The 144,179-nt window shown below is 36.9% G+C and overlaps 2 protein-coding genes across 3 annotated transcripts in view; one reads left to right on the top strand and one right to left on the bottom strand.

Moving 5' to 3' along the window:
* Window positions 1–31,672, top strand: part of COL19A1 (collagen type XIX alpha 1 chain) — a 388,031-nt gene extending 356,359 nt beyond the window's left edge. The window contains exons 41-43 of the mRNA XM_060190822.1: window positions 17,278–17,406; window positions 26,415–26,492; window positions 26,668–31,672. Coding sequence (XP_060046805.1) covers window positions 17,278–17,406; window positions 26,415–26,492; window positions 26,668–26,795 — 335 coding nt within the window. The 3' untranslated portion in view covers window positions 26,796–31,672. The remainder of the gene's footprint in view (window positions 1–17,277; window positions 17,407–26,414; window positions 26,493–26,667) is intronic.
* Window positions 31,673–37,543: 5,871 nt separating this feature from the next.
* Window positions 37,544–140,731, bottom strand: COL9A1 (collagen type IX alpha 1 chain). 2 transcript variants are annotated; one of them, XM_007529032.3, is made up of 38 exons: window positions 140,548–140,731; window positions 139,806–139,879; window positions 138,416–138,493; window positions 138,138–138,270; window positions 132,576–132,972; window positions 113,301–113,384; window positions 112,589–112,609; window positions 110,766–110,840; window positions 110,089–110,124; window positions 109,905–109,967; window positions 105,495–105,548; window positions 105,220–105,255; window positions 101,810–101,833; window positions 101,250–101,303; window positions 99,813–99,866; window positions 98,890–98,922; window positions 98,132–98,188; window positions 95,752–95,805; window positions 93,408–93,461; window positions 92,121–92,174; window positions 88,132–88,185; window positions 86,948–87,001; window positions 86,618–86,671; window positions 86,448–86,501; window positions 85,957–86,010; window positions 84,438–84,482; window positions 81,918–81,971; window positions 81,775–81,828; window positions 69,027–69,080; window positions 68,351–68,422; window positions 67,632–67,667; window positions 66,926–66,970; window positions 65,567–65,599; window positions 62,755–62,901; window positions 62,483–62,537; window positions 60,511–60,699; window positions 49,575–49,652; window positions 37,544–38,470 (listed from the first exon to the last, which is right to left on the bottom strand). In XM_007529032.3, exons 1-38 carry the CDS (start codon window positions 140,559–140,561, stop codon window positions 38,286–38,288), a joined length of 2,766 nt encoding a protein of 921 aa, XP_007529094.1. In that variant the 5' UTR covers window positions 140,562–140,731; the 3' UTR covers window positions 37,544–38,285. The 2 variants fall into 2 exon arrangements, with proteins under 2 accessions (XP_007529094.1, XP_060045972.1); XM_060189989.1 differs by lacking the exons at window positions 112,589–112,609; window positions 113,301–113,384; window positions 132,576–132,972; ... (2 more) ...; window positions 139,806–139,879; window positions 140,548–140,731 and adding an exon at window positions 112,675–112,875.
* Between the last annotated feature and the right edge of the window lie 3,448 nt (window positions 140,732–144,179).

Genomic DNA, 144,179 nt, shown 5'->3' with positions numbered 1-144,179 from the left:
GGTTTTGGCAATTCTGGGTGTTTTCTGGTTCCAGATAAATGATTGCATTTTTGTTCTATTTTCTTAAAGAAGCTTGGTGGAAAATTGATGGTTATTGCATTAAATTTGTATATGGCTCTGGGGAGAATATTCATTTTGATGATATTAATTCTTCACATGCATGAGCATAGGATGTCTTTCCATTTCATGGTATCAGTTTCTATTTCCTTGAGTAGTTTTTCAGTATCCAAGTCTTTCACTTCTTTGGTCAGCTTTACTCCTAGGTATTTTATTGATTTTGCTGCAACAGTAAATGGGAGTGATTTCTGGATGTCTTAATTCTTCAGATTTAGTGTTTGCATAAAAATGCCACTGACTTTTGTACATTTACTTTGTAGACTGACACCTTGCTATATTGCCTAATAACTTTCAGTAGTTTTCTGGAAAACTAGGATTCTTTAGGTTTTTCTATGTATATTATATCATCTGCAGATAGTGAGAGTTTCACTTCTTCCCTACCAATATGTATTCCTTTGATTTCTTTCTCTTGCCTGATTGCTATGGCAAGATCTTCCAATACTGTGTTGAAGAGTAATGGTGATAGTGGACATCCCTGTCCAGTCCCTGATCTGAGGGGGAAATGTTTTCAGCTTCTGTCCATTGATTATGATGTTGGCTATAGGTTTGCAATATATGGATTCCACTATCTTGAGGAATTTCCCGTCTCTTCGCATTTTTTGTAGAGTTTTGAGCATGAATGGGTGTTGGATTTTGTCAAAGGCTTTCTCTGCATCTATTCAGAAAATCATGTGGTTTTTGGTTTTGGTTTTATTGACGCGGTGAATGACATTGATTGACTTATGTATGTTGAACCAGCCTTGCATTCCTGGGATAAATCCCACTTGGTCATGATGAGTAGCCTTTTTGATATACTGCTATATCCAGTGGGCCAGGATCTGTAGTTTTCCTTTTTTGTTGTGTCCCTATCTGCTTTTGGTATCAGGGTGATGTTGGCTTCATAGAAGGTGGAAGGGAGTGTCCCTGTTTCTACAATCTTGTGGAAAAGCTTTAGAAGTATGGGTGTTAACTGTTTCCTGAAGGTTTTGTAGAATTCATTTGTGAAGCCATCTGGTCCAGGACTTTTGTTGTTGGGGAGATTCTTAATAACGGTTTCGATTTCTTTGTCTGTGATTGGTGCATTTAGGTCTTGTAGTTTTCCTGGTTCAGTTTTGGAAGGGCATATATTTCTAGGAATTCTTCCATTTCTTCCAGATTCTCTGGCTTGGTGGCGTATAGTTCTTCATAGAAGTTTCACATGCTTTTCCAGATTTCTGTGGTGTCAGTTGTGCTATCTCCTCTGTTGTTTATAATTATATTAACTTGAGTCTTCTTCCTTTTTTTTTTTAATTAGTCTGGCTAGGGATTTGTCAATCTTGTTTTATTTTTCAAAGAACCAACATTTGGTTTCATTGATCTTTTGTATGGTTCTCTTCTTTTCTTTTTTTTTTAATTTTTTTTTTATTTAAGAAAAAGACATTAACAAAACCATAGGATAAGAGGGGTACACCTCCACACAATTCCCGCCACCCGATCTCCATATCCCATCCCCTCCCCTGATAGCTTTCCCTTTCTCTATCCCTTTGGAAGTATGGACCCAGGGTCCTTGTGGGTTGCAGAAGGTGGAAGGTCTGGCTTCTGTAATTGCTTCCCCGCTGAACATGGGCATTGACTAGTCAATCCATACTCCCAGTCTGCCTCTCTCTTTCTCTAGTAAGGTAGGTCTCTGGGGAAGTGGAGCTTCAGTACACATTGGTGAGGTCATCTGTCCAGGGAAGTCTGGTCTGCATCATGCTGGCATCCAGAACCTGGTGGCTGAAAAGAGAGTTAACATACAAAGCCAAACAAATTGTTCAACAATCATGGACCTAAAGACTGAAATAGTACAGATGAAGTGATGGGGATATTCCCTGCAGGCTCTTGTGTACTTCAGCTTTCAGGTATATATTTTTCCCTGGTTTATGGACACGTGTGAACATATGCTCTAACTCATGGGACCTGGACTATATGTAGGTTTGGGGACTTTATTGAGGAGTGGAACACCTGGAATGGAATTAGACAATACTATGAAAGGAAAGGTCTCACCCGAGTGATGAAGCTGAAGGGTTGTCATTCCACACCTGAAGTCTCTGGACACAGTCTGAAGTGAAGCATGCTGGGGTGGCACTCGTTGCATTGATTGGGTTGCAATCAGTGGATGCAATATTATTTGATATTACTTGAGAGAAGCATGCAGGGAAGTGAGCCCCACCCTAAGGTTCCAGGACTGGGGGAAATATAGGCTCTGTAGTGGAAATGTGAAGTTCCTGCTGTCTTAGGGTTCAAGAAGACAATGGATAGTTACTGTTATCATCACATTATTTGGTGATTGGGTTAACTTTGAAAAGTCCCTTTGTTAGGGTTTGGGGTATAATACCCTGCATCTTGTATATAGATGTGCTATCAGTTGCTTCTGTTCTTCCTGGTCTAGGCTTTTGAGAGAGTCAACATATCAAAGACTCAGCCTATGTATTAAAAAAGACTCAGTCTGTGTTTCAAGAAGTTCTAGACATATGATCAATTTTTCCCTCTCATATTAATTGAATAGTGGTTTATATGACTACACTTTAATAGGAGTGTACATAAACACCATTCCCACCACCAAAAGACTGTGTCCCATCCCAATCACCCACCTGTGCCCCTCCACACCCCTGCCACACCAGGAAGCCCAATGGCCACCCTCCTCTTCACTACAGGGTTTTTACTTTGGTGCCTGGCTATCGATTTAATCAGATCCTGTTTTAGTTTCCCTTTCTGTTCTTCTTTCTCAACTTCTGTTGATGAGTGGGGACATCCCATACTCATCTTTATCTTTCTGGCTTAGCTGACTTAACATAATTCCTTCTAGCTCTGTCCAAGATTGGTCAGATAAGGTGAGTTCATTGTTCTTAATAGCTGCATAGTATTCCATTGTATATATGTACCACAGCTTTCTCAGCCACTCAACTGTTGTTGGGCACCTGGGATCCTTCCAGGTTTTAGTTGTTATGAATTGTGCTGCTATGAAAATAGATGTACACATATATTTTTGATTGGGTATTATGAAATCCTTGGGGTATATCCCCAGGAAAGAAATTACTGGATCATATGGAAGGTGCATGTCTAGCCTTGTGAGAGTTCTCCAGACTGCTCTCCAGAGAGGCTGGACCAATTTACATTCCCAACAGCAGTGCAGAAGGGTTCCTCTGTCCCCACAGCCTCTCCAGCAGTTGTTGTTGCTGTCCTTTTTGATGTATGCCATTCTCACAGGATTGAGGTGGTATCTCAATAAAGTTGTCTTTATTTGCATTTCTCTGACCATCAGTGACCTGAAGCAGTTTTTCATATGTTTTTTAGCCTTTTGGATATCCTCTGAGATAAGTATCTTGTTCATATCTTCTGTCCATTTTGGATGGGGTCATTTGTTTTTTTTTGGTGCTAAGTTTGCTGAGTTCTTTATATATTTTGGTTATTAGTCTCTTGTCTGATGTATGGCATGTAAAGATCTTCTCCCATTCTGTGAGGGGTCTCTTTGTTTGTTTAATAGTTTCTTTGGATGTGCAGAAGCTTTTCAACTTGCTGTAGTCCCATTGGTTTGTTTCTGCTTTAGTCTTCCTTGCAATTGGTTTTGTTTCATCAAAGATGTCCTTGAAGTTTAGGTGGGAAAGTGTTTCACCAATGTTTTCCTCTAAGTATTTGATAGTTTCCGGTCAGACATCTAGGTCCTTGATCCATTTGGAGTTGATTTTTGTTTCTGGTGAGATAAGGTGGTTCAGTTTCATTCTTCTGCATGTTATAACCCAGTTTTCCCAGCACCATTTATTGAAGAGAGCCTCCTTCTTCCATTTAATGCTTTGGGCACCCTTATCAAAGATTAGATGTCCGTAGGTGTGGAGGTTTAGATCTGGGCTTTCAGTTCTGTTCCACTGGTCTGTTTGCCTACTTTTGTTGCAGTACCAGGCTGTTTTGATTATGATGGCTTTATAATATAGTTTTAGATCTGAGAGTGTGATGCCTCCATTTCTGTTTCTTTTCCTCAAGATGGTTTTGGCAATTATAGGTGTTTTCTGGTTCCAGATAAATGAATGTAGTTTTTGTTCTATTTTCTTAAAGAAGCTTGGTGGAACTTTGATGGGAATTGCATTAAATTTGTATATGGCTCTGGGGAGAATATTCATTTTGATGATATTTATTCTTCTGATCCATGAGCATGGGATAGCTTTCCATCTTGGTATCAGTTTCTATTTCCTTGAAGAGTGACTCATAGTTTTCAGTATCCAAGTCTTTCACTTCTTTGGTCAGCTTTACTCCTAGGTATTTTATTGATTTTGTTGCAACAGTGAATGGGAGTGATTTCTGGATATCTTCTTCTTCAGTTTTAGTGTTTGCGTAGAGAAATGCCACTGATTTTTGTACTTTGATTTTGTAGCCTGATACCTTGCTATATTGCCTAATAACTTCCAGTAGTTTTTTACTGGATTCTTTAGGTTTTTCTATGTATACTATCATGTCGTCTGCAAATAGGGAGTGTTTGACCTCTTCCCTTCCAATCTGTATTCCTTTGATTTCTTTCTCTTGCCTGATTGCTATGGCAAGAACTTCCAATACTATGTTGAAGAGTAATGGTGATAGTGGGAAGCTCTGTCTAGTCCCTGATCTGAGGGGAAATGCTTTCAACTCTGTCCTTTGAGTATGATGTTGGCTGTTGGTTTGCTCTATATGGATTCCACTGTCTTGAGGAATTTCCTGTCTCTTCCCGTTTTTTGTAGAGTTTTGAGCATGAATGGGTGTTGGATTTTGTCAGAGGCTTTCTCTGCATCTGTTGAGATAATCATGTGCTTTTGTTTTTGCTTTTATTGATGTGGTGAATGACATTGATAGACTTACGTATATTAAACCAGCCTTGCATTCCTGGGATGAATCCCACTTGGTCATGATGAACAATATTTTTGATATGCTGCTGTATCCAGTTGACCAAAATCTTGTTTAATATTTTGGCATCTATGTTCATCAGAGACATTGGTCTGTAGTTTTCCTTTTTTGTTGTGTCTCTATCTCCTTTTGGTATCAGAGTGATGTTGGCTTCATAGAAGGTGGAAGGGAGTGTACCTGTGTCTTCGATCTTATGGAAAAGCTTTAGGAGTATGGGTATTAACTGTTTCCTAAAGGTTTTGTAGAATTCATTTGTGAAGACATCTGGTGCAGGACTTTTGTTGCTGGGGAGATTCTTAATAACAGCTTTGATTTCTTTGTCTGTGATTGGTGCATTTAGGTCTTGTAGTTCTTGGTTCAGTTTTGGAAGGGCATATACTTCTAGGAATTCTTCCATTCCAGATTTTATAGCTTGGTGGCATATAGTTCTTCATAGAAGTCTCGCATGATTTTCTGGATTTCTGTGGTGTCAGTTGTGATATCTCCTCTATCGTTTACAATTCTATGAATTTGAGTCTTCTCCCATTTTGTTTAGTGAGTCTGGCTAGAGGTTTGTCAATCTTGTTTAATTTTTCAAAAAATCAACATTTGGCTCCATTGATCTTCTGTATGGTTCTCTTATTTTCTATATTATTTATTTCTGCTCTAATTTTAGTGATTTCTGTCCTTCTGTTTTCTTTAGGGTTCCTCTGTTCCTCTTCCTCTAAGTCCTTAAGGTGTGCAGTAAGGTTGTTTATTTGGGTTTTTTCTTGTTGTTTAATATGTGATTGTATGGCTATGAGTTTCCCTCTCAGTACTGCTTTAGCTGAGTCCCAAATATTTTGATAGCTTGTGTCTTTATTTTCATTTGTTTCCAGGAACATTTGTATTTCCTGCTTGAGTGTCTCTCTGACCCATTGGTTCTTAGGCAGTATGTTGTTTAGTTTCCAAATTCTGTGACTTTTAATAATTTTCTATTTGTTGTTAAATGTTAGCTTGACTCCACTGTGGTCTGAAAAGATACTTGGGATGATTTCAATGCTCTTGAATTTGTTGATGCTGTCTTTGTGGCCTATCATGTGGTCTATGCTTGAGGATGTGTTGTGTGGATTTGTAAATAATGTGTATTTTAGTTTTTTGGGGTGAAGAACTCTGAAAATGTCCAGGAGGTCTAGTCTGTCCATCTCTTTATTTAAATCTCTTGTTTCTTTGTTGATTCTCTGCTTTGTTGATCTAAGTATGAGAGTGGGGTATTAAAGTCTCCCACTATTATTGTATCACCATTGATGTATTTTTGTAGTTCTTTCAGTAGGTGTTTGATGTATTTAGATGGTCCTTCATTGGGTCCATAGATGTTAAAAATTGTTAAGTCTTCTTGGGTGATTGATCCTCTAATCATTATGTAATGTCCTTGCCTATCTTTTATTACTTTATTTAATTTAAAATCTCTTGTGTCTGAGATGAGAATGGCAGTTCCTGCCCTTTTTTTGTGGTCCATTAGCCTGTAGGATAGTTTTCCATCCTTTCACTTTAAGTCTGTATTTATCTTGTTGGGTCAGATGGGATTCTTGCAAGCAGCATATGGTTGGGTTATGTTTTCTGATCCATCCCCCCACTCTGTGCCGTTTGATGCGTGAGTTTAAGTCATTGACATTTATTGATATTATGGATTTAACATATTGTAGTGCCATTATTCAACAATTTTTATTTGCTCTGATATATGGCAAGCATTAAAGCGATGTTCTTGTTTATAAGAGGTCTTTTAGAACCTTTTTCAGGGCAGGTTTGTTGATGGTTGCCTCCTTTAACTGTTGTCTGACTGAGAAGGTGTTGATCCCTCCATCTAGTTTGAATGAAAGTCTAGGAGGATAAAGTATCCTTGGCTGAAACCCTTATTCATTCAGGGCTCCATAGATATTTTACCGTTCTCTTCTGGCTTTTAGAGTTTGAGTGCAGAAGTCTGCTGATAGTTTTATGGGCTTTCCCTGTATGTGACTTTTTGTTTTTTTCTCTAGCAGCCTTTTGGATCCTTTCTTTATCCTTACTTCTTTTCATTGTAACTATGATTTGTCTTGGTGTCTTCAGGTTGATTCTGTTTTGGACTCTCTGGGCCTCTTTAATTTTAATGTCCTTTCTGTTGTTCAGGTCTGGGAAGTTTTCTCCTATAATTTCCTCTAGAATGTTTCCTTCCCCTTCCTCTCTTTCTTCCTCTGGCAGGCCAATGATACGTATGTTACTTCTTTTGATATCATCCCATATGTCTCTGTTGTTGTTTTCAGTGTCTCTCAATGTCTTTTTTTTTTTTAAAGAAAGGATTAATTAACAAAACCATAGGGTAGGAGGGGTACAACTCCACACAATTCCCACCACCCAATCTCCATATCCCACCACCTCCCCTGATAGCTTTCCCACTCTATATCCCTCTGGGAGCATGGGAGTCATTGTGGGTTGTAGAAGGTGGGCTTCTGTAATTGCTTCCCCGCTGAACATGGACGTTGACTGGTCGGTCCATACTCCCAGTCTGCCTCTCTCTTTCCCTAGTAGGGTGGGTCTCTGGGGAAGCGGAGCTCCAGGATACATTAGTGGGGTCTTCAGTCCAGGGAAGCCTGGCCGGCATCCTGATGACATCTGGAACCTGGTGACAGAAAAGAGAGTTAACATACAAAGCCAAACAAATTGTTGAGCAACCATGGACCCAAAGGTTGGAATAGTGGAGAGGAAGTGTGAGGGGGATACTCACTGCAAACTCTAGTGTACTTCTGCTTTCAGGTATATATTTTGCAGTAGTTTACGGATACTTGTGAACATATGTTCTCTCTCACAGAAACTGTGTATATCTAGGTTTGGGGACTTTGTTAGAAAGTGAACCACCTGAGATGGAATTAGAGTATACTATGAAAGGAAAGGTCTCACCCAAGTAATGAAGCTGAAGGGTTGTCATTCCACACGTGAAGTCTCTCGACACAGTCTGAAGTAAAGCATGTTGAGGTGGCAATCGTTGCATTGATTAGGTTGTGATCGGCAGGTGCAATATTATTTGATATGGATTGGGAGAGGCATACGGGAAAGTGGGCCCTATCCAAGAGTCCAGGACTGGGGGAAGTAGGGGCTCTATAGTGGAGATGTGAGGTTCCTGCTGTCTTAGTGTTCAAAAAGACAATCGATAGTTAATGTTATCATCACATTATTTGGTAATTGGGTTAACTTTGAAAAGCCCTTTTGTTAGGGTTTGCTGTATAGTACCCAGTATCTTGTATATAGCTGTGCTATTAGTTGCTTCTGATCTACTTGGTCTAGGCTTTTGAGAGAGTCTGCATATCAATTACACAGCCTATATATTAAAAAGATTCAGTTTGTGTTTTGAAAAACTTTGAGACATACAATTGATTTTCCCCCTCATGTTAATTAACTAGTGATTTATATGACTACATTTACTAGGGGTGTACGTAAACAGCATTCCCACCACCAAAAGACTGTGACCCATCCCTTCCACCCACTCCCACCCCCCACTGTCCCAGGAAGCTGCATGTCTACCCCTCACCACAGGGTTTTTACTTTGGTGTCCTACTTACAATTTGGTCAGGTCCTGCTTTTTGTTTCCCTTTCAGATCTTCTTACTCAACTTCTGTTGATGAGTGGTATCATTCCATACTCATCTTTATCTCAATGTCTTTTTGAGCTCTTTTACCTCTTTCTTACTTTTCTCTAGCTTATCCTCTGTCTGGCTAATTCTGTTTTCTGCTTCTGTTAGTTTGCCCTCACTTCCCTCAGCTTCTTTTCAGTTCTGCTATAGTATTAGCTTATTCTGCTAACTGAACTTTTATTTCAGCTATTTCAGCTTTCAGTTCTCTAATTATCTCGAAGTAGCTAGTATTTTTCTTGAGGGTCTCATCTGTTCTTTCCCTAATTCTTATAGCCCTTTCCTCCATAGTTGTCTTCATTTCTGTGATTATTAGGTTTACTATTGCTTGCATACTTTTCTTATCTATGGTTACTTCTGACTGATTTGGAGTTTCTTCTGGGCTCATGTCTTGGTTCTTGTAGTAGCAGTTTTATTTGCTCTTGGTTTAACCATATTTTTATTGATGTGCTTTTTTATTTTTCTGTTCTGTTGTTCTTCAGTTGTGTTTTGAGTACAATCCACACTATACTAAATGCCTTTATGACAAATGCAGTCACCAACCTCAGAATTACAGTAGTAACTGAAGCAAGGATTGTTGCAGTTTAATCAGTATCAGTTAGCCAAACAACGCCTCCAGTCCAAGAAAAAGTAGTGACCAAATTCAAATGAAAAAGAAAGAGAAAGGGAAAAAGGGAAAGCAGGAATAGACAATTTTGCAAATCTACTGTCCACTGTAAATTCTAGGGGTATCAAGAGAAGAAAGGGAAGTAGAGAAAAGACACAGAGAGAGAGAGAGAGTCCACTCTGAGTCAGATTTCTTCCCCCAATAATTCACAAACTTCTATCAGTCAATTCAGAAAGCAGAAGAAGGAGGAAAGAAGAAAAGAAGACAAGAATGAGAAAAAAAGAAAAAAGGGGCAGTGAAAGGATGTTTTTTGTTTGTTTGTTTGGGTTTTTTTTTTTTTAAGCTAGGAGGAGGGAGAAAGGGGAGAGTGGATAGTGGAGATAGAGTGAAACAAGTTAGTCATCTTATCTGGCTGCTGTTGAAACTCAAGCCAGCAGCTGCCTCCAAGTCACCATCTTGCCTCCACCTCCCGAACTTTCCTATTTCTTATCCCTCTGGGAGTATGGAGCCAGGATAATTATGGGGTGCAGAGGTGGAAGGTTTGACTTTTGTAATTGCTTCTCCACTGAACATAGCCATTGGCATGTGGCTTCTTACTCTTAGCCTGGTGTGTCAAGGTTCTGGAGAGGTAGGGTTCTTCCAGGACACATTGGTTAGGTCATCTGCCCAGGGACATCAGGTTGGTTTCGAAGTAGCATCTGCAAATTGGTGGCTGAAAAGCATTAAGATATAAAGCAGAAAAATTGTTTAATAATCAGGAACCTAAAGGCAAGAATATAGCATATGAGATTTGGGGTCTCCATATTGGAAAAGGTTAATAGGTCTATTTTAGGTGTATTCCAAGGGGCCCATGACTTTATTAATTTTTGTTTGAGCCTGACAGTTAACATGCATGTGCACCAAAGGTATTGTCTGCGGAGATGGTGTCAGAGTTAGAAGTAGGACTAGAAAGCTGGATCAGGGCAGAGAGTAGCTCCCAAATATGGGAAAAATACATAAATATTGTTAGCTGTAAACCCTATTGATTGGATCTGGGGCCCACATTCAATGCAGGAGCCTGTGTAACCTCTGCATCCTGGTAGGCCTGAGCTCACATAAAGACAGTATTTAAATATGAGGCCAAAGGAAAGCTTTCCTGAAGCATCTCAGCTCTGAGAATGAATATGATACCCTTCTTTATCCCTTGGTGCCAGTCCAGATTTGCTGTATTTCCCCAAATACACTCATGATAGAGGAAAATGTTTTTCCATCATCCTCATGGCAGAGCTTCTGGTGAGTCATAGTACACAAATATGTTTACTTTCTAAAGTTAGATTACATTACTAATTAAATTGACCAGCAGTTCAATTCCTTTTATAAGCATTTAGACACAGAGTAGAAACAGATGTGTCTTAGCTCCATTTTTTTAAGCATTATGAGGGATTTGTAAATGCCAGATTTGATGCTCTCCACACAAATTAGGGTTTTCCCGGTCTGTGAAACTTAATTTTTGTTGTTCTTAACTATAAGTACCACTCTTCTGCTTGGGAGAGTTATACCACTCAACAAAATGAGTTCTCGCAAATCTTTTCTTTAATTTCTTTATTGGGGAATTAATGTTTTACATTCGACAGTAAATACAATAGTTTGTACATGCATAACATTTCCCAGTTTTCCATATAACAATACAACCCCACCTAGATCCTCTGTCATCCTTTTTAGATCTGTATTCCCACCACCACCCACCCCATAGTCTTTTACTTTGGTGTAATACGCCAATTCCAGTTCAGGTTCTATTTGTGTTTTCTCTTCTGATCTTGTTTTTCAGCTTCTGCCTGAGAGTGAGATCATCCCATATTCACCCTCTGTTTCTGACTTATTTCACTTAACAAGATTTTTTCAAGGTCCATCCAAGATTGGCTGAAAACGGTGAAGTCACTATTTTTAATAGCTGAGTAGTATTCCATTGTGTATATAGACTACAACTTGCTCAGCCACTCATCTATTGTTGGACACCTGGGTTCCTTCCAGGGCAAATCTTCTAATCTTAAGAATATCTCTTGTTGGGGCTGGATGGTGGTAAACCTTGTTGTCTGCACACATTACAGTGTGCAAGGACCCAGGTTCGAGCCCCCAGTCCCCCACCTCTAGGGGGACCTCACAAGTGGTGAAGCAGCACTGCAGGTGTTTCTCTGTCTCCCTCTTTATCACCCCTTTCCCTCTCAATTTCTGTCTCTATCCAATAAATAAAGATAATAAAAAATATTAAAGAATATCTCTAATCTCTTAAAACAGTCTTGAAACTAACAAGACCATTTCTGCCTCCAAATTTCTAGTGTTTTTTCCCTGGTGCCTATTTTCTCTTTTTAGTATACATGGATTTCATATAAATATATTAATATGCATGAGTAGATGCATCTTACATTTCTACAACTAAGATAGTAATATATACATATATATATGTGTGTATGTACATATACATGTCACTAATAGATATGCATGATCGAATATAAATATAGTTTTAAAGAAATTCTTCCTCCCGGGTCAGGCAGTAGTGCAACAGGTTAAGCGCACATGGTACAAAGCGCAAGGCCTACCGTAAGGATCCAGGTTCGAGCCACTGGCTCCCCACCTTCATAGGGGTTGCTTCACAGGCAGTGAAATAGGTCTGCAGATGTCTTTCTCTCCACATCTCTGTCTTCCCCTACTCTCTCAATTTCTCTCTGTCCTATCCAACAGCAGTAACAACAACAATAATAATAACAACAACAAGGATAAACAACAAGGGCAGCAAAAATAGCCTCCAGGAGCAGTGGATTCATAGTGCAGGCACTGAGCCTCAGCAATAACCCTGGAGGCAAAAAATAAAATTAATAAAATAATAAAATAAAATAAAAATTCTTCCTTCATAGTCTCTGCTTTTTCCAATTTGCTTTCTTTCTGTTTTGTTGGTTTTGGGTTTTTGTTTAAGTCTCTATCATCCAGCTTTCAGAATATTATCATTGCCAATAGTCTGTGTTTGTCTTTTCAGATATCAGAATGAGTCTTAAACACTGAAGCTGGGAAGGAATGATAGACCATGTCAATCATGAACTTCACTGGATAGGAATCTCACTGTAGTCTTCCATTTCACTGTCTCTAAGCCTTACTTATTCTGGTCAGATTCCCCAGAGAAAACATTTCTACTTCATGCCTGATTACCAGTATTGCAAGAGAGTAGGTGGAGGTTGGAATGAAGTAAAAAGACAGAACTAGGACCTTAGTATGAAACATGTAAATGCTCATGTAATATCGTGTTTTCTACAAGAAACCCCAAAACTCAGTGGAGTCTGAAATCCCCAGTGCAGAGATCCTCTTATCCTTTTCATAGAAGAAATCTTTAGGGTCAGCAAAATATTAGGTTCTCGAAAAAGTCATGACTTTTTTCCCATATATTTTTATGAACAAAAAAATGTGTTGTGACTTTTCTGACAACCCAGTAGTATACTTGCTTGGTTATTAATGTACAGGACCAGAACTGAGCCTAGCCCCTACTACATTGGAGGAAGCTTTGGTCCTGTGGTATCTTTTCTTTCTCTCCCTCTGATTCTGTTTTTTATTTCTCTTTGAAAAAGTTGGCTTAGAGAAATGATAACCCAGTGACTGCAAGAGAGAAACAGAAAGAGAGAGAGAGAGAAGAAGGAGGAAGAGGAGGAGGAGGAGAAGAAGAAGAGAGGAAGAGAGAGGCAGAGACAGAGGGATAATGAGAGAGAAAGAGAGAGGGGAGAAAGGGAGAAATAGACTTTCAATGTTTGGCTTGGGTAGGGCAGCTACTTTGCTATACAGAATAGAACACAGATTTTTCTAAGACTGTTTCTAAGACAGTTCTTATTTTAGTTCCTCTCCTCTATCCCTCCCCCTTATATAAGGTATACTGTCATTTCCTGAGCCTTTTAAGGATTTTGTGATTTAAAAAAGGGTATTTCTCAATTTCTAGTGTAGAAATTTAACTTTTTTGAGGCAGTGAAGTCATTTATCATACAGACATCTGTTTCCTAGCTTCTAAAATCTGTTGTGATGTCTCCTTTCATATTTACCTCTCCACTGCTGTGGTTTTATGGCTTTAAAAATATCTCACTATTGTTTTGAAAGAATTTGAAAGGAAGTTAATACAGCTTCATCTATTCAATCTAATCCATCTTTACCCACAATGACAGTGCAAAGCATCAAGACTACAAAGATGACAGAAAATTGGTTCAAAGTTAAATGTAGCAGTGAAAAAAACCTTTGGGTCCCGATGAGCCAAAAATAAACAAGTATGAAACCATCAAATAATATTGTTGTACTAAATGTTAAAAAGAGACTAGAAGATAAGATTGAAAGGAAATTGCTCTTCTGATATTTTTTCCCCTTAGGAAAGAACTATATATAATTTTGGTTTCAACATTTAAGAGATAGATGGGAAAATCCTGGAGTACTATAAACAGAAAGGGATTTATAAAATAGAGTACTAAGTCTATGAATAAAAGTTATTTAACCTGTAGGCTAAGAGGAAGCAATATTATAGAGTATATTACTATTTCCCAAGAAAATGCTCATTAATTATTCTGTATTTCCATAATGAGATAGCAAAAAACAGTAAGTTGAAGTCTTATACCAAGAAAGTGGTCAATTAAACATTTGAATGGACAGTAAAACAAAATGGTCAATTCCTTGCTTTGAAAGTGTTTACCAATTCAAACTGTGAAATAGAAGGTAGATATAGACTAGATGACATCTGAATGCCATTCCTTTTTTCATACATGGTTTAGCATTACATATAATGTGTGCATTATATTAGAGCTCAACTCTCCCTCTCCAAGGGGCCAAACAGACTATCTCATTTGTTAGGGAAACTACTGTGGATTTGCTTTGGCAGGCTGAATATATATGTTTGGTTTATGCAAACTCCTATTTTAACATTTCAATTTCCTGCTACGCTGGAAAAACATAGCCAAAAACGGGTTTTTTTGTTTTGTTTAACCATAAATCCTTGAAAACAGAGGAAAGCCAATTAGCAATACAGGTTTTATAACTTATTTGGAAGTTCAAAGAATATTATTTTAGGTTATAGAGTGTTCATAGGGCTGAGAAGTAATTACTCTATTATTAAATGACTATAGCTTAGTATTTCTTAAAGTTAGATAATTTAGAACTATTAAGAATTTGGTTTTGCTAACAGTACTAAAAACCAGTCAAATCAAATTACTTGTATATTTTATCCATCCATATGTTAAGAATTAAATATTAGAACTGTGAACATTTCTGTTTAGATATTGAAGGCATTAAGATGTCTCCAGGGGAAAAAATTTAACTAAAACAAATAGTGTGTGACATTTCTAACTTTGAAGATAGTTGCCTATGCCTATAAAACACTCAGTCTGCAATTTAATATAATAAAAATATTCTATATATATATCCAATATGAAGATTTGCAAAACTACAAAGCAGGCACATTATCCAGATGAGCTGTTTATACAGCCAGAAATTATTTTCATTGACATTTGTTTTAGTGTTCTAGGAAATATGGCAATATACTGTACTCCTATATTTTTAGTTTCAGTGTTTTCTTCAGATTTACGAAAAAACTATATATGCTTTTTGTTGTTTTCACTCTGAAATTGGAATCCAGTGAAAAGACATCCATCTGTGCCAATGCTGATTTCCCCCACTTTGGCCAAATCCGACATTTCTTGCTAGAACCCTGACAGAATAATGGGACTGCCCAAGTAGAACTTGAATGATGGGGTGGGGGCGGGGGGGGGAGAAACCTGAATATTTTAGAGGTTACATAGTAGTACATTTTATTTAAAAAGCAAAATGTGTGTGTTGACAAAATACAATATTTGTCCACTATAGAAGCTAGAAAGTTAAATGATGCTGAATCTAAAACCAATGGGCACCTTTTCAGTAAATAAACTCTACTAATAGTACAGTTTTCTTCAAGAATAACAAGTAACACACACTAAGTATTTCTCTGTGACTACCTAAGAAAATACCTCAAATATTTCATGTTTTCAAACAGTAAACATTTATTATCTTATATTTTCTGTGTGTCAGGAACTGGAAGAATTTCTTGGTTGTTTGGTTCTGGCTCAGACTCTATATTGAAGTTGCTGTCAGCATGTCATTCAGGGTTACTGCCATCTGAAGGTTCCACTGTACTCCAAGATCTGCTTCCAAGTTCATTCATGTAGCTGTTGGCAGACTACAACAGTTTGTCCCTGTGTGAGCTTCTATGCAGGACTTCTTGCATGTCCTCACTACAGGGTAGCTAGCACTCCTAAAATCAGTGAGCTAAGAGAGACATCCATGAAGTCTTAGTACATAGTGGCTTTTTAGAACTTAATCCCTCTACAGCACACAGTCAATTCTCCTTTTTCTCTATCCATTAAGTATGAAAAGCAAAGTCAGCCTACATATAAAAATAAATATGCTATCTTCAAAGAGGATTATCAAAGAAGTTTTGAGCATATATTTCCTAACTTTTCATACATTTCAGAACATAGCCCTTGAATCTATTGTTAAATTCATTTGGGGTATCAGGACTTTAACCCTGAATATCAGACATGTGAAGCTTATGCTCCATTGCTAAGCAATCCCCTGAAAACATTTTAAATATTAACCTTACTTCTCTTCAAAAGTCATTGCCACTGATTAGATTCACTAGACTTGCTACATCTGAATCACTGAAAATTCTCACACCTTCTGATGGATAACAGGTGGTCAGCATCTTTATTCAAGCAACTTCATGTGATTTTGTTTTACCAATGATAGCATTCTATTTACATGGGAAAAAATGCTATATGATTTTACTTGTGTGGAAAATAAATAAGATATGGAATAAATAAACCAAAAATAAACGTTTGAGCTATAAAACCAGGTATTTGTTACCAGATGAGAAGGAGGAAAAGTAAATCAGGTAAAAGGGGCTAGTGAAGGATAGAACTGAGGTTTTGGTAGGTGAATTTATTGTTGAATTTGATGTAGTATAGACATATGCTTGTCCTCAGTGATGCATATCTGAAATTCCTATATTATAATTCAGTGTTACAGACATTTAAAACTTTATTTTCTCCTTTCTAGTTCTAGTCTCAACTCTGGCTACATCTTTCCAGACAATATTCTTAGTCCATCTCCATTTTAACTATCATCTCAAACAAAACTTACTAAAGTTATGGACCCCCTAGGAATAATACCTAAAATAGACATACTTGCTTCTTACCACCCTAAAGTCTCTATTCTCACCTGCACTATTCCTACTTATGGTTCATGTTTAGTAAACATTTTGCCCTGCTTTATATCTTAACTGCCTTTCAGACACCAAGTCACAGATGCTACTATGATTCCACCCTAACTCCCCCAGGCAGACAAGCTCACCATGTGTCCCAGAACCTCGCCTCTCCACCTCTCCATAGCCCTACGCCACTAGGGAAAGATAGAAACCAGTTGGGGATATGGATCGACCTACCATTGCTCATGTCCAGCAGAGAAGAAATTACAGCAGCTAGAACTTACACCTTCCACCCCATGAAGAATTTTAGTCTATTAACCCGTCCCTAGAGGGGGAGAAATCTTAGAGGAAGATGACTATAGGGTTCTGAAATCTAATTTCATCAGAACTCAGAGAGAGAGGAGGAAAAAAGGAAAGATATTCAGAAGTAGTAATAAGGTGGAAGTATGACTTGGAAGAGAAGGCAGGACCATGGATTAAATGGACAAAAATTAGATAGATAGATAGATAGATAGATAGGAGATAGGTAGATATCTTTGACCTTGGGAGAACCATTGCAGTTTCCAATGGAAGGAATGGGGACATAGAACTTTGCTGGTGGGAATTCATGTGGCATTGTTCCCTTGTTATCTTGTATTTTGTAAACCAATATTAAATCGCTAATAAAAATAATTTTTAAATTTATTTTCTAAAAAACTCAGCAGTTGGACGATTTGGTAAATGAGATGTGCTTAAATTGAAAAGTAAACTATTTCCTTAAATTTCAAATAAGGCAGGTTTTACATTAAAATATTTCCATAACATGATTTATTATTTTTCCTTTCATAAATGAAGAGAGGATGGCTGTGTTCCTATCTCAACTCAAGCTGCCAGCAGCAATGTTGGCTGCTCAAGCTCATGGAAGACCTGGTCCACCAGGAAAGGATGGTTTACCTGGGCCACCAGGAGACCCTGGACCCCAAGGTAAGTCAAGTATGTTTGTTTAACTCTCAGTATTTAAAACATACTAATCACAGTTAAGGCATCTTAGCATAGGATGTCTGTTAATAGTTCACATTATAGATGTAGATTTTAACTATTTTGCTACTCAAAATTATAATTAAATGTTACATATCTTCTAATCAAAATATATTTTAACAATATTTGTTATGACACAATCAGTAATAATAAATACTTACACATCATTGTTATCAGGTACTCTTGGAGTTGCTTATGCTTCCTTACTGGTGTAAATAAAATAAGAGTTGTCTTTTTTTAATTCCTTAAATAAACTAAAAAGAGACTGACCAGATGATGCTCTAAGTAGTGATTTGAGCCCAAAATAAAATCTTAAGAAAATTTATAATTCATTTGCTTCCAGTATTATTACACATGGTAACTTTTGAATTTTAAAGAATTTTTCATGTGGTTTCTAAAAAGTTTAAAACAAATTTCATTTAAGTTAGTAAAAAAAAAAAAGTCCTACTGCTAACAACTTGACAAGAAACAAATCAAGAAAGCAAGTTTAATCATGTAGAAGAGAGTACATCAGGAATCAAAGACAAAATGGTCACTCTTTGACTTCAAAGTAGAAAGAGGAAAAATGCTTGGGAAAAAAATTGGGGGTGGAGGGTAGATAGCATAATGATTATGCAAATAGACTCTCATGCTTGAGGCTTCAAAGTCCCAGATTCAATCCCCTGCACTATAAGCCAGAGCAAAATAGTGCTCTGGTTAAAAAAAAAAAGGAAGGAGATTTTTTTTTTTGTCAGAGATTGAACACGCTATCAGAAAAGCAAGTATATCTCAGAAGGAGAGGAGAGAAAGAAGGAAGCAGAAACCATATTCAAAGAAATAATAGTGGGGGGCTGGAGGGTGGCACACCTGGTTGAGTGCACACATTATAGTGTACAAGCCCCCAGTCCCTACCTGCAAGAAGGAAGCTTCACAAGAAGTGAAATAGTATTGCAGGTCTCTCTCCCTCTCTCTCCTCCCCCTTCTCTCTCAATTTCTCTCTGTCTCTATCCAAAACAAATAAGTAAACAAAGAAGTAATAGGGGAATTTTTTCCAAATCTGGGATGGCAAATTTAGGAAGCAGAGAGAATACCCAAATTCCTAAACCCAGATAGACCTCCACCAAGACACATCATTATAAAGCTTTTAAAAGTCAAGGACTAAGAAAAAAATTGCAAGCTGCCAGGAAAAGTAACAAAATTATTTATAAACAGTGATTCATCAGACTCACATCATACTTTTCAGTTGAACCATGCAGACCAGGAGAGAGTGAGAAGGTATAGTCAAGTTGTTAAAAGACAATTGCCAGCCATACATACTTTAATCTACAAAACAATCATTCAAATGTGAAAGTGCAATAAAAAAGTGCCAGGTATACCAAAATCTAAAGACGATTGCAATTTCCAGGCCTGCCATGCAACAGATACTGACAGAAGTGGCACAGAAGAAGGAACAAGAAACACTGAGCCCTCAATAGGGCAACACTCAGTAAAAACAGACTCATAAACACAAGCTTTAGAATTATGAAACAATTTTAAAGTGTAGAATGGAAGAAAGAAATGGATAGATCTTTTCAAGCAAAGAATGATGAAAAACAGTTTTTAGAAAAGGATGAAATGATGATAATTTCAGTAATAATACCAAATAAAGAAATTCATGATTAAAAAAAAAACAGGAAGGATGTAGGAAGTATTAAAAACTACTAGAGAGAAAATGGCATCATTTAAAGAGATGTAGAGGACCCTATATGTGTGTGAATATGTTATATAAAGTATATACGTAATTTATATATAATTTGTTACATGCCATTTTCTCCTAGTAGTTTTTAATATTTCCTACTTCATTTCTCTTTTTATTCATCATAAATTTCTTTAAATTAATGGCTTTTTTCTGAAATTATCAACATTTTATACTTTTCTGTATTCCTTCACAGAGTTCTACCATTACCAGTTTTTTATTTATCCCTTCCTTTTGACTAACAACCACCATCAGATGTCTGTCTATCTCTTCCTTTAGCATGTATATTTTTATGGAAATGTTTCTTCTTATGTGAGTTAAAACTTATTTTCCAATACTTATATTACATTTCCTCCATTTTACAGCAACCTTTTCTAGTTTATTTTCTTCACATATTGGATATTGCTGCAAATATTCTTCTGATATGCCCTATCTTGCCTGAGCATTGTATATTTAAATTTTGCATTATTTATATTTGAATAAGATGGTAGATAAATAGATAAGTTCTCAGAAGATGAAGTTATGCATGTAACTTCAAAGCTGTTCTCTTCTTTATTTAAAAGTTATCATGAAAAGGAAGAAGCATGCATATAAAATTATTGCCTTACTGACTATGCAAATCTCTCACACTATTGGTTGAATTTGACCTCTCCCTAACACAGTACAATTGAGTTTGAGAAGAGATTTAAGTGAGAAATTCAGTACAGAGAGGGAAATGAAATGTGAGTATGAAGTGTGATGCAGTATATGTTCTGCCCACTCCAAATTTGTTTGAAGATGGCTCTCCTGAAATTTCCAAAGCAAATTATCTTTCTTGGTGTTTTTCAGGAAGAGGATCCATTTTTATCTCATTTAAAACAAAAATTTTGATTTGAACTATGCACTGTGGAGTGAATCCTTTATTATCTTTCTATCTTTAGGGAAAGACAGAAATGCAGAGGGAGTCTCATAAGTTTCTTGTTTCTACTATGAATTAAGAGACATTGAGAGAGCAATGAGATAACTGATATGCAACCCCAGTTGAAAAAAGAAGATACTGTTCTGCCTACTGTTCCATGTGAGCTATCTTTCAGTTCACTTTTTGCATTCCAGACAGACTAAGATTTCAACTATCCAAGGGAGTTCTCATCATTGCCTTCCTGACTGTATTCTAGGATAACTTTCCTTTGTGCTCTTCATTCCCACCTCAAGTCTGATATGTTCATGCTGGCACATTAACCCCTCAAAATAGCTTCATTGCCATTCATATGGCCCAAGTTCAAGCCCATCCCCTATGAACTGAAGGAAGCTTTAGTGTTGTTCTTTCTCACCTTCACCCTCTGCCTCTCCCTCTCCCCTCCCCCTTCTCCCCTTCCCCCTCCCCTTCTCCCCTCCCCCTCCCCTCCCCCTTTTCCTCTCCCCTCCCCTTCCCTTCCTTCTTCCCCTCCTCCTTTTCCTTTCCCCTCCTCCTTTTCCTCTCCCCTCCCCTTCCCCTCCTTCTTCCCTCTGCCTCCCTCTCTCCCTCCCTTTCCCACTCTCCCAAAAACTTAAGTCTTAGCAACCAAGATTCCTCTGAATTTCCATGTATGAATGAGAAGTAAATTTCTCTAACAGACCATTTTCTCTTGGGAGAATTTTCTAAGAAGGAAATTTACATCTGTTTCCAAAAACAATTGATTCTTCACCCCTGTAAAAAAAAAAAACCCTGAAGAACAGCTGTTATACTGAAAAGCCCTGTTAATGTCTGAAGCAAATCTTTTATTGACCAGATAGGAGGTTAGTGGGAGAAAACAGATCCAGTCACAGAATGAAGGACAGTACTAGGAGTGGCTCTTTTGAACTTTTAAAGATTAGCTGTTATTGGTTTATAATGGAGGAGACCTTCTGCAATTTGTAAGCCAGTGCCATGGTTGTTCTTGTGATTGGTATAGGTTTGACCTTTCAAATTCGTTAGCAGTTGGGGCATTTGAATGTGGGAGGCATACATGTGTCAAAAATGACTGAAATGTGCTGTGGTTTATTAGCGGGCCAGGACCAGGAAGGCTGAATGGCTGGTAAAGCATGAGGCAAGCCCCATATGAAGTATTACACCGCCCACAAAATACCGGTGACATTCCTTTTCCGGCCTCATTTATTCACTCTGTGTAGAGATGCACAAATTTGTAACATTGGAAGTAAATCCCTACAGTTGAACAGCACATCTTCCTACTGGAAATAATGTCTACCATCTGAAAAACAAACACCAGGTTTATTCAGTGACTACTGCCTTCTAGATGATTTTCATTAGGATGCTGGTGTTGCTTTAGTTTTGTTTTCCCACAAAGGCTACAGTAATATCAAGCTGGCATTCTGCACACGTATATTTTATGAAAATACATGCCCAATTATAGATACATCCACGATGGAGCCTTTTCTATGTTTCAATAAAGGTCAACTGTAATAGGGTGATAAGTTTAATTTAAAAACCTGGAAGAACTGTTAATTAACATTATTGCAACTTTCATAAGGAATGAGCATGGGACCCTGTTGGGAAATTTAAGAGGAGAAATCTCCAGTGTATTTGTGCAATTCAACTGCTTTATCTGTTAATAGTAGGTAGTTACTAAACTAGTAAATTGAGATTTTACAAAGAAATTCTAACATTTGGCATGAGGACTATAAATATTACCATGTTATACAGATATATTAATTATTATCTCTTTTACATGCCTATATGCAGTGGACTAATATGTGGAATAACATGTTTCCATTATATGAAAATGTTAGAACTGAATTTAACTATACAGGTTTTAGCAAAAAATGTTATTAATTTGAATTGTTTTACATATATTTTCACTGGTCTTCTTATAAATCAAAACTTCACATAGTTTAGTTATTTTTTCTTTCTTTTTTTAAATATTTTTTTAATATTTATTTTATTTATTTATTCCCTTTTGTTGCCCTTGTTGTTTTATTATTGTAGTTATTATTGTTGTTGTCGTTGTTGGATAGGACAGAGAGAAATGGAGAGGGGAGGGGAAGACAGAGAGGAGGAGAGAAAGATAGACACCTGCAGACCTGCTTCACTGCCTGTGAAGCAACTCCCCTGCAGGTGGGGAGCCGGGGTTTGAACCGGGATCCTTATGCCGGTCCTTGTGCTTTGCGCCACCTGCGCTTATATTTTTTTCTTTCTTTCTCATCTTTTTAGCCCATGATTTTAACTATTTACGGAAATGGCTTGAGATCAACTTTACAATCTTTTTTTAAAAATTTATTTAACATTAATTTACAGTGTTGTAAAACTTTTGGACTATAAATTCACACATACATATGTGTAGACTACTTACCCATATCCACCAACAAAGTTCCAGCATCAATCTACCAGAGATCCTGTTACCTAGATCTCCTCCACTATTTCTAATTGTTCCCCCTGAGGGCCACAGTAACTTTTCACAGAGAGTCTGTGAGTCAGTTTGCTTTTTTTTGCAATTTGTTTATTTTAGTTATTACTATTTTATGTCTTGAGTGAAACCATTTTTCACTTTTTATTTCACATAGCATAGCCATGTATGTATTTATTTAAAAGATCCACTTATTGAGGGCTGGGCAGTGGTGCACTCAACTGAGTACACATGTTACCATGTGTAAGGACCTGGGTTTGAGCCCCCAATACCCACCTGCAGGGGGGGATGCTTCATTAGCAGTGAAGCAGGTCTGCATGTCTCTCTTTCTCCCTCTCCCCACTCTATTTCCTTTTGTCTTAGAGAGAGAGAGAGAGAGAGAGAGAGAAAGGAAAATGAAAAAGAAAGATAAAAGGCCACAGAAGCAGTGGATTTGTAGTACTGGCACCAAGCCATTGTGCTAACCCCAGTGGCAACAAAAAATAAATAAAATAATCATTTATTTTAAATTAGAAGGAGAGTAGAGATAGGAAAAAGAAAAGTTGGTACATGTAAAGCCAGGAATCAAACAAGGAGTCTGTCAATGCAGGTACTGAACATTAATAGTTGAGCTATTTTCCCTACCTCAAAGCTTTCCAATTTGATGTAGCCCTATTTGTTTATTCTTGCTTTACTTTTTCATGTACTGTAGTTGCATCTTCTAACAAAACTAGTATTTTAGGGTCCTTGAACATATCACCTATTTTTTTCTTTTTATTTTATGGTTTAAGATCTAATATCCAAGTCTTCGGTCTATTTTGAGTTATTTTTTGTGTATGGTGCTAGGTGATTTTTAATGTGGTTGTCCAGTTTTCCTTGCACCATTTCTTAAAGAAAGTTTCTTTTTTTAAACTATATGGTCTTAGCTCCTTTATCATCGATGTCTGTATACTTTAGGGTTTATTTCATGGCTGTCTATTCTTTTTTATTGGTTTAAATATCTGACTTTGTTCTGGTGTTATCATATTTTTATTACTGTGGCTTTGTAGTATTGTTTGAAGTTAAGGAATATTATGCATCCATTTCTCTTCTTTTTCTCTCAGAATTGAGTTGACTCTTCATAATCTTTTATAATGCCTTGCAAATTTTAAAATAGTTTGTTCTGGCCCAGCAAAGTAGGTCAGTTGGATAGTACACTGCTTTGCCCTGCACACAAACCAGGTTTGAGCTCACTAGAGGGAGTTTTAGTTCTGTGGTCTATTCATTTTTTAAAAATAAATTGTTCTATTTTCTTGAAATGTACCATTGATATCATAATAGGGATTTTTTGATATCTCAGTAGGGAATTTCTTTCAGTAAGATGGTCATTTAACAGTATTTGTTCATATGACCCATGAGCAAGCGATAGCTGTCCATTTTCTTGTGTTTAATTTTATTGCTTTGAGTAGTATATCGTACTTTTCATTGTAAAGGTCTTTAACCTTCTATGGTTGATTTATTCCAGGGTATAGTTGTAAATGGAATTATTTCCTGGTCTTCCCTTTCTTCCCACTCATTGTGAATAGATATGTAGCAGATTTATGCGTGTTGATTCTATATCCTGCCACCTTGCTGAATTTATTGTTTCCAGAAGAATTTTTGGTGGGAGTCTCTAGGATTTTTTATATATAGTATCATGTCATATATAAATAATGATAGTATAACTTCTCATCCAGCTTGGATACATTTTTAAAATTTTTTATATTGCTACCAAGGTTATTGCTGGGGCACAGATGTCTGTGCAATGATTAATCCACCATCGTCTGTGGGCATTTATTTACTTAGTTTCTCTTTTATTTGATATTTCTGGAAAGGGAAAAATTGAGAGGAAAGAGGGAGAGGGAAAAAGAGACACCAGCAGCACTGATTTACTACTTGTGAGATTTCCCCCAGCAAGTGGGGATGAGGCTAGAACCTAAGTCATTACACGGTACCATTTGCACAACCAGGTGTGTCACCACCCAGCCCCTTGGAATTCTTTTTTTTTTTTTTTTTTTTGCCACCAGGGTTATTGCTGGGGATTGCTGGGGCTCGGTGCTGGCACTATAAATCCACCACTCCACATGCCTTTTTTCCTTTTTAATTTCATTGTTGTTAGATAAGGCAGAGAGAAATTGAGAGAAGACAGGGAGATAAGGAGAGGGAGAGAAAGACCTGTTTTACCACTTGTGAAGCAGACCCCCTGCAGGTGGGGAATGGGGACTTGAACCCTAGTCCTTGTGCTTGGTAATATGTGTGCTTAACAGGGTGCTCCCCTGCCCTGTCCTCACCCATTTGGATTCTTTTTGTATCTTTTTCTTATTTGATTATTCTGGTTAAGACTTTCAGAACTATATTAAACAGTAGTGGTGGTGAGACTGAACATCCTTATTCCAGCTCTTAGCAAAATAGCTTTCAATTTTTTTTATCATGGAATATCATAGAGTTGTTACTGTCATATATGGCTTTATTATGTTGAGTTTTGTTGCTTCTATTCCTGTTATTAATGGTTTTTAATCATAAATGGGTATTGACTCTTTTTTTTACCATTGGTTTCTCTTTTTCACTTGGTTGGCCTAACAAGGTAGCAAGGAGTGTATCTACTTTATTTACACTCTCAAAGAACCAAATCCTGGGTCAAAGAGATAGCTCACCAGTTAGACATGTACCTTGCCAGGCATGAATGCCTTGCCATGTGCTTGACCTAGGTTCAAGCCCCAGCACCACATGGAAGATTCCATGGCACAGAAGCAAGCTATAGTACTATGCTGTCTCTCTTTCCTTCTTTCTCTCTCTCTCTTTCTCTTTTTTCTCTGTCTTTATTTGAGTGGCAGAGTGATCTGGGAGAACTGAAAGCACAAAGGTGTGAAGTGTTGGTTCCGAAGAAACAAAAAGAACCGACTCCTGATTTCAGTGCTCTCTTACATCATCAGCCTTCACTTTTCTAGCTTTGTTGAGCTTCCTATACCTTTGGAGTTAAAAATTGTTCATGTTAAACTATGGGTTGTAATTTTAATTTTACTTAGGAAGGATATATGTCTTATAGTCAGCCATTTGAACAAAGACCTGACTTATCATCTCCTGATTCCTGACATGGCTAGATTCACATGCATTCGTACTCTTATTGTCATTTATTAAAATCATGAGTCTTGTTACTTCATTCTATCTAATTCTGGCACTAAGGTCCTGATCCTTGTGATCATATTATCTAGTCTTCTGTTACGTAAACATCTTTCAGCATAGTTCTCATATTTAGCCTATGCATAAACTCCTGTCAGAAGTGTTACTAAAGATAATTCACATACACCTTATTATAGCTATTTGAAAAAAATATGAGTTATTTATTTTTATATCCTTTTCAGTGCCATAAATATCACTCATTTATGAATATTATTAATGGATATATTTTTAAAATTTTTTATTGGGGTTAATGGTTTACAGTAAATACAGCTATTGGCACATGTTTAAAATTTTTCAGTTTTCTTCAAATCTCTCACTCCCAAACTAGGTCCTCCTGTACCAAAATGCACCAGGACCTGAAAACCCCCAACCCCACCTGGTGTCCTTTACTTGGGTACAATACACAAACCCAGTCCAACTTCTGCTTCATTTCCCCTTTTGTTCTTATTTCTCAACTTCCGGGTTGACATATTTTTTAATAGCTGCCTATTTGTAATATTTTCATTGCCTACTGCACCTAGTCTGTTTATTTATAAGGTTATATATTACTGTCACAATATTTTTGCAAAACAAATCACTAATACACTCTTTATGGTAAGTAACAGAATTTCATAAATAACATAGATGAAGAAATGATTCTCATGTGTGCTGTGTTGCCATTGAATACTCTTATTTTTCATCTCTTTTTTATATCTCAAACTTAGGCTACCGAGGACAGAAAGGAGAAAGAGGGGAACCTGGAATTGGACTTCCTGGGAGTCCAGGTCTTCCTGGGACTTCAGGTAATGGTGATATCCACAGCATAAGAAAACCTCTAAAAACAGAATCACACTTTCTTCCCTATGGTCCTAAGGTGTTGTTTACAGAAAAACTTAAGTGTTCAGTGGCGATTGGAGGGAGGTGAGAAGGAATGGTCATATATGATCAGCATTTTTATGGGGTTTCTTATTTCATTAGCTTCAGGTTTGCCAGGCGCACCAGGTACCCCAGGGCCTCAGGGCCCCCCAGGACCTAGTGGAAGATGTAACCCTGAAGATTGCTTTTATCCAGTATCTCGTGGCCATCAGCAAACAGGTAGAAAATGAAAACATCTGAGGAGATTTAATTTCTGGTGGTATCTCCTGACTTTTGGAGCAATCTTGATACTATCAACCCTTCATCAATGAGATGCTTTTTTTTTTTTTTGGTCTAGGCCAGACATTAAAAGGAGGAGTCTAAGTCTCAGTCCACTAGTAATTGTGATACCAGCATTTCTGGATTTTTCTATTTTTTTCCCAAATTTCATTCCATATATTTGGCTTCATCATTACTATGATTTCTGTTCCTATATGGTTTTATAGGAAATATGCAAGCAAATATTATCACTAGTCTTCAAGAGGAAATTACGTTTTACGATTTACTGGATTAATGGCGATATACATCTTGTTGTCTCATCAACTTGTATTTGATTTCTGAATTTTAAAATTTCTAACTTAATCTTGACATTTTTCTTGGTCACATATATCTTGAACATTTTTAATTTTCTGTAATTGTTAGGTAAATGGCAATTTTTTTGATATACTACATTTCCCCTACTGAATATTTTGACCACTTTTTATACATGAAGAATTCTTATGCCAGCTTATATCCATCCTACTTATGCAGACAAAAAGACAGGCAATAAGAGCTTCAAATTATAACTTAGATTTTGTAAAACACTAATAAAGTAGGCTATTTTATCAGGGAGCCCAAGGCCAATCATGGGTATCTACTTAATAATTTCATTAGTTCCGTGTGGGCTCAATTCAAAGCAGTCACCATTGGCATAATCTGTACTGGATAGAAAGAGAAGACTTGTGTCTGGTTGAATTAATTCTACATGTGAAGCCTAACAGCAGTCCCTTCACTGAGCTTCTCATTTGGGAAATTGAAAATAAGGGTTTTTTTCTATAGGAGGAGTTTGGAAGTGGAGGCATAGATATGTCTTTGGTACTTTTTGAAACTCTGGTCTAGCAATATGGACCCTATATCCATTATCAGTATACTCAGATTTTAAGACAAGATTCAGTCATCAAAACAGAAGGCTGGATTTGTAGTGACTGGGAAAGAAACCCTCTCGATTTGGATAAGGTGTTGTGTGGGCAGATACATATTAACAAGGGGAAGCTAAAAACATTAGGGTGTTTGTTGCTCCAGAAGATGCAGCAAGAGGTACAGGGGCAGTGAAGGAAGCATTCATTTCAGGAGAAACAACAGATGCTGCGGAGACCACATCTTCTGACATGAAATGAAAGAACAGAGACCACCAACAAAATCACTACAGCATGCTTCTGTTACCCAGCCCTTCATTATCTGGAGGAACTATTGGTTGACAAAAGAAGACCGATTTTATAGAACATGAGTATGAGTATGTTGCTGAAATCAAAGTAGTGGATTCTACAGATGCTGAGAGATGCCACTAGGAGTCCGTAGGAGCAGATTCCAATTTGACTAAAACAGGCTGGAAGACTGCTTTCATCTGTTAATTGAAAATTAAGTCTAGAAAGGCGAGTTCACTGAAACTGGAAAAAACTGTGAATGGAGTTGTGTTGTGAGTGTGCCTAAATTAAGGTAGGCTTTATTCAAATGCACCCATGATGTGAACTGGTTTTCATTATAGATGAGTGAACTGCTGGTCAGCTACTATCTACGTGGCTGTGCATACATACAACTTTTTCATCGTTTCATATTGAATTATTCTATATATTTTAATTCCAAGTTTATTTATTGTATTTTTCCAATTATTTATTTCAAGTGTGTTTAACACTAAATTAATCTACTTTGTTTTTCCTTCCTGTGCAATACCTATAATGGTGCTGTGTCTTAGACATACAATTAGAATATACATATGCATTTTCTTTGGAAAAGGGATAATATACCCCCCCATAATGTACATGGATCTAAAACCAGGTGCTATGTGTATATCTTGAGTTTTAATTTGTTGAACCTTAATTTGTTGAATTTTCTGAGAGCTTACAGCTCATTCATCTGCTACTCGTTAATATACTTGAATTTGTCATAAAGTTAAACATTGTAGGCTTTTTCAAGGATTACTTTTAGATATTAGTTAATAGGCTTTGACTATTTTTTTCTCTGATAATCCAGGAGTATTTAACATTTTAATATTTTCTGAACTTTTTGCTGATGATTATCAGTGTATTTTCTTTGAGCTTATACTTTCATATATATAAGATTCAATTATCTTATTTTTGTTATAAATTCTGTTCATTTAAGTCCACAGAATATGTGGTACATTCTTTCTTACAAATTGTATCCTTGGGGACTTTTCTTTTTCTGAATTCCATTAATAGTATGTTGGTTTATTCCTGTTTTGAGAATTTGAGTTTACTTGGATGATTTGAGGAGAGAGTGGAGATATTATGTTGTAGGATGGGTATTACAAGTAGAATTCATACAGTTATTCAAGTTCATCTTCTGTAACTGAGTTATATGGCAATCTGCCTTTATCCTAAGTAAAGAAACAGAGCAATGTCTAGATGGGATGAGCATCTCACTTTACTGGATTATTGACCTTCTATCACCTTCTCACACTGCCTCATCTCTTGTATACATGTGAGGCAATAAAGAGCAACAACAACAAAAAAGCTGACTTCAAGTAATACAACACCTAATAAAGGGGAGATTTAGCAGTTGCCTAAATCCTTTAATAAAGACAAAGTAGATAAGTTAAGTCCCAGAGTAGGGTGGGAACTTTTCCCTAAATAATTTTGTAGTTTCCGGGTCTCCTGTATCATTTTCTTCCATTCCAACACATGTGTTTATTGCTACATAGATGTTTGTGATGCTCACATCTGGAAAGAATTATCAGGTTTCCTGAATTACGTTGTTTGGATTCTAGCCAATGTTGGTATGTATAAAAGTCAGATTGAATCCCTGTCTTAAATTTTATATCAAGATGAGTAATTTCAGTTGGAAACTTTCCTTTTAAGATCTGACTTCAGTTGATATGATTCAGCCTTTGGAATCTAAAGAAAAAAGAATTCATGAGTTTGTTCACTGTTCTTTCCTACTAAAGGTATTGCCCATTTCCCCTCTAACAATAGCAGAAATATAGCCAGTCTTAGACTTTAACAATTTTCAAGTTGTGATGGAAGTGATTTAATGACTTCAAAGTAATCCCATATGCTTATTTCCTTATCTCTTAACATTGCTGAAAATTTAAACTCTACACAGTGTAGAATGTGATTATCTTAAGATGTGTTATCTGTAAAAGCTGTCATTTGATACTGGATTATCAAATAATTTTATAAATATATTCTAGAAGTAAAATTTAGCTTTTTTTTGCAGTCTTTCTCATTTGTTGAGAACCTGTGATATACCTCCTTTGTCAACAAGATGGTGTGAAAGTAATTTGAATTGCACAACTAAATTAGGTCTTTGCTGTTGCACTATTTTTTTTTACTTTTGTAAATATTTTTTTAATTTTTGTGCATTTGTTTTATTTATGTTTTCCTGAGTTAAATCATCTTTTTGAAGTAGATTGTTGGCTACTTCAGTTTTATTTCTTTAGTGAATATGCATATACACTTATGTATATTAGTTAAGTTGCAACTTGAGTATTTATAACTTTAGTTTATTTCTACACTACCTTCATATTTTAGTGAGTAACATGAGATCTTATAGATAATCATCCTATCTTCTAAACAGGATACTCTTTTTTGACAAACATGCAAAAAGCATTTGGTTTACTACTAAAATTAAACCGTTCATAAAATTACATAAGGTCTAAATCTCTGTGATCAAAATACTTAAAGTGTTTCAGTTAAACTTGTATAATGTTTATTTTTCTAGAAATATATCAGTATTTACAAAAAAATAAGAAGAAGCACTAATTTTCAAAATAACATTTTAATTTTCTGAACATTGGTAATAATATTCTGAGAATGAAATTTCTGAGTTACATGCTTAAATTTTTCAACACATTCTCAGAATAAATTGTCAGATTTGCTCCTAATTCTTGTTCTTAAGCTATCTTTCACAGCTGCCTCTACCTTCTCAAGACAAAACACTTTTTATTGGTGGTGTTTCCCAGTTTTCCTTTTTAACATTCTAGTGTAAGGAATGGACTCCTTTACACAATTTTCTTTCACAGAATATTACACAAGCTTAAAGAGGAGAAGTAGAGAAGAATTGAACTTATATCTCTTGTGCCCAGGTACTTCAGAATGATTGTGATGATTAAATTGTTCATTTATTAATTGAGTGGCAAAGGAGCATTAAATTTATTTGACTACTAAAAGTTTCAAGAAATGAGACAAATGAATGGTATAACTGAAGCTGTAATCCATTGTGCTGAACAAAACCATGTTTATTTTTATGACACTGTAGAACCTGATAAAAACAGAAAATTCATTCAGACAAGCAAACCCAGAATAGCAACAACTTATCACAAAGATAAGGAAGGCTGATAAAGCCAAAGCTCATTTAGGAGAAGCTAAATTGAAGTATCTATATCCAATCTAATGGTGATAATACTCAAGGAGTTAGCTACTTGCTCCATGAATTTGTCAAAAGGGAGTACTTGGAAAGTAAGAAATCTCATTAAACTTAGAGGGTAGTTCAATAATAATTTTCTTTTTAAGAAAGGTATGTTTTGCTTAACCATAATATTTCACAACTTGTTCTTGTAATAATTAAACTATTTTAGAGATATTTTTCAGTGTATTTAAATTCAGATTATCTATGTTATGTTTTACAATTATTTATTTTCAAAACACCATATAGGATATATTGTCCCTACTTTGTTTGCTTTCTATCTTACCTCATTAAACTATTTAAGATTTCATGCCATATTCTAATGTGGAGTATAATGGCACAAGTGTTTTGTAATTCCTCATGGGTATAGTGCTTTGAAGATCCCTGTAGATTCAGAATGTATAATGAACTTGTCATTTACCTCAGCAATAAAGGATTTGACCTTAAATCAGGTCATTCTAAGGTGCAGTTATTAATATAATGTCTACTTTCCACCACTTCCTGTGGCTGAAACTGTACAATTCAACTCCATTCTCTTTAGTTCCCACCACAAGGATGCCCCAAAGCATCAGACATCAAGTATGAACCACTCACAGATGTGCAAGGGTTCATAATTATGTCATGTCAGTAATTATTCCTTTGTCACATGAATCAATACTTAATTTCACTTTATAGCACATCTCCCTGGCCCCCTTATTAAAAAAAAAAAAAGTACAATCTTGGGGGTCGGGCAGTAGAGCATCAGGTTAAGCGCAAGTGGCGCAAAGCACTAACCCCCCGACTCCCCACCTACAGGGGAGTTGCTTCACAGGCAATGAAGCAGGTCTGTAGGTGTCTTTCTCTCCCTCTTTGTCTTCCCCTCCTCCATTTCTCTCTGTCCTATCCAACAACAATAATAACCACAACAAGGCTACAAACAACAAGGGCAACAAAAGGGGGAAAAAATGGCCTCCAGGAGCAGTGGCTTCATGGTGCAGGCACCGAGCCCCAGCAATAACCCTGGAGGCAAAAAAAATAGAATAAAATAAAAACAACAATCTTGTGTTTTCAGATGAGAATTATATACACAAACAAAAGTCAGAGAACAGACAGTCCTTTGTGGGCGTGAGTGCTCTTGTCTCACCAAGTGATGCTCTGACTAAAATTACTTGAAACTCATTGCTACAGAGGGGACTGAGCAAATAAGAAGCTGTTTAACTTTTTCAGAATAGAAGTTCTTACAACACTGCTGGTAAAATAATGGACAATAGAATATGAAATTGTACCCTTAAAACATATCACCTCATAAGCCAACATTACCTTAATAATTTTTTTAAGTTGGGGATAAAAAGTTCAGTTAGTGTTCCCTTCACAGAATCTAGTCATATCAAAATGCACAAATGGGTTTATATGTTTCCTTGAATTCAGAAATGATTCTCATAGTTGTTATCTAGTCACATCTTCAGGCCCCCTTACAGTGGAGTAAATTAACAGGTGCTCTCTAAGAAATATTTTTTAAGCCTCTTCATGCAGAGATTTTCAGTTTCTATGCCAAAGACAAAATTTTAAAAATCTCAAAAATAATTTTTGAGCCACTTTTCCTCATTTGTTCACTGTCTAGTTAGTCTTAGAAAAAGTGAGTTAAGAACAAGATGTAAAAGCATGTTAAGGAAAACTGGTATGGATAGCCATTTACTAGTACTAAAAATATTATGTCAGCATCCTATTCCTGATAGCTATATTTAATATGTTACAGTGTGTTTCACCCCCTCTAGCTAATAATTTAGAGTATTTGAGCTTTCAGAGAGAATTTGAGCATGTGTATTTATACTTACATGGTGTTAACCAACTATTTTAATTTAATATTTAGAGAGCCATATGTATTAATACTATCATGTCCTAGATCATAAGTCACCAAAATACTAAGTGAAAATTTAAAAGTATTTTTTCACTCTTGACCTATATTTATTAAGCACAAATTCTTTTTTAAATGATATTCAATTATTTGTTTCTATTGCCCATTTGTCAGCAGCAAAACTTCTAGTTTGGTAGTATTTTTTATTTCTTTTTGCACATCTTTTGCTAAGACAAGTTTAGATGCAATGCTCATTATATTTAATATAATTTTATATATTTTTAGTGCTCTTCTCTTTATAATTACTTATTTTAACTAGTATTGGTTTTGTGTGAAGTGATGATTCACCATTTTAGGCCTCTGTTTCATTTTGATAAGGAGACAGACAGAAAAAGAGACACCATAGCACTATAATTGCTTTTGACATCATAGTTCCTCTCATGTGGTGCTGGGATTCAAACCTGGGCTACTAGCATTCATGTGGCAAGGCACATACCCTGCCTAGTTCACTATGTTTTTAGTCTACATTAGGTTGTTTTTAAAGTCAGAGATAGTATAAGCACTTCCTGTAATCACCAATTTTCTTACTAAATTTATTTTAGCTTAATAAGCTGTGTTTTTTGGGAGAAAATCGGGTATTTAGTAATGAGCTCTAAGAATAGCAATGTCCATTTAGTAATCTTGAAATATTAAAAATATAAGCCAATTTCTCAACCGATATAACTATTCATTCATAATCTTCTGCTACACGTTATCCCAAACCACGCCAGTGAATTCACATGCTCAGGCAGACAGAAAAGTGATTTCCATCGTCCTTAGCCGAGCTGTCAGATATTTTGGATGGAAATGTTACCATAATGCCATAGAAGCGCTGACCGGAAATAAATATTAAATCATTTGCCCTTGAGTAACTTGTCAGTTTCTAACCAATTTATTTGCTCACACCTCTTTCAGCAAATTCTCGAGGTGACAATTTAGCAACTTTTTAATGTATCTCAAAGAGGTTTTGGAGATGTCTGTTTTACTAGAGAGTGAGATTTGATCTAATTCACAACTATCAACTCTTTCATGGAGATTATTTGCTGTACTCTTTATAGTTTCTCAATCAAGATTTACTGCTTCTCTTAAGTATTTCACTTAATGTATAATGACTTGTTCCCACCATTTGGAATGTGCTAGTTTTGCATAATTTGTTTGTGATTGTCTCCAATATTACTTATGTTATCTATTGAGCTTGTTCTACAACCTTTATACACCACATTTGTAAACAAACAAAAAACAGTTAAATGAGCTGTTCTTCAAAATTTTATTTTTTTTAATTTTCCTATGAATATGTAGAATTAAGAAATATTTATTTGGCTTTCTTGCTTCCCTCCTTTCTCTCTCTCTGTCTCTCTCTTTCCTTCCTCCTTCCTTCCTCTCTTCCTTTCCCTCCCTCCCTCCCTGTCTCTCTCTCTTTCTTTCTTTCTTTCTTTCTTTCCAGAGCACTATACTGCTCAGCTCTGGCAGCAAAAAAAAGAAAAGAAAAAAAAAGAAATATTTATTTGGTTACCTAAGTTTTCTTTTGTTGTATTTGATTGTATAATGGTTCAAATAAAACCAACTTGGTGCAAAAATAAGACAGTTTCTTTGCATTCATTTGCTCTTGTGTCACAGTACTTCAAGAAGTTTGTCATCTACATTTAAAAAATTGTCCTGGGAGTCAGGCAGTAGTGCAGCAGGTTAAGCTCACATGGCACAAAGTGCAAGGACCAGCAGAAGGATCCCGGTTTGAGCCCCTGGCTCCCTACCTACAGAGGAGTCACTTCATAGGCAGTGAAGCAAGTCAGCAGGTGTCTATCTTTTTCTCCCCTTCTCTGTCTTCCCCTCTTCTCTCCATTTCTCTCTGTCCTATCCAACAACAATGACATCAATAATAACTACAATAATAAAACAACAAGGGCAACAAAAGGGAATAAATAAATATTTTTTAAATTGTCCTAAGTAATTATATATATATATATATATATATATATATATATATATATATATCCCTAATTTTGAAGAAAGAGCATCCCTCTCAGTTTATGTAAATGGCATTGATTTAGTTAGTCATAAACAGTGTTAGAAGCACAGGGCTACATGCTATAAAAGTTTTAAAGAAATCCAAATAAAGTGGCGTTGGAGGTGATGCAGCACATAAAACACTGCATTTGCAAACATGAGGTACTGAGTTTAATTTTAGTATCACATATGGCAAAAGAAAGACCTGGCTTCACTCTTTCCCTCCCAGTCTATCTATCTCATGCAATAATCTTAGAAAAAAAAGAAATCCAAATACATATTATAGAATTTAGTCAATAAATAATAACTATAATGCTTAAATATAGAGGGATATAGGGATTATGTAGTGTTGGCACAGAGACCCGGTGGGGGAGAGAGAGAGAGAGAGAGGAGAGAGAGAGAGAAGAACACAAGAAAAAAGTACAGACATCAGAAATACTGTTAGGGTTCATGGCTTCTTCTTTGTTATATTATTATTATTTTGTGTATGTGTGCTGCTATGCCAAGACTCCACTGCTCCTGGAAACCACTTTCTTTTCTTCTTCTACTTCTACTACTACTACTACTACTACTACTACTACTACTACTACTACTACTACTACTACGACTACTTCTTCATTCTTTCTTTCTTCCTTTCTTCTTCTTCTGCTTCTGCTTTCTTCTCCTTCTCCTCCTCATTCTTCTTCTCCTCCTTCTTCTTCCTCCTCCTCTCTTCTTCCTCCTCCACCTCTTCTTCCTCTTCTCCTCCTCTTCTCCCTCCTCCTCTTTTTTTCTCCTCCTTTTTTTCTCATTCTGATACAGAGAAAGATGGAAAGACAAAAAGAAAGAGAGACATGTTCTGCTGCACTTCCACTACTTGTGAAGCTCCCCTCCCTAAAGGTGGGTGCTGGGGCTCACGTGGAGTGGCTCCAGTGGGGGGATAAGCCTCCAACCCTCCCTCACCAGCTCTAGTGGCTGCGTGAATTAGAAAGAGGCATCGAGGAACATTCTGGTATTAACATTCATTTATTTGGAGAAGGGTACAGGCTCTTATACTGAGTTAAACATAGAACAATTTTCATATATGTCAGAAATTACAGGTTGCTTAAAGGTCAGCCTGCCCCTATGGTAGGGGGCTGGTATGACAAGAACTGATGAGATACATAAAGGTCAAGACAATTAGTCTCCATGATGCAGGTGGTATCCAAAGGTATTTGAGAGAAGCATAGGGGTTAAACCAGTAAGGTGAGGTAGAGAAGAAGAAAAACAAAGCTTGATGTGAATCACAGATATCAAAGGGCACAAGAAAATAGAATATGGGGGTTTCCTTGCCTGTTATTGGCAGGGTTGTATGATAGAGTGTGTTTTCCTTTATGACCAAAAGGTGAAGATGTGTGAACTTTGAATGAACCCTCAAGCAGACAGCCATTTGGTCTGCTAGCAGGGGGAACTAGGTGTGAGAGGCTTATAGGCTTTCTGTGAGCTTGAGAGACTAACAAGGAGAAACTGAGTCTGGGAGACTTTTCCCTCTTGGCTCATCTCTATAAGGAGAGAGGCTAACAAGTGGAGTGTCTTTCCAGACCTCCATCCAAGGATGGGAGAGCTCCCCTAAGCTCTGCCAAGCTTTCACATAGTCCCACAGGTGGGAACTGGGCTTTCACTCAAGTCCTCATTCATGGTAATATAGGCATTATACCAAGGCCCAGGGCCTACTCCCTCTTAACTTGACAGAACTTAAGCAGTGCTAACTTATCAAGAACCCAGAGCTTTAGCTTAGCCACCTTTATGAAATAAGGAAAAAATGGTAAATATAAATAATTTTTATAGCACTGGATTTCAAAACAGAAAGGAGCTAGCAAACTATTGAATTGAAAGCAGTGGTTTCTAACCTAGAAATCAAGCAAAGCTAGACTTGAGGTGGGGAGAGTAATGCATTCTTTGATATGCAAGCATGTTTGTGCATGTGTTCATGAGAGTTTTTTTTTTTCTTTTTGGAGTAGGGCTCATAACTTCTATTAAAATTTCAAAAAAGTTCAGAAAATTTCCTTCATCATACATACACATACAAGAACTTCTGTTACTTGGTAATATACTCTAGACAACAGTAGGGACTTTAAATAAGTATCAGTATTGTAACCATGCCTTTTAAAATACCAGAGATTAATTTATGATACTTTGAAATAAGTCCAGAAGGGTTGGGCAATGGCACACCTGGTAAAGTGGACACATTGCAGTGCTAAGGGTTAAAGCCCCCAGTATACACCTGTGGTCAAGAAACTTCTTCCTATCTTTCTCCCTCTTCTTCTCTAGCTTCATCCCTTCTCAATTTTTCTCTGTCTCTATCAAAAACAAAAATATTTTTAAAAAATAAAGAAGGAAGATGAACTCCAGTATTTTTTTTTAAATCTCAGTAATTTCTTTCCATTGTTCATGATTATTTACAAAAAAAAAGACATGCCAAAGTTTAATAAACCATATTTATTTCTTCTTTGGTAAATAGCCAGAGATGTTACCTCAAACCTTTAAAATAAATAATGTCATCAATAAAACTTACAAATGGCAAGCTATCAAAATTCCTCCTTTGCTTTTACATATAAGAGCTCAAATTATTAACAGCTTTGGGGTGCATACAGTTCAACAAAAATATCATATTGACCATGAAAACCAAATGTGATGTAAGAAAATCGTTCTGTGCGGCATAGTACTTTCTAGCCACTCCCAAAAGAGTGCGTTAATGGGGATAACCAGCACCAATTCTATTGTTTGTAATAAGTTTTCTTCTTAACCAATTTGGTAACCCTCTAGATAACTGAAGCAGTAATTTGAGAACAGCATCTAAACAAAACACGAGAATAACTACTGCAAGTGAGGTAAACCAAACAGCTGCTTCTGTTTATTGGCACAATGACCCACCATATATCACATATGTATAGCACACTAATAAGAGTCAAGATTTTGGGGACAAGATTAAACACTAGTTTAAAGGAGGGGACTGTTGTTCATAGTTTAACTTATAATTCTGCTTCTGTCTCCCTTCCAAGGGAATAATGAGAGAGGATTTATTGAAATAGCACCATTGTTTTAAATCTGATATCAAGTAGGACTTCCATGGAAATGGTCAAGGTAATACAATGTCGTCTTCTGCTCCAGCTTCAGATATTTCTCCTCCAAGACCCTTTGCCAGATTTATACAGCACTAAGCCTTTCACTGATCTGGTCCTTTGCTAAATGCTCGCTGACCAGCCTGCATGGTGCACGAAGCTGGTTCGCAGAACCCAGGAGGGCCTGGAGGGCCTGGGGGTCCAGGGACACCAGGAATTCCTGCCACCCCTGGAGGGCCTCGCTCTCCATCTCGGCCATTTCTCCCATAGCTGGCAGGACCTGGATCACCTGAAATACATGAAAGATTGCACAAGTTTGCAAATTGTGAGAAAACACTAAATGTCTGTAGTCTCATAGTGTATACACAAGGACTTAATACGTGTGAAGATGATGATGGTAAGGACAAAATATTTTCATTGAACTTCAGTTTCTCAGAATGTGGGAATTGATCTCAATCTTTAAAAAAAAATAACGTATTTATTTATTCTTGGATAAAGACAGAGAAAAATTGAGAGAGGAAAGGGAGATAGATAGAGAGACAGAGAAACATCTCAGCCCTGCTTCACCACTCATGAAGCTTTCCCTCTGTAGGTGGGAACTAGGTTTGAAACTGTGTCCTTGGCAACTGTGATATGTGTGCTTAACCAGCTGTGCCACTGCCTGGCCCCCTGATCTAGACCTCTTTAAGTTAAATATTCCCATTGACATTAGCACTACACTGATCAATATTCATTCCCCTAGCCACATCTTTCCATTGAGTGCTGAAATGTAGTTAAGTTGATTTGAGATGAATGATTAGTGAAAAATATATGTTCGCAGCAAAGACGGTAGGGAAAATGTAAAGTATTTCATTATGTTTTTAAAAAACTTTACATGATGAAAATTAAAATGTTTTGGACACACAGGATTAAAAAAGTCACATTAAACTTAATGCTACCAACTCCTTATTTCACTTTTTTAATGTGACTACTAGAAGATTTTAAATTATAGATATGACTCAGTTTGAGAGTAGTGGTTTCATAATATATTTATTTCAAAGGCATGCCCAGTTGCTACAAATCTTTTTTTTTTTTTTTTCATTGCTATCAGGGTAGTTTCTGAGGTTTGGTGCCTGTATGAAGAGTCTACCGCTCCCGGCAGCCATTTTTTTCTTTCGACTTTTATTAAATAGGGTAGGGCAGATAGAAATTGACAGGGGAGGGGCTGATAGGGAGATAGGAAGAGAGAGACCTGAAAACCTGTTTCACTGCTAGCGAAGCTTCCTCCCTGCAGATGGGGATTGGGCTCAAACTCAAGTCTTTGCACATGGTAATGTGTACACTTTGCTACTAACCAGCCCATACAAACCTTCTTTCTAAAAACTGGTCCATTGCTGAACAAGCATAAGTATAGCTCAGTGGTTAGAAGTTTTGGAGACAGATGGCTTTCAGTTTTCTCTCTCTCACTTTCACTAATCTCTCACTTTCTTCACCTACAAAATGTGGCAATGTCTTCTAAACTGTTCAATCCCATCATAGAAATCACCCGACGAATGGAGACAGTTATTGTGGTTTGAGGGCTAATAGTTAATGGCTTCTTGAAGACTATAAAATGCACTCTGCAAAATTCAGTGGGATGTCTTCACCAAGGGCTGATTCCAGCATGACATTCACCTGTCCTGTTTCTTTGTGTATTTCTTTTGTCATATTCAAAGGATGTTTTATTGATCCCATGGGTTATGTCAGAGCAAAAAGATAGAAACTTCTAAAAAAAGAAAAGAAAAGAAAAACTTCTAAACATTTACTTCACTGCTGTGGTCAGGAAGATGGCCCAGTGGCTGGGGCACTAGACTGTCAAGCATGAGGTCCTGACTTCAATCCCTGGTAACACATGTACCAGAGTGATATCTAGTTCTTTCTCTCTCTCCTATCTTTCTAATTAATATATAAAGAAAATATTTAAAAAATTTACTTCACTGCACTAGAAGTAGTGCCTTCATACTAATACTGCAAAGGTGATGGTAGGAAATGAGCATAAAGCAAACTGTGCCAAGATGATGTGGTTTTATAGTTCTCCTCATGCCAACTTAGCCACCTTTACTTGTCCATGCAGATAGGTGGAGGCAACTTCTACACATTTGATTAGATTTAGTTGCTTTCCTTTTTGCTCAGTGGCTTTAGGGTTTTGTTTGTTCTCTTTTGGTCATTTTATTACACTTCCTTTTTTTGGTGGGGAGGGGTTGGAGGTAGGAGTGAGGGGCACAAAGAATGATCTGGTCTTAGTACATATATCTCACATATATTAAGAAAAAAGATTGGTTAGAGAAACTACCCTACATCCATCCTACTATGGCTACAATTAGTGTCACACAAAATGATATAGACAAAACATTAGTACATTGTAAGAGAAGAAATATCTTTATCCATCTGAAGGTTACAACAGGCAGAGATGTTAGTTAGCACTTTCTCCTAACTGACTGTATAGCTTTCATCTGACACGAAAGACATGTCTCTGATATCTGATTACTGTAAAAAATGGCGACTAATCCCTAGCACTGCAAAAATGGTATCATCTGTTTTCCATCTACACCATGCCTCGGCCTCGCGTGAGCTTAATGTGCAGCTTGGCGGTACGAGAATCCGGCATGAAGCCCAGCCAGTCTATCTTGGCGTTACTCTCGATCGCACTCTGTCATTTCACAAACATCTCATAAAAACTGCAGCAAAGGTGGGCGCGAGGAATAACATCATTGCAAGACTGGCCAGCTCCTCATGGGGCGCGAGCGCTTCCACACTACGATCATCATCTCTGGCATTATGCTATTCCACTGCAGAATACTGTGCCCCAGTATGGTTCCGTAGCCCCCATGTCCACTTGGTCGATTCCAAATTATATTCCTCCATGAGGATAATTTCTGGAACCATCCGTTCCACCCCGGTTCTATGGCTGCCAGTTCTTAGCAACATCGCCCCGCCAGATATTCGTCGGGACGCGGCATCATCTAAGTTCATTTCCCACGTCTACATTCGACTGGATCTGCCAATATATGCGGATATCTTCGCTCACCCTGTCCAACGCTTGACGACTCGTCACCCAATCTGGTCCCCTACGCCTACACTGAACTTCTCTGTTCCAGTCTCTTGGAAACAGAGTTGGCAGTCAGCTGAGGTAAAGAACAAACACCTCATCGCAGACCCCTGCAAGCGTCAACCCGGCTTTGACCTAGCACGTTATGATTGGGCTCTCCTCAGTCGCTATCGAACAGGCCATGGCCGGTGCGCCGCTATGTTCCATCGCTGGGGAGCCAGAGACGACCCGAACTGCCCCTGCGGCTACAGACAGACTATGACCCACATAGTCAACGACTGCCACCTCTCCAGATTCAAAGGAGGCCTCGAAACTTTACACCAGGCTCAACCTGACACTGTTGACTGGCTACGGAAGAAGGGCAAACGCTAGAAGAAGAAGAATCTGACTATATTAAGATATGATGACACTGGCCAGGCGGTGGTGCAACTAGCTGAGTGCACATGTTAAGAGTATACAAAGACCTGGGTTCAAACCCCTGATCCCCACCTACATGGGAAAACTTCATGAGCGCTGAAATTGTGTTACAAGTTTCTTTCTCTCCCTCTTTCCTCCCAATATCTCTCTCCCCAATAAATAAATTAATTAAACTTGAAAAAATGAATAAAATTCCAGTTTAAAAATGTGACAAAATATATTATTACATTTTTTTCTAAAGACAAAGTCCCTGAGAAAGTTTCTCCCTAATCCACAACACTAGTAAATAAGGCTTTGACAGAACCATGCCTTTAATAAAGCCTATTCAGATTTTCTAATAGTGTGGAGCAGTTAGAGGTTAAGTGGACCTTTTAAATTTTTTAATATAAAGCAGATATAAATGTAAATAAAATGTGATTTTTATGCACTTTATTAGTAGTAATTGTTCCATTTAGAAATGCCAAGTCTGCTTTGATAAGAACCAAGTCAAGATTAGGAGAAGAAAAATGCCCAAAAGAGAGGAAGCAAACCAAATAATTACAAAGGGCTATGTAGGTAATATAGATGGGATAGATAAACTACAGTTCAAAAGCCAATTCTCCCCCCCTTCTCTGTCTCTGTCTCTCATGCCAGAGCACTCCTCAGCTTTGGCTTATTGTAGTGGCAGAGAAAAGATGATAATATTGGGTGAGTTGAAACTGGGACCTGGAATCTGGGAGCCTCAGGCATGAAAGCCTTAATTTTTTTTTCTTTTTGCCTCCAGGATTATTGCTAGGGCTCAGTGCCTGCATTATGAATCCACTGCTCCTGGAGGTCATTATTTTCCTCCTTTTGTTGTCCTTGTTTATCACTGCTGTTTTTATTATTGTTACTGCTGTCGTTGTTGGATAGAACAGAGAGAAATCGAGAGAAGAGGGGAAGACAGAGAGGAGGAGAGAAAGATAGACACCTGCAAACCTGCTTCACTGCTTGTGAAGGGACCCCCCTGCAGGTGGGGAGCCAGAGGCTTGAACCGGGATCCTTGTGCTTCTCGCCATGTGCACTTAACCGGATGCATTATAGCCTGGCCCCCAAGCCCTCTTTATAAAACATTATTCTATCTCCCCAATGCCAAGCTCTAGCTCTTTTGTTTTTTCTGCCTCCAAGGTTATCACTGGGGCTCGGTGCCTGCACTACAAATCCACTGATCCTAGAGGCCATTGTCCTCACATTATTATTATTATTATTATTATTATTATTATTATTATTATTATTATTTCTGTTATTGTTGGATAGGACAGAGAGAAATTGAGAGAGGAAGGGAAGACATAGGGGGAGAGAAAGACACCTGCAGATGTGCTTTACCACTTGTGAATTGACCCTCCTGCAGGTGGGAAGCTAGGGCTTGAACCAGGATCCTTACTGGTCCTTGTGCTTCATGCCCTGTGTGCTTAACCCACTGCACTACCACCCAGCCCCAGCCCTACCTTCTAAAAAGTGTCTTCAGTAGACTACAGCCATAGTCATTTGTTTATGCTATGGATGGCTGCTTTTCTTTGCAAGTGTAAGAGTAGATACAATAGAGACTATATGGTCCTCAAATCCAAAATCATATGGACCTTTACAAGAATAGCTTTCTTTTTTTTCTGTTTTTTTAATTCAGTAAAAAAAATGTTTTGGATTAAGACATTATTTTGTTTCTACTAGGAAAAATGGATAGTGACAAGTATAATAAAAATTGGCCAATGGACTGGGAGTATGGATTGGCTTGCCAATGCCCATATCCAATGGAGAAGCTATTACAGAAGACAAAACTCCCTCCTTCTGCACCCCCCCAAATTTTTTGACCCAAACTCCCAGAGAGAAATATATATAGCTATAGGGGAAGTAAATAAAAGGACTCTGTACTCCTTTTTCACCAGGACCAGAAACATTTGTCACCAGGAAACTTGTTTTTATTTATTTAATAAAGTTTTCTTATTATCTTTATTTATTGGATAGAGACAACTAGAAATTGAGAGGGAAGGGGGAGCTAGAGAGGGAGAGAGAGAGACACAGACAGACAGACAGACAGACAGACAGAGAGACCCTTGCAACACTGCTTTACCACTCACAAAGCTTTCCCCCTGCAGGTGGGGACCAGGGGCTTGAACCCAGGTCCTTGTGCACTGCACTGCATATGCTCAACCAGGTGTGCCACTGCCTGGCCCCACTAATCTTGTTTTTATACCATCAATGAAAAGGAAACAAATCTGGAAAACACCAGAGGAAGACAAGCACTGTTCCTCTTATCTGAGAAGAAGAAAAAAAGCAAAGATATCTGGAAGTAGTAATAGGTGTAGGGGCAAACTTGAAAGGAAGTGAAGGCAGGACAGTTGAAAAAAATGGGAGGGGGAAATATATATACATAGATATAGATAGACAATTACAGAATCAGCCCATATAGGTGACCTTGAGAAAACTACAGTTTCTGATGGAGGTGGAATGGTAGAAAATTATACCCCTATTATCTTATAATTTTGTAAATCAGTATTAAAGCACTAAAAAAAAAAAGTGAAAAAGAAAAAGAAATTGACCAGTGATAGTCCAGAGAAAGGGAGACATCAGAGAGGACTGAGGGACATGATGGACTAGAGAGTGCTTGTGGGAAGAGCCACTGCTGCCACACCCTCTCATCATTTTCAAGTGAAACTGGGAAATAGCATCTGTTTTTACTGAGACTACGAACTCACACGCACATGAGTTCATCTCTCTGGGTCACTTTTTCATTCAGATTAGAATGGCAAACACCACAGCACCGGAACTTCTCCCATTGCCACAGTACATCGCATGTGGTATAGGGGCTCTAACTTAGGTGGTGTGTGTGGCAATGCAGGCATTGAGTCTCCTTCTCAGCACCAGAAAAGACATTTATCTAAAAAAGTCTTCCCATTTTTTTCATTCTGAGCGTCAAACTCTAGGTTCAAAAAAAATTGTAAAGCCAGCCTACAGCTTAAAATCTTAAGGGAATTTTTTCTCTGACACATGAATATTTAAAAAGTGGGAGGAAAAGATTCTATATGTTAATATTTTAGTTCCCTACTTCAATACATCCCAAGAGAGGGTTTATTTCACTTGAGATAGGTTTCTTTTTTAAAAAAATATTTATTCCCTTTTTGTTGCTCTTGTTGTTTTATCGTTGTAGTTGTTGTTGTTGTTGGATAGGACAGAGAGAAATGGAGAGAGGAGGGGAAAACAGAGAGGCGGAGAGAAAAAAAGACACCTGCAGACCTGCTTCACTGCCTGTGGAGCGACTCCCCTGCAGGTGGGGAGCTGGGGCTCGAACTGGGGTACTTACGCTGGTCCTTGCGCTTAACCCACTGTAATACCAACTGACTCCCTTGACATAGGTTTCTCTGTATGTGTTTTGTATGTGTATATTCATTGGATCTAAGCTGACAAGAGCCAAAAGGTAGTGTTGATTCTTCTAGAGTTCTAACTATAGCAAGAAAATGAAGTACATATTTTTATTTTATTTTTTGTCTTTATTTATTGGATAGATACAGCCAGAAATTGAGAGGAGGGGTGAGATAGAGAGGAACAGATACAGAGAGACACCTGCAGCCCTGCTTTATGAGACTTCCTCCCTGCATGTGGGAACGGGGGGCTTGAACCTGGGTTGGGTCCTTGCACACTGTAATGTGTGGGCTTAACCAGTTGTGCCACCACCCAGCCCCAAGAAAACTAAGTATATTTTTTTCTGAAGTTTTTTTGCTATAGAAATGGTAGCTGTAGAGAGAGATTTGGAAGAGGATAGGTCTCCACTTAACAGATTATCAATTTATAATGACCTTGACCTTGGGTGCTTACTCACAAAATCACTCTAAAATGATTGCATAGAGATCTCATTGGGGGAATGACCGGTCCAAATTGCAAGTGTGATTCTGCTTTGTCTGCCTCATGAGCATTTTATAAATACTAACAGACATTTTCTGAAAGTAAAGGACTAATAGAACTATTATTGTCAAACATTTCATGATTTTTTTTTAAGCGAAGGCCTATGTCATTTTCAATATGGACACAAGAGGGCAGTGATGTTACACTGATGGAAGCCATTCTCTAGTGGAACATTTCTGAAGGACCGAAAATACTACGGAATGAAGACCTGTGTATAATGTCTTTTAAAAAATGCTAATAATTTTCATTTTAAATGTGTTATTGATGATTAATCCACTGTATATTTAATTTTTTTATTGTGCCAGGTACTGACATATCTGTCCTTGCACTGAGCTTTCCTTACTGAGCTTGACAAAGCATGTATGTTTAAGGAATTGGTAAAAAGGCTTGTTTATATAAAAGCCCCACAACCAAAGAAGATTGCCACAGCAATAAAATTGGATAAATTACTACTGCTAAATTTAAGCCTAAATTGAGTGTGCCATTTGGATTGTAGTGTGTGTGTGTGTGTGTGTATGTTCTCACTCAATATTCATAAGCAGAGCTCACCTACTTACACATTTTTGACAAAAAGGAATAACATCCAGTCATCTAGTGTGGTTCATCAGTACTTGTCAGCTCTGCATTCCAAGTTCAAGAAGAAAAAAGTATCTCAACTTAGAATTCACAGTGCTGTTGGTCACATATACCCGATTCATCATTTAACTTACCACTTTCTCTAGTGAATTTGAATGCACAGAGAGGAAGTCAGGATCCACTTAAAGCGTTTTTCCTAAAACTGTTCAGGATACACTGGAACTGGTCTCAAGTCATATGACTGAACTATTAGCCTATCATTATCTACAACATGTGGATAATATGGATAAGTGGATGCAGGGAGGATTATTCACCTCCACCACTTATTGCCAGAGACCTTTGTTAGAGTGAATGGTGCAGCTATACTACAGGTTTGTATCTCACAGAGTGCTTGCCACTTGGAAAGAACTTCTCCAAAGTTTTCTATGTAGTAACATGTATATTGACCATGTTAAGTAAGTCTACAGAGCAAGCAAGCTTAGGTTTCTCAATATGAGAGGAAACTAAAGCATTAGGAAGCAGGGGAGTTGAAAGTGAAATAGCAGAACATATATGCTGGCAAACTAACTCCAGACCCAGGATTTTTAAAATATATCTCCTGGCTATAAGAAGCAAACTGAATGATTTATAAGTACTCTCTCTTTTTTAAGAGTTTATTTTTACTGTATTTGTTACTTCATTATTGTTATTATTATTATTTTACCAGAGCACTGCTCAGCTCTGGCTTATGGTAGTACAGGGGATTGAACCTGAGACTCTGGAGCCTCAGGCATGAGACTCTGTTTGCAAAACCATTATGCTATCTATCCCCACCCTTATAAGTACTGTTTAAGCACAGAGCATCATAGCCAACAAATGACAGTCAATGTGATGGCTATAACAATATCCATATACTAAGCAGTGTAGTATCAGAACCCTACTTGGTCATGCAACATTAAAACTGAACAAACTGAAATACATATAAGAGAGACAGAGAACTAAGCTTGCTCAAAAAGAATAAAGGGATTCTGATAATTGATAGATAAAGAAGGAATCTGCTGTAAGTTTTTCAAATACATCAGATATACTAGCATAGAGAATAATAATCAGATGATATTTTTCTATCTTAGATGATTTTTAGGTCCCAATTCCAACAAGGACAACAAATATTAAAACATTTTGTTCTGTAGGCTCTTTCTTTTAGGTAAGCTATATATTTTTCTAGGAAGTTCTATTATATTAGAAAAAGAAATGAGAAATCACATTCCTAGTCATATTTCAAGTTGTACCACAGAGATTAAAAACAGCCCCGACTCTCAGTGGACAATGGGCCAGTAAAATGATTTATTGTGAAACAGTACTTTGTGTTTGTGATTTGCAGTTGAAGTAGTTTTTTTTAATAGAATGTATGAAATATTAAGGATAATTCTGACTGATAGAAGAGTAGTGATTACAACTGATAAAGAGCAAGAGAAAAAAATCTGCAAGAGCTTAGGGGGTACAGTTTTACTTTTGGCTCTTCTTCACCTACCTCAAAAAAAAAAGTGAACACTTTACAATAAATAATAGTAGTAACAACCAACATTTCTTGAGCATTTACTATTCACAAGAAACTTTCTTAAGCACTTTACATAACTGATTTTCTTTAATTCATAGATGTATATTATCAAGGAGATATTACTATTATTATCATCACTATTCTTGTTTTATTTTATTTTTTTGCAACACCAGGGTCTCATACATATGGGGTGCCACCATTCCTAGGTTATTTTTACATTTAAATAAACAGACACACACACAGAGAGAGAGAGACATAGGAGGAGACTCCAGAAGAGCACAGTTATCTCTGAGTCACAGCACTCTCCTATAATGCCGTGACTCCAACCTGGATCAATACAAAGTGAGGCACATACACTACTTGGTGAGATATCTTTCTGGCCCCATCACTCTCTTTAAATGTGGAAACTAACACAGAGAAATTAAGTAACTTGTTTATTGTCATACAGTTAGCAACAGAATCAAGATTTGAACCCAGGGAGTCTATAAATTGTGGAACCCAGATTTTTTTTCCTTTCCCAGTTATTAAAGAGTCCTTTATTGCCACCCTGGTTTTCACTGGGGTTGGGTGAATACAAAATGAATTCATTGCTCCTGGCAACCATTCTTTTCTATCTGTTTGTTTGTTTGATAGGACAGAGAAGAGTTGAGAAGAAAGGAGAGAAACACCTACAGCAGCATTGCTTCACCACTCACGAAGCTATCCCCCTGCAGCTGGGGCCCCAGCCCTTGTGCATTGTAACATGTGTTCACAGCCTGGTACACCACTGCCCAGCCTCCTAGTCATGACTTGATGGGTCCTTGAATCACAGTTTTAGAACCTACACAGAAGTGTTTGAGCTATCTTCAAATGTATTCGTGTATTCTAGAACATTCTTAATGAGAAAGCAATCCCCAGGAGCAATGAAATGGATAATTAGAAAGCAATGATGTTTTTGGCTGCAATTATAACCATGACTGAATATGTAAGCCTCTGGCAGAATTAGAAAAGATTATTTCCTTTTCTAAATTCCACTAAGTTAACTTTTCCAAATCCATTATGGAACTGCTGTACTATTCTTCTATGCAGTCCCTTTCACTTTGACCTCCCACAGTTACAGCAACTTGGGGGCCTCCTACCTCAGTAACTATAAGAGTTTGCTACAGAATGCATGTCATTCATGCTCTCAAATTGAAATGGCTTTTTTCCCTGCTCTGCTGCCTCTGTGGTTGGGCTGCAAGTCATTACCCAGTGGATGAGTGAGTTGCAGCCTAGACTCACAAGAGTAACCAGTGTATAAAGAGAACACAGAAGCCCAGTGACATAGTACAGCCTCCTTACACAGAGGCTGCTCTGTTGCTTCAGCTGGTGCAACTGTGATATGTAGCTTGTGCATAATTATTTGTGGCTATGAGTAGAAATGTCCAGACTTATTTATTTTTTCAATATGAGTTTTGAGAGCAACTGGGTGTTTGAAGGAGGAACTTTCAAAATAAAATTTCGAGTACTCCCTCTGGTTGAAAACTTGGGCTGAACTATTCTGTTGCTCTTTTATTACAAAATAACAAACAGGAAATTATCAACTGAGCTATTAATATGGCCCTATTCAGTCAGAATTTTATTAACAACTGCGCTGAAGTTAGGCTGTGACAGAAATTTTCAAATCATCTATTCAAGAAATGTGTATTTCAAGTCCTGACAGTGATTTTTTCACAAAGAATACAGACATGATTTACAGATGATTTAACTCCATTAAAATTGGTCTGGAAAAATCAATTCAAGTCATTCCAGGTATCACTTAATATGCTCAAGTAACCAAAGAACAATTTTTTTTAAATGTTATTCAATTCAGCAACCTTGTTTGCAATCTATTTCTCCACCTTAAACTCCCACACAACTTACCAGGGAGACCTGTAGCTCCTGGAAGACCTTTGGGACCTCTTCCTGGAGGGCCACGCTCACCTCTTTCTCCCATGTCACCTACATTTCATAAGAAAAAAAAATATTATTTTCTATACATCTATAAAAACTTATATTTTTAAACCTTCAACAGTCAAAATTCAGAAACCAAAAAAGTCACAAATTAGATGGCAGTAAGTATACAGGAAAGAGAATATTGAGTTATTTATGTTAATAGAAACAAAGGGAAAATAAATTATCCTCTCCACAGATGCAAACATGACATTTGAGAAAATTATACACAAATATTCCCGATATGACAGTCAATAAACTAAGAACCAATGGCTATATCTTTAATATGATAAAATAAATTATCTCAACCAAAATGTTAGCAAGTTAACAGGAAACACAGAAGTTCCATTCCACTCAGAGCATTATAAAGGTAGGCTTATTTATATTTATCATTTTATATTATCACTTTTATTATTATTATTTATCATTTTTCAAGAGTTAAAATTTATTTTCAGTTGATGTGGGTATATACTCTAAATCCTAGAAAAGCAACTCAAAATATTACTACAAACAAAAAAAGAGTTCAGTAAAGTAGCAAAGTAAAATTAATATATGGAAATAAATAACTTGCATATATACAACCAGTTTAAAGATGAATTGAAAATGCTAGCTAGCAATAAGTTTAATCAGAAACATGCAAATCCAACATAAAAATTAACATTTCTAAGGGCTATAAAAGGACTTGAGAAACAAGTTTTTTTTTTTTACTTTTGCTGGATTTTCATCATGATCTAAATAAAAACTCATATTTTTTTTTTAACTTGAAAAGGGTTTAGTATTTGGAGCTTACAAAACGGGTTCTGATATTAATATAGAAAAACATTATTATCCATAATAGCTGCAATAACTTCAAAAAGAAAGGCAATATGAAGATAATTTATTACACGATATATTAAACCAACTAAAACAGCATGGTACTGGTATATAAATAGCAAGACAAGTTAGACAGAGAATAGAAATTTCTAAATGCATAGAGGAATTTGATCTGCTAAAGGTGATATACCTTGATGTGGAAAAAAAAAGTAGAATAGTTGAAGAAATTAAGAAGTAGATAGTCATATGCGAAAAAGGAGGAGGGGCTATTCCTTATACTATGGTGCTTTTCCCAAATAAATTATGAGTGGATCAGATATTTTAATTTAAGACTCAAAAGAAGACTTTGAGTTGAACTTTTATTATGATGCAAAATTTGAAGAGTTCCTGAAATCAACATGAAAAGGTAAAAGAAGATGAGTGAGAAATGAAAAGGCAGAATACATTAGAAATTTCATAAATTTAACCTCATAACAAATATAAATTTAAAAAAGTTATTTTAAGATAGAAGAGCAAAGAGATCCCAGTTTAATTGAACATTTGTAGGCAACTCATTGAAAAATACACCATTATACATTGTCCATAAGCATACAAATTTGAGAAGTTGACTATATAATATCATATATATATATATATACATATACATATATATATGCCATTTTACCTAGCAATTCCACTTATCAGAATTTATTCTGAAGATATATAACCTGTGTTAACTTTTTTTGAAAAATAAAAGTATACTTCACTTTCTTTTTCTACCAGGGTTATTGCTGGTGCTTGGTGCCTACACTAAAAATTCACTGCTCCCAGCACTGTGAATCCAATGCTCCTAGCAGCATTTTTCCCATTGTCCTTCCTTCCTTCCTTCCTTCCTTCCTTCTTTCCTTCCTTCCTTCCTTCCTTCCTTCCTTCCTTCCGTTGGTCCCTTCTTTCTTTCTTTCACTTTATTTTATTTTATTTGAAAGGACAGAGAGAAATTGAGAGGGGAGGGGGAGATACAGAGGGGGAGAGAAAGACGGATACCTGCAGACCTGCTTCAGCGCTCATGGAGCATTCCTTCTGAAGATAGGGAGCAGGAGCTTGAACCCAGGTCCTTGTACATGGTGATAAGTAAGCTTAACCAGGTGCACCACTGCCTTATCCCCTATTTCTCATATTTATTTTAAGTTAGATTGGTGGCTATTCTCATACTGTTGACAATTGAACAAAAATGGAATGTATACAGTGTTGTTCATTGCTGCCATGCTGAAATAGGACGTGATTTAAAATAATTTATATGTTTACTAAAGGATAAAATATTTTATGGTGGATCCCCACTTCCCCCAAGCCCCGCCCCACTAGGGAAAGAAAGAGACAGGCTGGGAGTCTGGATCAACCTGCCAACACCCATGTTCAGCACAGTAGCAATTACAAAAGCCAGACCTTCCACCTTCTGCACCCAATAATGACCCTGGGTCCATACTCCCAGAGGGATAAAGAATAGGAAAGCTTTCAGGGTAGGGGATGGCATATGGCGTTCCAGTGGTGGGAATTGTGTGAAGTTGTACCCCTCTTATCCAATGGTTTTTGTCAGTGTTTCCTTTTAATAATAAAAAGTAATATGTATATTTTATGGTACTGTCACAGAATGGAATAGTATGTAGCAGTGAAAAGCTAAAGAGCTCTTTTAAATGAAGAAATATTGTTGAGTGAAAAATGGAAGGTCTTTATCATTTGCTAAAGGGCAATGTGATTTTTTAAATATTTTTAATTTTTTTATTATCTTTATTTATTGGATAGAAACAGCCAGAAATAGAGAGGGTAGGGTAAATAGGGAAAGAGAAAGAGAGACACCTGCAGCCCAGCTTCACCACTTGCAAAACTTTCCTTCTGCAGGTGGGGACTGGGGGCTCGAACCCGGGTCCTTGAGCACTGTAACATGTGCGCTCAACCAGGTGCACCGCCACCACCCGTTCCTGTGATTTATTTTTAAAAGCATGCAAGGAAAAATACATATATATATATTGCTTTTATCAAATGTCCTTTAATGATAAAATATAATGGTCCAGGAGGTAGCGAAGTGGATAAGGCATTGAACTTTCAAGTATGAGGTCCTGAGTTCGATCCCTGGCAGCACATGTACCAGAGTGATGTCTGGTTCTTTCTCTCTCTACTTCTCATGAATAAACAAAATATTGACAATAAACAAACAAATAAATAAATAAAATATATTCATTGGTTCTTGGTTATCCAGGTAGGTCTAATAGTATATACTAATGATGCTAAATAAGAATTTCATTCATTTTTTCCATAAAATAAATATAAAAAAAGAATGGACTGATGAATTACTAAGTGTCTGTTAGTATAGCTAGTAATAGTAATAGTGAAACTAGTAATAGTGATTACCTACTGGGAAGAATAAAAGAAAGTAGGCTGGTAGAAGACAACAATGGGAAAGAAATCTTTATTAAATGTCTCTCTCCCCTTCTCACTTTCAAATAAACAAATACATAAATAAAATAAAAATGAATTTTCAAAATGTAAATTGTCATAATTCATAAAAGGATTAGAAAGCTGGATCAGGGAAGAGACTAGTTCTCAAATATGGGAAAAGTATGTGAATATTGTTAACTGTAAACCCCACTAGTTTGATCCCGGGCCCATAGTCAGCACAGAAGCCTATGTAACCTCTGCATTCCTGTATCTCTGAGTTCGCATTCCATGGCCACAGCTAGGAACATTTCCCCAGACAATACTTTGGGTCCACCTGCATGTTAGCTGTCAGACACAGGCAAAAACTAAAGGTAAAGTCATGGGCCCCTTGGAATATACCTAAAATAGACCTACTAGCCTTTTCCAAAATGGAGACCCCCAAATTTTCATCTGCATATTATTGCCTTTAGGTTTATGATTAGTCAACAACTTGTTCTGCTTTATATCTTAATTTTTTCAGCCACCAGGTTCCAGATGCTACCATGATGCCAACCTGACTTCCCTGGGAAGACAACCCTACCAATGTGTCCTGGAACCCTGCCCCCCCATAGCCCTGCTCCACTAGGGAAAGAGAGAGACAGGCTGGGAGTATGGATCAACCTATCAATGCCCATGTTCAGTGGGGAAGCAATTACAAAAGCCAGACCTTCTGCCTTCTGCACCCCATAATGATGCTAGTTCCATACTCCCAGAAGGATGAAGAATAGGAAAGCTTTCAAGGGAAGGGATAGGACATGGAGTTCTTGTGGTGGGAATTGTGTGAAATTGTAGCCCTCTTATCCTATGGTCTTGTCAATATTTCCAATAAATAAATAAATAAAATGTAAATTGTGCTGTCACAAGACCCTACATTTCACACATTATAGGGAATCTGCTTTGGATTGTAACCAGTCCTTTTCATTTGCTACACAGTTGATTGAAGTTGTGGATTCAGCAGTTATAGAGAAAAACTGCACTGATTTACCTGGTCTCTATAGAGACCAGTCCCAGAAACCAGATCTCGTTAACAAAGTGCCCTGTACCTTAGTTAATTGGTCCTAACTGACTTCTATGGCTCCAGGTAGAGCCCATTATCCTACTTTCTTAAACATATAACATTGAATCATTATTATACTACGCTTTTAGAAGATACAACAGCATTCTGAAACAGATTCTATACATAGCCATTTCCCCCAAATCTGTATATGTCAAATCTTAACATTTATATATGAAAGCACTACTCAATATCTGTTGCTAGGAATAGAACCTAGGACATCCAAAGACTCAGGCATTAAAATTTATTGGGTAAACCACCAACAACTCCTATCTCCCCATCAATAAAATCCCATTTAATATTGTGTCAAAATAGTTACAGTTTTAAAAACAAAGGCAGGAACATAACACAAAAAGGAAGAAACCATCTGCACAGTTGTGTGTGTATAAATCAAATAATCATAAATTTCTAATTATGAAGTGAATGTTTATTATATTTCAATTTTAGCTATCAGTATTCTTGTATTCATATTTTTATGATGGAAAAAAGCCTCAGAGGTTCATATCCAACAGCAAAGAAAACAAAATAAAAAAATGAAGCAACAGGACTACATCAGATTGAGAAGCTTCTGCACAGCAAAAGGAACCAACACTAAAACAGAAAGACACTACAAAATGGGAGATCTTTTTATGACATACAAAAGGCAAAGGGTGAACAACAGAAATATATAAAGATCTCCATAAACTCAGCAATAAGGGGAAAAAACATTAAAAGTAAAGGAGATAACATGGACAGAATCCTCATTAAAGAAGAGGGCCAGTGGGCCAACAACATAAGGAAAGATGCTCAAAGTCACTATCAGGAAAATACACATAAAGACAACAATGAGACAAATACAACAACGTTACACTTGTAAAAATGCATGCAAATGAAAGGATAGAAACAAATCTTGGTGAGGATATAGAGGGGAATGGAACCCTTTAACATTTCTAGTGGAAATGTAAATTGATCTGATACCTGTGGAAAATAGTCTAGAGACTTCTCATAACATTAGAAATGGACCTACCCTATAATAATGGAATTCTCCTGGGGAAAGTAAGAAGGAAGGAAGGAAGGAAGGAAGGAAGGAAGGAAGGAAGGAAGGAAGGAAGGAAGGAAGGAAGGGAAGGAAACCTATCTGAAGATGATCCTGTATACCTATGTTCATAGCAATACAATATGTAGTAGATCAAGCTCAGAAGTAACTCAGATGCCCAATAACAGATCAATGACTAAAATAGGTGTGATATAGATACAATGAAATAGCATTCAACTGTTTTTTTTTTTTAAAAAAAAGATAAAGTTTTGTCCTGTGCCTCATCTTCAGTGGATCTCAAAGGAATCATGTTAAGTGATATAAGCCAAAGGGAGAAGAACGAATACCACATGACCGCATTTATAGGAGAAATTTAACAAACAAGCAGAGCAATGAAAAGCACAGGTGACACTTAGACTGGGTGTGGTACATTGCACCAAAGCAAAGGACTCTGGGGGAGGAGAGCATGGGAGGGGTAGGGAGAGCTTAGGAGACCCAGGCAAGGAAGGACCTAAGTTGGGGGAGGGGGTAGGAGTGGTGTGCAGGTACCTATCACAGGGAGATGAGAAATTGTACTCATGTGTCAATAATTATATTGTGAACCATTATCAACCTCATCTCCATAAAATGACTAGGGGAACAATGTTTAATTTATATAAATATTGTGTAAGAGTACAGAGCTCGGGTTAAGCTCACTTTCATTTAAGTTAATTTTTTTACAATATAACCTTACTGTATTGGAAAGATGACAATTAGCACTTTAAAATTTTAAACAATGTTAATTTAGCAATTTAAATGTCATATCACTGTAATGCAGGAGGCTGGCAGTATGAAGAAAATCAGTATGTTTTCTAAAGGTATGAGACAGAAGATTGCAAATTAACATGTAACTTTCACACTAATAGTGGAAGTTAGACACATTCTGGTGTGAAGCTAGCTACAGCAACGTTAACTGTTGCTTGCAAGGGATAAGACTGCTGTCTGAGTGGTGATACTGTCTTTTAATTATCAATCATGGAAAAACAAATTTTTGATGGACTGTAAGACTGTCACATATAACTGCTGCCCCACAGCAAATTGTACACAGTCTGGTTTTGTTTATCACCCTTTTAACATCTTTTCAGCTATATGACAACTGGCTCAAGAAACCAAAGGTCCACCATTGTTAGCTCACTGTGTCAGAAACTACATCCAAATAGATTGTAAAATAAATTTTAAATAAGATATAAAGGGAACTATGCAGTTTGAGCAGCAAAACAGCTCATTACGAACAGAGCCGCTAAAACTAAAAATATCTTATCACTCTAGAGTTGCCATTTATCTTAAAGTTGTAGCTGATGTTGCATCTCCATATAAGCAGACGAATTTGACAAAAGTTATTAGTCAGAGTTATGACATATGTATTTTTCAGCCCTTCATTTACATATTGACACATTTGTCTGACTTACTAAAATACTTTTTAAAAAAATATAGGCTTACTCATAAAGGATTTAAAATTAGTCCAGATTTTGAAAACCAGTATTTTGGGGGCTGGGCTGTAGTTCATAAGATAAAGCACACGTGGTCAAGTGTGAGGACCAGGGTTCAAGCTCCCATCCCCCACCTGTGTGGGAAGCTTCACAAGGGATAAAGCAGGCTGCAAATGTCTCCTATTCTCTTATTCTCTCTACTTCTGTCTTCATCATTTAAAAAAAAAAAAAAAGGCCACTGGGAGCATCGAAGTTGTCTGGCAGATACTGAGCCCCAAAATAACTACCTGGTGGCAAATAAATTAAAATAGTATTTATGACATGAAAGACTAATTTAATGCTCAGCAAAGAAAACATAAGACCATATAGCTGTTTCTCATGATTCTGCTTGAGTATATACATGAAAGTACATAAAGTATAGACCTTGGTCCTAATGTGTTTGTATAGCCCTGTATAGAACACATCAATGAAAACAGTGAAACTATAAGTATGATTTAAGCTGTATTTTTTCTAGCACCTATTTAAAATATTCCACTATACTTTCAAAATAACTTTTTAGGAGGGAGCCAATGATTTGATTGATATATGGATGGCCTAGAATGTTAAAAGCTTTAGTGAAACAATTTTTTAGTATGTGTGCATTAATTCCTCTGGAATAAAAATATTCCCAAAGTGACTATATAGCAGAGCAAATTTTTAAAAATTTTTTTACATAAACACCATTCCCACCAAAAGACCCACCACCATCCCATGAAGCTAAACATCCACCCTCACCCTCTACCCAGGGTTTTTACTTTGGTGCCCTACTACAAAGCAGAGCAAAATTCTTACCATTCAGTATTTATTAGATATAGGAGAAAATCCAAAGGTTAAATGAAGCACCTCTTCTTTAATTAACTCAACATTAATTTTAAAAGGTAGAGTGTTTTCAAGGAAAATATCTATAAGCCTTGGATAACAGAAAAAACATTATATGTTTTCTATTAAATGTTACTGCTAATGTATATGTAAAGTCATCTAAGTGACCGAGTTAGTCCGTAAAGAAAAATCTGCCACTGCTCTCAGCTACATCTCATTTTTATTTATTTTATTTTAAGGAGAGAAAAATACGGGGTTGGAGACTGGGGGGCAGACAGAAACAGAGACCAGAGCACTGCTCTGGCTTAACTGGTAATTACACCCTAATTTTTAAGAAGTAAAATCAAATGAGGATGTTGCTTTGAAGGAAACCAATGACAAGAAAGGAATGGAGGAGGCTGGGGAAAGAAATTCCTTGAGAAAAAAGAAAAGTTCTGTATCACATCTAGATTATAGATGGATTTACAAATACTGAGGGAAAAATTAGAAGTCTTTTCAGCCATCAAACTTTGCGTGAGAATTGACCTCAGCACTAGAAACACTTTCCAGCTTCCAAACATAGAAATGTATTTTTCTTTCTTTTCAAAATAAGTTCATCTGCTAGAGACAATCAAATACAGCCCAGCTATAATTGAATTATTCTGAAAGTTGCCCCAAAAGTATCCCAAAATATTTCACATGGTTTCCATGGTTCACAAACCTGGTTGCTCATTAAAATCATTTAGGAAATACCAATGCCCAAATCAATTAAATCAGTATATCTGAGAAGCAGACTCAAGCATTGTTTTTTCAGACTCCCCAGGTGCAACCAGTGAGCAAAACAGGCTGAGACACAGCCTTAGGCGGACTTTGCTAGCAGTCAGTCACATTAAGTTAACTTCAAGAGAATTCAGTTACTTAATCAAAGTTAAGTTCTGTCCCAAATGCAGAGACTTCCTTTCAGCCAAAGAAAATAGGGATGTGATTTCTATTGCTACTCCAAGATGTTCCTTTTCATTTTCAGTGGTAAAAGTGAGTGGCTGCTCTATATCCCTGCATTTAACTGCATCAGAATTTGTTGGGGGCTTAATGAACAGTATGTTAGATGCCATCTCCACAGTTTCTGATCCAGTGGGGCCAGGAGGAAGGGGCTGTAGAACTTGCATTCCTTTCAATGTCCCTAGTGTTGTCGACGGTCCAGGGACCACTCAGAGCTACTATTCTAGGGTGAAATTAGGAAACACTGAGGAGACAGAGCCAATCATACCTACGACCCATCACAGAGTGAGATTTTTCCAGGTGATTGCAGAGTGAGTGGGGACTGACCAGAGAAGACGCCTACAACATGATTTCCTGAACCAGTACTGAATACAGGACAAAGATGAATAGCTATGAAGTTCTTTCAGAGAAAACAAATGTTCAGTTCTCTTTAAAATGAACTTTGATCTCTCTTTGTGTGTTTTTGAATTTATTCAGCCTTTGAAAGCTTTGAAATTCTACCAGACTTACAAGAGGCCCCAATTAGGGCTCACACAGTTCTGCACATGCCAAAAGAAAAAGTAAATGTAATTAATGAAATTGTTCCAGCTGAGGGTGTAGTTAGCCAAATGCATCAGCGATTCATTTACAGATCCAAAAAGGCAGCTTGCTTGCCCTCTGACCATTCACATGGGAATATTTATTCCTAATTGGAGCACAGAGTTATTTTTTTTTAAGTCCCTCTCTTGTTTTTGATGCCACCTCTCTGTCAAGTTGCCCAAAGAACTCACTCACTCATGTTGATAGAGAAATTCTGCAGTGTACTTAGTCCTCTCTGTAAAGCATCCAGGACAGACACACTCTCCAAACTGACGTACTCATCTTAACTCGAATCCGCCATCTGAGGCAAGTCCTTCTGCAAGCCCTACTGAATATTTAATATACTCACAAGCTTTTTTTTTTTTTGCAAAATACTATTAAGGCTTAATATGCTTTATTTTTTTAAATATTCTTTATTTTTTCATGAGAAGACAGTTGAATATTTTATTATTATCAAACTAGCCTGATACTATGGGAACACTAATACCATTTTTTGTTTAAATATTGAGTTGGAAAACTCATAGCATGTATTTCTGTTTTTCTTTTTTTTGGGGGGGGGAATTAATGGTTTACAGTCAATTATAGAATACTGTAACAAAAGTTAAAATGCAGTAGTTTGTACATGTGTAACATTTCTCAGTTTTCTACATAACAATTCAACCCCCTCTAGGTCTTCTGACATCATGTTCCAGGACCTGAACCCTCCTCCTATTTAAAAAAAATTAATATCTTAATTTATTTATTAGACAGCCAGAAATTTAGAGGGAAGGGGGTGCTAGAGAAGGGAAAGAGTCAGAGACCCCTGCCACACTCATAAAGCTTTCCCCTTGCAGGTGGGGAGTAGAGGCTCGAACCTGGGTCCTTGTGCATTGCAACATGTGCACTCAACCAAGTGCACTACCACCTGGCCTCCTAGTATGCTTTAAATAAAAGAAGCTGTAAGTTTAGATATTAAAGAAGTAAAGTTAGGCTGCATTTCAAGCTGAAAAAAATAATCAAAACTAAATACTTAAAGTCACTTATTAAAAGAAGAGGTACAGGGGAGTTGGATGGTGGCACACCTGATTTAGTGCACACATTACCATTCACAGGGGCACAGACTCAAGCTCCTGATGCCCATCTACAGGGAGAAGGCTTCACAAGCAAAGCAGTGCTATAGGTGTCTCTCTAGCTCTCTCTATCTTCCTTTGCCCTCTCAATTTCTATCTCTATCCAACAAAATAAAAGCAAAATAAATTTTAAGAAATGATTTGTTTACTTTTGAAAAAAAAGATGACACAGTTCTTCTTATACCCTGAGTAACATATATATAGTTTATTTAAATAACAGGTCAAAAGAAAACATTGTAAGATTCGGTTCCATCTTGGAAAAGCTCTACAATAACTTTAGGATCTAAATAAGTAAATAACTGAATGATACTATACTAGATCCTATGGAGTTTATTTGGACTATGATTGAGACAAAGTGTACTTGAAAGAGACCTTAGCTTGAGTATAAGTCTGTTATAATATAGCAAAGTCAAGAGACTACATCATGTTTTCTAACCTGCAACCATCAAAATTATAAAAGAGAAGAATGCTCATTTCACAGGATACCTGGAGCTTGATAGGAAGTATGAATGCATCAGGAAGGGGCAGTATTGTTCCTTACCTTTAGGACCTTTCAAGCCAAGAGCACCAGGAGGGCCTTTAATGCCTGGGAGTCCACGAAGTCCCATCTGGCCTGGGAAACCATTCTCTCCAGGAGGGCCAGGGGGCCCAGGAGGGCCAGGCCTCCCTGGAAGACCAGAGGCTCCTGAGTCTGGACGCTTGAGACTAGCTGCCATCTCAGCAAGATGCTCTAAAACATAATAAACAAAACAATCCAGAAAAATTCAGAAACATGAAACTAACTCCAGTTATAAAATAAAACAGAAATATTTCAAGTGCTTTCTTTACTAAGTATGTCACAAGAATTTCAAAATTAATGATGGGAAGTGAGGGAAGTTGAACCAGTTTTTTTTTAATATGGGCTTTCTGCCAGAAAGTGTCATTAGTGCTGATATATTCAACACTTCCTGGATATATTTGGTGCTGCTGTTTTGAGACAAGGGCTTTGAGCATCAGTGGTGTTCTAAAAGGATACATGCATGACCTGAATGAATCCTAGCTGGTTCTATAAAAACTCAGATTAGAAAAAAAATTCTTACTAGAAAAAGTGGATATCCAGAACCCAAAGATTTTGTCCAGATTGAGTACTAAGACACAACTTGAGAGCTAGTTTCTTTTTTTTTTTTTAGTTTGAAGGTATTAAATATCCTGAAATATTGAGAACTTATGACTTCTTATAATTTCTCCTTTTTAAAAGCTTGTTCCATATTTGGAACAGGCAATAAATATTTAAAAGGTTCTGATCCTTGGGAATGATCACCGTCTCTCTTAAATGTGGGCTTTTTCAGAGCCACTAAATAATTAAGAATTACCCCCCTAAAATAATGAAGAACAAGAATATTTTCCCATTAAAATGCTCTAAGAGATATAGTCTAATGTAATTTTTTAAAGCTTTAGGGTATGAAGGAGATTAATTAGAAGCACAATTATAACCGAAATTTAAAATCTATTTAAATATAAGTATAGTGTCTAGATTTGCAATGTTTAAAACTGAATATTTTTCAAGATAAAATGTCTGCAGCATTGATTTTCAAATAGAGAAGTGACAATTTCATTCTGGAATACTCTAAAAGTCTTCTACAGGAACTGCACTATTTCATGTATATACAAAAGAAAAATGTTACTTCATAAAGAATAAGACAATATTCATGAGAAGTCTCCAACATTATAGGATATCCTCAGATACAAGGTTATTTTTCCATATTTTCATTTTATGTGTGTTTCAGACTAGATTAATTCTGACACAGTTATGTCAAATAGGCATTGCATAGCTACAGATAAAATCAGGAAAATATTAGAGACTGTGAAAATATATCATCACTTTGGTAAAATGCTAGTTACTATTTTTTTTTTCCATATGTGGTTCATGAGTAGATATAGTGGCCTATGCTTCTTACTTACATAGAGTGTGTCGATCACTTTAATAAAATGCACAAAGAAAGCCTAGGTCAATGTTATGCATAAAAACATAATAGAATTTTTAAATTATTTTTACTTGTAATTGCCAGCACTAATACTGGAGGTCATTTTGTTCTTTTTTTTCTTTTTATTTTCATTTGACAGGAAACAAAGAAATTGAGAGAAAGGAGGAAAGTGGAGGAACAGAGAAAGATAGACACCTGCAGACCTGCCTCACTGCTCATGAAGTGTTCTCCCTGCAAGTGTGGGGCTCAAACCCAACTCCTTGTGCTGAGAATCTGTGCTTCAAAAAAGAACGTCTCCCCCACCGTGTGTGTGTGTGTGTGTGTGTGTGTGTGTGTGTGTGTGTGTGTGTGTGTGTGTGTGTGTGTGTACTTCATTTGGTAACTAATCCTCTAGCAAGAAAGAAAACCCACAGAGATAATATTTCTCTTTAAGGCTATAAGCTCTCCTGTGGATGATATTAGACTGAATAAAGCAGAATTGCCATTAATATTATTCAAAATCTTCACCATTAAAACATACAAAATGTCAAGTTATCATGGTTTATTTACCTTGCATGACTCTCAAGCAAACTTGCTTAATGTGCTGATCGGTCGGTGCTCGACCCTGCTCAAGAAAAGAAAAAAAGGTATACAGGGAGTCATAAAGAGGTCTTTGTTAAGTAGCAAGCTGACAGACTTGGCAAGGAACTAAGTGACTGGATTTATAAGATTTCACCTGGGCTGTCGAGGAGCTGCTGTCTGGGTTAATCTTGCTACCCCACCCCTTCTACTAATGTGGGAGAGTCTCCAGAGGGAACCCACTGGGACTACCCATCACTCACTGGAGGGCCTTGGGTACCAGGAAGGCCAGTGACACCCTGTTCTCCCTGCACGCCTCGAGGCCCAGGTGGTCCTCTGGGTCCTTCCACTCCAGGAAGCCCCCGAATTCCTTCAGGTCCCCGCAAGCCAGGCTCTCCAGGGTTGCCCACCTAGAACAAATTAGCATACAGTAAAATGAGGACTAAACACAAATAATGTGTCTGATTAATATTAATACAAGCCCTTACAGGAAATCTTAGGTATAATAACTCTATCTTCAAAGAGGTATTTACTCAGAGATTACAGATCTTCATTGTGAAGACATTAACATCCTGGTACTCACCAGTCTCTTTAACAGTTCCAGCTTACATAGATTTTCATTTATGTTTTCTTTTTGGTATCATTGTTATTTCAAAATATTAGCTGAAATAATGTGCTTTTAAATCATATTCTTTATACTTTAAGTCGCTTGCTAATGGCAAGTCAGTTTTTAATAAGGCTTGTAACTTTCCTAACCACAAAAATATCATGAGCTCATAGGACACACGGTCCTTTGTATATTACCGATACAGAAAACATCAGAGGTTTCCAAGCACATACATTATTTAAATTTATAATATTTTTTTGAGAATTGGAGATGCTATATGTATCCAGGAATTATAAAATACTAACATAAATTTAAAAAATAGATTTAAATGCGGCATTTAAGATCAATGCTTTTAAATACTGAAACAAAAAATGCAAATTCACAACTTTAAGTATTAACAAAGTCAAAATCTAAATATTAAAAAGCTTGAAACAAAGCATATACGTACTATATTTTTTCTCAAAGCAAACCACTAAAAGCATTTTTAAAGTCTCACATGCAATAACTGCTTTTAAAAGAGATAAAATTAATTCACTTTTAAAAAACTACTTCTAGTGGAATTTGTGATATAGTATAGTTACAAAGTACTGTTGTTTAGAGAATAAGAATGAGAAGATAAAACAGGAAGCAGCAAGTCAGGCAGTGGAGCAGCTGGTTAAGCGCACTGCAAAGTCCAAGGACCTGCATGAGGATTCAGGTTCCAGACCTGGCTCCCCACCTGCAGGGAGTCCCTTCACAAGTGGTGAAGCAGGTCTGCAGGTGTCTGTCTTTCTCTCCCTGTCTCTGTCTTCCCCTCCTCTCTCCATTTCTTTCTGTCCTATCCAACAACAACAACATCAATAACCACAACAAAGTTAAGCAACAAGGGAAACAAAAGGGAAAATAAATAAATAAATAAATATAAAAAACCCAGGAAGCAGCAAGAGAATATTAATGTTCAAGATGTGAATCTTAATAAAGAAACTTTATGTTTTTTTCTTTTTATCAAATGCATCATTTATCTAGAAAGAGCTAACTCAAGTATTCACGTATTTTAACCTGGAGGAGAGAAGATGAAGCAATACACATCTAAATGAAGCCTGTTAAGTGTGCCTTTTCCAATTTCTCTGTATACAAAAAAAAATTGATATTCAATCTAAATCAACTTGTCAAAATTACTTCTATTAAGAAGGCAGTTCCATACATGCAGAAGAAGTTGTCAGGGTGGAAATCATTTCATCAAAACCTGTGTTTTGTTTGCCAAAATATGACTTTATTTCATAAAATGTTGTTCTTGAAAGAAAATTAAAACTATTTATTTTTTCATTTATTTTAGATAGAGACAGAGAAATTTATAAAGAAGGGGAGATAGAGGAAAGAGAAAAAAAGAGACCTGCAATACTGCTTCACTACTCATGAAGCTGTCCCCTAGGTGGGTTTAAGGTGGAAGCTTAAACCTAGATCTTTGTGCACTGTAATGTGTGCACTCAACCAGGTGCTCCATCATCCAGCCCTCTTAAAGGATTCTAAGAGGTGTAAGAAGTAGTGGCTTTGTTTATTTGTTTGTTTTCTCTAGATTACCGTGGCTGCCATAAAGATAATGTTTTGGACAAAAATAGACAGGATGGGAAAGATTCCGAAAATAGGAAGGATTTAAAGAATAAATGTTGCTGGTAGATGGCACTTGAAATGCTCTTTTTAAAAAATAAAAATAAAAATAGACTCTAGAAGCCCATGGCATTTTCTGACACCTCAGTTTATATATATATATATATATATATATATATATATATATATATATATATATTTTATTTTTATTTTTGAGAGAGATACAGAGAGAAACACCAGAACACTACTCAGCTCTTGCTTATGGGATTGAGCCTGCAACTTTGGAGCCTCAGGCATGAGAGTCTCTTTGCATAACCATTATGCTATCTGCTCTTATTACTAGGATGTATAAGTCTAATTCATTAAAAACCCATTTGTGGGTTGAAGAGATGGCATAATAATTATCCAAAAGACTTTCATTGAACCTGAGGCTCCTGAGTTCAGTTCCCAGCACCATAAACCAAAGATGAGCAGTGCTCTGAAGTTCTTCTCTGTCTCTCTCTCATTAAAATAAAATATTTTTTAAAAATTGTCAAAGAAATTATCATAGAACATTTCTTGAATTATTGGGCTGTCAGAAAAGTTATGATTACTTTTTGCATAAAAAATCTCATAATTAGTCCAACAACCCAACATATGAAAAAACAAAAACCACCTTTTGTTAGAGTAATTGGTTTTAAAGGCAGATCCATTTACACTACTGTGAATTCTCTTTCCTTTGGATGAATCCATTATTCAAAGATTAAATTTAGACACTCATTTCCTTGAAGGTAAGCTTTTTAATAATCAAATTTATATAATAATCTCAAAAAATAACAATGCATTTTTTTACAGACATATTTATATTTTTATTTTTTTGTATCACTACTTATTATACTTACAGATCCCTTTGGGCCAGGTAATCCTACATCTCCCTAAATCAATAAAAACAAAATTACATTAGAATAATGTATTCACAGTTGATAAAGTTCCCTGACAACATAAAAGGTCATTGTGCTGCTGGAATTTTTTTTAATGTACAGAACGATTTTGATAACACATACATACAAGAATTACAAAATTAGACAAAAATCAGGATTCTAGTCCTAGCTGAACTACTTTGTGACCTTGTGTGAGATACATAACCACCCAGTCCTTGGTTAATTTATCTGTTGATTAACAAGGCTGAATTAGTAATTTCTAAGGTTATATCAAGATTTAAAAGGTTTTGAGAATTAAAAAGTGGTACCGCACCAGTATAACACACATCACCATGCTCAAGGACATGGTTTCAAGTCCTCAGCGGTAGACACTGCAAGAGGGAACTTCAAAACTGGTGAAGCAGTACTATATATATATATATATATATATATATATATATATATATATATTCATTTCTTTAAATGACTTCTTTCTGCCCCCCCCCACTTTAATTAAAGAAAAAAATATGGAGTCATGTAGTGATAGTCCTGGTGCAAAGAAAAAAATAATAATTAAAATATTCAAGTCAAAAGATACCAAACTTGTATTCAATTACAACTAACTAAAAATGCTAAAATTATAACTAACTAAATGCTAAAAATCTCAGTAGAATATGATCAGAATTTTTCCTGTCCTAAATGTTCCTAAAACTTTTTTATGAGAGATCTATAACTTCCACCTCCTAAAAACCAAACATGTTCTCACACAAGGTTCAATTCTTCTTCTAGCGTTTGCCGCAAGGTTCAATAATATTATGTCAATACTATAAAGATTTATCAGCCAATCCAGAGGATCTGGCAATAAAGGAAACTTATTCTCATTCCCGCCACTTTCTTGGAGAATTTCAGCCTCAAATGGGGATGCAAGTAACTTCTTTTGAGGATTTTAGACTAGAAAAAGTACTCACAATCATACTTGTCTCAGCGTTCTAACTATAATCAAATTTAATTTTTTCCCCAAGAGAGACACAAATAGAATTTTGTTGGTCATATAAGAAACACCTTGCATACCTAGATGTTACATCAAAATAAAGTTTACCATCACTAATGGAGGGAGCACTGTTTTTCACATTTATAGCAAACTCTATCAATTTAAGTGTTTCCACTCTGTTTTACTTGATCTTTGCTGCAATCTTGGGTGGGAGGTTATTTATTAACATATATAAGAAACACCTTCATCCTTTTAAAGAAAGCAGCAGGATAGTAGTTTCAGAGAGAAGAAATACACTTCAAAATCAGTAATGCTCTGCAATGTTATTAACAAGGAAAAAAATGTCTTACAAATTCACCCCTTTCTCCTGTTTCACCTTCTTCACCAGAGGCACCCTAAAAAATAATATTTAAAGTCACATTTTGTTCCTTAACTCAATTTCAATCTCTCAATCTTGATAAGCATCCATAAATGCCTACCCACTGTCTCCCCAAGATCATGTAGAAATACAAAAATCCATTTAGTAGCTTTTCAGTTTCCCAAATCAAAGAATAGTCTAAAGAAAAAACAAACTAGATGTGGCTGAGTTTCTGCCAAAAATATGAATTAGTCACTTTATGTAGACATTTTATAATTGTATAATCTTAGAAAATGTACTCTAACAGCAAAAAAAAAAAAAAAAAAAAGGTACCCAAGGAAAGAAATTACTTTAATTTGCTTACAGCTTGAAGTATTAAAGAAAAACTTACAGTGTTACAGAGAGGTTATGGGAGGCGCAATCAGATATAAGTGGTTAACAAGAGACAGAGCTACACTTATCAAAGAAAGAACAATCTAAAACCTTGGAGGTAAAGTCATCATTAGCTCCAGCTAGATAAAGTTACAGATTGAACTATACTCTAGGTTTCGTTCACCATAAAGCACATTTAAAAAAAAATTCTAGTCTATATTATTGAAAAAAAACCCATAAATAAAACAGTCAGTGTTCCTGTGGTAAAGCAAAGTCAATACACATTAGACACTGTATCTCTTATCACTCAAAATGATTGCACCTACCTGTTCACCCTTTGGACCAGGTTCACCAACTACACCCTGTAATGAACAAAACATGTGCTTAAATATTTTGAAATTTCTAACTACATAATTTCAAACCAACTACTCTTATTAGACTAGAAATAACCACAAATATGAATAATGTGGCAGATGAGAACTCTACACTTGTCTCTCTCCTGATAACAGGGCTTACTGTATTGTATTGCACCAAAGTAAAAGACTCTGGGTAGGGGTGTGGGTTCAGGTCCTCAAACATAATGCCATAGTACCGAGAGGGAGGTTGAATTGTTATGTGGAAAATGAGAAATGTCTGCTGTATTTTGCTATTGACTATAAACCATTAATCCCCAATAAAGAAAAAATAATAATAACAGGAAGACCTGGAAAAAACTGACAATTGTCCAAAAACTGCTGGCAACTTCTGGAGTTCTCTCATCATATTCACTTAAAATTTGACTAGTAGGAACATAAATTGAGAACTAAATAGGAAATGTGGTTACAACTAAATTTTTCATTTTTATCAGCTTTTATTTTTTTCCTTACTGTAAATAATTTTTGTGCTTCTTAATCTCAGTTTCCAGCCGTTTAAAATGTCTTTCTTGATAGCTCTCAATGACAAATCCTACAGAAATTCTCCAGTGGGTCAAAATCAGGTTTGATTTTGTAACCTAGAAGAAATCACCCTCTCATTTAGGAAACGTTTGGGAGGAAAAATATCTTACCCTGTCACCTTTCATTCCAGGAAGTCCAGAGGGCCCAGGCAAGCCAGGGAGGCCAGGGCTGCCAACAGAACCCTGAAAAAAAAAAAAAATCTCCAGAATCAAGGTTACTACTATTCTGAAAGTACACAGCTAGACTCAACCATAGGTGTGTTGCCGCCTATCTAAAGTAAAAGTGCTGTAGTTGGTATAACTTTGTCTCCCACACTCTCAAGAGAACAGGAACCAGTCCCTGCACCCTCTCCAGCCCACTTCTATGGACCTCAAATTCCCAGGTTTGCACTCTTTCCTAACAATAGACTCTTTCAGTTAAGGTGCTGCGATGGCAATGTTTCTCTTGCTGTGTAAGCAAGCACTACTCAAGAAGTAAAAGGCGGCATTCATACATAGTTCTTTTTCAGTTCCAAGAACAACCAAAGGCCAAATGTATCACCTCATGTGTCTGTCTGCTTTAAAGCATAATGCTACAAACCAGACAGATTAAAAGACCCTCTGAGAGTATCCTAGACATCATCTGAAATTCTATATTTACATTTGCACATGTTCACATAACAATAGTAATCAAGGGTGATTAAATTACCCTTTGAATTGTTCTCTCCTTCTTTATATTTATTTAGTCATTGCTTTACTGTGTTTAGTGTGGAGCCAATAAACTGCTGGAACTGGAAAGTTTACTTACCAGTTTACCCAGTAGGCCTGGGGGTCCTACTGGTCCTATTTCTCCTCTACTGCCCTAAAAAAAAAAAAAAACAATATTTAAATGCTTGGCCATCATGTTAATAAAATAATAAAATAACTCCATAGCTAAGTTTTTGTTAGACAAAAATTATGTATACTCAAAATATTTTTCTCATCTTCAACTGGAAACAGAGACCTTTATATAAAATCCCTACTTCTTCCTTAGGGTTCAACCTTCAGTGAATGTCTTAATGGTGTTCATTGTGCCTATCCATCACTAACACAGAAATAATATCTGAAACATCTGTATAAAATAGCAATTAGTAGTTTAGAGCATCTGAATCATTTGGTTGTCTGGCTTATTTTCTCACATGATTTTTTTTTTAAGCAGGGTATATTCATTTTAAAGTCTATACAATATCTAAGATATAGTGTAAACCTGAGGGTCTACATTATGTCTTTAGTTTGTTAGCTTTACAAGATTTATTATATGTTTGTTCATTTGTTTCTGAGGGAGGGGGAGAAAACCAAAGCAATGACCAACTCTGGCACATGGTGGTATATGGGATAGAACCCATGGCCTTTGGGACCTCAAGATGCATGTCCCTTGCCCTCACATGAGATATATCCTCAGTCCTACAATTGAAAGCATAATTTGATACATGATCTTAAACTCCAAAAGAGTAAAAAATAGACACAAGAGTTCTCTGCCTTTAAATTACCTACAAAAAGACATAGATTTTAATAAAGTTTCTGAAATAAATGTCTTCAATCTTATCATAAACAAACCTTAAAATAAAATAATTTTAGGAAGGACAATTTATAATAATGGTAAAACTAAAAGCAAAACTCTAATTTCATTTTGAGTTCCAATTTCAATTTTTTATTTAATTATAATCCCTTTGAGAAAATGATACATGATGTCTTCATGTCTCAAAAAAAGTATACAATTTTACATGCTCTGATAAAAAAGTTTTATTCCTGATATGTGTTCAATTACAGTGAGATTGTGATTATTGGATATTTCTTGAATAATGGATAAAAAATGAAAGTCTTTGATTTAGTCTTTAGAGTGAAATAATATTACATCACTGTTTAATATTTATAAGTCCTTCTGTTAAGATTATCCTGCTCATTTACCTAGAAATTGAACAAGGTGTTTATATTTATTAATCGTTTGAATTTTCTATTTCTCTAAAGTATTAAAAATGTTTATTAAGGCTGGGGGTATGGATGGTCTGACCCATGTCCAGTGAAGAAGTAATTACAGAAGACAAAATTCCCACCTTCTGCACCACAAAAATAATTTTGGTTCACACTCTCAAATGAACCAAAATGAGGGATAAATGATAGGGGAAGTAAACCAGAGGACTCTGTCATCAGGAATCTTATTTTTATACCATCAGTAAAAAGGAAGTGAATCTGGAAAACACCAGAGGAAGCCACACACTGTTCTCTTACCTGAGAGAGAAGAGGAAAATATGAAAGACACCTGGAAGTAATAGTAGGTGTAAGGCTGGCTTAGAAAGAAAGGGAAGAGGGGTCAGGAGGTAGCACAGAGGGTTAAGCGTACATGGCGCGAAGAACAAGGAAAGCATAAGGATCTTGGTTCAAGCCCCCGGCTCCCCAACTGCAGGGGGTTGCCTCACAAGTGGTGAAGCAGGTCTGCAAGTATCTTTCTCCCCCCTCTCTGTCTTCCCTTCCTCTCTTGATTTCTCTCTGTCCTATCCAACAATGACATCAATAACAACAATAATAATAACTACAACAATGATAAAACAACAGGGACAACAGAAGGGAAAATAAATAAATAAATACTAAGAAAGAAAGGAAGCAAGGAAGGAAGGAAGGAAGGAAAGAAAAGGAAGGGGATTGGTGGTGGTGCACCTGGTTGAGCACACATGTTACAATGAGCAAGGACCCTACTTCAAGCCCCCAGTTCCCACATGCAGGAGGAAAGCTTCTCCAATGGTGATGCAGTGTTGCAGGTGTGTCTCTGTCTCTCTCCCTCTTTGTCTCCCCCTCCTCTCAATTTTTGACTATCCATATCCAATAATAAAAGTAATTTTTTAAAAGAAAAAGGAAGTGAAAGCAAGACCACTAAGAAAATGGGAAGAAAATATATATATATATATACAGAGTAAATATATAAAATATATATCAATAGTTATAGTATCAGTCTATATCAGTGACCTTGGGAGAACTACTGCAGTTTTCAATGGAAGGAGCAGGACAGAGAACTCTGATGTTGGGAACGATATGGGATTATCTTACAATTTTGTAAATCAGTATTAAATCACTGATAAAACTTTAAATAAATAATAAAATTCCTATTATAACATTAAAAAGAAATGTTTTTCAATCTACAAGTCTACCTATGAGCTATAATTTTATAAAGTCATTTCCTACAAGTTTTTTAAAATGCTCTTTAAATAGATGCCAAGTCTTTATATAAATAATCTGCCTAGTATATGAGTTTAGGAGCTATCTTAGTGTTTAGCATTTGTGAGATGATTAGAAGTGATAAGAAGTGTCCTTTAAAGAGGAACCCTTCTGCACTGCTGGTGGGAATGTAAACTGGTCCAGCCTCTGTGAAGAGCAGTCTGGAGAACTCTCACGAGGCTAGACATGGACCATTCATATGACCCAGTAATCCCTCTCCTAGGGATATAGCCCAAGGACTCCATAATATCCAACCAAAAAGAAATGTGTACAACTATGTTCATAGTAGCACAATTCATAATAGCTAAAACCTGGAAGCAATCCAGGTACCCAACAACAGAAGAGTGGCTAAGAAAGTTGTGGTATATATACACAATGGAATATTACATTGCTATTAAGAACAATGAACCCACCTTCTCTGACCCATCTTGGATGGAGCTAGAAGGAATTATGTTATGTGAGCTAAGTCAGAAAGATAAAGATAAGTATGGGTGATCCTACTCATAAACAGAAGTTGAGAAAGAAGAACAGAAAGGGAAACTCAAAGCAGAATTTGACTGAATTTGGAGTAGGGCATCAAAGTAAAAACCCTGGGTTGAGGGTGAGGGTGGATGTTCAGCTTCATGGGGAGGGGGTGGAAGGCAGAGGGGGGAATGGGACACAATCTTTTGGTGGTGGAAATGGTGTTTATGTACATTCCCATCAATTTGTAGTCACATAAATCACATAAATTAATATGAGAGGGGAAAATTGACTGAATGTCTCAAACCTTTTGTATCACAGACTGAGTCTTTTTAATACATAGGCTGAATCTTTAATATGTTGACCCTCTTAATAGCTTAGACCAGGGATAACAGAAGCAACAGGTGGCACAGCTATATGCAAATAAGGTCAAAGGACATAAATTATGGTGATGTTGTGTATGACACAGCAAATTCTAACAAAGTGATATATCAAAGTTAACTTAATTGCCAAATAATGTGATTATAGCAATAACTATCTGTTGTCTTCTTAAACCCTAAGACAGCAGGAACCTCCCGCTTCCTCTTTAGAGCCTGTATTTCCCCCAGTCCTGGAACCGCTAGGGTGGGGCTGACTTTCCTGCATGCTTCTCTCAATTCATACCAAATGACATTGCATCCACCGATCCTAACCTAATCAACGCAAGGAGTACCACCTCAGCATGCTTCAATTCAAACTGTCCAGAGACATCAGGCATGGAATGTTAACTCTTCACCCTCATTACTCGGGTGAGACCTTTCCTTTCATAGGATTCTCTAATTCCATTCCAGGAGGTTCACTCCCTAACAAAATCCCAAAACCTAGATATAGACCAGGTCCCGTAAGATAGAGAATATGTTCACATTTATCCATAAAGTAGGGCAAAATATATACCTTAAGCAAAAATATACAATAGTCTGTAGTGAGTCAGTAATGAAATAGTGTCTACTTAAACTTAGATACCCTCCTCACCTACTGCCTATTACAGTTCTCTCACCCACTCCAAAGCTAACCTCATCAAAACAAGGACTGCAAAAGCTGAATAAGGGCAAGAGACTGGCATACTTTAACGATGACTCTTTAATCACTATCAGGCCATCCCATCAGCTGGGTCCCTATTTGGGGAGTCCTGAGATTCCCAAACAGACGTTGGGCTTAGACGTTGAATAAATCCCTCTCTCCATTGTTACTGGTCGCTCCTAGCAGGAACAACACAATAGACCCCTTTGTGAGGCCCCATATGACCTTGCCCTCAACTTGGATCAACAATAGTAGAGCATGCTCCATCCTCCGAAGGGAGGATTGACAATGTACTCTCTGCTTTACCTGAGGAAGATGGGTCCTGATTGGGGCAGCTTGGAACGTTCCTGCTTGTGACCACAGAATGTAAGCTCAGATCTACAGGGATGCAGAGGTCACATAGGCTCCCAAGCTGAATATGGGCCCCAAATCATATCAAATCAATGGGGTTTACAGTCAACAATATTTATACACCTTCCCATATTTGGGAGCTATTCTCACCCCTGATCAGCTTTCTGGTCCTTCTGCCAGCAATGACACCACCTCCCCAGACAATAATTAGGATCCACCTTCATATCAGATTTCAAGCTCAGGAAAAAAAAAAAAAAAAAAAAACACTAGTATAGCCACAGGCCCTTTGGAATATAACTAAAATATGCCTACTAGCTATCTACAAAACAAGATCCACCCAACTCTTCATCTGCACTAGTCCACTTTAGGTCCATGATTGGTCAACAATTTGTTTGGCTTTGTATGTTAACTCTCTTTTCAACCACCAGGTTCCAGATACTAGCATGATGCCAACCAGACTTCCCTGGACAGAAAACCCCACCAATGTGTCCTGGAGCTCTGCTTCCCCAGAACCCTTCCCCATTAGGGAAAGAGAAAGACAGGCTGGGAGTATGGATCGACCTGTCAACACCCATGTTCAGTGGGGAAGCAATTACAGAAGCCAGACCTTCAACCTTAAGCATTCCACAATGACCTTGGGCCCATACTCCCAGAGGGTTAAAGAATAGGAAAGCTATCAGGGGAGGGGAGTGGATGGGATACAGAGTTCTGGTGGTGGGAATTGTGTGAAGTTGTATCCCTCATATCCTATGGTTTAGTCAATGTTTCCTTTCTATAAATAAAAAATTAAATTTAAAAAAAGTATCTTATAAGGACAGGCACTTAGAAGGTTATAAATCTAAAATAAAAACAGCCACTAAGACTGATTTCTATATATATCTATATTTAATACCACATCAATTTGTTCCAGTACTTCAAAGTTAAACAGAAAATGTCTTAAGGACATCTGTTTTGTTGGAATTTTTCAAAATACTTTTTGAATAGTACTATGACTGTGGTCCTAAATGTCACTGATTTCAAAAATAACTTTAACTCACTGAACAATTAAGAGTTATCACTCATATCAGAAAGGGGAAGCTCAGTTCTTGACAAGCATAATTATTTACTTCTAAATAAATTAAACCTTGGTTACCTTGTCAAAATATTTTTTTTTCTTTTCAATAAGCAAAGGGCTAAATTAAAAGATTGTATAGTATTTTGTTTATTTTAGAAGAGATTATTTATCTTCCTAGTCAAAACAAAATTTTTCTAAAATATTATTTTCTCTGTCTTTCATGATATTTTTTTTTTACCAGATCACTGCTCAGCTCTGGCTTATGGGGGTGGCAGGGATTGAACCCGGGACCTTTGGTGCCTCAGGCATGAAAGGCTTGTTGCATAACCATTATGCTATCTACCCAGCCCCGGACATCATTATTTGGTACATCAATATTTTTCAACCACTGGAAGCCCGTAGTAATACATATGACTGGATCAGAACTCCAGAATAGATAGCCAGCCCTGCTAAATGCTTATACCCATGAGAACTCTGCACATGTAGGTGTGAGAGAAACATTAGTGGAATTATGAGCATTTATTCCCCTATTACTGCACAATTACACAACATGCAGTTTCTCATTTTTATTTCATTTCCAACCTATAAACCCTTGGTCATTTTTAACTAGGATAATTCTAAGAAAATCACCTCTCTATGAAGCAAAGTATATTTTGACAATAACTAAAAATCTAAGAACAATGTGTTAGGAGAGCACTTTTCTGGTACCATTCTTGTGATTTCTGTGTGTACAAAAGGCATGCAAGAGGACCAGGTAGTGGTGCACTTGGTGGAGCACACACATTACAATGTGCAAGGATCCGGGTTCAAGCCCCTGGATCCTACCTGTAGGGGAGAAGCTTCATAAGTGGTGAAATAGGGTTACATATATCTATCTCTATCTCTGTCTTCCCTTTCCTGTCAATTTCTCTCTGTCTCTATCCAATAATAAATATATAAAAATTTTTAAAAATGCAAGTTTTTTTAAGTCCTGGAACATCACATTTAGCAAAGTGAGCATTAGTAATCAAGATATAAAAGTTATCTCTTAAATATAGATTAAGCAAAACACATTCTGCAGGGAGTAGTTAACCACAACTGGCAACCACAAGTAAATGAAATACATAATAATTTTTTCCTTCTTTCCTTTTTTTTTCTCTTCTTTTTATTTAATCTTATCAAGATTTCACAGCTCTAGGCTGACTTTTGCTGACAGAAAGAGAAAGAGAAAGACACCACAGCACCAAAGCTTTCCCCAGTGTAATGATGACCTGACATGGTTTATGCAAACATGGGTTATGCACATGGTAAAGCAAGGGCATTCTAGGTGAGCTACTTTGCCAATCCAAAATATAGTTGTGCAGATATCCATATTCTCAGTCATGGCTAAGGCAATTTAATGATTCACATACCATATTGGGGCCTTTGTGTGTGAGGCTATTGGTGATAAAGGGCTAAAAAGCTTAGGAAAAATGAGACTGACTTCTATAGTACAGGAGAATATAAACTCTAGAAAACTTGAGGTACTTTTATCATCCCTTTTCTCCTTTTTCTGTACTATTCTTCCCAATAGCAAAATTCTATTTAGCTTTCAAAAACATTAATTATCTTTATTTATTGGGTAGAGACCATCAGAAATTGAGAGGGAAGGGGGAGACAGAGAGGGAGAGAGACACCTGCAACACTGCTTCACCACTCCCAAAGCTTTCCCCCTACAGGTGGGAACCAGGGTCTCGAACCCCAGTCCTTGCAAATTGTAACATGTGCTCTCAAACAGGTGCACCACCACCCAGCCCCCTGTTTAGCCTTTACAGTATAATAATAATAATAACGCTTTGGGTGCTTACTAAAATGTGGAGACTGAACAGGGAAGGCTGGGGATAAAGAGGTAGCCTGTATGTATCCTACTCCCAAACTTCAGTTTATATTACAAAGCAATAGTAAATGAAACTGTGATACTGGAATAAAAATGGACACTTGGATCAATGGAGCAGAATACAGAGCATAAAAATAAGCCAACACTTATACAGCCACCTAATATATGTCCAAGTGTCCAAAAAAATTCACTGGGGTAAAGCAGGTCTCTTCAGCAAATTGTGTTGGGAAAATTGGACAATTGACAGTCACATGTAGAAAGGTAAAACTAGACCATCACCTAACACCATACACCAAAATAAAATAAAAATGTAATGCTAAAATTTATAGAGAAAAATGTCAGTGAAACTTTGAAGGAGCTTCACACCACAGACGTATTTGGAAATTCAACCATATGGGAATGGGAAATGAAAATAAGAGTTAATGTGGGATTATATGAAACTAAAAAGTTTCTGCACATCAAAAGTAAACTATATAAGAGTAGCCAAGCAGCCCACAAAAGGGGAGAAGATATTTGACATCACATATCTGACAAGCAACTGATATCAAACATCTATACAGAATTGGTGCATTTCTACAAAAAAAAAAAAAAAGTAAAAATAACCCAATAAAAAGTAGGCCAAAGAACTAAACAGTTTTCTAAAGATGAGTGACACTTGGCCCACAGATATGAAGAAATGACCCACTTCACTTATCAGTAGAGAATTTAAATTCAAGTTAGACTGAAGTTCCATTTCACACCTGTAAGAGTGGCTTATATCATCAAAAGAAGAAAAGACAAGTTTGGGCAATGTTGTAGAGAAAAAGGGACCCTGTTCCACTGCTCGTAGAACTGTATTGAGAGTCCTTAAACAAATAAAAATGGAATTACCATCTAATCCAACAATACCAGTTAGGCATTTATCCAAAGCACATGAAAACACAAATTCAAAGGGTTATATCTACCTTTGTATTTATAGCTGTATTATTCACAATGGCCAGAGAGTAGAAGCAGCTTAAATGCCCATTAACAGATGACTAGATAAAGAAGTTATGAGATATATACTCCATTAAATACTACTCTGCAATCAAAACAAAACAAAACAAAAAGATGATATTGTGTTCTTTAGGACAAAATGGAACTGGAGGTGATTATGCTTAGTGAAATAAGTGAAGAGATAAAGACAACTACTAGATGGTTTCAGTCATATGAGGAGTCTAGAGAACTGATATACATAATTGCAAAAACAAAAACAGGAGCAAATAAAATGTTTGTGAGAACTGTGGTAGTTATCTTTGGGAGGAAGGAGGGAGGAGATACAGAAATTTGGTGGTGGGTATGGTGACTAACTATAAACTGTAATATTTTTTTTAATTTTTTTATATTTATTTATTCCCTTTTGTTGCCCTTGTTGTTTTATTGTTGTAGTTATTATCAATGTCATTGTTGTAGGATAGGACAGAGAGAAATGGAGAGAGGAGGGGAAGACAGAGAAGAGGAGAGAAAGACACCTGCAGACCTGCTTCACCGCCTGTGAAGCGACTCCCCTGCAGGTGGGGAGCTGGGGGCTCAAACCAGGATCCTTTCACTGGTCCTTGTGTTTGGCACCACGTGCGCTTAACCCGCTGTGCTACCGCCTGACTCCCTATAAACTGTAATCTTAACAATCTTGTAACCAACTATTAATCACAATAAAAAATGTTTTAAAAAAGTAGAGGTAGAGCAGCACTCATGTCAAGCAGAATCATGACATCAGAACAAACACAATCCATTCAAGTCCTGGAAAGTTCTGAGAAGCCTTGGAGAAGCAGACCCAGAGCTATGGTATGGTAACACTAAAAAACAGTAAAGTAAATCAGGAGAGGACACAATAATGCAAGCAACACTTAATGATCTGAGCCATGGTGGTACAAGTGGGTGCTTAAAAGGAAAGTCAAATATAGGAAACCTTGAAAAGAAAATCACAGGGGGCTGGGTATTGACACACATGGGTGAGCGCACATGTTACAATGTGCAAGGACTTTGGTTTGAGCCCCTAGTCCCCACTGTCAGGGGGAAAGCTTCACAAGCGGTGAAGCAGGTTTGCAGGTGTCTCTCTTTCTCCCAACCTATTTCCCCTTTCTTTCTTGATTTCTGGCTGTCTCTATCCAATAAATAAATAAATATTTTTAAAATTTTTAATAAAAAAGGAAATCATAAAACCCACAGGTTCAACTGTAGATAGGAAAGATGATGGAAGAATATTACCAAGACAAGAATATTACCAAGACAAGAACAATGGAAAAATTTGGGCACTTACAAAAATTCAAAATAAGGGTGAGGGAGATAGCATAATAGTTATGCAAACAGACTCTAATACTTGAGGCTCCAAGGTCCTAGGTTCAGTCTCATAGACCACCATAAACCAAAGCTAAGTGGTTCTCTGGTAAAATAAACAAACAAATAAATAAAATTAAAAATAAGTAGAGAAGTGGAGGCTCAGTCCCTACATACATATAACTTACTCAGATCTTTTGCCCTTCACAAAATTGAAATCAATACATTTCCCCCCTCCCCTTGTCAAACAGTCTCCTTGATGGTCTTGCATACAAGGATGGAAAGAGAATTAAGTTGGGAATAAGAGTGTTTATAGACCCATATCACAGGGAGATGAGGAACTATACCCACATGTCAACAAATGTACTATACACCATTAAACACACACACACACACACACACACACACACACAATGAAGTGATTTGGTAAAAAGAAAAAAAATCTGTCTGTATCTCTGCCTCTATTTCATTATTTCAGACACCTCATGGTACTTATCCACCAGTAAGCCAACCCTTCTCAACATGTGTCAGTGTTCAGTGTAAAGTCTAAGTATATAAGAGGCACTCAATCAATGCTCTTTCAACTACACTGTTTTCTACTCTATAAAGTGAATGCTAAATGAAATAATCAACACTGTCAACATTCCAATGTCCTTCTCCCACAATTAATTTTTTCTGCACCTGTTATACAATATGACCATTATTCTAGAAATGTGATGTAGCTATACCCTAATTGCTTTTATAGTCAACTTAAAAACTGTAGTTTCTGTATGTCTACAGCTTCCTGGGCCAGTGGGGGGTGGGAGTGGGCAGAAGGGAGGGATGGATCACAGTCCTTTGGTGGAGGGAATGGTGTTTATGTACACTCCTAGCAAAATGTAGACATATAAATCAGTAGTTAATTAATATGAGAGGGGGAAAATCAATTGTATGTATCAAAGTTTCTCAAAACACAAACTGAATCCTTTTAATATATAGGCTGTGTATTTGATATGCAGACTCTCTCAAAAGCCTAGACCAAGTAGATTAGAAGCATCCAATAGCACAGCTATATACAAGATACTGGATACTGTACAGCAAACCCTAACAAAAGGACTTTTCAAAGTTAACCCAATTAACAAATAATGTGATGATAACATTAACTATCGATTGTCTTTTTGAACCCTAAGATAGCAGGAACCTCACATCTCCACTATAGAGCCCCTACTTCCCCCAGTCCTGGAACCCTTGGATAGGGCCCACTTTCCCATATGCATCTCCCAATCCAAACCAAATAATATTGCATCCACCGATCACAACCTAACCAACGCAACGATTGCCACCTCAACATGCTTCACCTCAGACTGTGTCCAGAGACTTCACGTGTGGAATGACAACCCTTCAGCTTCATTACTCGGGTGACACCTTTCCTTTCATAGTATACTCTAATTTCATCTCAGGTAGTTCACTTTCTAACAAAGTCCCATAACCTAGACATACACCAGTTTCTGTGAGAGAGAGCTTATGTGCACACGTATCCATAAACTACTGCAAAATATATTCCTGAAAGCAGAAGTACACTAGAGTTTGCAGTGAGTACCCCCCTAACACTTCCTCTCCAGTATTCCAAGCTTTGGGTAGATGATTGCTCAACAATTTGTTTGGCTTCGTATGTTAACTCTCTTTTCAATCACCAGGTTCCAGATGCCACCAGGATGCTGGCCAGGCTTCCCTGGATTGAAGACCCCACCAATGTGTCCTGGAGCTCAGCTTCCCCAGAGACACACCTTACTAGGGAAAGAGAGAGGCAGACTGGAAGTATGGACCGACCAGTCAACGCCCATGTTCAGCGGGGAAGCAGTTACAGAAGCCAGACCTTCTACCTTCTGCAACCCTCAACGACCCTGGGTCCATGCTCCCAGAGGGATAGAGAATGGGAAAGCTATCATGGGAGGGGGTGGGTTATGGAGATTGGGTGATGGGAATTGTGTGGAGTTGTACCCCTCCTACCTTATGTTTTTGTTCATTAATCCTTTCTTAAATAAAAAATTTTAAAAAAAACTGTAGTTTCATTAAAAAGTTACAGGAGGTAGGTTTTTTTGTTGTTGTTGTTTGGTTTGTTAGTTTTTTGGTTGGTTTTGGGGTTGTTTGTTTTATTTCGGGATACAGATAAACTTCCAGAAACCACTTGGCACTTGACAAAGTTGCTAGCTTGAATAGTGTGCTGCTTTGCAATGTGTACCAACCTGGTTCGAGTCAGACCCCCACACTCAAGGAAGCTTCAGTGCTGTGGTCTCTTTCATCCTCTCTTCCTTTTCTTTATTTCTTCTCTGTCCTTAGATGTTGTTGAAATCCTAATTCTATAATGAAAGCAATGTCCTTTTCTCTCTCTTTTTTTCTTCTTTTCCTCCTCTTCCTTTTTTTTTTTTTCTACCAGTTCTGGTTTATAGTTATATGGTATGGCAAGAGATTGAACCTGAGACAGGCATAGTTCTCTCTCTCTCTCTTTCTCTCTCAGCCTCTTTCATTAAAAGTCCCAGATGTTCTATAATTCCACTTGTGTAAAATTTTCAGAACAGGCAAATCTAGAGACAGAAATCAATCAACTGTCATCTAGAGTTGCAGATTCAAAGACTGTTTGCTGAAGTGCTTATGGTGTTTCTTTTGGGGGATTGAAAAAATGTTCTAAAGTTTTGATTCTTGTTATAATTATATAAATATATAAATAGATTTAAATTAATTGTAGACTTTGATATTGGTAAATTACATAGTATATGAGTTATATTTAATAAGTTTATTTTTACTGCACTGAAGTATTTCCTTCAACATGAGACAAAACTAGAAAGGGTCATCATCTGTTTTAAAACCACTTTCTTTTGGGGCTGACAAAATAGCTTACCTGGATAATGCACTTGTTTTGACATGCATGCAATCCAGGCTCAAGGCTGGCTTCCACTGCTTTGAAGAAAGCGTGAGTGCTGTGATGTCTTTACCTCTCTTTGTATGTCTCTTTCTCTCTAACTAAAAAAGTCAACCCAAAATGGTGAAGGCCCAGTAACAACAACAATAAAAAGCTTTTTGTTTATTTCCAGATTCTGGAAAATAGATATTGTTACCTAATAAAATGTTCCATTTCCTAGTCTATATGAACTTAGACATATTCACACAAGAGAAGGCAGTTATAGATGAATGAGTCAGTGAAGAAGATCCAACAAAGCTTTGGACAAAATTCTTCAGAAAAGAAATACTTACAGGAAGTCCCCGGGGTCCTCTGGGTCCCACCTCTCCTGGAGGTCCTTGTTGACCCTGTTATGAGGAAGTGGAAAAAAGTTAACACTCCCCAATGATTTACTTAATGATAACAATTGTCTAAAATATATAGAAAGATAACTTACTGGTTTGCCTGAATTCCCCAACTGACCAGGCTTTCCTGGAGCACCTGTGTCACCCTAAAGGTAAAATGCAACATTCAGAGTAATTCACAACAATGTGGATTGCAAGCATCTTAGTTACCAACCTGTTTTATCCAAGTTACTGTTTATTATTAAATGGCAATAATTTCTCATTGAAAATTGGGGAAGACTATCATCTGGGGCTCTAGGCAGGTAATCCAGGGGTTCCCACATAGATATGATGGGTCTAGGCCTTTAACAGATCCCTCTTTACACTATTGCTAATCATCTCCATCAGGAACAGCATCATGAACCTGCTTGTGGGCCTCTCCAGGACCTTGCCCTCAATGTGGAACAATGGTAGGGACAGCCTCACTCTCCCAAGGGAAGCTGCGTCAACATACTCTGCCACTTGAGGAAGACTGGTCCTGAAATGAGTGCAGCCTAAAATGTTCCTAACTATGAGCACAGAATGTGAGCTCAGACATACAGGGATCAGTGTTTAAACAGTCTCCTGTTCTGAATGTAGGCCCCAGATCAGATTGATGGAGTTTATAGTCAATAGTATTTATATACTTTCCCCATGTTTGGGAGTTACTCTCTTTCCTAATCCAGATTTCTAGTCTTATTTCCAACTATCTATCTTTTTTCCAACACTATCTCCCCAGACAGTACCTTTAGCCCACTTGCATGTTAGCTGTTAGCTGCCAGGCTCAGGCAAAAATTAGTTAAGTCATGGCCCACTTGGAATATAGTTAAAATAGACTTCTTAGCATTTTCCAAAATAGAGGCCGCAAATCTCATCTCCTATATTCTTGCCTTTAGGTTCCTGATTATTAAACAGTTTTTTTTTTTTTTTGCTTTATATCTTAATGCTTTTCAACCACCAAGTTGCAGATGCTACCATGACGCTAACCTGACTTCCCTGGGCAGACAACCTTTCCAGTGTGTCGTGAAACTCCACCTCACCAGAGCCCTGCCTCACTAGGGAAAGACAGAAACAGGCTGGGAGTGGATTGGCCTGTCAATGCCCATGTCCAGCAGAAAAGCAACTACAGAAGCCACCTTCCACCTTCTGCACCGCATAATGATCCTGGGCCCATACTCCGAGAAGAATAAAGAATAGGAAAGCTTCCATTGGAGGGGATGAGATATAGAGCTCTGGTTGTGGGAGTTGTGTGAAATTGTACCTCTCCTATCCAACCAACTTGTAGATTACAAATCAATTAAAAATTGGAGAATATCAGATCTTCCTTATTGGCTAAAACAAAGTCTTTAACTTTAGGATACTGTATTGCCAGTCATAGAAATCTATGGACCGACCAGTCAACGCCCATGTTCAGCGGGGAAGCAATTACAGAAACCAGACCTTCTATCTTCTGCAACCTTCAACGACCCTGGGTCCATGCTCCCAGAGGGCTAGAGAATGGGAAAGCTATCATGGGAGGGGGTGGGTTATGGAGATTGGGTGATGGGAATTGTGTGGAGTTGTACCCCTCCTACCTTATGTTTTTGTTCATTAATCCTTTCTTAAATAAAAAATTTTAAAAAAAAAGAAAGAAATCTAATGAAGGTATCAACAATCTCAGAAATGAAGTTCATTAGCTGAGCAACAAGATGAGAGGATTTTTCTTTTTCCGCAATATTAATTGTATTTGTCTTTCTTTACCATTTCCACTGACTATACAGTACTTTTAGTCTTTTTACATGACATTGACACTTTTGAAGTTATAAAGAATCCTGGCAACGTAGAGAAGTAAAAGCATGTCCTGTTTAGAAAATCCTGCCAGCAAGCTTTAGAAAAGCATACATTTCTGGGGATGCTCTCTCCACTGTCAGTCTCTCACTGTCCCTTTCATGGGAAACAACTATACTCAACAGACCATAGGGTTAACGGGTTAAAGCCATATAATCTAACAGTGATCAATTTCCACAGTGCTCACATGTTATGCATTTTATTTAAATTATTTATCCCTTTAATTTATTTTATCGATTATTTATAGGTGGTGCAGTATAAGGATTATTTTATCAGTATGTGAACAGCATGTCTAGTACTTGTTTGGTTTAAACTAAATCATCTTAAATTCACCAACAAGTTCTATCGATTCCTAATATAGTTCTTGTTTTAAGTGACAGTGAACTATAAAGTTTTCTTTTCTTTTCTGGTTTTATTACTAGATTGTATAAAGAAGGATATTTTTTCCACTTTTATTTGTATTATTAGTGGATTGCAAGATTGTAATATTATAGTGTGTAGTCCACATCACACTCAGCACCAAAGTGCTCTGTCCCCACCTGGAAGACATTTTTAAGAGTTAAATGTGGTGAATACTTTATCAAAAGTACTGTCTTTGAGAAAGAGATAAGCACTTGAAGGTTTAAATCCTCTTGATTTCTCCATAGGGTTAAATATAAAGTAAAAAGCAGGTTGGAGATGTTAAAAATGATATATAATGTGTTTAATTAAAGTAATTTTACTGTAGCAATAAAGGAACATACTAATTGAGAGTTTTCATCTTTTACCTTTTCACCAGCAACACCCTTTGCACCAGGAATTCCAGGCACGCCCTAAAGGAATGAAAGCAGAATCTATGTTTAGTGATCTTGCCTGAGTATCCACGAATGCCAAGTCTACTTCATACTGTAGAAAGGCTGAAGCAATCATGACAATATTAAAGCTATTAGCTTTCATGTGAAGGAGATTCTTCCAAAGTTTCCAACTCTGGACACACAGTTTAGAATGTATCACTTTACTGCATCTGGTTTGTTTGGTCTAGACACCCACCCTTAAAGCAAATCCTCTCTCTAAACTAAGGTTATTTTTTAAAGATAATGTTCCAAATAAGAATCTGGTGCTTATTTCAGGTCAACATGATATTTTGTGTGTATGAGGGTATGTACATAAGAACAAAATAAAAAGTATTTAAAATGCTAGTTTAATTAGAAAAACAGAACGAAACAATGTTGAGTGTAACTAGCATTTGGAGACCTAATACTGCCAATTAATTCATTTAAAAGTTTTTTTCTATTTATTTTTTTCATACCTGCAGCACTGCTTTACCACTCACAAAGCTTCCTCCCCACCCCCTGCAGGTGGGGACCAGGGACTCTAATCCAGGTCCTTAAACATTGTAACATGTGAGTTCAACCAGGTGGCCACCACCCAACTCTGACAAATGATTTTTTTTGCTTCCAGGGTTATCAGTGGGGCTTGGTGCATGCACCATGAATCCACTGCTCCTGGAGGCTTTTTTTTCCTCCCCCTTTTTGTTGCCTTTTTGTTGTTGTTGTTGTTGTTTTATCATTGTTGTTGGATAGGACAGCGAGAAATGGATAGAGGAGGGGAAGACAGAGAAGAGAAGAGAAAGATAGACACCTGCAGACCTGCTTCACTGCTTGTGAAGCTGTCCCCCCTGCCAGGGGCTCAAACCAGGATCCTTATTCTGGTCCTTGAGCTTTGTGCCACATGCACTTAACCCTCTGAGCTACCACCTGGCCCCCATCATTTAAGAGTTTTAGATATAATAAAACGTAGTCACTCCTCAGTATTATCAAGAATTCATTATTAACTTGAAACATTTGCCTACAAAAAAAAACATGAATACATATTGGGCAATCTACATGAACCTTAATGTAGAAAAAAATAATAATTTGAATGCTTCTAGTAGCTCATAACAACAACAACAAAAAGATATTTTAGATCTCTGATTGTTCCCATAGTATAACCTCAACCTTTTTATGATTTAACCTTCCATATAAGAACTCTATAACAGGCTAAAGGTAAGAGAAAATAAATGACCTTAGTCCACAGCTCAGAGTTAGTAGAATAAGATTTAGAAGATTAAACTAAAAAGGGAAGAGGTATGCAAAAATGTCTGATATAACTATTAGATGATTTCTTATTTGAATAAAAAGTGTAAAATCTAAATGCAAATCTGAAATTGTAAAATGAACATATATTTTCTAGAACTTAACAAATTGTCTAACACGTTCCTTCCCTAAATTCATAAGTCAACAGATATTTAAAGAGTTAAATACTTACAGGTAATCCTTGTAATCCTATGTCACCAGGAGGCCCGGGTTTCCCTGGTTCACCCTGAAAAAAAAATTTTATTGCATCACTGAAACTTTATGACTCACTACAGATCCAGAAAAAAAAAGGGGGGAAGGAAGGGGGTACTAGGGGAGGACAGAAGCATTCTAAGTAAAAGGATTATCTCTACTGGCCTTACATGCACTTCTAGAAAGTGGCCTGACCTAATTCAGGGCAGGGTTGGGACAGGAGTTAGGCCATAAATACAACCCAAATACAGTTTCTTTCAATCTACTTTGATCAATGTGTCAGTTTTACTGAATTGCTGGAATGAATCAAATAAACATAGTGTTCCAAAAAGCACTTCAAATTTAAAAATTAAAAAGAGGAAAAAGCCAAAAAAATCAGTTAAATAAATCTCCCTATGATGTGGTAATAGCAAGGTTGTTGGCCAGGGCAAAGAAGGTCTCATTCACACTTGGCCTATATCACACAGCTACCTTTGTTCCAGGCATTCCAGGTATTCCGTCACGGCCATCCACGCCTGGCAAACCCTTAGGACAGAAAGAAACACACTGTCTCTTAAAACTGTCTCTTCACTATTTTCTAAAGTCTTACTACAAGCTAATCACTTTGAAAAATATGTTTGATACCAAAACTCGAAACATACCGTGTCTCCTTTGGACCCAGGGAGACCAGGAATTCCTCTAGAACCTTGAGTCCCCTACAGGGCAGAGGAAAAAGATAAAACGAGACAGTTTAATTGTCCCGATGCTTCGGCTAAAACAAAGTAAGTATACTTGTACTAATTAAGCCCAATTTGGTTTATTTTCCCCCTCTTTATTGATTTAATATGGGTTTATGTTATTATGAGTTTTAGGATTACATTTCATACATATACGGAGGTGACCCATCACACCCACTATCAAAGTTATTTTGTCATCACACCCAGTGATGCCCTTTACCAACTATGAGGTGGGGAAGACCAACATAAACTCACTCTATCTCCCTTGGGACCTGCTTCTCCTGGAGGTCCTCGCCGTCCTTGATCACCCTGTATGAAAACAGAATCATATCATTTCAATATATGCAAAAGTTAACTGTGACAAACTCTTATAGCTGCAAAACTATTCACATTACCTAATCTGCTTCTCCTCCCAACAACTTTGGTTTAGCTCAAGAAATAATTTTTATAAACTGTTCTTCCAAGTAAGTTCATCAGAGCACAGAACTTGCATGCCTGAGGTCTGGTTTTAATCCCTGGCAAGACCAAATGTCAGCGCTGCATAGTGCTCTGGTCTTGCTCTCTATCTTGCTCTCTCTTATAGAGATAAATGAATAAAATTTTAGAAGATAGTACTGTCTTAAATATTGATGTTTCCAAAGGGGTATTTGAGAATATTTCATTTGAAATGCATAGTGCTTCTATATTCTCTGAGTGTACACATATAATCAAATTACAGCTCTTATTGCAGGTAAACATCACTGGCAACTATGCATACATATCAGCTAACTTCATTTACTGTACTGGTAGCTAAGGTTTGGAATAGTTGCCAATTTTTAGTCATTATTTAATTCCCTTTTCAACAATAGCAAGTACTGGATTCTGTCAAAATTATCCAGATAGTGTTGATATAATCTGCCTTTTCCACTGAACCACAGGGCCATGATAATTAGAATTTTATTTTACTTATACCTTTCTCCAATTTATGTGGTATTGCTGAGTGTTAATGATTTTCATTTGCTTTCACAAAAGGTTTAAGATAGCCTGCAATCCTGATGCATGTATATGTGACATTCAAATATGGAATAATAAAGTCAAAAATCATTTTTAAAAATGAGTAAAACTACCCAATAACTTGAAATAAGACAGATACTTGGACTCTAAACATACTGAAAAACAAAATATAAGAAAATCACTGTATAAATAAAAACTTCAGTTTGACTTCACCTATTAGAAGAAGCCATATTAAATCAGAAGAACATTTCTCTTACTTATGAAAGTGAAGTTGTCATAATTAATATTTCTTAAAATAAATATTAAAAAACTATCTTCCCACTTTTATTATGCATATGTGAATGACACTTGTACACACAGACTACTTAAATATATATATATATACATATATATATATATATCTTTAAAACTCTATCAGTGGGCCATGAGAAAGAAAAACTACTCACAGGTGCACCAGGAAGACCTCGAGGTCCAGGCTCTCCATCTAAGCCGCGAGCACCCTGCAAGAAAACAGAACACAAAATTGAATTGAGATGTCATGTGTGTTACATGTGTTGTCAGTCTCTCTAAATAACTTTAGTATCCATATAACAGGTTTTGTGTTTACAACATGCCTCACCATCAGTGAGATTTGAGTAGTGTTTAATCAGACATCTCAGATATAAAAGCTCACCTTTTTTTCTATTTTTTTACTATTTTTATTTATTTACTGGATAGAGACAGCCAGAAATTGAGAGGGAAGGGGGATAAATAGGGAGAGAGACAGAGAGACACCTGCAGCACTGCTTCACCACTCGCAAAGCTATGCCCCTGTAGGTGGGCACTGGGGGCTTGAACCCAGGTTATTATGCATTGTAACATGTGCATTCAACCAGATATGCCACGACCCAGCACCCAAAGCTCACTTTTTCTTATCCCACTAGAAATACTTAATCCTATTCTGGGTATTTTGAGTTAACACTACATCCATTCTTAATTGCTTACATAAACAGAAAGTACTGGTACCTATTAGAGAATGTGACATGCCTATTAGAAAAGATTTGAAAGACAGCCTGAATAGCTCTCAGAATATCCAGGTGAATTCATTCATGGTGAAAATAAGGTGCCATCAAAACAACTGTGAGGTCTGCAGTTGTCACAGTTGTAGGTGAATATATGAGACTCCACCAAAATTTAGAATCAGAAGCCCAGACATGAGAGTTGTATTAAGTATTTGAGCATACTCTCCATCCTGAATGATTGTTAGGTTAATTTTGTATAAAGTAGAAAAATCTATTTTCTCAAAAACTGAGTCATGTAAAGTGATGGTCATGTAAGAACTACAGAACTCTAAAAGTCTAATTATCTTGACATTATCTCTGGCTTAATATGTACCATAAAAACAACTTCTTCAACCTCATTTTAAGAATCAAAATATGTTTTTAAAAATAAAAATATGTGGGAGTTGGGTGGTAGTGCAGTGGGTTAAGTGCACATGGACCCAGGTAAGGATCCCTGTTGGAGCCCCCTGATCCCCACCTGCAGGGGAGTCGTTTCACAGATGGTGAAGCAGGTCTGCAGGTGTCTATCTTTCTCTCCCCCTCTCTGTCTTCCCCTCCTCTCTCCATTTCTCTGTCCTATCTAACAAGGACAAGATCAATAACAACAACAATAATAACTACAGCAACAATAAAAAACAAGGGCAACAAAAGGGAAAATAAATAAAATTTTTTTTTTAAAATATGGTGGTTTACTTAGTATACTCTATATATACTATATAACAACAACAAAAAATATGCCTATCTTTAATCTTTTTCCAATCTACTACGTGAATGAGAAGACAGAAGAACATGCATGACTAGACTGTTTCCTAATGAGCAGGGTAGAGGTGGAAGAATAATAAATGAGAAAAAGGTACAAAATATATATATGATATATGTATATATGATACACTTAAGGCCAAGAAAGCCAGGAAGGTGGAAAGCATATGTAATAGGAATTAAAAATTATAAAACCTTTCATGAGAAATTCAGACATAGGCAGAATCAAAGAAAGAACCCAACTGAAGCAGAGGAGCAGAACCTTGCAATTCTTTCATTTCTAAAAAGTAGAACGTTGCAAAAAGCATTTACCAGGGAGGAAGTGGCTTGGAAGACAAGAAAAAAAGACCTTGCATTCATCATTCACCTTGCATTATAAGAGGAGGGCCAGCCTTTGCATTATAGAAATGGCTTTGATATACTCTGTCTATCCCTTATTGCTTATTGCTGTTCAGCATGGGCTCAGACCCAAACTGCTGTTACTAGGTAACCACTCCATGGGTCTGAGTTCACAAGCTTTTTTCTCTTCTTTTCTTTTCTTTTTTTCTATTGAAAGCAATTTGACAGAGATCAGAGGAAATGAGAATCTTTGAAAAATACCAAGTAGAAAAATACCTCAAATAAAGAACATATCAAGAACAGTAATTGATTTCAAAATGAGGGGTCACATATTTGGGGACATTACTTAAACCTAGAAAAAGCAAAAACCTTAGTTATCAGCAAGTTCGAGACAAATAGAATTCATTATTTAATAACAGAAAACGTGGAGACTTCTACTTAAAGTGACAGGGACACAGAAATATGAAAAACTCTGTTTTTTTAATTTTTAGAAAAATATTCTGGAGAAAAGCAGAACAAAAATACCTATAAAAGACAAATGAAAAGGCTAAAAATAATAAAGCTGGGGGGGAAATCAGGAAATAATTCCTTCAATTAACAAAACTACTTATCTTTTTTAAAAGATTATATCTGATTTACTAATCATTCAAAAATGCACATTTTTTTGTTTAATTCTTCTTTAATTTAAAAGGTTCTGTGCTTTTGTGAGAAATGATGCAAAGTAGTCACAGCTCTAAGGAGGATGAGGAAAGGGTCAAAAATGGTAATAGGGAAGACTTTTTGTTTTAATTTTAAGGAGCCTGCAAACTGGCTTTCCTAACATGATTTCTAAGAAATGGTAAACATTTTCTTAAAATCTGATAAAGAAGCTGAATACCCCCTACCATGTACACATACAAAAAAAATCAAGAAAAACGTTTCGAAATACATTATTTAAAAAATTTTTTAAATATTTATTTATTTTCTCTTTTGTTGCTCTTGTTGTTTTTCATTGTTGTTATAGTCATTATTGTTACTGATGTCACTGTTGTTAGATAGGACAGAGAGAAATGGAGAGAGAAGAGGAAGACAGAGGGGGGAGATAAAGATACCTATAGACCTGCTTCACCACCTGTGAAGTGACTGCCTGTAGGTGGGAAAGGGGGGGAGGCTGGAACCAGATTCATACCTGTCATTGTGCTTTGCACCACGTGCACTTAACCCTCTGCACTACTGCCCAACTCCCTCGAAATGCATTAACTATGAAGTCCTCATTGTTTTTGGCTTAGACCTCATTTCTCCTCAAATATCTCTTTAATTTCAGAGTCATATGAAAGTGCTAGGAGAATCTGGTCTCTAAAATCCTGCTAAAGAGTAGTTGATGAATTCTGACCACAAATACTTATCTCAGTGAGAGCTAAGGTCAGGAACTGACTTGCCAAGAGTTTGCAAGAAGAGGAAGGGAGAGTTCCCTGCCCTCATTCACTTCTCTTTTTCTGTTTTCTCCTATTTTTTTTCCTGGTTTCCAGGCACTGTGTGAATATCATCTATGTAAACTACCAATAACTATAAATAAATAAATGTATATTTTGTATAATGTATTAGTATTGATTGCTTATATTTCCTCAAGTTAATTTATCTTATGTAAAGTGTAAAATAAAGGTATCATGTACACTGCTCAGTTCAATTATGTTTATAAGAAAAATGAAAACCTAACATGTGCAAGGCACACACACACAAAAATGCAAAGTAATGCTTAAGATAAAAATAAAAACGGTGAGGGGAGGGCAGGCAGTGGTGAACCTGATTAAGCACACACACTATAGTGAGCAAAGACCCAGGTTCAAGCCCCTGGTCCCCACCTGCGGGGGGAAAGCTTCATGAGTGGTGAAGCAGGGCTGCAGGTGTCTCTCTGTCTCTCTCCATCTCTATCTCCCCTCCCCCTCAATTTCTCTCTATCTCTATCCAATAATAAATAAAGTTTAAAAAATTAAAAAATAAAAACAAAAACTGGAGATATGTCTTAATTTTTTAACTTTTGCATTAACATTTGCTTCAATTAAATAAATGTGAATTCAGAATATAAGCTAGAATCTCAAAGTACTGGCAAAATAAATAATACTGACAGTGTGGTTCCTGTGTCCATTAACAAAATAAACAGCACATTTCGAAGAGAATAAAATTCTGCTAAGTTCTAATTTGTAAAATCACTTCAGTAGTATAGTCTTTCCCAGAGAAATAGTGATAAGATCTTTTTAAATGGCAAAAGATTATTAATACATTTGAATATTCTATAACTATCACCATTATCCTCTTACTTTTTCACCCTTGTCCCCAACTATGCCAGTGATGCCTCTCAATCCTTGAGCTCCCTAAAAATGGAAAAAGAAAATTGAATTATTTTACTTGAAGCACAAGTTCTTTATTCTCATAACAAAAGGATGACCCAGAAAAAAGGATGTTATCATAATCAAATCTAACACTAAGAAATAGTGACATTATATAGACAAATGTTTTAAGTTTAGAAAGAAAAGTTCAAGAATTCTTCTAATGCCAAAGCTCTTTTCAAAAGATCTGAATAATTACACAAATCTAGAATTGAAACAATTAATGATTTAAAAAAGTTAATAGCACAAGCATAAGAAGATTATAATAATACATGTGATATCTCTCTCTCTCTCCCTCTCTCTCTTTCCAGTTTGGTGGGATTAGGGCTTTGCCTATGAGTCGTATTTTATTCAGATGGAGAAACAAAAATAAAATGAGACAGATTCTCTGACTTGCTTCCTCTAACTTAACTTCCTTTAAATTTTGGGTAAACGTCCATCAGTACAACTCCCTTTAAGCCCTTTATGAAAAATGAGTTTGGCAAGGAAGAGTGTGGCAATTAAAAAAGGGAGGCCTTAAGTCTTTTCTAAAAATGTCAATTCTGGAAATAAGATTCAAAATGGTCTTTTATCTTGGCTAGCTGCAATATTCAATGAATATTTTGAAAATGTTATTTATGTAATTGCTAATGTTCATTGTAAAAATGTATAACAAATTTACTTTCACATGATAGAAATGTTTATAAATCCTGGTGAAACAATTTAAACTGAAGTATGTAATGTAGCAAATTATTTCACTGTTGCAACAATATGTCATAGCCCAAGAAATCAATTTTTTAATTAAAAAGCAAGATTATGAGCAATTAAGAATGTTCTAACTTAATGAAAATGTGTTTGCAAAAGCTACACTAATCCACTGGATGATATATCTGTGTCATTCATTTGTATTCAGGGCACACAAAATTTTTAGAACCTAAAATATATCATGCTGTTGTGCTTTCAGATGTTATTATACTGCTTGGTCCTGAAATCTAATAAATTAATAAAAACAATTATTGATAGAGTTTTTCATTTACAAAAAAATATTTTTTTTCATGTAAAATGGGAATACTTTATTGTTTTGAAAGACTGACAGTCTCTCAATTCTGGACTAGTAGAAAATAGAAGTTATCATGTCAATATAGGATTGTTAATACAAATGTTAATTAGAAAATATTCCAGAAATCATGAAAAGGGAATATTTTAATATCCTACTTAAAGTTTTTAAAAATACTTTACTGGAGGTCCTTGAGCTCCAACTTCTCCCAGTTCTCCTTGGTCACCTTCTTCACCCTGAAAAAACAGAGATAAGCAAATCAACTCATTTCAGCAAATAAGAATAGGAATAGGTTCAGACAACTCAGTGGGCTCTAAATTCATTTGGGTGCCTCAAAATTGTTCTCATATACTTTTTAATTGTGTTATGCAAATCATCCATATTAATTGTTCAACACTCAGATAATACACAGAAGTAGACTAAGAAAGTCACACAAAGTCCATCATTTGTTATAAAGATCAGTAATTTCTTGGACTTTATCTTTTCAATACTTGTAAAGAGAGATAAGAAAGAGTAAGAAAGAAAGAAAGAGAGAGAGGTGAGATGTGTATGGCTTCACATTCCAGTTATGTGTATTGTAAGAGAGAGTGTCTTTAGGAAAATGTATGTATGTATTTACTATGTATTTCTCCATAAGCTACAACCTAGTCATCATGACTTTACTTTTAAATTTTCTGAGAATTTCTATACTATATACTATTTTAATTTGTCAGTCATTTCCAATGGCCTATTATCTTTGATATCACTCACAGAAAAATACTATTTTCAGGAGTGGAGAGGTCCCTCAAGCAGTAGAGCACCCACTTTGCATGTCTGAGGCCCTGAGTTTGACCCCTAGTAGCAGCCAAGAGAACTCTCCTCTTTTGCTTTTGGGAAGACAAGAATTTGTACTCATGTGTCAACAACTGTACTGCAAACCATTAACCACCCCAATAAAATTATTTAAAAGGGCCGGGTGGTGACAGAACCAGTTGAGTGTACATTTTACAGTGCGCAAGGACCCGTGTTCAAGCCCCCGTTCCCCATTCCCCACCTGCAGGGGGAAAGCTTCATGAGTGGTGAAGCAGGGCTGCAGGTGTCTCTCTGTCTCTCTCCCTCTCTATATCACTCCCTTCCCTCTAGATTTCTGACTGCCTCTATCCAATAAATAAATAAGGATAATAAAAATTTTTAATTATTAAAAAAATACTATTTCTGTGGGAATATCTGAGTGAAACACTGACAAGTCCAACTCCTAATGAGACTAGAAAGTGGATGTTTCCCAAAGAAAAGCATTCTCTAAAAACAAGAACAAATGGATGGCAAGTAAGATATAAATTAATTAATTTGCTACTCATGAGCATCTTTTTATGTAACTTAATATTCTGTATAAGTACTGCACACTAACCAATTGTGCCACTGGAGCTCCAGTAACTTAGTATTCTCATACACCTGTGTAATACGGGTACAAGAATCATGAATTCTACGTTCGAGCCCCCAGTCCCCACCTGCAGGGGGAAAGCTTTACCAGTGGTGAAGCAGGGCTGCAGGTATCTCTCTGTCTCTCTCCCTCTATCACTCCCCTCCCTCTTGATTTCTGGCTGTCTCTATCCAATAAATAAAGATAATAATAAATTTAAAAAACTGTTTAAAAAATAAATAAATAAAATGTTCACACTTTAGTAACAAAAAAAAATTTATTCTAGCTATCTGAGGTTGTTCAACAGACTTCCACTTAAAGAGGGCAGGGATATTAGTATCCTAAAGATATTAACACATTGTCTTTCTAGTTGTTGAATGCTAAAGAAAAAGACTAATATTCTGCCACCAACCAATAAAGATGGAAAAGGATATGGTAAAATGTCTAGATGACCTATAATAGTAACAGTAGTTTGACTTGGCAAAATATTATAAAATTAACTGGGGGGGGGGTGACTATTATATAGGAAGTCAAATTCTTGGGCATTTAATGATCATTTACAATAAGGATGAAAAAAAGGCTATAGGTCACCTTGTTTTAAATTTTAGCCTTGGTTTTTCTGCCGTCTCCAAGGTAACTTGTACTATGCATTCCACATTTCTGTCCTCAGGATTGCATATTGCTAAATTCCAGATTATTCAAATTGCAGTCACAGTGAAATGAGGGCAGAAACAAACTAATTAAGTTATTTCAAAACGTTGATGAGAATCAATAAGCCAATTACTATGTTCCTTGTTTGATAGTCTCAGCAATACATGTCATAAAATTTTACATTTGTCATAAAATTTTGTTCAGTGAAGTGGAAAAACTAGCTGATTAGTGTTCAACTATCAAAAGCATCAAGGAAAAGTTCTGGGTGTGATTCATTTTAAAGGAAAGCAAAATTAGTAACATAAAAAAATAAAAATATATGGTGTCTTTTTCTAAGCAATGCTAGTTAGCTTAGTCAAAACACTGATGTATGTACTGAAAACTTGCTAAGCATCATTAAAAAGAATTAAATGTCATTATTATTTCTTATAATGAAAATGATCACAATTTAGCCACTGAATATTCATTTTCCTTACCTTGTGACCTTGTCTTCCAGGCTCACCAATTTCTCCTTTAGCTCCTTTATGACCCTAAGAAATGTAAAAATAAATGAATTATTTTATGCATTTTGGCCAAGAAAAAACTGGTCAGGAGGCACAGAAAATGGCCACAAAGTTCATGAAATAATCTTTGCTACCCTAAATTTGAGCCAATGTGCTATTAAGAAAAAAGTTATGTGGTGGGATATTGCTGCTCTCCAAGCTTCACAATGCTACTCAAGGACAAGAAGAAAAAAGATGCCAGAAAATTGGCCAAAAAGGACAAAGTTCCAGTGAACAAAGTACAGGGGAAAGGCCAAAAAGAGGTAGTCCAAAGGCAAAGTTAGGAACAAGCTTAATAACCTGGTCTTGTTTGACAAAGCAACATAACTTCTGTAAAGCAACATAACTTCTGTAAAGAAGTTTCTACTATAAGCTTAGAACTCCAGCTGTTGTCTCTGAGAGACTTAGATGCATGGTTCCCTGGCCAGGACTTCCCTTCAGGAACTCCTCAGTAAAGGGCTTATTAAGCTGATGTCAAAATACAAAGCTCAAGTAATTTACACCAGAAACACCAAGGGTGGAGATGCCCCAGCTGCTAGTGATGATGTATGAACAAGTTCCACCTATTGAACAATTTGAAAAATAAAAACTTTATAAAAAAATTATGTAGCCATATCAAATAATATTGCATCTGCTGATCACAACCTAACCAATACAACGATTGCCACCTCAACATGCTTCAGCTCAGACTGTGTCCAGAGACTTCACGTATGGAATGACAACCCTTCAGCTTCATTATTCGGGTGAGACCTTTCCTTTCATAGTATACTCTAATTCCATCTCAGGTGGTTCACTTTCTAACAAAGTCCCCAAACCTAGATATACACCAGTTTCTGTGAGAGAGAGCATATGTTCACACATATCCGTAAACTACTGCAAAATATATACCTGAAAGCAGAAGTACACTAGAGTTTCCAGTGAGTATCCCCCTAACACTTACTCTCCACTATTCCAAGCTTTGGGTCCATAATTGCTCAACAACTTGTTTGACTTCGTATATTAACTCTCTTTTCAGTCACCAGGTTCCAGATGTCATCAGGATGCCGGCCTGGCTTCCCTGGACTGAAGACCCACCAATGTGTCCTGGAGCTCTACTTCCCCAGAGACCCACCCTACTAGGGAAAGAGAGAGGCAGACTGGGAGTATGTACCGACCAGTCAACGCCCATGTTCAGTGGGGAAGCAATTACAGAAGCCAGACCTTCTACCTTCTGCAACCCACAATGACCCTGGGTCCATGCTCCCAGAGGGATAGAGAATGGGAAAGCTATCAGGGGAGGGGGTGGGATATGGAGAATGGGTGGTGGGAATTGTGTGGAATTGTACCCCTCCTACCCTATGGTTTTTTTAATTAATACTTTCTTAAATTAAAAAAAAATTATGTAGCAAGCAAAATTACTGCCTTCAACCATTGTCAAAAACCATTTGTATTGTATCAGATGACTATATATGATAAATTTGAGATTTAGTTAATAAAAAAAAATTGGGGAAGTCGGGCAGTAGTGCAGCAGGTTAAGCTCAGGTAGCACAAAGCCCAAGGACTGGCGTAAGGATCTGGGTTCGAGCTCCCCGGCTCTCCTCCTGCAGGGGAGTCATTTCACCAAGTGGTGAAGCAGTTCTGCAGGTATCTATCTTTCTTTCCCCCTCTCTGTCTTCCTCTCCTCTCTCCATTTCTCTCTGTCCTATCCAACAACGATGACATCAATAACAATAATGACTACAACAATAATAAAAGGGCAACAAATGGGAATAAGTAAAAAAAAAAATTAATTGCCCAATAAAGGAATAAAAAAAAAAAAAGATATAGGCTCAGAAAAAAAAAAATTCTAGAGTGACAAACACTCCATTATCTGGTTTGGCAACATGATTCATTAAAACTTGCTCACTGAATCCAAGACCTCTCCTTCTCCAGTTTTACCCCTCAGTCGGGCTAAGAGCATTAAGTTTTCTTCAGTATAGATATATTTATTTTGGGAGGTGACTGCCATGGCCCCGCTCATTTAGCTAGTGTCTGCTCTCTAGAGACTACTCAGGGACCCTCTTCACCCATCTTCTTCCTGGAAGAAGACTTTATACAATTACACACAGCTTAACCTTTAAGTACTGTATAGCTAAACCCTGTGCCTTAGTATTTAGTAATGCCTGCCAAATTAATTTCTAGTATTAAAGAGGACTACAAACTATGTCACAGAATAAGATTACACAAACTTGTCGAATCCATAAAGTGGAGTTGCTATACCAGGAAATTCAGTAGATAAGGGTTCCATTTTTCCTATGGATAAAATACTTGAAAATAAAATTCTGAAATGACTCACCCTCATGCCTGGTATGCCTGGATATCCTGAGCGACCTGGTGGGCAGGAATTAGGACACTGCCAGAGAGAGGAAAAGAGAAACAGAGAATGAATAAATGAATAAAGCATTTACTTTGTGACAAAGTGATGATTTTTAGGAATCCCAGCTGTGAAACCCTAATGTAGTTATATTCACTAAATATCACTGAATGCCCTTTTCTATTATTTTTTTAAATTTCACCTCAAACTTGGAAATTTTAAGTAGTAATTATGAAATGAATATTTCTCCATGTATCCACATTACAGCTTTAATAAATGTTAATCTTGCTTGCTATGCCTCTTTCAGATCTAAATTACTGATGAAAGACAATTGATTGTATCACAAATCAATCAACTTCCCATCTGTACTGTCATGAAATAGCTCTATCCTAAAGTTCATATCCCTTCATCAAATGGGCCAGAATTACATTTACCAACACCATCTATAACTGAAATAAATCTCAGAGGGAGTTATTTAACATTTTTCTCCTAAAATAAAGTACTCCTTTGAAAAATGTGCCTTATGAAAAGTTAAATGATGACAGAAAAACAAAGAGCCTTCTATAATGAAAAACAGTGAATGTCTGTGTTTATACAAGCCATCAGTCCCAACTGCTAATGATTGCTTTACTAAGTAAAACACAGAAATACAGTATATATTTCAGTAAGCTCATTTTAATAAAAATTCATTTAAAGATTATGGTCTTTGACTTAATCCTGTTTAAAAGAAAACATCTTACCAATGGATCTCCATCATGAAAGCCAATTGTTCCCTAAAGGAAAGAAAATTTTAATGTTATGAATATAATTAAAATAAAACCTACTAATAATAGAATTTTATTTGATAAAATAAATATTTGAGAAAATATTTTTAAAAATCAATAGCATATACTATACTAATAGTCTAAAAAATTGACTCATAGGCATATTCTATTTGAAGAAGTCTAGGAAGCTATAGATAATTTCTTTCAGAAGATTAGAGATATTAAATAAGAAACAGAATAGAAAATGTGGGAAAATCCAAACCATAAATTTATAGTGTGGATAATCTCCTACTTAAATTATTGTTTCTTAAATGTATTACTGTGCAAATCCTTTGTTAAAAAAAAACTAGTTCAAGTTAAAATGTTATTTTTATATGAAGTTTTGAGCATTTAAGAAATCACAAGCCCCAAGAACTTCAAATATAACGAGTAAGTTGTTCCTGTGGTAATGACCTTTTAAATTAATGTTAATCCTCTACTTGTTTGGTCTAAAAAGACTCATAATTAAGTGTAGATGGAAAAGAAGGTAGCCATTTTGAAATTTTAGAACAATGACTCAGTTAACAGGTACTTCCATGTCTGGCATTTAGGCTTCTTTAACTCCAGCTCTTTCTTTTTTTTTCTTTAAGTTTTATTTCTTTTTTTTTTTAATCTTTATTTATTTGTTGTATAGAGACAGTCAGAAATTGAGAGGGAAGGGAGTGATAGAGAGGGAGAGAGACAGAAAGACACCTGCAGCCCTGCTTCACCACTTGTGAAGCTTCCCCCTGCAGGTGGGGACCGGGGGCTCGAACCTGGGTCCTTGCTCACTATAACATGTGTGCTCAACCAGGTGCACTACCACCTGGCCCCAACTCCAACTCTTAGATACAATGAAATTCAAGTTGCCAAAAACTTACGCTGGGTCCTGGAGGGCCAGGAGGGCCAGGTTGTCCTCTTCTCCCAGGGTCACCCTAATTTATTTTGAAAATTATAACATGGTTATACACAAGGTGAAACAGCAACAAAACTGGTGAAGTATGAAAATTATGTTGCTAGAAACCCTTAAAGAGCTCAGTCATGCACAGATCTGAGGCCAAAATCAATGGGTGCCCCATAATCCAATTAACTCTACAAAGCCAGAAGAAAAATGTCACCAAAGGAAAGACAGGGAGAAGCACAGGTTTAAAAACAAATATAATTATTCTTTACAAAATGATCACTTTATCCACCCTGGAAACAGACTAGAAACATGACAAGTTTTTCTAGTCGACTTATAGAATACTCAAAAAGACCAGCATTCCCAGTGCCATTCAACTAATCAGCAAAGACTTGCATCCAGCATGAAGCTATGAAATATGAAGTCAGTCACTGCAGTGATTATCATTTGGTCTGTCACTGCACTCTTAAGAAATGGCACAAAAAGATCAAAAACAGTTCAAGTCAAATAAGTCATTCAGATAGAAATGAGTTCCAGTTAGTCTTAATATCCTTAATTTACCCTTGGTTTATGTTTCTTTCTACCATATGAAATTTTTAAAAAATCTTACAATATGTGGGACTTTACAGTCATTTCCTATTCTATTTACATGTTGAATAGATAATTTTGCCGAATAGAAGGACATGTAGAGGGGCCAGGTGGTGGTGTACCTGGTTGAGCGCACATGTTACAGTGTGCAAGGACCTGGGTTCGAGCCCCAGGGAAAAGCTTTATGAGTGGTGAAGCAGTGATGTCTCCCTGTCTCTCTCCCTTCCTATCCGCCTCCTTCCCTCTCAATTTCTGGCTGTCTCTATCCAATAAATAAATGAAGATTTTAAAAAATAAATAAATAAATAAGGGCATGTAGCAAAGAGCAATATATAATACATGGCTCCTTATCTCAATTAGTTTAAAATTATTTATCTTCATATAACATCATTGACTCTACATTTTAAAAATACTATTAAATATTAACTCCAACCCCCCCTTTTTTTTACCAAGCATATTTTTCCTACACAGCTCAACCTAGTTAAGACCTATTGGATCAAGTTAATGATTCTATATAAATATGCATGTTAATAATTTCAAGCTATTAACTTTTCATTCCAGAAAGAAAGTCTAATATAAAAGACTATATAAAGTAGAGGTGACATTTCTTGAATTCATTGATAATTCTAGAAGTTGAGAAGAAAAGTTGGAGTTTGGAATTTAGGTGGCTCTATGAAAAGCATTATTATCCCTGGTTCCCACCAACTGCATGAATTGAAATGCTATTCAGATACCATTTTTTCAGTTAATAATGGGAAACACATAGTGATAGCATGTGCTCTCCATACCACATCTTTTATTAAACCGTCAAATGTTTATCTAGACTCACAACTGGTCCAACATGGCCAAGCTCTCCAGGGAGTCCTGCTGCCCCAGAAGGACCCTGCAATAACAAGACAAAAAGACTCAGTGATTTATAGATGTTTATATAAGCGATCACAAAGATACCAAATATGATAAACAAATGACTGAGAATTATGTGTCTGAATAGGAGACCTACTACAGTTTCCAATGAGGGGGATGGGGACACAGAACTCTGGTGATAGAAATGGTGTGGAATTATACCCCTATTATCTTATAATCTTAGAAATCAATCTTAAATCACTAAGAAAGTATTTATTTAAAAAAAAAAGAATTATGTATCTGTGCTAACTTGGGTTTCCAGTGAGACAATACACTTATTTCACCAAATTGTAATTACTTAATTAGGACAAAAATTTTCTTAAATTAGTATTTTGTCTAACAGAATAGAGGTACTGTCATCATAGCTATCTGAATCATGTAGGTATGACATTAAATACCACTAGAAGTGTTCATTGGAAAGTGAGATTGGGGTCAGAGGAGGTCCTTCTATAGATTACATAAAAAATAAATTGAGATGATACTTACAGGAGGCCCAGGAATACCACGGCCCTAAGAGATGAACAAAATTATAGTTTATGATTTATGTTCAGTATAGATATGAATACAGGTATGACAATTCAAAAATAAACTCTCCAAATAAATAAATACATGATGCTCATTTTAAAGACAGCATTGAATAAATAAAATCAAACACAACTCTACTTCAAAAAGAAGCAGAAGCTTGTTTTAATTTTCCAATCACTCATTTTGATGTCTAAGGTAATTAAAATAATTTTCCAATTTTTTTAACTGCTACCAGGTTTATTTATTATTTTTTTTATTATTTATTTATTTATTCCCTTTTGTTGCCCTTGTTGTTTTTTATTGTTTATCGTTGTTGTTGGACAGGACAGAGAGAAATGGAGAGAGGAGGGGAAGACAGAGGGGGAGAGAAAGATAGACACCTGCAGACCTGCTTCACCGCCTGTGAAGCGACTCTCCTGCAGGTGGGGAGCCGGGGCTTGAACCGGGATCCTTACTCCAGTCCTTGTGCTTTGCACCACCTGCGCTTAACCCACTGCGCTACAGCCCAACTCCCGCTACCAGGTTTATTGCGGGGGCTCAGTATCAACACTATGACCCACCGCTCCTGATAGCCAATCTTTTTTTTTTTTTTTTTTACTTGATAAGACAGGAAGAAACTGAGAGTAGGTGATTGAGGTGGTGTGAAAGAGAGATACCTGCAGCACTACTTTAAAACCCCCCTCCACCCCCTTACAGATAAGGACCAGGAGCTTAAACCTGAGTCCTCGAGCATGATAATATGTGTACTCAACTGGGTGCATCACCACCCTACCATCCAAACAACTTTTCATTTTCTTAAAACTTTATTTTTTTATTTGACAGGGCAGATAAAAATGAAGGGCAAGGGAGAGATCAAGAGGGAGACAGAGAGAAACCTGCAGCATTGCTTCACCTCTTGTGAAACTTTTCTTCTGCCAGTGGGAACAGGGCCTTGAACCTGGTCCTCATGCCTGATACTCTGTTAACTTAACCGGGCCCTTCCAAACATTTTTTAAAGCAAAGTAGAAACAGAGAGATAGTTTACCAGATAAAATTTCTTGCCATGTACAGTCCAGGTTAGAGCCCTAGCATCACATGTGAGAAGACAATACACTGTGCATACACTCCATCTATGTGGAAAAACAGCCCAGAAAAGATAAAAAGTGCATGAGCAACACCACAGATTCACACAACACACCACACACACACACTCTCTCTCTCTCGCATGCACACACACACACAAGTCATTCATGCTTATCCTGAGAACATGACATCGACATCACTCACAAACAAATATATCACAACTTGAAGTTTTACAGATTTTTGTATTTTGTCATCATCAGATCTTCACTGTCTTGAGCTGAGTTTTTAGATTGAGAGAGAGAGAGAGAGAGAGAGAGAGACAGGCAATAACACTCCCAAGTGGTGTACCAGGGCACTAACCAGGGTACAGAACCATGCAGACAGCTTAAGAGATAGGCTATGCCATTGCTCCTTTAAAGATTTTTTTTTCATTTGTCCATATTTTTAAGGCTCTCAATTTATAATGTGATTTTTGGATTTTACCCAAATATTCATCACAGAAAGAAATAAAGGGTAAGAAATATATTTCCAAATGCCAAATCTAGTAGGTATTAATTTCCTACATCAAATTTGATTGCAAAGATAAACCATTTTGTCTTGCTTTCTGTTATTTGGTGTCTTTTAGCAACACCAAGCTGCATATAATTAAAAAGTGGAACCCGTCTTCCTCCTAGCTTCAAATCCTAGCACCAAATCTAGTGTGTATTTATAAATTCTAATTATGTGCTTGTTGAACATCAGCTGCTGAGAACCACTTATTCTCTCTTTGCTTTCTATCTCCCCTGCCCCTTCTTAATCCTCATTACTCTTCTCTCTCCTATGTGGCCTTGAATAACCTGATGCTTGATTATCTGTGATATGATTTTCATATTAGCTTCACATTCCAGATTTTCTATATTTTCTTTTCCTTTCTCCCTTTTTTCTTCTTTTCTATTATGTTAGGGAGAAACAGGGAAAGAGGGGGAGAAGGAAAGAGAAGCATCTGCCACACTGCTTCATCAGTCCCGAAGCTTTCCCCCTGCGTTGGGGGACAGGAGTTCCAACCTAATCCTCAACCATGGTAATTTGTATCCTTTACCACTTATGCCACCATTCACCCCCTCTCCAGATTTTCATATATATATATTTCAGTAGAATCAATGCATACCCTCTAATAATTACTTCTAATTTTTACACAGTCAAAACAATCAAGGATTTTATGTGAGCGATATGATTTAGTAATTGGGATATTTTTACAATATATTTTTTGAAAGCTCATCCCTAATTAACATTGCAATACATTGGCCACTTAGTGTAATAAAGGCTATGCTTGAAAATAACAAAGCAACTAGTAAGCTATTTATTATCAGAGATTTAAGTGGTAAATTTCACTAATTTTTTTGAAGGCCTATCTATAGGATATTGAGCTCTAAACAGGAAAATATGGAAGAAAGGCCAGAAACTTGTTCACTTCTGAAAATACAACTATAATAGAAAAGCTGACAGATGTTGAAATGTGGCAAAGAGAAAAATACAAGTAGAAAAAAGGGGGTTAAGTGCAGGTGGCGCAAAGCACAAGGACCGGCATAAGGATCCCGGGTTCGAACCCCAGCTCCCCACCTGCAGGGGAGTCGCTTCACAGGCGGTGAAGCAGGTCTGCAGGTGTCTATCTTTCTCTCCTCCTCTCTATCTTCCCCTCCTCTCTCCATTTCTCTCTGTCCTATCCAACAACGACAACAACAATAATAACTACAACAATAAAACAACAAGGGCAACAAAAGGGAATAAATAAATATTTAAAAAAAAAAAAAGAAAAAAGGGGGCAATGAAGATTAACAATAAGAATGAAAGAGGAATAAAAAAGCTATGTGGAAATTGGAAGCAACCACTAACCTAGAAACAACATAATGTGTTTATCCATAGAAATAACATAAACCTGCCCAATTCTACAAAGTTGGAATAGATGGAGTAAACAGATATCTGGTTGACATTTCATTAGAGGCAAGACCTACTTGTAGTATATGGTGTGACCCCATAGTCTAAGCAATGAATACCTATATTTGCTGTTGTTACATAAGAAATGTTTTCATCATTAGAGACAAAGTGAATATTGTTGGGAGGCATCATCAGCAGATAGACATCTGTATTTTGTGTTGTACATTCAAATTTAACTTCTTTTTCTTTTCATAGTTGGAAAGTTGACCCTATCAGATGAGGCATACACTTTTTTGTGACATAAATTATGTAGAAAAGTGCACTAAAATGTTCACAGGAACAGAGTTTTACCTAAAGATGGGAGTTTTTAATTCTCCCCCTTTACATTTACTTACTGGAAATCCACGAGATCCAGGCACACCAGGTTCTCCCTAAAGATAAAAATAGCTTCATTGTACTTAGTTTTTAGTAGCATAAATATCCAAATTGCATACATACTAAAATATCCCATTCAATGTTTTAAATTTAATTCAATGAAAATACAATTTTAGTGGATCAAATGTATTTTAGCAGCTTCAGATTTTAATATATTGGTTGATATGCAAACGGTACAATAAAATTCGACCTCAGCATTGAATTCATGCCAACAATTAATGAGTAGCTAACTTACTTTCTGCCCTCTTGGTCCAACAGAACCAGGAGATCCATCAGGTCCTATCAACCCCTAATAAAATAAGATAATGCTGTTAGAATTATAAATATCATCCTTAGGTAAATCCTTAAATAGATAATTCCACTGTATTTATTAATTATCTATAGGGTATTTACCTATGCAAGACACAACTATTTATAAAAAAAGTGTCTACACTGAGATGCCGTCTCACACCTGAAAGAATGGCTTCAGTCAACAAATCAGGAAATGACAGGTATTGACAAGGTTGTGGAGAAAAGGAACTCTGCTACACTGCTGGTGGGACTGCAAATTGGTGCAACACCTCCCGTTGGATGACTATATGGAGAATCTTTAAATAAATAAAAATGGAATGATCTATGATCCAGAAATATTACTCTTGGGCATTTATCCAAAGAACACTGAAACATTAATTCAAAGGGACATATGAACCCCTATATTCATAACTGCATTCACAATAGCCAAAGAGTAGAAGCAACCTAAATGCCCATCAGCAGATGACTGGCTAAAGATATATATTCCATGGAATGTTACTCTGCAATAAAGAAAATCATACCCTGTCCTTTGAGGCAAAAATGGATGGAACCGGAGGTGATTATGCTTAGTGAAATAAATAAAGAAATGAAAGACAACTAGAAGATGGTTTCACTCATATGTGGACTCTATAGAACTGATACACAGGCAAATTGCTTCTAAGACTTGTGAGAACTATAGTGATTATCTTTGGGAGGTGGGAAGGTGAGGATAGAGAATTCTGATAGTGGTTGTGATGAATATACCCAGTACTCTTATACTCTTCTAACCTACTATTAGTCACAAATAAAAAAATTAAGTAAAAAAAGAAGTGCCTTTTTATATGTTTATTCAAAGTTAATGTTTAACATGGGATCTGTTTGTTATTTATTTTCTGTTGATAAATTTTAACTAAGATTGTGTTTTTATCAACAACTTCTAGTTAACTCCATGGTTTATCAGAGGGTTCAATAATTTACTGTTTGTTAAAACTGGAAATCCACGAGATCCAGGCACACCAGGTTCTCCCTAAAGATAAAAATAGCTTCATTGTACTTAGTTTTTAGTAGCATAAATATCCAAATTGCATACATACTAAAATATCCCATTCAATGTTTTAAATTTAATTCAATGAAAATACAATTTTAGTGGATCAAATGTATTTTAGCAGCTTCAGATTTTAATATATTGGTTGATATGCAAACTGTGGAAGGGAAGAGAGAGATTCTAAAACTAAGGAAATCTGGTTTCTTCTGTCCCTGAGAGAACTTGTAATAATTATTCAGTTCCCTTATCTGTGGAAATTACTATTAGTCAAATTTACTTTCTAGATTATTGTGAGGTTAAAAGAAATAATGTTTATGACCACGTGTGAGGAAAAAAGTTCCACACAAATACAAATTAGTATAAACATTTTGCTTAGTTCTAGGAGATATCTAAAACTCTGGCACCTGCCTGGATTTCTTTCTTTTTCTCTTTCCATTCTGTTTTTCTTTCTCTGGCCTTCTTTATCAATCCTAGGAGATTAACTCAATGCTCTCACAGTTTTTTTCATAATGGCCTTTCTGGATCAAAATCCCAGGATATAAGAATATTTACTCTTCATTTTTTGACTTTGGAAATCTTATTGGGGGATTAGTAGAGAAAAAAGGCTGGGAGATAATGAAACGATAGCACCAGTGATTTGCATGCATGAGGTCCCAGATTCAATCCCTAACATCATCAATAACCAGAACTGCATGTGGTGCCTTGGTTAAAATTTTAAAATAAAAATGTTATAAAAAATCTAGATGTTACTATTTCTTACACTGTACTTCTCAAGTTTTTGAAGCACTTCCATTTGTTTAACCACATTTTCTATTTCAGTGGGGGAAATTACTGTATAAAACAAAAGCAGACATTATCTTTAGAACCACATAGGAAAAAGTAAAGAATATGTGAAGCATGCTACAAAAGTACCATTAAATCAAAACATAGGGAGTCAGCGGTGCCGCAGCGGGTTAAGCACACGTGGTGCAAAGCGCAAGGACCGGTAAGGATCCCAGTTCAAGCCCCCGGCTCCCCACCTGCAAAGGACTCGCTTCACAAGCAGTAAAGCAGGTCTACAGGTGTCTCTTTATCTCTCTTCCTCTCTATCTCTCCCTTCTCTTTCAATTTCTCTGTCTCTATCCAAATAAATTTTTAAAAATCAAAACATAAATAAGTTCTGCAATGCAATAGTGAGGACAGACTTCAAGTAATCAGTTTATGTTGCAACCATAAAAATAATAATAATAAAAATAACGTGTTTTGGCTTTTTTTTTCCTCCAGGATTATCATTGGGGCTCAGTGCCTGCATTACAAATCCACCACTCCTGGCGGCTTTATTTATTTATTTAGTAAGATAGGATAGAACAGAGAGAAGTTGAGAGACAGGAGAGGAAGATAGAGAGGGGGAGAGAAAGACACCTGCAGACCTGCTTCACTGCTTGTGAATAACCCCCGCCTACTGGTGGGGAACCAGAGACTCGAGCTGGTATTCTTGCATGAGTCCTTGAGCTTCAGACTAAGTGCACTTAATCTGGTGCACTACCACCCAGCCCCAAAATAATTTAACTTTTAAACTTTCTTTGAACCCAAAACAAAAAGCTAATCCAAATTTTCAAAGAAATGTATGAATAAAGTTTACCTTACATTGTGCTAGTTTATTTAGTGGTCTTTTATTTATCAAATGTTTTTTATTAAAATGCGACAATCTCAAGTAATTTGTGGTGTTTTAAAGACCCTGATAGCACATTATATATTTTCAGTTTGTACTGTACAAATATTAATTTAGTATTCAGTTTTATTATCCATATATTAATACTTGAAGGCCCCACATACTGTCTCTGCATACACAGAAAGTTAGAAAGAATATCTAGAATAATAATCATTATGGCAGGGAGTTGGGCAGTAGCGCAGTGGGTTAAGCCACGTGGCACAAAGCTCAAGGACCTGCGTAAGGATCCCAGTTGGAGTCCCTGGCTCCCCACCCGCAGGGGCATTGCTTTACAGGCAGTGAAGCAGGTCTGCAGGTGTCTATCTTTCTTTCCCCCTCTCTGTTTTCCCCTCCTCTCTCCATTTCTCTCTGTCCTATCCAACAATGAAGACATCAATAACTACAACAATAAAACAATAAGGGCAACAAAAGGGAATTAATAAATAAATATTTTTTAAAATAATAATAATCATTATGGAAATCTTGACAAATAAAATACATTTTAATAACCACAAAAACCTAATTAATCCCCACACACCAAAAAAAATTGAACGATATTTAAATTTCTAATCAAAAGTCTTGGAAATTGTAATCAGAAATCTTTATACTTTCTATGACTCATAAAAGTCTTTAACTTTTTTGATACCACAAAAAGTGATTATTTATTTGATCAGTTTAAGGGATGCACAAATGTCATACCTTACTTTATATCTCAGTGACAAGTCAAGGGTTGGCCTTAACTTTTTCTACAAGTATTCTTGGAATCCATGGGGAGATAAGGGAAAGAAGAAAAGGAAATAAATAAAAGCAAAGAGTTCTGGAGTCATTTTGCTCTCAAGAAATATTATTTAGTGTTAGGAAGCTAGTAAATATCCTGAGCTTCCCTCATATTTGGAGAGGGGTATGGGTGAAGGTAAATTATGGAAAGATAATTGATTTTCAGTCTTCTAGCAGCTTTAGGCAGCTTCTGTCAGTGATGGAAGTCAAGAGGTAGAAAGAAATACTATTTTGAATTTTTGATTGAATATCAGCTATTTTCCTTCTTCACTCCAGCCTTCCTCCCCAGTCACGCCAGCCCTGCCCCTCTCCCCCAATGCATTTTCTTTTCTTTCTTTCTCTTTTTTTCCCCTAGTGATTTGGGAGTTTTCTAACCCTTTGCCTACATCTTCAGGTGTTTGTTTGTTTGTTTGTTTGTTTTTCTAAATTAATCTAAGGAGTGCCAATGAAAGAGTAAAAATAAAGTAAAAAAAGAAATAAAGAATAGAAATAAAGGTTGTTATATCTCATCCACAGTGAGATACATTCTCCTCCTGGGTTGCCTGTGCCCTCAGTGGAATTGAGATAGGACCCATTATTGATTCCTGCTAGAAGAAAATCTCAGGCTGTCTGCTCTCCCCAGGAGCCACAGAGTTATCTCCACCCTCTCATGCCTGTTTGCAGAAATCACTGCCTCCAGGCAGTGCCAAGTACATAAAGCCAAGTTCAATACACTGCTGTGTTTGGACTATAACCTCTGGCATTCCTCCAGCATCTCTCTCTCATACTCTCCCTCCCTCTCCACTTCTTATTCCCTCACTCTCTGCCCATCCCATCTCCTGAGCCCTAAGGCTCAACCGGCATGAAGTCCCCTGCTTACTCACATCTGATCCAGGTGTGCCAGGTTTGCCCGGAGCTCCTGGCTTGCCTGGTTCTCCAGCAGGACCCTGAGCAGAGGGAGGTGAAAAAAGGGGGGGAAAGAGTACAAAATTGAGACTCTCCTGAGTATGTGGCTGCAAACTAACTTTAAATGAAAGAAGTAGAAAATGAAAAAGCTAGTCAGCTTACCGGAGGGCCTGGGGGACCCTTTGGACCTCGGTCACCCTAGAGGAGTGAAAGAAAAGAAAATAAGTAGTCTGTGAGTTGGCGCAGTTAGGGACACCACTGAGAGAATCAAGCATTTATTCATCATACAGGTTAATGGTTGAATGGTAGAGAATCAAGTCCAACTGGAACAACACTGCATATTTATCTCACTCCACAAAAATTCTCAGGCTTCTAGAATCCAACCCTAGCTCTCACCCATGTCCAACTCCACCTTTGAGTGGAGAAGCATCTGACCTTTATGTGTGGGGAAAAAAAAAACACTGAGAACCAGATAATAAAGCAATAATGTGTTAGACTCCCATACAGTAATGTTTTCTGACATATGCCAGAGTGATAGTCTAGTGCTATCTCCCTCTCCTCTGATTCTCTTATTAATAATTAAGTAAAGAAGTGGTTTTAAAAAAAAAAAAAAAATCTGAGGGCCAAGAGGATAGATCAGCATTTGACCACAGGATCTGCAAGTTGAAGCCTCAGAATTCCCATGTTCAGTCACTGGCACCATTATATTTTAAGCTAATTAATGCGCTGGTATCTTTCTCCCCACATAAGATCAAGCAATAATAAAAAAAAAAAAAAAGTAAGCACCAGAGAAAGTAAGGAAAGGTAAGACTGCAGTAAAAAAGGAGATAGAAACTTACATCAATGCCATCAATGCCTGGAACTCCAGGGGGTCCAGGAGGCCCAGGAGGACCCTGTTCACCTGGGGGACCTCTCTGACAAAACAACACATACAGGTTAGTGGGTCACCAAATCCAGAGACCTCCCATTTCCACTCCATAAAGTTATGTCCCTATAAAGGCTAGATTTTTGAAAAGACGCATGTGTCTCACCCATCCAAGCAAGCACAGGTCCCTTCTATCATTTCTAAATGAGACAAAATAGTGAAAGTAGTGGGGTTCTGTCAGGATCTACGCTCTCCCAAAAGTGGAAAGAGGGGTCACAGGTCTTCATCTTCATAAAGTGCAGTAATGCAAGCATGTATTCATCATACATGAGGACATCTACAGGTTAACGGCTGAATGGTGGAGATTCAAGTCCCACTGGAACAACACTTCATGTTAAAAGGGTGTTGTTAAGAAGGGAAAGTCTACAAATGAGTTTAAAAAAGTAAAGAAGGAAAATGGTGGCCATTGAAGAACCAGATATAATCAGCAATTGCAGGTCATTTTATGTCTTTTTATGTACAACAGAATCCAGGAGGCATAGTCTTAAGGAAAAGATTGAGGGAAGCAGAGGGGCAAAAGAGCATCTTTTGCTTCTGGTCTTATTTCATATATAACTGCAGTGTAACCCCTTGCAAGAGGTCTTTGCAACCATGTTTCAATACTACCAAGTTTTTTAAACCTTGGTGTAGCTCATGGCTTGCAAACAGCTAAGCTTTTTATAGTGCAGGAGAGATTTCTGGTCTCTGAAAGAGCATGAACTTACTGCTTAGCAATGGGTGAGGGGTCTTTTTCTTTTCTCCCCCCCCCCCATTTCTAAATTTAGGAGGGAAAAAAAAGCTTCTCTCATCAAGGAAAACTTTGTTTTTCTGAACTCCAATGGCCAGACAGGTTACAATGGTGCCTTTGTGAGTGAAACCTCAAACCACTAGTAGTCTCTGGCCCCCTCGTGTGCAGGAGGGAGAAGACGCCAGAAAAGTTGGAAAGTTGCTGAAATTTTGAGCTGAGCCAGGACTGGCTCACAGGATACATTTCCCAGCGCCACTAGACTCGGTTTAATGCGGTCACAGTGGACTGAAGAAACCAGAGTGGGAGTGAGCTTTATTTAGTGCCCTAGCCAGGGTTCCAGCTTTCTCTTGTGGACTAGGTTTGGACAGTGATTCTAGGTGTGTGTGGGGTGTGGGGGATGGGTTTACAGGTGCTGGGGAGGGATTAAGTGCAGGTAAAAAGTCACCAGGCTAAAAACGTAAAATCAGGCTGGGTTATATTTATTGATGGCTATGCCTCTAAGACTTTATGAGAAATATAGTGATTATCAGTGGGAGGGTAGGGGCACAGAATTTGTAAGATTACGTAGTAATCTTACAATCTCGTGAACCATTACTAATCACAAATATAGTGTAATTAATTAATTAAATTTAATCAGGCTGGGGACAATGGTTATGCAGAAGACTTGCATGCATGAGACTTCGAAGTTCCAGGTTCAATCCCTAGTACCACTGTAAGCTAGAGGTGAGCAGTGCTCTGGTTAAATTATTATTATTATTATTATTATTATTATTATTATTATTAAATTAAGATTGGTTTCGATTCAGTGCCTCATCATGAGATGCCAGGCATCATGACTGAAGAAAGGTGTCCATTTCCTGGCCTATGAGTCATCCAGAGTCCCCGACCTACCCTATAGCACTCACAGCAGATGATCAGGGCTTCATGGTACATGGCACCCTGGTGCCTTCATCACCGCTACACCCCCCAAGCTGTGCCTCAGTCTTTCGGTGACAAGACTGAACACTTACCTCATCCGTGGTCTGGCTGGGCTGCAGAAGAAACAATGAGAAGAAAGTATAGTAAGAATCAATATCCCAGCGCCCCCAGAACTTACTTGAGCTGCACACAAGCAGAGCCCTGACAGCAACAGTCGCAGCCCTAAGGCCCGGAGGTCCCCTGTGGGCCAGGACATGCCAGACCCCTCTGCTTATTCCCGAGCCCGCCCCTATCTCTGGCCTTCAGACTGGCCACAGGCACCAGGTTGAACTTTGCAGCTCAAAAAGCTCCCCAGAGCAGTAGTTGCAGGGCAGAAATGGTGTAAATTCCTCCTGTTTATGAATGGCCCTGAAGAGGGTCCTGCGGATTGGAGGAGAGCTTGCTGGGGCCGGAGGAAGGATAGAATGACAGCAATCCCCCTTAACCCTTTCCCTGCAGCTGCACTGGCAGGGCCTGGATGTGACTGGCCTTTCCCCACATACAGGTCTCTCTAGCAACCTCTTCAGATAGCCAGGGTGCCATTATTGGTAGGAGTAGACCTTCTCAGTTTCTCAGAAGTCTGAGAAGAACTGAGGAAGTTAGGAAGCCACCAAAGGTTGAACCAGACAGATGGTTTCTACCTATCAGGCTGAGTGGGATCTCAGTTCACTGAACGGTATTGTAAAGTTTGGACTCTTCAGAGAGAGTGGGGGTGGTAGAAATTTGGGGGGCTGGGTGCCTTTGCTGGTAGTTTCAGGGACTCACGGTTATCCTCGCTGACAGTTCATGGCAAGTTTCTCTCCTGGGTCGCAGTGGGTCACAATGAATCAACATCCATTGAAGTTCAAACTAGAGAAAGATAGCACACAGTTTAGGTTCTTCGGGAGGACAGAATAAGGTCATTCAAGAGACAGAGGGGTCTGTAAGTACTGCCCATTTGCAAAGCAACTGGAGACCATCTTGAGCTCGTTGATCTCCGTGGAGTAAGAGTCTGGTTCCTTGAATATACATTTTCCACTAGAAATGAGCTTCCAGCTCTTTCCAAGAATCTGTAGCTCCAACATAGTTAAGAAACAGACCGCCACAGGGGCCAGTGATAGCGCATATAGTACAAAGCACAAGGACCCACGCAAGGATCCAGGTTCGAGCTCAGGGGTAGCTTAACAAGTAGTGAAGCGAGTCTGCAGGTGTCTTTCCGTCTCTCCCCCTTCCCTATCAATTTCTTTCTGTCCTATCCAATATAAATGAAGGGGGAAAAAAGAAAAAGATATGGAATTGTACTCCTCTTTCCCGTGGTCTTGTGGATACTTTTTATTTTATAAATAAATTATTTTTTAAAAGAAAAGAAAAACACAGACCACCACAACAAACTTGTCCTCACCACAAGCTGAAGAGGTAAATTAAAATGAGCCTTAGCAAGAACAAGTCTTGATTACAAGCTAGTAAGTGTCAAGAGTTTCTATTGGAACCCAGTTCTGTTGCACTCCAGAGAGAACATGTGTGCTAAGAATTTACATACTAGATTCAAGACAGAGCTGATCAAAAAGGTGGCACCCAGAAGGAAAGAAAAACCAGTCCTTGGAGAAACTTGTTTGCTAGAAAAGAGTTGTCACAACATGAAATGGAGATAGAACTGGAGGTCTAAGGAATGAAAAGGAAATTTAGGACTCAGGAAAAACAAATATTAAAAGATATTTAAATGCTGTATAATCTTATTCATCAGTTAGAGAGATAGAAAATTTCTCAGCACTTGAAATCCAAGTGTAACTTGGATAACTTTTTACATTTTAGCTATTAATCCTGATAACTTTTTACATTTTAGCAGCTATTAAGGGGGGGGAACAGGAAAGGAACAGAACAGCAAAAGAGCTGCCAACTCTGAGTCTGAAAACCTCAGGAAATAAGAAAAAAAAAATTACTGTACCATACAGGAACTCTGCCACCATACACCACTGTGGATCCTCTTAAACAGATTAATTTTTGCTAAGCATTTCAAATCAGTTTCATACTTCTTGGCCACCTGATTAAACTGGCATTTGTTGTGCAAATAGCTGATTAATTACCCAAGTCCCAAATCCATACACTGCCATTTCTTTCATCCAGTGATGATATGCATTCTTTACCACCTACGATATAGATCTTCTGGATCTAGAGTTAAACTAGGGATTGAAGAGATAGTCCAGCAAGTGTGTGTGCCTTGTCATGTTCATGGCACAAGGTTAAATCCAGTCACCACTCCTAGGAGCACTGAGCTGGCAGCATGAAAAATTCCTGTGTTATCTCTCCACACCCTCACCATTTACCTACCCTCTCTCTGTCTCTCTTACTGAAAAAGTTGACCTGGGAGAACTGAAATCACATATGCAGGAGGCCATGGCTCCATTAGTAAATAAATTTAAGGCAGGTACATTTTTTCCATTGTCAGGGAAACATTCAAAATTGAGGTTACCAGATTTTTAAAAAAATCATAATTGGAGCTAATAAAGTGTTATTATATCCATTTCTTCTGTACATAAAAAAGGGAAAGTTCAACAACAGGAACTTTCCTGATTTATAGAAGGATTAAAAGGCATCCAGCCTTTACATTGCTGCATTAGTGCCCCTTCTCACATGGCTTTAACTGTCATAGAGCTCTCCTTCCCCCCCCCATTAATCTTAATTTCTTTCAAATATACCTTGCATTTTCCCCAGAAAAAAAAGTATATAATGAGGGAGGGTGGGGACAGTTAAATGGGAGGAAAGAAAGTGAATAGTAAAGCAAATCTTTATTTTAAGATGAACAATAGTCTATAAATTATATAAAAATGACACATCTGACATCATACAAAAGAATAACTTAGCAAACCACACATTATCTTTCATTTAAGGAAGTCACTTTAATTATAAATATTTTATTTTTATTTTAGTAGGCAAGTTTTCTGGGAGGGACTTTATTTTGCTTTTCCTCTAAAGTACAGTGAATTTTTTTTCAACAATAATAAAGATGGGAGCAATTTTTCCTTAATGACTACCAAATACCTGGCAGTGCCTCAAACAACTCTTTGAAGTTCATGTGAACATAAGGTGTGGCAAAAAAAGGTTAAATCACTCCCCGCGAGTCATACACAGTGCATTTTATTAAAGGTAGACCTGGTAATCTAAATGTGCCTGACACTAAAGTAATGACTGTCATTATTACCTGACACAATCTCTCCAAAGAATCATCCTACCTGCTGGATGTATCATGACTTTCTAAGCAGGAAACCAAAGTGTTTGCTGATTGAACATGTGAATCAAAGACTAAGAGAAAAGAACAACCTAGGAACAAAAGTTGTTAACTATGAGAACATCTTTTTGAAAACAAGAATAAGCGTCTTTCATAAAAAATTGAAACATGGGGCTAGGGAGAAAAAAACATAGCAGTTATGCAAGAAGATTTTCATGCTTGGGGCTCCAAAATCCCAGGTTCACTCCCCCTCACCACCATAAGCTAGTGGTGAACAGTACTCCAGTCAAATAAATACATTTATAAATTAAACTTCTCTCTTCTTGTATGCTTAGTAAAGAAATCTACCTAGAAGCAATATTTTCATGATGCCAAAAAACTTGATAGATCATTTTATATGCACCTATGTATTCATGTGTGTAATAATATATCCCATAGGAAAGTTAATTCTTTTTCTTCAGTGACTGGATTAAAAAATTATAAGAACTAAAAAGATATGTCCCCTGCTTACTCTCAAAATAAAAGAGAGCACTCATAGGATTTTATTCACCAAGTCTTTTAGGAAATAGTAACTCAAACTAGACATGCATTGCATGTAAGTGATATTTTGATTCTCAAAAAGAATACATCCCTCATCACCTTGAGAAATTTTAATTATATGGCTAACCAGTAAACATATATCCATTGCTTAAATAGTTCATTAAAGTTACCTATTGCAAATGCAAAGTAATTCATTAGGCTGTTTTCTCAAAAATGTAGCTCTCTCTGGATAAATTTGTACACCTGTTTAAATATTTGAAAGGCAACTGTGGTAAAGGATAATGGGGGGATGAAATGTAAGTCATCTGTGAATACAGACTGGGTTATTCAGAATGCCACATAGATCAGAGGTTTCTGAACACATCTGTGGATCCACATAAATACCACCTACGCACTAATAATCATCTGCATAACAACCATTTTTTGGCATGCACTATGAATTCCAATTTGCATGTTAATTATTTTGAAAGAAGACTGGCAGAGTTCCTTGGTAAAAGTCACTTTCATTGTACATCTAAAATGCTGATATCCACACGTTTCTCGTTTTCAGACTTAGAATCATTCTTCTCTTTATGAATACTTACTGAAAAAATATGTGACAACTTTTTAAATTTAGCCTTTCAGTGAACAATATTGAAATTTCAGTATGAGTCAAGCACTAAAGGAACATTCTAGAAAAAAAACAGTTAGTCTGCTCCCCATGGTGAATCTATAGTTTGTAAAACCTGAGGAAAAAAAATTTATATGTATAAGTGAAGTTTTTTTTTTCCACCAGTTTAATGGAACAGAAAGTGCCCTAGCATAATCCATTCTTCTAAACACAAAATAACTCTGTTATTTTGAGTGCTCAACTTCCCAGATTTGGCACTATTCAGTTCTTTTCTCTAGCACAGCATGATTTAATTCCCCCCACTGGCTAGAATATTATCTGGCAAAATAGTAAAAGCTCTCCACAGTTTTAATATGACTAATGATTACTAGTAATTGTTACTGAGCTGTATTAGTGCATCAGAAAAGCAAAACATGTATTACACCAAGGGAAAGGACTCTGAGGAAGAAGGACTGGGATAAGGAAGGGGTAAGGGGGCTTCCATATCCTGGTACCAGATTATGAGAAAGGACCCAAGCTGGTGATGAGAGTGTTTTGCAGACACCATCAGAGCAAGATGAGAAATTGTATCCATGTGCTAACAATTGTACTGTAAACCACTGACCTCCCAATAAAAATAAATAAGTAAAGAAAGAAAGAAATACAAAACAAATACTAATGCCAGAAGACTACCATTTCAGTTTCAGTGGCAAATAGTAAAACTTAGGCTCATTGTGAATGAGAACAGTACAAGAGTTACGATAATTAAATTTTACATGTATAAAATAGCCTAAAAACATGTTAATCAGAGATAATTTTTTTAACAAAAGTTAGCTAATGGCTAGACAAAAATTTAGAAATACTCAAAATCCCAAATGTTATCTCTCATTTTAGCTATAAAAGATACTGGTCTTTACTCCAAGTAAAACTTTCTGTTTGCTATGTTGCTATAAAAGATATCCCCAACTGAATCATACCAAAGGCATATGAAAATGTGAAAAGAGATAAGAGAGTTGGTGTAAATAAACCTTGCATATAGTCTCTCTCTCTCTCTCCCTCCCTCCCTCTACTGTTGTTAAATATTTTTATGTACTTTAAGATAGATACTATGGAGGTGCTGGCATGTTTACTAAATGGGAATGTTTCTTCCCTCCTCCACTCCCCCCAAAAAATATTTTGATAATAATGCTATAGCAGTTGAGAAGAGATTTTGGCTAAACTCACACAGACCTTTCCTCTCTGTAGAACCTCAGCAACTGGAAATGAAACCCAGAAGTTCTCACAGCTTCTACCTTAGAAAATAAAGGTGACCTACTTCTGGAATATTACTTATGGAATACTACTGTTTAGTCCAAAAGCAGGAACTATCAGGGTCAGAAGATCCAATGACATCAGTAAGTCATGTTTAGCCTGTTGGCAGTTTTGCTTCCTTTGGAATTTCTCTAATTTAATGATAAAAATAAAAGTACACTTCAAGAGACTTCTGGGACACATATCCAGAGTAATAGTGACCAGATTAGAATCTTCCCAAAAACTAACAAATATCTACAACTATCAGACTTAACACAATTCACCAACGACAGCTGATACAGAAACACCAGTTTCAGGTGGGTGTTTGAGCACATGGTTGGGGTGAGTAGGGGCATGGGACTGAAGCCAAACACACAAAAAACTTAGAGCTTCAGAAGAGCATGGTACCATTTTCCCTCTAGTTAACCTATTGAATTACAGGCAGAAACACATAAAAATAATAATAATAAAAAAAAACAGGGAGCATTTGTAACAAAAAAAGTCTGGTCCATCACCAAAACATAAAGGTAATTTACAGCAGCTGGCAGCGACTGGCAGCAGCAAAACCGTAATGTGAGTGCTGCTTCTATGAATACAACTGCAGCCCAGCAGCAACCTCTGAGGCTTAGTTTCAGATTGAAATCATACACAGAGACCATATACACACACCACACAGCATAAAAAAAAAAAAAAAACTAACCGCAACCCTAGCAACATATAAACAAAGCAAAGCCCTGACACCACAACAACAGCACCACCTTCTGGTCAGCAATAACCAGCACAAGAAATGCATAAACAGCAACATTAGAGGAACAACTACCAAACATGCCGAACAGATAAAAATAGGGCAGCAAGAAAATATAGACATAGAGGGAGACTATCAGAGAAAGACTACAGAAAGCTCATTATGAAGACTCTCCAGGAATCTAAGAATAGTATGGAGAAGCATATTCAAGAATTGAAAGGAGCAATTACAGAAGTTAGAACGTCCACCCGTACTTCCAGAGGGGAAGAAATGACAAGGGAAGATGACCAGAGGGCTCTGAACTCCAACTCTATCAGGATGCAGAGAGGGGAGGAAAAGAGGAAGGACATTCAGAAGTAGTAATACATGAGGGTATGACTTAGAAGGGAAGAAAGGGCAGAGCCATAGGGGGGAAATACATATATATATATGTGTGTGTGTGAGTGTGTGTGTATATATATATATATATTTCTAGAAATAACAAGCAACACATATCTGCAACCTTGGGAGAACTGTGGTAGCTTCCAATGAAAGGAATGGGAATACAGAACTCTGGTAATGGGAATGGTACAGAATTATGCCCATAATCCTGTAATTTCATAAATCAATATTAAGTCACTAATAAAATTTAAAAAAATAAACATGACACATTACACACAGAAAAAGTAAAAAAGTACATGTCAGGAAGATTCATGTAGTAATTGCCTAGTGCTTCAAGTCAGATGGAGGTTGCCATAGTATAGCATTTAGAAGTCTTAATTTTAATTGTGATGAGGCATCCTGGATTATCTGTGAACTTAAAATTTTTCTTTTTCTTTTTCTTTTTCTTTTTTTTTTGCCTCCAGACTTATTGCCGGGGCACGGTGCCTGCACCACGAATCCCCTGCTCCTGGACACCATTTTTTCCCCTTTTATTGCCCCTTTTTTTTTTTTAAATCACTGTTGTGGTTATTATTATTGTTGTTATCGTTGTTGTCGTTGGATAGGACAAAGAGAAGTGGAGAGAGAAGGGGAAGACAGAGAGGGGGAGAGAAAGATAGACACCTACAGATCTGCTTCAACGCCTGTGAAGCCACTCCCCTGCAGGTAGGAAGTCCCGGGCTCCAACCCAGATCCTTACTGGTCCTTGAGCTTCTCGCCATGTGTGCTACTGCCCGACTCCAAAATTTTTCTACCCTCATACCTCATTCCTCTTTAATCGTCATTCTGTTTTCTGCTACCCATACAAAACTAAAAAAAAAAAAAAAAAAAAAAAAAAAAGCCTATCTATTTTCCCCTGTCATTCTTGCTTGAACCCTTTCCAACTGGGCTTTCTCAAAAACACCAATGAATTTTTTTCTTGATTCCCTCATTGATTCCTAAATTCATTGATCAATTCTCAATTCCCCACATTATTTGCCTTGTTTATAGCATGTGAGTAAATTATCTCTTCCACATTCTTGAAATACTATTTTCCCCTAGACTTTAGGGTACTATGCTGTCCTTTACTCTCCCAATCACATGCTTCTCTTCTGAGCTGAAGCTTCTTCATCTCAGCAAACTATAAATGTTCCTTGTCTTTGATTTCAATTCTAAGACATCTCTATTATACTAATCCCTCAGTAATTTTATCTTCTTTACTAGTTTTAAGTTGTATGTGGTACAATATATAACTGTCAGCTTCCAAAGTTCTAGTTCCAGCTAGATCTGCCTCTTGAACACCAGAACATATCTGGCTACTCAGCATCTTCCCTTATATAGCTAATAGGGATCAAACACTCAATCAAGCTTAGATGTTCTAAACAGCTCTCTGATATTGTTGTTAATGTCTTTCCTTTAACAATTTTTCCACTTCAATAAATGACATTTCTGTACTTATGATTATTCATACCAAACATTCTGGTGTCATTCTTAGTTCTTCTTTCTCTCTTCTTTCTCACACCTTCTTTGTTTTATCATCAAATAACATCAGGACCTGGCCACTTTATATTATGTCACCCTGTTTAAGTTATAGCCATCCCTCCTGGAATTGTTACAGTAGTCTCCTCTTAACATGTCTTTAGGTGTTCTGCCCTTGTCTCTGGCAATATGTTATCAAGGAAAACTTAAAAGATGAGAACAGCTTATTTATTTATCTAAAACCGTTTGATAACTTCCCAATCCACAGGGCACAAAAGTTGACGTACTAACATAATATCCCCATTCTCATTACATCATCCACATTGTCTACTTTTCTGACTGAAGCTATTTACTATTGTCTGCATACAGTCTTCAAATATAGTCGACAATACTAATACCAGTCCCTTTTACCCTCCCTGATATTTTCTCTTCTTGGAATACCCTACTCCTATTGTTTTTGTTTGTTTGTTTGTTTGTTTGTTTGCTGAAGCAATTTCTTCAGACCGTCCAAAATCCTAATCCATTTTTCTTCATAGTGTTTATGTGGATTACTATACATTTACTCATTTATCCATTTGTGCCTGTCCTTTCTCCCTAGAATAAATGCAAGATTTAATTTTTGTCAGTAATTTAGCAGACATTAAGTGTATTTGTTGAAAGTTAATTAATGAATATACTGAGATGGATAGGAAATTACAGTGAAGAAAGAATTGGCATTATTTGCTGTCTTATTTGATTATAACATGGGTCATGCCCCTTTCCTTGTACAGGTTTAAATTCTTTATATATAAATTAAACTACAGACTAAATACAACCAGTTCTTTTCTATCTTTGAAATGCCAAGATTTTATTAAAACCAAATCATATTAAAAGAAGCTAAACATGGTCAGAAAGGTAGCTCACTTGATTAGTGTGCTTGCTTTGTCATTCATGACCCAGGGTGAAGCCCAGCCCCCACAGTACTTAAGGGACTCCTCAGCCCTGTGGGGTCTTTCTCTGTGTCTCTGTGTTTCTATGTGAAAAAGTTGACCTGGAGTGGTGAAAGCCCAGTGACAGCTCAAAGAGAAAGAGAGAGAGAGAGAGAAACAATAAACCAAACATGCAGAGATTAAAATGGAATTATGATTCGCTGAATTAAGTCTCTTGCCTTATAGCTATTCAGTTTATCTAATACATTTATTTATAATCTTAATCTATACACATTTTTATAGAAATACTAATGGCACTGATTTTTTATTTCAAATATTTGGATAAAGCTCAGACCAAGGAAAAGTTCTGAATTTTCCACTAAAAGCAAGTTTAACTACCATTTATATTTCTATTACCAGACAGTCCCTTCCCCACAATCATGATTTCCCCTAACAGCTCTTTTTCTGCTTTTTTTCATTTCCATCATCTAAGAAAAAAAATTTGTCTTCAAAAATGGTTTTGATAGTGTCCAAATATATTTCATAAAAATCACACGAAAGTGTTAATAGAGAATTATATTCTATGTGCATGTATATATAATATTGCCATTTCTCTTATACTGACTTAATACTTCAAAGTGAAAGTGTATTTATTTATGAACAGCACTTGCCAAAATACCATACTACACAGACAACAGTTTAGGTGTTATGCACAGTAAATTTTATGTATTTATTAAACCACTGACACCATATTTTCCCTATAACATTTTTCAGGTCCAAAGGCTATGTCATAGCCTTATGGTTAACTTTCCACAATCTTTACATTTGGAGGATAATATGGTTTAATTCTATGGTGTAAGGGAAGCTTTTTCATTGACAATTTTATTGTTATATTTGCTCTCATATTTTCTCTGAAATTAACAAAGATATCATAGAGAAGAACATTTCAGATATACTTATAAAAGCATTATGCCTGTGTGATTAATAATGCTCTGTGTTGGTTTATTTAAAATATGTATAACTAAGAGGAAAAGGGCTTTAAACATCACATGATAAAATTACATAAACTTTTATCCTCCCTCAAACAAATCCAAATCACTGACATATATCCCTGAAAAAGAAGAAGGCTAACTTTGTTTTCTAATAGAGCTGTATCAAATAACTCTCCTAGGAAATCATGATGACAACAAACAATAAAGAACTTGTCATAAAATAACTTGTTTTTATGGTACACTGACAAGAAATTGAGCTTTGCAATAAAATAAATGGCAGCATCCTAAAATATAGGCACAAAAATGAAAAGGAAATATGGGGCTTATAGACTAATAACATGTTATAACAGTACATTGGGGAGAAATCTAATAAACTCAGAGCCCACTAAATAGCCATGAATGATGAGAAGGTGAGTCGTAGACCCCATGAGCAATTATATCACAGTCCTCTGACAACCTCTTGAAATTGGTTTCCTTTTCCAATTTCAAAAAGTGAAAGAGACAAAAGATTGAGTAAATAGGGAAAAATAACAAACAAGTATAATATAAATGAGTCTTTTAGCTTTAGTACTCCATCAAATGAGTTTTCAAGTGCATTGTTTATTATGCACTTTTTTGGTTTGTTTTTTGACATCCGTTAATATGTTTGGACAGCATGTTTGCTTTTGATTTATTTACTAAAAAGAAGCAATTGTTGATCCTTTCAAAAAAAAAAGATTCAACTGGTACAGAGTTTCAAATATCAGGAAAATAAATCAGAAAAAAATCTAATTTCATGATGCTGAGGGCAAAAAGAAGCAGCAGTACATTGTCCTGATTGTTTTCAAGCTATTGAAATAGCTTAAAAAAATAGTTATTGGCTATTTGTTTTTTCTATTTTTTTTGTTTATTTTGTCACTAATATTGTAGCTAGGGGTCTGCTCCCATGCAACTGTACCATTCCCAACAGTTTTTTTCCCTTACAACTGTACCATTCCCAACAGTCTTTTCCTTTAACTGTACAACTGTACCATTCCCAACAGTCTTTTCCCTTAAACAGAGAAGGAGAGATAGACACAGAGAGGAGAGACTATTGCACCATTCCACAGCCCATGAAGGTTTCCCCCCTATAGGCACTCCCATGTGGTGGCCAGGAACTGGAGCCCAGATCCTTATACATAGTAATGTATGTGTTCTACCCAGTCAGCTACCTCCTCAGCTGTCATGCTTTATTTTAATTAAAAAGTTCTTAACACATGGTATTCAATATTTTCTTTTTAAAAATATTTTTATTATCTTTAATTATTTATTGGGTAGAGACAGCCATAAATCAAGAAGAATGGGAAGATAGAGAGAGAAAGAGAGAGAGAGAGACCTGTATCCCTGCTTCACCACTGGCAAAACTTGTCCCCTGCAGGTGGGAAACAGGGGTTTGGCACTGTACTAAATTAACGCAACCAGGTATGCCACCACTTGGCCCCAGTATTCAATATCTTCTGTCTTCAAATTGGAAGAAAGCTGTTCTATCAGTGTCTTTTTCTACCTTCCAGAATACTGGAGACTGACTACTCCTTCTCCATCTCTATGTCTTCTAAGGAATAGGCAATCACTATTGATCTCCAGAAACACCAGTAACTTCAGACTTCAGGCAAACTCGTGAGAGAAAATAAAATCATGTCTGGGTTCAGGAAGTGGTGCATCTGGTGGAGTTCACTATATGCAAGGACTTGGGTTCAAGTCTTCAGTTCACACCTGCAAGAGGAAAGCTTCACAGTGGTGAAACAGTGTTGCAGGTTTCTCTCATTCTCTCTCCACCTTTTATCTCCCCCTTTTCCTCTTAATTTCTTTCTGTCCTATCAAAGTAATTAATTACAAATAAAATCATGGTCATGGAGACAACTCATAAGCATTTAGGCTTTGTCTGGGGATTTATATGAGTGTTTGATTTTTTTTTAGCCTAAAGGCATGATGTGGAGTATAGGAATATTAATTATGCTTTAAAAAAGAAAAAGTAATAAATGTGATAATTCCCAAATGAGTACCCCTGAAACTAGAATAATGGAACTTAGTGTCTCCTGAATAACTCTTAACTCATTGTAAGACTTCCTACCAGACATTATCTTTTTTAAGAAATATCCTTGAGAGTGGGGATTGGGTGGTGAGGTAGATAGCATAATGGTTATGAAAAGAGACTGTCATGCCTGAGGCCCCAAAGTTCTAGGTTCAATTGTCTGCACCACCATAAACCAGAGCTGAGCAGTGCATTAGTGAAGGAATGAGAGAAATAAAAAAAAAAGACAGAAAGAAAGAAAGGAAAGAAAGAAAGGGAAAAAAGAAAACTGTAAGGAGGTGAGTGGTAGTGCACTTGGTTGAGCATACACATTACCATGTACAAGGACCTGGACTTTAGCCCCCACTCCACTTGCATGGGGGACACCTCAGGAGTGGTAAAGCAGGTCTGCAAGGCTCTCGCTCTCTCTCTTTCTCCCTCCCTCTTTCCTCTCCCTCTCTTCCTCTCCCCTCTCAATTTCTCTCTATCCTATCAAATAAAAACTAAAAAGGAAGACAAAGAGAAAAATGGCCACTAGGAGTGGTGGACAAAAAAATAAAGAGCAAGGAAAAGAAAAGAAGAGAAAAGGAAAGGTAAGGAGAGAAGAAGAAAGGAGAGGGGAAGGGTGGGGAAGGGAGGGGAGCGGAGGGGAGGGGAAGAAAGGAAATACCCTTGCATGTTAACAAGATAGTTTACCTGGATAATGTTCTCAGTTTGTCATGTGCAAGGCCCAGGTTTCATTCAGCCCAGTCCCCACTACACTGAAGAAGCTTTGGTTCTGTACTTTCTTTCCTTCTGTCTCTCTGTCTCTTGTTTCTGTATGATAAAGTCAGCCAAAAGTCAGAAAGCTATGTTATACAATGGAATACTATGCAGCTATTAAGAACAATGAACCCACCTTCTCTGACCCATCTTGGATGGAGTTAGAAGGAATTATGTTAAGTGAGCTAAGTCAGAAAGATAAAGATAGGTATGGGATGATCCCACTCATAAACAAAAGTTGAGAAAGAAGAACAGAAAGGGAAACTCAAAGCAGGTTTGACTTAACTTGGAGTAGGGCACCAAAGTAAAAACCCTAGGCTGAGGGTGAGGGTGGATACTCAGCTTCACTGGGCCAGAGTGGAGGGGGGGGGGTGGATTGGACACAGTCTTTTGGTGGTGGGAATGGTGCTTATGTACACACCTATCAATTTGTAGTCAGATAAATCACTATTTAATTCATATGAGAGGGGAAAAATTGACTGAATGTCTCAAACTTTTTAAATCACAGACTAAGTCTTTTTAATACATAGGCTGAGTCTTTGATATGTTGACTCTCTTAAAAGCTTAGACCAGGGAGAACAGAAGCAACCAGTGGCACAACTATATGCAAATAATGTCAAAGGACATAAATTATGGTGATACTGTATATGATGCAGAGAATCCTAACAAAAGGATATTTCAAAGTTAACCCAACTGCCAAATAATGTGATTAAAGTAATAACTATTGTCTTCTTAAACCCTAGGACAGCAGGCTCCTCCCACTTCCTCTTTAGAGCCTATATTTCCCCCAGTCCTGGAACCTCTAGGGTGGGATTCACTTTCCTGCATGCTTCTCTCAATTCATACCAGATGATATTACATCACCCTTCTCCACTAGGGAAAGAGAGAGACAGGCTGGGAGTATGGATCATCCTGTCATGTTCAGCCGGGAAGCAATTACAGAAGGAAGACCTTCCACCTTCTGCATCCCACAATGGCCTTGGGTCCATACTCCCAGAGGGTTAAAGAATAGGAAAGCTATCAGGGGAGGAGATGGATGCAGAGTTCTGGTGGTGGGAATTGTGTGAAGTAGTACCCCTCTTACCCTATGGTTTATCAATGTTTCCTTTTTATAAAAAAAAAAAATTAAAAAAAAAATGTCAGCCAAGAGAATTGACTCCCCCTCCCCCAACTACCCCAGTCATGACAAGAAAGGAAGGAAGGAAGGAAGGAAGGAAGGAAGGAAGGAAGGAAGGAAGGAAGGAAGGAAAAAAGAAAGGAGGAAGCAAAGTTAGGAGGGGAGGAAGAAGACAGAAATAGCTTTTCATTCCTTCATGTTTTCCTGTCATAAACTGAGGGAAGATTTTTTTCCGACATGCTTCCACTCACTGTTCATATCATGTCATTATCTCAACCCCTCATCCTCAAAAGATGAAGGACAAAATTTGTGATTTCATTAACTCTATATGGCAGTATATAGAAACATAATGAAAGTTTACTAAATAAATACAAAAGTAGAATTAACACCTGGGTTATATTTTACACCATATAATCTTTCTTTAAAAATTTTAGTCTCTTTCCCTCTTTCTCTCTCTTTCTCTGCCTAGGTGAGCCTATCAACATGTGAGTAAAAGCTCTGAGGGACTCTTATTCTCTCTCTCCTCTCTCTCTAAGCCTAATATGTGAATGGTCTCAATTTTCCTGAATAAAGTTTACAATTCCTGGAAAAAAAAAAACATTTATTTGTCTTGTGAAGTAAATTCTAAAAAATAATCCCCAAGGGAGTCCGGCGGTTGTGTAGCGGGTTAAGTGCACATAGCGCTAAGTCCAAGGATGGGCATAGGGATCTCAGTTCAAGACCCCTGCTCCCCATCTGCAGGGGAGTCGTTTCGCAGATGGTGAAGCAGGTCTGCAGGTATTTATCTTTCTCTCCCCCCTCTGTCTTCCCCTCCTCTTTCCATTTCTCTCTATCCTATCTAACAACGACGACATCAACAACAATAATAACAACAACAATAAAAACAAGGGCAACAAAAAGGAAATAAGATCTTTTTAAAGCATAAATGTTTTTGTCCAGTATAGTTTTCTACTTCTTGATAATACAGAAGGTAAAAGTTGAGGAATATACTTTGATGGCAAATTTGTATTGGGCATTTCATTGTCAGTCCTTAGATTTAAGTTGGCTATTTTTGGTCTGTAACTTTAAGCTATGTTAGTTATTATTACCATCACCATTACATCATCAACTGTGGAATTTTAATGAGGCTTTAAGCTCACATCTCTTCCGTGTTTCCTTGTGGGGGAGGCAGGAATTCAGTAAGAAGGCTGTAAATGCTTCTTGCCTATTTCTAATACTTTTAACACTGGCAACTGCGCACTGATTTTGAAGATCCCCTTGCTGACCAAGCAAATTATAACATTAGTGGCCAGAGTAATTTTTTTTTTCTTTCTAGGTATGGCAGAAGATAACTGGTCCTAACTGATCTCCACTGTGATGTTATGGCAGAAAATTGACAATCAACTATACTTTATTGGCTAAACTATAAACATATTGTATCATATCATATAGTATATAGTACAGTACAATAGAACAATTACTCTGGTAATCAGCTAATTCAAGACCACCTAACACCTATAATTCAGAATTATAAATATGTTTTCAAGATCTGTGAATCAATACATAGGTTTTGAAAATGTTTGATATTCATTCTATAAAGAAATACTTTAACTTCCCCCTCATCATCTCACCCCTGGTCCAGGACACCAATTGCAATTCAGTGCTGTCTGAAAACCATTTCAGTGCCATTGTAAATATCTTACTTCACAAAATTTCAAGATGGCACAGCAGTAATCCCACTGGTTTTCTAACCCAGCCACTTCAGGTGTGATAACTCATTAGCTGAAGAAATACTTCCTCAGGTGTCTACAAGCCAGAACAGGAATGTGGCAGTTGTAAATTGCTTCCTGTCTATCACAGAATACAGAAATTTCACACTACTCTTCACACTAATCACAATTCTTCCCTTGAAAATAAGATATTTGAACAATTCCATTACTGAGATGCCTGATAAGCTTTTTTCTTTTGGAGAAGCGCACAAAAACAATTCAAAATCATTGTATCCCTCTGCTGCACTCATGATATGAGTTTTGTGACTAGAATTTAACAGCTCTATACAAAAGAGAAAAATATGTTGACATCAGTGTTCTAAGAACACTTTCATCTAAGATTTAGTCTTTAAATTCCTGTCATACTAACATAAAATACCGTTTTAAAATTGTTTAGTGACCTAGATGTCAGACCAGAAACAATCAAATACTTAGAGGAAAACATTGGTAAAACACTTTCCCATCTACACCTCAAGGACATCTTTGATGAATCAAACCCAATTGCAAGGAAGACCAAAGCAGAAACAAACCAATGGGACTACATCAAATTGAAAAGCTTCTGCACATCCAAAGAAACTATTAAACAAACAGAGAGACCCCTCACAGAATGGGAGAAGATCTTCACATGCCAGACATCAGACAAGAAACTAATCACCAAAATATATAAAGAGTTCAGCAAACTTAGCCGCAAAAAAGCAAATGACCCCATCCAAAAATGGGCAGAGGAAATGAACAAAACATTCACCACAGAGGAGATCCAAAAGGCTAACAAATATATGAAAAACTGCTCTAGGTCACTGATTGTCAGAGAAATGCAAATTAAGACAACACTAAGATACCACCTCACTCCTGTAAGAATGGCATACATCAAAAAGGACAGCAGCAACAAATGCTGGAGAGGATGTGGGGACAGAGGAACCCTTTTACATTGCTGGTGGGAATGTAAATTGGTACAGCCTCTGTGGAGAGCAGTCTGGAAAACTCTCAGAAGGCTAGACATGGACCTTCCATATGACCCAATAATTCCTCTCCTGGGGTTATACCCCAAGGACTCCATAACACCCAACCAAAAAGAGGTGTGTACTCCTATGTTCATAGCAGCACAATTCATAATAGCTAAAACCTGGAAGCAACCCAGGTGCCCAACAACAGATGAATGGCTGAGAAAGCTGTGGTATATATACACAATGGAATACTATGCAGCTATCAAGAACAATGAACCCACCTTCTCTGACCCATCTTGGACAGAGCTAGAAGGAATTATGTTAAGTGAACTAAGTCAGAAAGTTAAAGATGAGTATGGGATGATCCCACTCATCAACAGAAGCTGACTTAGAAGATCTGAAAGGGAAACTAAAAGCAGGACCTGATCAAATTGTAAGTAGGGCACCAAAGTAAAAACCCAGTGGTGAGGGGTAGACATGTAGCTTCCTGGGCCAGTGGGGGGTGGGAATGGGCGGGAGGGATGGGTCACGGTCCTTTGGTGATGGGAATGGTGTTTATGTACACTCCTAGCAAAATGTAGACATATAAATCAGTAGTTAATTAATATGAGAGGGGGAAATCAATTGTATGTCTCAAAGGTTCTCAAAAGACAAACTGAATCTTTTTAATAGATAGGCTACGTATTTGATATGCGGACTCTCTCAAAAGCCTAGACCAAGTAGATTAGAAGCTTCCAATAGCACAGCTATATACAAGATACTGGGTACTGTACAGCAAACCATAACAAAGGGACTTTTCAAAGTTAACCCAATTAACAAATAATGTGATGATAATATTAACTATTGATTGTCTTTTTGAACCCTAAGACAGCAGGAACCTCACATCTTCACTATAGAGCCCCTACTTCCCCCAGTCCTGGCACCCTTGGATAGGGCTCACTTTCCCGTATGCATCTCCCAATCCATACCAAATAATATTGCATCCGCCGATCACAACCTAACCAAAGCAACGATTGCCATCTCAACATGCTTCACCTCAGAGTGTATCCAGAGACTTCACGTGTGGAATGACAACCCTTCAGCTTCATTACTCGGGTGAGACCTTTCCTTTTATAGTACACTCTAATTTCATCTCAGGTAGTTCACTTTCTAACAAAGTCCCATAACCTAGACATACACCAGTTTCTGTGAGAGAGAGCGTATGTGCACACGTATCCATAAACTACTGCAAAATATATACCTGAAAGCAGGATTACACTAGAGTTTGCAGTGAGTACCTCCCTAACACTTCCTCTCCACTATTCCAAACTTGGGATCCATGATTGCTCAACAAATTGTTTGGCTTTGTATGTTAACTCTCTTTTCAATCACCAGGTTCCAGATGCCACCAGGATGCTGGCTAGGCTTCCTTGGATTGAAGACCCCACCAATGTGTCCTGGAGCTCAGCTTCCCCAGAGACACACCTTACTAGGGAAAGAGAGAGGCAGACTGGGAGTATGGACCGACCAGTCAACGCCCATGTTCAGCGGGGAAGCAATTACAGAAGCCAGACCCTCTACCTTCTGCAACCCTCAATGACCCTGGGTCCATGCTCCCAGAGGGCTAGAGAATGGGAAGGCTATCATGGGAGAGGGTGGGTTATGGGGATTGTGTGGTGGGAATTGTGTGGAGTTGTACCCCTCCTACCTTATGCTTTTGTTCACTAATCCTTTCTTAAATAAAAAATTTAAAAATTAAAAAAAAAATTGTTTAGTGAAAATTTAACAATTCAAAATGAGAGATTTACATGGTAGTAGATACTATAGTTATTTCTTCACTATATAATCCCTTATCTTCATATCCACGTAATTCTATAGAAAATTTATGAACTGATTTCCAAAATTGTTTACTTTTATAAAATTCAACATAAGACCAGCTTCTAAATAAATAAATATTGATGGCATCTATATATTTTTCAGGTTGATGACCAGATGCCATAGATCTGCCTAATCCCATCTGTCACCAGTCAGTGACAGTCAGTGCCCCTCAACTCCTGCCTCCCAGCCCCACAACTCATATTTTCACATTCCATCCAAACTAGACATTCTTTGGACCTCTACTTCCCACTTTCTCTTCCATTAATGTTTTTTCTCTCAACTAGAATCACTTTATCCTCTTCTTTTGCCAAGTCATATCCTTCCAGTTCAAGGTTCATTGCTTTGAAGGACTGAATCTTCTCCAAAACAAAGACCTTATTTTGACTGTTAGTATTAATTATTTACACATAACATTAGTCACACCAGCATGGATTTTTCTCTATGTTGCCTCAGAAGAATTTTAGGTGTTCGAGGTGGGCATATAGCATCTTCTCAATAGGTCTTAAAGTTTCTTAAGAAAAAAAGCCACCTAATAGTGGTCCAGGAGGTAATGAAGTGGATAAAGCATTGGACTCTCAAGCATGAGGTCCTGAGTTCAATCCCCGGCAGCACATGTGCCAGAGTGATGTCTGGCTCTTTGTCTCTCCACCTACGTTTCTCATTAATAAATAAATAAGGGAGTCCGCAGTAGCACAAAGTTCAAGGACCAGCATAAGGATCCCGGTTCGAGCCCCGGGTCCCCACCTGCAGGGGAGTCATTTCACAGGCAATGAAGCAAGTCTACAGGTGTCTAACTTTCTCTCCCCCTCTCTGTCTTCCCCTCTCTTTCCATTTCTCTCTGTCCTATCTAACAACAATGACATCAGTAACAACAATAATAACCACAAGAATAAAAAACAAGGGCAAGAAAAGGGAAAATAAACAAATATTAAAAAATAATAAATAAATAAATAAAATATTTTTTTAAAACCCACCCAATAAATGTCTTGGCCTGTGCAATGCTTCAAATAGACAATGAGGGAGTCGGGCGATAGCACAAAAGGTTAAGTGCACATGGGGCAAAGCGCAAGGGCCGGAGCAAGGATCCTGGTTTGAGCCCCCGGGTCCCCACTTGCCCAGGAGTCATTTCACAGTCGGTAAAGCAGGTCTGCAGGTCTCTGTCTTTCTCTTCTCCTCTCTGTCTTTCCCTCCTCTCTCCACTTCTCTGTCCTATCCAACAACAACGACATCAATAACAACAACAATAATAACTACAACAATAAAAACAAGGGCAACATAAAGGGAATAAATAAATACTTTTTAAAAATAGACAATGAAAGTGATTCAAATAAATATTTGAATATTTTTAAACGAATAAATCTTATTTAAGACGTAAAGCTGATTATGAAAATGTCATAGGCATTCATTTTCATTTCAACCTCAAGCTGTCTACTTACCGGGACAGAAACTTGCGGATTTTCAACAAGTTTTCCAACCACCGCAAAGCCGTTGACATCTATCTGGCCTCTTGGCTTTATAGGCAAGGATTCAATCCTGTTGCAGTCAACAAAAAGAGTAGCACTACTCTTTTCCACACCAATCATGATCTTGTGCCACTGGGAATCAAACAAGGAAGGTAAATGTGAAAAGGCTGCAGTTTGCAGACTTCCATCCAGTCCCTTGTATGAAAATGCAATAGATTTTGTTTGGCCATTAATCTTCACTCCAACTTGCTCCTTCCCTGAGGAATCCTGAATCTGCCAAATGTTCCAGTTCTTTTCAAGTGCGCTTCCAGTCATCCGAAAAGTAGTTAAGAAGGAGTATTCTTCAGGCAGTCCACTGGGATATAAATGCCTGAGTAAAAAGTTAAAAAACAGTAAATACAAATCTTGTTTTCTGTCCCCATATACATTACCATGATCCCTTATAAAGCTATTTCAGATTTCACATCTACAGAAAGACTACAGTATGAAAAATAATGTATTATTTGTTCTTTCATGAATTCTTATAAAGGCCTTCACAGAAGTTCAGTCCTGTACATTAATGCTTCATTTTAAATACACATTAAGTTTAAGAAAAAAAAATCAGCCAAAGGTTCCCAATGTCACATACTAGACAATAATACTATGTATGGTATCTTAAGAGCTATCGTTTAATAATTCCATCTCAACCAAAAATACATATTCATACTTTTTTTTGCAAAATTCCTAGTAATATTTCTTTCACAAATAAGAAATGGTTTGAACCCCATATTAGCTCTGCTATTTCAATCATTTATCAGAGCAGTTTTTAGACTTTTGATTTTAATTTAACATGTTAGGGTTATTTCCATAATTGCTTGAGTATTCCCCCACCACTATTATATCCTGGGTTCACAGGGATACTTTGAAACCCAGTAGCTATGCAGACTTGAGAAGTTTCTTCACACTGAAGGGTGCTTGTTTCCCCCCCCCCCCCACAGAATTCAAAGTATGATGTTAAAATAATAGCTGGAAAGATGTCTGGTAAGAGAAAGATGACTAATTTTTACTTCTTTCTCTAACCCAGTTGTTTCTCAGTCAATCAAGTTTGTGTGAACCACTACAACTTCCTTTACTGTTTAAAATGGTGGCACAAGACTATCAGTTTCCCCAAAACATCTCCAGTCTGTATGAAGTCTGTGGTCTAGAACCATGCTAACAATCTAAATATGCTTCTCTTGAAATTATGCTACTAAAATCTGTAGACTGAACTTAAAGAAAATAAAGACATAAAGGCAGGTAGATAGTGCCAGCAGTAGTGCATCAGCTGTAAATGCCCAAAGCCCCACAGGTCCCAAGTTCAATCTTCAGCACCACCGTGTGCCAGAGCTGAGCAATGTTCTGGAATCGTTCTATCCTATCCTATCCTATCCTATCCTATCCTATCCTATCCTATCCTATCCTATCCTATCCTATCCTATCCTATCCTATCCTATCCTATCCTATCCTATCCTATCCTATCCTATCCTATGTTTCTTCTTCCTCCTCTTCTTCCTCCTCCTCCTCCTCCTCCTCTTCTTCTTCTCCTAGGTACCTTTCCATTATCATGCCTCAGGACCCTACACCTCCCTTCCACCATCTGCTCTCATCCCTCTGGTCCCAGAGTCTTGCTCTGATGCAAGACACAAAATCCAGTCCAAACTTTACTTTGTATTTACCCTTCTTGTTCTTGTTTCTTAGATTCTGCCAGTAAGTGAGAACACAATTTTTAATGATCACTAGAGATGTATACTATTGCTTTTGTAATGCTTTCTATTAACTAAATGTATTTTCTGTCTGGAAAGTGTACAGGAGTTTTTAGCACAAGTATTTAAAAGAAGGCGGTTTGGAGCTAAAGAGGAAAAGGGTATACAATAACTATTGCCCCATTATGGAGAAATTTTCCACAACTATTCCAATATTTGCTACTAATGTTGATTCTGTTTGTCATATTCCTTTGGATTTTATATTTTTCATAATAAACCTCTTCCAGAATAACCTCTAGAGAGGATGCTAAGGTTGACTAGACAGGCAAATATATATTAAATACATAATTAAAATAAGCAACATAAAACTTACGGAATTTTACTCATGTAACTGACCTAAATTAACTTTGAGGTGGGAGACATTTTTAAAAGCTTTAATGAATGTTAGAAGTTAACAATTATCCATTTACGTTACAAACATTCTTTTATTTTTTTCAGACACCTGCAGACCTGCTTCACCACCAATGAAGACAGCCCTCGGCAGGTGAGGAGCCAGGTGCTCAAACCGGGATCTTTAAGCTGGTCCTTGGGCTTGAGCCATGTGTATTTAACCCGCCATGTGCATTTAACCCGACCCACCAAATATTCTTTTGAGTATTTTTTCTATTATTGTTCTGAATTTAACCAGATGCTTAAAGAGTTTATTTTTCTTTTTTGCCTAAGATAAATATTGTTAAGGTAAGGTTTTCATAGAAAGAAGATAAATCATAATGCCTTGTCATCTTATTTTCCTTAATGCATTATTTCTCTACACTTAAAAAACACTGATCTGTGTTACCTGTTTACTGACAGAAATATTAAGCAAGACTGTAGAATTCCATCAACCCATAGAAAAATCAAATTAGTTTTGATTTGTGTTCCATCCAACCTTTCCTGTTAAACAAGTAAAAAATATATATCATCTTGAAGATAGGATAGGACACGATCTCCCACTGACCTATAACTTTGTTATGTAACACAAAAATATTTTAAAGATAGAATGGAGGTTGTTATTGCTATACTAGGAATTCATTTGTTGACATATTGCTAATCTTTAGGTATTAATATGTTTTCGTATGTATATATGAAGTTTATATATATGTATATACAAATATTATGATTATCATGTTATAAATCTTCCAAACTGATATAATGCAGTATGCCAATATACTACAATTATTTAGTGTTCAAATTATAACAGTGTTCAAATTAGTAACATAAATATTATAGACATGTATATTTGTACATACTAAGGCAACTTAAAAGTCATCACGAATCTAATTTACATACTATTCAGTTCCATTGTTTTTTCTGAACATTTGATATTCCATTTTTGCAAATATGCTATGCACAGTGGTAAGTAAACTTGACAACATTCATAATTTAAAAGCAGCTAGATCTATAAATGATTTATTTCATTATGTTACAGAATGCACAGAGTATCTTGAAAGGAGAGTCATAAGGGTTTGAATAAAAGATAAGAAGTGTTTGGACCTTGAATAATTTGATAGTGACCTTAACCCAAAACTAGTTTATATATTCAAAGGCAAACAAACACAAATTTGTAAATATGAGTTATGAAAACAGACTATTTTACAAATATAAAGAATAAGGAGCAGCCAAAGTATGAATTTCATAACCTTTTTAAAAAATACACTTTTCAAAAGTGTGTTTAAGATTCAGAAGTCAGAGAAGTTACTCAGTGAGAAAATGCAGAACTTGCATATATGAGGTACAGAGTTTGATTCAGAGGCCCATGCCAGGCACCACATATATCAGAGTTATACCCTGGTTCTTTCACACCAGCACACTCTAATTTTCTCTCTAGTTTTCTCCATTTCTTATTTAAATAAACAAATCAAGGGGCAGGGGGAAGGATACAACTTGGAGGATGAACAGAGAATATAAACAAAAGGTCAGAAAGTATTATAATTTAATCTAAGTGTGGCTGGTTTGCCTGGATTTCAATCATCCCAGCACCTGTGACCTTATGCATGTAATTCAAAATTTCCGGTCTCAGTTTCCCTACTCGTAAAACATGAATAACAATGTCCCATCACAAGGTTGTAGCAAGGATTAGATTTACTGTTAATTAGAAAATTTATAAACAAATAATTAAATAGAGTACTACTATTGTTGTATAAAATAGCCTGGGGGCCCGGCGGTGATGCATCCAGTTAAATGCACATAGTGCGAAGTACAAGGACCCACGTGAGGATGCAGGTTGGATCCCCCCTGTAAGGGTCCTCTTCACAAGCAATGAAGCAGGTCTACAGTATCTTTCTCTCTCCCTCTCTCTCTCCCCTTCCTCTCTCAACTTCTTTCTGTCCTATCCAGTGAAATGAGAAAAAAAAAATGGTCACCAGAAGCTGTGTATTGGTAGTGCCGGCACTGAGACCCCAAAATATCCCTGGAGGCAAAATAAATAAATTAATAAAATAAAACAGAAGAGTCTGTTCAGGAGGATAAGAAACCACTGGTTAGGGTGCCTGGATTGTGTACATAGTCCACAATCCAGATTTGAACCATGTTGGCTTTACATGGAAGGTATTATGGCACCAGAGGAAGTTTCAGTGCTGTGGTGTCTTTTGCTTTCTCTATCTTTCTTCATCTGAATGAAAAAGTGGCCTTGACAGTTAAAATCAGGTATGTGTAATACCCCATTTCTAATTACGTATGTAGTCTTTTTGAAATATAAATATATATATAAATTCCCATATGAAATAAGGTATTATAGCAAGTTATTTTAAATTGGTCAAAATTTTATTATATATTACATTTCAGAGTTTCTGTAATATTCATTTTTCTATGGCCCCCAAGTATGACATACTTCTTATATATACTTCTTATATACCTAGCATACTTTCTATTTCCTGGGCACCTCCCTGGTCTCTATAACATTCTTTTACTGTTCACATTAATTATATACTTTTACACTTTGGCTGCTACCAAGCCCTTATTAAGATTCCCAAAGGAATCTTAATTCTATTTTTCCTATTATTTTAAACATAGAATAATCAAAATATTCACATGGTAAGTGACACAGCACAACACATATATACATTAAAGTACCTTAAGTTGTAGATAATTTAAAGAATTAAAGGCTAGTTCCAGGTAAGAATATAAAATAGTTTAAGGAATTCTAACTACATTGTTTACACTATGATTTTTTATTGTTTACAGTTTAATATTGTTTTACAAAATTAACAGGTTTCAGGGGTAAAATTAACAGGTTTCAGGGGTATTTTCATTCTCACACATGATGCATCTGTTATTATTCTAGCTTTAAACTGCTTTTATTTGGTTCTAATGTGAACTCAGTGCTAACTATGTGGTGATTCTGTTTCAGCACCAGAATGTTTGAACAGTACCATTGTGAGTCTTCTAACCACTCTGTGGTTCCTAGGTAAATCTGTACTCAACCTCTAGCACTTCTCATAGAGGATCCTTTCAGTCAAAACCAGACAAATCATTGAAAAAAAGCAAAGTAGTAAGACTGTGTCCTGAATCAATGTATAATAGCACCAGTGATTTTTCCCCTGGGATGAAAAGTAAATTACATACTGAAAATATGAAAATAACTTATGTAGTCTGGCACAGAAGACCGGTGGGTAAATTCCTCCACCTTTAAATAAAATCACAATCCAAGAAGCATTAAATACAGTAAGATCCTCTAATTTCCTCAACTTGTCTAATTTCCTCAACTTGTCTAATTTCCTCAAATTTGTTACAATGCATTTGCAACAGATAATTATACAAGGTTTTATTTAGCTACCTGGTTGGAATCCTGAAATCCACATTACTTCCCAATCTGTAAGCTACTTGTAATGCAGTTGATCCAACTATCCTCTGGATTGCTCTTCTGGATGCTGCCTTATCTACCTGGAACTGAGAAATTAGGTCAAAACCTATGGAAAGGAAAGAAAATATAAAGTCCAAAATGAGATTTGTTTTATTCCTTTCCACAATCTTTCCACACAAAAGTATATAAAGTAGTATATAAAGTATTCTTATAGCCAGCATCCATTTTCAATGTGATACACTACTACTTGCCTGGTAAATCATCTTGGCCAATCCTGACTTTTGGACAAAGTTCATTTCCACCATTTGAATTTGAATTGACAGGAAATCCTGAAAATAGAAATAGTTTATCACTCTTTCTCATTGCCTAGTGGATTGTGTATATATACCTATAATAGCGAGAGCTGAGCAATTCCTTTAGAGTAAAATAATATTTTCCAAAACTGCTCATAAGTAGTTTATTTAGCTTTAATTCTACAATGCTGCAAGTCATTCATCTCATTCTGAACAGGAGGTAATGCTCAATTTTTAAAGAAATAATTTGTTGTAGAAATTGTTCCTTTTGGAAAATTAGCAAATCCCCCCCCTTGGAACCATAGCTGCACAATGTTCTGATTGGCACAATGTCAGAAATCTGTTTCAAAATATTCTAATGGATGGTTTGAACTAGAAAATATCCCTCAAACACCACAAATTTTAGAATTCCTAAGAGACTTCATAACTAGCCTTGAATAAACTCAATGCAATTTCTGGAGAGTAAGGTTCTTTGGTATCTTTGTCATATATAAAGGGAGTTGGAAGAATTTTAGGATTAAGTAATCTTAGATAAAATAGAAAATCATTTAATTTTGCAAATTCATAATACATGCCCAACTCAGTTGTTATTAGCTGAGAATGAGGAACAACAAAGAAAAAAAATAAGAAAAGAATCATGGGACTTGGGGAAACAGCACAATGGTTATGTGGAAGATGTTAGTGCCTGAAATTCCGGGGTCCCAGGTTCAATCCCTAACACCACCATATCAGAACTGAGCAGTGCTCTGGTAGGGAAAAAAATCATAGGAAGGATTTATATCTCAATTTAAAATCCTAGAAACACACACACACAGAGAGAGAGAAATGAGGAAAATGTGTTACTACCATAACTGCAACTGTAAAACCCTGTCCTGTTGGAACTCACCCAGTGATCTAAATTCCCTAGACCTTAAAAAGAAAAAAAAAAAAAAAAAATATATATATATATATATATATATATATATATATATATATATATAAAGCTTTGGCTCAGGTATATGAGTACATACTTTACAAATCCACTGACTCCAGATTACTGAATCCTATCTATCAATCTGTCAATTCATCTAACATTATCATTTACTATCTGAACCAGATAGGCACTTCACTGGATACTGGAACATCCAGAATGGTTTTCCTGTCAGTTGTGATAGTGGCTTGGACTTTTTTCCTGTGCTTAGCTGTGTCCAAAGGAAGCCGCCCACTATAGTAGCCCTAATGTGTAAGTAAGATCAAAGAGTGAGGGTGTGAGAGAACATGGGTGCCTCACTCAGTCTCCATTCAGCTTCATATCTGATCATTTCTGGAAATGAGAAATACTTCATAATTTTAAAACTCTATTTCTTACGTGGGAGACGCTTTACTGTTGCAGATGCCCAGGGTCCCAAGAAGCTGCACACAAAGAAGAAAACTGTAATATTCCTAAAAAAAAAAAAAGAAAGAAAGAAAGAAAGAAAGAAACATTATTGTAATAGGAATCTCTTTGGATGTGACTACCATAATATTTTTTTTAATTTCTTTATTGGGGGAGTAATGTTTTACATTTGACATTAAATGCAGTAGTTTGTACATGCATAACATTTCTCAGTTTTCCACATAACAAAACAACCCCCACTGTGTCCTCTGCCATCCTTTTTGGACCTGTAGACTACTGTAATATTTTAAATCTATCTTTAAACTTAATGGAATACATGTGGTCAAAACACTTTTTTTATTTTGACTTTGAAATCCTATTAATAGATGTAATGATTTTCATGTTTTGTCCTCCTATTCTAAAACAATAAGATTGTTATTTTTCTATCTCCTTTTTGGTTTTTGCCTAACTCACTATGTCTATTTTCTTGTCTCTGTTCTCTATCTTAGCTTTTCTTCCTCCTCAGTTTGACATTTGTCCCTTTCTCCTTCTTTCTGTCTCTCACCTTTGTCTCTTCTTTTATTAACACTGTTCATTTCTGCCTATCTCTGTCTCTACTTCCCCTCACCTCCTCTCATCCAACTACCACTGCAAAAATACAGACCCTGAGTTCTGAGAGTTCCCCCACCTATCCCAGTCCATATTACCACCACTTCTTACAATGTCAAAGTCTTACCAGAAGTTCTTCATTTTCCCAGTTGGTTTTCTTTTGTTGCCACCAGTTCTTGTGAAGAAGGGACTGGAGGGAAGTCAATACTCCCCCCACCCTCTTCAAGACCCTTTCACTCTTGCCCCAGGACTGATGACTTCTGAGCCCAGTCTTGGACCCTCTTGCCCTTGTGAGGGCTAAAAGTAAAAGGAGTGAACCAGAAGCATCAGTTGAAATTTTAAACCAAAACAGAGGGAAGGGTTGGAGAAAGGCAGTCTTGTTAGACCAGGTTTCGCCAGGGGTGTGTTTCCAAAGCTAATACAGCTATGCTGAAGGAGGGATTAGCAAGGAAAGTTAACCGAAAAGGGGAAAAAAATCAGGATATAGAAAAATTCTTTGGAAAAAAAAAGTCAGGTTGCTATAGAAATACAGTAGAGGCTTTTAGAACTGCTATAGGAACACAGTGAAGCTTTGAGAAGACTGAGATGTCTGTAATGAGAGGCTTACTGGAAAGTACAGATTTGAGAACCCATGGGAGCCTTCGTACCCAGTCAACTAGACTGAATCCCTGATTATTCTCAAACTTACTAGTTGTCTTAACTACAAAAATGAGTTTAAAATACTTACTTAAAACAATTACTTTGAGAAATAAGCAGAATGGCTAAGAGCCTGATATTTGGCTCAGGAGAACAGTAATTATTCTCCATTTATCATGATTATTATAACTAATACTGCACTGTATGTTCTCTTCTGTTGAGAATGTGTAATGTCTGTTGACACTTTAAAACAAGATTAGAATTCTTACTCCTATACAAATGAGAAAACTGAGGCATAAAAATAAAGTGACTTTTAAGTTGTCCACAGCTGCAGTTACTATTCGATGCTTACTTGTGCTTCCTCTGCTTCATAGTTAGAAATCTTGACAAGAACTATCAAGCATCCTGCCCTTCCCCTGTTGTTATTTCCTTCTGAACTCTATGATTGCAGGAGTGCAGCAGATTATCCCAGAATATCCTAGATAATAGTCAACATGTTATCCTCCAGAAATGAGTTGAATGCTAGTGTCAAGGAGCACAGACAAGGGAGAGCTATTTTACCAACAATATGTCACACATACCCACCATCTTGGCTGAACCTTAGGACCTGGAGACAAAGGCCAGTAGTTCTTACAGCCTTCACTTCACACACTTGAATCAGATAACCTGCCTCTGACCTCATCTTGGGGAAGGTGAAGGTTTAGTCCAAAGGCAGGAACTTGCAGGATTAGAAGATTCACGTATCTCAATAAATCATCACATCTAGCTTAAAGGTAGTTTTGTTTCCATGGAATTTATCTATCTTTTTAATTATTTTATTTAATTAAAAATGGTATTGCCGTTTGTTTGTGTCTTTTCATTTCAAACAAAACTTTACCTCTTCTTCTCTCAGCTTACTGGGCAGTTCATCCCAGGGAGATGTGAACTAGAAAAATTTAACACTCATACTGAGTACTGTCTCCCTCTGATATGTAGACATTCACTTCCTCCTTTCCCTTGGAACTTTCCTTAAGGCTATGTCATTTTCCTTCCATCTCTTGAAATTGTGTTTCCCTAAGGCAGGCATGTTTGTTCAGTCACGGAATTATAAATTATAATAGCCTAGCTCATTTTTGCAAGTCAACTAGGGTTTATTTAATTGAAGCATTAGGGTCAGATTTTGTACAGCCTGCAGAGCACAAAAATAAGTAGGAGTAGGAACTGAGTTCAAGACGGCAGTCCCCATTTCATGAATGGTAGAACAGTACTTCCGATGCCTCTCCTATCTCTCTCTCTCTCTGTGTGTGTGTGCGTGTGTGTGTGTGTCCCTCTCTCATTTCTTTCAGCTTCACCCTCTATCAAAAGAAAAAGATCACCGGGAGTTGTGAAGTCATATAGGTACTGAGTCCAGAGAAAACCCTGGTGGCAAAATAGCTAAGACATTTTAAAATGAGAATGAAAAATGAAGCAGTTTACCAGTCCAAAGAACTGAATCCCCAGTGATAGGATTTGAGGGGAGGAATTGTGCAAGTAGGGATCTCCCTGATATTCTGAAATCACACAGGTTAAGTCTCCACTAGGTCCACAGAAGGGGAAATTTCCAAAAGAGCCCTCCCCACCAAAGTTCTTCATTGACAGCACATATTCTCTGATATCATTTACTCTGAGAAGATAAGAAGGTAGATTTTCCCATACAATTAAGTATATGAAAAATTCCTTCATTAAGCGTTTGAGATTTCACCTCAGCTTTTATCTCCTCCTTACTTTAAAGAATTCTCTACAATTAAAATCTGAAAGCAAATAAAGAAAACCTTTATAAAAAGTAAACAGAGAATAAAATGGTTTGCTTTTAATTGCTTTCACTTCTTTCTAGCTTAGTAATTTTATTTAAAACCATGAAGAACATACAGCAACTTTATTAAGAAAGGATGTATATCCAAATAAAATAAGATCACACACACACACACACACACACACACACACACAGCACTAAGGACATTTTTTTCTCCTACTTCTACCTTCATTTTCAGTTAATCATACTCCCTGACATGGCATGTTAGTCTCATAGAAAGCAATGCAAACTCCACAATATTCTGGTACAGGTCAGGTTATACCTTAAAATTATAGATACATAAACTGTTTTTTAAAAACTTATCATCATCACTATTCCTTCATTTTACCTAACAATTGTGTTTCAAAAAAAATAATATGGAAATGAAATCTGGGGCTGGGGAGATAGCATAATAGTCATAACTGAGGCTCTGAGGTCCCAGATTCAATCCACAGCACCACCATAATCCAGAGCTGCACAGTGCTCTGTTCTATCTGTCTTTCTTTTTCACTGAAAATTAATACATAAAATATTTTATTAAAAAGAGATGAAAATAGTTGAATCCTATCAAATTATAAATGCAATAAAATATCTTCATATTTAACATGATCCAGCTTCTAAATAGTATTATTTGCTGACCTATTATTTTCACCTTTATTCTCCCCAAAACACATGTTCTTCTCATCATAATGCATATACTAATCTTTCCATAAAGCAAAAATTTTACCAATAATTTAAATCAGTGTACATCAAAAATAATTATCAGTATTAGTAACCTTATTGTCTGTCATGTGTCTATCCTGTCATTCAGCGAACACTTATAGAATAATTATACATTGCAAACATATGCTAGGAGTTGATTAGGACAAAAAGATGCATGAATAAACACCACTTTGCCCTAAGGAAACTCATGGCCTAGTAGGCAAATTCAGTATGAAAAAATCATTGCAGTATAATGAATGTAAAAGGCTACAGCATCACTAAAAACAAGTATGAACTCAGTCTAGAAATATTTTCATAAAGAAGTTGAAATCCTGAAGTATTTAACAGAAGTCTACCAAAAGACCGAGTAGAATCCATTTTCAGAAGAGAAATAGGCACTACAACAAAAAGCTAGAGTATTTCAAGAACTACTAAATAAGACATTTCGATTAGTAAATATTTATTGATGAATTTTCTGCAACAAACCCTAAACTAATCTTAGCCTAGAAATACAGCAGAAAAAGACCAGATTTTTGCCCATGTAGAATTTACATGCTGGGAGCACCAGATTGGGGGAGGGAGGGGCATTGATGAAGATATACTACATAAAA

Source organism: Erinaceus europaeus, chromosome 4 (assembly GCF_950295315.1).
Source record: "Erinaceus europaeus chromosome 4, mEriEur2.1, whole genome shotgun sequence".
Classification (NCBI taxonomy): domain Eukaryota; kingdom Metazoa; phylum Chordata; class Mammalia; order Eulipotyphla; family Erinaceidae; genus Erinaceus; species Erinaceus europaeus.
Note: the sequence above shows the minus strand (reverse complement) of the source record. Positions and strands in the feature narration are given on the sequence as shown.

Excerpts from the sequence above, each read along its gene's own strand:
- COL9A1 (XM_007529032.3), bottom strand. Across the intron at positions 138,271-138,415 it reads TGGCCAAGATGATTTACCAG|GTTTTGACCTAATTTCTCAG; the intron begins GCAAGTAGTAGT and ends TCCTTTCCATAG. Across the intron at positions 105,256-105,494 it reads TTGGACCAAGAGGGCAGAAA|GGAGAACCTGGTGTGCCTGG; the intron begins GTAAGTTAGCTA and ends TTTTATCTTTAG.